Below are 144,179 nucleotides of genomic sequence, written 5' to 3' on the forward strand. Positions count from 1 at the left end.
ACTTTTCCCCCCATTTTTCGCCAAACTCTCCAAACCTGCCACAAAACCTGAGAATTTTGTGGCATCAATCAGCACTGACACAGTTTTACTTGCATATAAGATATTTGCTCCGTTAACTGCTTATAAATGGTGCAGACAGCGTGTTTGGCTGCACATGACACAATAAACCGATTCGAGCAGGCAAGTGGGAATCAGCCAATGGCTGCTCTCCTCCTCCGATGCTCACTGGTTTGGGTTGGAGCGTCTTCTGTGGACACCGGGCTCCTCTCGTCAATCTTAGCGGCGCATGGCACCTGTGCGCGAGCGCGCGTGCGTGTGTTGCTGTTCAGTCTGTGGATTTGCTGCCCTCAATCAACGGACCGGTGCAGTTGCTCTTTTGCTGATTGAGCTTCGTTGCGTCTGCGTTTAACCGGAACCGTCGTGGAACCAGAGAAGACCTTAAACATTAATGACTTTGGAAAGTCCACCTGCGCGGTGCAGTGGCCTCCTCCTGCTGGACTTCACATCGGGGAAACACCCACAAACCGTCCGCCGTGGCTGTCCATCGTTTTGTGATGGAAATAAATGGCAACACTTCATTCCCCAACTAAAGGAATATTACATTAATTTTCCAGCCAGCGGTCCGGATCGATCAGCGAGGCAGACTGAGGAGACCACCTCAAGCCTCTAAACTGGAGGGCATCGATTAGAAGATTTGGCTGATCACCTGCACGCGCTCAACACCCTCAGAGGTAAGTTGAGCAAATTGGGCAATAAATTAAGTGGAAAAGTGAAGAGGAGCAGCTTCTTTAGACAGGCTATTAATATCTTGCCCCCCCCCCCCATCGGCCCCCCACTTGTTGTTTGGATGGGTCAGAACCTGCGGATGTGGTTTTCATACCTGCTGCAGTTTCTACAGTTTTGGTTGCTGCGAAATAATGAGGCTTGAAAATAAGTAAAAATCCCTTTTTTTTTCTTCTTTTACTTTTGCTTTTATTCTAATGGGATTTTTGCAAGAAAATTTTTAATTGACACACCTGTTTTTGCAAAGTCTCCTTGGCACGCGCGTGCAGTTTTCTAAGCTTTTAAACGCCTTTTGGAATCTTAGACACTCGGTCCCAATGCAACAGAATGTCTGAGCAGAATGTCTCCTAATTCGGCTACACAGCGACATTAGCACCTTTCGGGGATGAGCGCACGGTGGCGATCGCATTAACGCAGTTTCTGTCACGCTGCTGACGAACAGCTTGTAGGACGTGTGTGCGTGTGCGCGTTTGAGGTCGCTACCATGCACTGGAGCTGTGAAGAGGTTCTGCGAAGCTCCCACTGTGTGGGCCCTCCCGTCGGGACGCACCATAATCCGGTCGCGCAGCGTCCAACCTGCGCTCTAGCTCCACACAGTGGCGCACGCTGTTACGCACGGCGCGCTCGTCCTTGTCCCTCTCTGTTCAGTCAAAGCTTGTATTTTCTTCGTGGCGGGGGGGGGGGGGGGGGTACAAAAGATGTGTGTATGTTTTGTGGTCGTCCAACACTCCCACACACTTACAGTCTTTCACCTCATCTGTCAACCATGCGTCCTACTTTGTCCCGGTGTCTGTCTTTGTCAGCTTCTGTTAGTCTCTCATTGGATATTTGCCTACATCCCATCCCTCCTTTTCTCATCTGTCTGAGTCTCTGCCTCTCTCCCTCCCTCAAGCCTCTCCCTGTGTATTCTGTGAACACAGCTGCAGGCAGACGGTGCTGAGTCTGTCATTGGGACTCACTAATGAGCCCTCCACTCTGTCTCCCTATGTGGAGGAATGTTTGCACTGGCGAGGAGTGAGTGAGAGAGAGAGAGAGCAAAGGGGAGAGAGGGAGTCAGAGGGAGGGGAGTAAGTGAGGAGCCAAGCAGTGGAGCACGAGAGGAGCTGTTGTACCTGCTGCGCTCGGTGCTCAAATATTTCACAACGGGTTTGTGGGGACCAATGCTGCTGCTCTGGGACAAGCCCAAACTGTGGCAGCGGTCGGGCTCAGTGGTTTGTGGACAGGCAGTCGGCTGCTGCCGCTGGAGGCACCACTGCATCTAAGAGTCTGATGGAGGAGGAGGTCACAGAGCCCGATCCTCAGGCGGTGGAGCTCACCAGCACGCCGCCGGTGGGGACACACTCTGAGGTTAACGGAGACTTGCCGGGCAACCCATACCTGAGCGCTGGGACGGTGGATGTGATGGAGAGTCCGGCGAGGGAGCCTGTTGTGCTGCAGTATCCCGCTGAGTACACTCCCAGCCACCACTATGGGTAAGAATCAGCATGGGAGAGACAGAGCCAGTGTGTTGCTGCAGGAAGACAGCTGTGTGCAGAGAGGTGGCACTTCTGATGGGATGTCCCCGTCTCTCTCCTCACTTTGGAGAGCAGCTGATGAATGAAGTGCCTATTTACTGAGTTGGCTGCCTTTTCAAGTACCTTAGGTGTGACAGCCGTAGCACTGGAATGCCATTTAAAGAACATACAGAGGACGCACACATGTGTTGCATAACTTGTTGATATTTCTCACAATTTGGGAACTGATACATTTTGGTTATCAAAGGCAGTTGCTAATTAATCTGTTTTTATCGTGACTCACTGTTCGAAGCTGCTCTGTTTTTATCTTTCTTCAATTTTGATTTCTCTGATTATTTGTGTGTGTGTGTGTGTGTGTGTGTGTGTGTTTGGTGCAGCTGCGTGCAGCACTGCTAAAGGCTAACCATGTTTACACTGATCCATATGAGTGGACGGAGTCATCAGTTGGAACAGAGCTGCCTCATGACGTGGAACCATCACAGCGAGTGTATGAAACTGACTAGGAGCCTGACTGAGCTGTGTCTTAACAGTTTAGTGATTTCCTGGCTGGTAACACTACACCTTCACTCTCCAGCTGGAGACTTTTTAGGGGTTTTTTTTTTCTGCTAATGTCACCGTGCATCAACCTGTGATGTCTAAGGTGATGTTTGTTTCCTTTTTGATGAAAGGTTGATCAAAGTTTGACTGACTGAGGTTGGCAGGAGCCTTTACTGTAGCTGTAAGTGTGTGATTCAGGGGGATTTAGCCGTAAAGCAAAGCTGACCTTTCTTTGAGGTTTACAGTTCAGGAGTTTTTCGCGTGTTGGGAAACGCCAGTGTTAGGAACACTGCGTCTTCTTTGTACCGTTTGAAAAGACAAGTGACAGCACATCCTGCTGATAACCTGGTAGTTGAGTAATTGTAAAGATGTTACTGTGTAAATTGATGTGGTTGCTGCTGGTACATGGTGTTCTCCTCGTGTGTGTTTGTGCCCCCCCCCTTCAGAATGGGCCCATTGCTATTGGCTGATGCGAGAAATTGCCATCTGGCTTCCTTATCAGGCAGAAAGCTTCGGATCAGCTCTGCACGATTCATCAGGTTGTGCACGCTTTAAGAGTTGAGGGGCTAGTTTGTTGTGGTCACAGGTTGATGAGTGAGTTTTTATTGAAATGGAGAGGTGGGGTACTCCAAGGGTTAACTGGTCTGTGGCTACTAGACAGAGCGTTATGTCGGGGTGCGCAGTGTTTCATTACTGTAGGACAAAAATCATCTTATGAGTATTTCCAGTTATTCCAAAAGGGCAAATGTGAATCCTGTGGGTTGCTTTGACTCAATTAGTGGAGCAATTGTCTGCAACTGTGTTGGAGGTTTGAACCCCAGCTCCTTCTGGCAACAGGTTGACGTGTCCTTTGGGAAGACTCTGAACCCCAGGTTGCCACCGGTTTAATTGAAAATTGAATATACAAGGCTGTAGGTCAGTTGGTAAGTCAATCATCCATGGACCACAGGGTGAGTGGTTCGATCCCTGGTCCCAGCTATATGTCGACGTATCTCTGGGCAAGACACTGAACCCCTAACAGCCCCTTCCCCTCCCCAGCTGTGCAGTGCCGGTCCAAGCCCGGTAGAAATTGGGGAGGGTTGCGTCAGGAAGGGCATCCGGTGTAAAAACTGTGCCAAATCAACATGCGGACAATGATCCGCTGTGGCGACCCTGAACTCATGGGATAAACTGAAAGGATTGAAAATTGAACAGGTCTGTATTGGGCTTTATTTTTTTTCTTGCTTTTTTAACCGATGAAGGCAAGAAAGTCAAAACTTTTTGGTCACCGAAGGAATGTGGTCAGATTTGGAGCCATTTAAGATTTCCAGAGCTTTGATGTGCCATTTCAGTAAATCTGAACATTCCTTTGTGGTGGTCTCTCCACCACACCTCTGTGCTGTTGAGGCGTGACACAAATCCTTGATGTCCAGTGGCTGGACAAGATTACAGAGAGGAATGAGTTCACGGTCTCTTCCCGTTGGTTCTTTGAGGCCATGCAGCATTTTAATTGCAGCTTACTGCTTCTTCCTTCCAGGTCAGAGTCTTCTGATTAATCGTGTCACCTTTGTCTTAACCATGAGGTGTCGGTACAGGTGGTGTTTTTCTTATAAGAAATGTCTACAACATTAGTGGAGGTGGTTTCTATTCATGTCTCTGCTGTAATTGGGTTCACTTCTGCTGTGACACTCTGGGAACATTTAAAATGACTTTTATTGTTGCAGTAATATTTTTTATTTTTTTTACCATCAGTTCATCTGAAATAGTTTGTGTGCTTGACCTGGAAATTATTTTTTTAAAAACATAATCAAATCCAGATCCACATGTAGTTATCCTGGCATTTTTGAGACATTAATTGCTTAAACCAATCAATAAAAAAAACAGCATTTCATTCAGAAGCATTTAGAGCATTTGGATATATGAGGTATCAGAGCATCTGATGAAGGTACAGTGTCTGAAAATCTGTAGCTGCAAAGTTTGGTTGATAGTGTGCAGAAAGTTTGAAAGGAAATGCAGAAACATTGGAATATTAAATATTTAGCCAATAGCTGAGTTTGACAGGTCAAATGCCACAAACATTTATTTATTTACACAGGAAGATGGAGAAGCGCTGCATATTCCAAGTGTTTATACATTTCTGGAGTGGGGCTGCTGATCAGCCACAGTTACTGATGGTAGTTCATTCCAGGAGTTTTTCTTGGGATCTTTGGCAGAGTGTGGTATGGAACCACCTAGCACCATGTGTTGGCAGAGCGTAGACCTGGTTGAGGGTGTTTAGGGAAAAAGGGGGCTCAAATCTGAGCAATCGCCAGAAGCCAGTGCAGAGAAGTGGACAGCGATGTCACACTGTCCACTTGTGTCCTTATTGGCTCATGAAAAGCTTGACATTCCTCTGCATCCGTTGCATGAAACTTCTACAGGGGTTTGATTGGTAGTCCTGCACGAGGAGTCGGATTGGCTCAGTAAAGCTCGGACGGTCATCGGTAACGCACCGCAGAGTTGTGGAAGACTTTTCCTGGGAAGTCAGTGAAAATCCTGTTTAGCATGGAAACACGTTCGGGTTTGCACTGAGCGCCAGAAACAGCAGAGCCACAGGTTGTTCCTGTGATTAAAGTGCAGCCATCAACAACAATGTGTCCCGACAATTCGACGTGTCCTTGAATCAGACGCTGACTCTCGACTCTTTCGTGCACTCGCTGACTGAAAGTCACTCTGGATAACGGCATCAGCTAATGGCCTCGAAGTGATGTAAAATTTGAGCTACTATCTCATAAAACTCCGGCGAGGTTTTCTCTGTTTTAGTGTCGTGTTCTTGTGTGACTTCATACTTTCTCGTGTTTGTCTCATTCAATTAGCTTGATTAAAACAATTTGCCGTCCTTACTCTACTTTTGCACCAATATATCACAGTGAATGCAGTGAATATCTACTTGATGAGGGGCCAGAGAGGAAATTTGGTTGAGGTTAATCATTTTCTGATTTAAGTGATTAAAAAAAGCAAAACAAACATTATTATTTTTAAGTCTTCTGCTCCCAAAGGGCAAATTAGCTTGTTCAGCCAAGACCTTTATCACTTTAATCAGGTGTAATGATGCTAAAGGCTGTGAACCTCTTGGTTCGACGCCGTCCTCCTAAGGGGGCTGAAGATCAGGTCTCCTTTGTTACTAAACATGTTTTTAACCTTGGGTGATATTACACTGAGATATTGCAGTAAATTTTTACTGACGGCGAGTTAATGTGCCATGTGGATCAGGAGGAAGAGCGGGTTGTTCACCGACCACAGCGTTGGGGTTTCATTGCCCTTGCTCTTCCAGATCCACATGGCAGGAATCGCACACAGACAAAAGCAGATAGTCTGCATGTATTAGAAGCTACAATGAGGCTTCACATAGTATTTTTGTATTGAACAGATAATTAGAGCATTTTGTTACTGTATAATATCCATACAAATGTCCATCTAAAGATGATATTCCCATCACATTAGTATTTAAATTCAGTTGAGTTATAAAGGTTTTGTTTAGCCAAACCCATGAGCTCCTTATTACCTATCTGGTGGCGACAAACAACGGTCTTCAGAGAAACTTATTGCACATTTGTGGTTGCAAGTTGATTTAAAATTGGCCACCAGGGACTTGTTTCACTAGTTTTCAAGATTAAATTAAAAAGATCCAACAGTAGGAAGCTCAAATAACTGCTGTCCTGCTCCCCACATCTTTGAACTCCAGCGGTGCGTAACTTTAATGAATCCCGTGTTGCATATAAAATCCCACTAACAGTGAAGGAGCTAGTAACTCCATCCATCAGATAAATGTAACGGAGTAGAAACTGGGGGGTTCTCCACTTGTTAAACTGTTGAGTTAAAGAAATGTTAAGATCTGGTGATGGACTTTGTCCATCCTCTGACATCCTTTGTTGAGTTAACTGTGTGTTTTGGATCATTGTCTTGCAGCATGATGAGGTTCCTCACAATGAGTTTTGATGCACTTGTCTGTATATTTGCACAGAAATGTTTCTGTTCCCCTCTGATATTCATTCTGCAATAAAAGTCACTAAGCCTGTTCCAGAAGCAGCCATGCAGCACACGACATGAGCCAGATCCGCTTTTTCTCCACACGCTCCATCACTTTGTTAGAGGTTGATCTGGCTCCTATTAATTTCTCATTCCAGACCTTTTGGAATAAAATGTCTTAGTGCTTTAATCCACTGGGTGGTTTTAATGACGTGGCTGATCATATCAGAAGATTTAAATTCAGTCTCGGCAACGTAAATCACTATAATGAATATTTCTTCATATTGGCTGCGGCAATGCAAACCCAGGAAAGCACACACCCATGTCAAACAGCAGACAATATATGGGTTGGCTTGTAATAATAATATGGAAGTGGGCAAGAGGGATGATTGTAAAATTGATAGTGACGGCTGAGAAGTGACTGAATAATTGATGAATTAGCAAATGAAAATTCAAAGGAAAGCTGGTTGTGAAGGACCTTTAGGCATATTTGCAGAAGTCTTGATATGTATGCTTATTAAACTGACAAAAAAGAAAGATGCAGGGGCCTCTTTTCAATTTGTGCGGTAACTGATGGCTAGCAGCTCCAACCGGTGAAACATTAGCACTGCAGGTGTTGGAAGCCTGTGCAAGGTGGAAATGGAGGCAGCACAGATATTCTAACCTAGATTCTTTTCAGTTTAGTTTAGTTCCTTTTGCTTGTGGTTTTGAAATATTTTATCCGATGTTCGACTTGATTTTCTGATGCAGTTTAGTAGCCTGAAATGTATGTATGAAGTGAAACTTGTTATGAAATAACACTTGAAATAACACTTATGAAATACCACTTGAAATATATCAGACTGTGTGGAATGAATATATACATTATACAAGTTTCACTTCTTGAATGGAATTAGTGAAATACATCAACTTTGTGAAGATATTCTAATTATTTGACCAGCACATGTATTTGTGATATCTGAATATTCGCTTTTCCAATATCTAATAATAACACCACTTGTAGTGCAAACCAATAGGTTGGTTTGTGTTTAACGCCGTTTTTAGCAGTGAATTTACATTGATAATAAGCTTTTAATAGAAAAGAATGGATTTTTCTTGTTTCATTTCCTGCATGAAATAAGATCCAAAGGCTGAATGAATCTGCTTTTCTCTACTTTTACAAAGACGATGTTTGACTCCTGTAATTGCGATGCTTACTTGGCTCTGCACAAGCATCGTGTAAAGTTCGACAGGTGACGGAGACAAACTGCTGAGAATCCCGGGGCTTCAGAGCAGCTCAGTGTTCTGCACTCGGTGTAAAATCTCAGCCCACTTTTAGCTTCTCGTTCTGTCTCAGAAGCACCTCCTCAAACCATGTGAGATGAAATCCAATTGGAGAGAAGGAAGTAGTCGTCCAAATCTCTCCGTTCTACGTGCCGTTATTTTCCATCTGTGCTCCTGGGCTTCACTTTAATTGAATAATTCATTGCCTCAGTCACATTTGCACATTCGATACTCACGCACAAACTCTAATGCACCAAACTCCACTCACATTTACCTCTAGTCATGAGTCTACTTTACTAAGGGGGCCTGGTGGCTCAGTGGTAGAGCATTGGGTTGGCATGCAGAAGGCTGCGGGTTGGGATCCCACCTCCCAGCCCGGCAACCTCAGTGCTGGTCCCGAGCCTGGATTTTTAAAAAAAATGGGAGGGTTGTGGCAGGAAGGGCATCCGGTGTGAAATCAGGTGCAGAACACGTTGGGCTGTGAGTGGATGACTGATAACAGGTTTATTGCACATGGACCAGCCTTTGGGAAACCAAGGGTCTCTGCCCCTCACTGCTTTCTAAACAGGCCTGTTGCATTGTGTTGTCTCACAGGGAGAAGATGCCGTTCCACCATGTGACGGCAGGCCTGCTCTACAAGGGGAACTACCTGAGCCGCTCACTTTCAGACAGCGACAGCGATGTGTTGGCCAGCATCTCTGTGGAGGAGCTTGATGGTAAGGCTGTGCTGCTCTATGCTTAATGTACATTTAAGGCAATTTTCTTCTGCCTTTGGTCCTTTCTAACCCCCTTAAACAACTGGGAGGAATATGATGCTGCATACAAATTATTATTATTATTATTATTAACTTGTTGCAGCTTTGCATGTTTAGTTGAGCTTCATACCAACTTGAGGGGGGTGTAGGAACAAACATCGACTGCAGTCTGTCCGTTTTAAAATCAGTAATATTTAGAAAAACGATCCAGTGCTGCAAAAGCAGAATCCTCCTCATGTAAGCGAGCACAGCACAGTGATTCATTATTCTCTATTCTCTCTCATTGCTTATCTAACTGCCAGCGTTTGTGCCCTGCTGGCTTCTGTGCTGTGGCAGAAGCTGTGCTTGTGAACCCTTTGTTTTGCAGTCTGTCTGAGAGTAATCACCCGGGCCTGTAGAACACTAACCTGATCAATAACAGTCTGCAGGATTCTGTAATGTCAGCCTCACAGGCAGCACACAAACTGGGCTCCCCCAGACCTCTGAAATATTAATTCATTGATGCAACATTAAGCTGTCGCCTGGAAAATTGGATGCACAGCACACGGTAATAGCCAGGAACTCTGTCAGGGTCGAGTTTTAATACGCATGGAGATGCTTCCATTCTTATGGATTGGTCCTCGCTATTAGCCAAATAAGAAATTGCTTGTGCTTAGAGGGTCTTGATGAGGTCAACTAAACACTGTGAAACTATCAAAGTATAGCTTATTATTTGTAAGTACTGTGCGTCTCTAGTTGAATTGTGAAATCAAGAAGACTCAGGGACGGATCTGAAATTTTTTTATTAATGTGGCCAAACCAAGGTTTTAAACTCACATTTTTCAAAAACCTTTTGGAAATGATAAAGTGTATTATTATTATTATTATTATTAATAATAGGCTAATAGTGTGTTTTTTAAGGGCTTGTTCAGGGTCAGAAATGCATAAAATAGTCATAAACAAAAAAATAATACACAGTTATTACAGGGAAGAGGAGAAAGTCCCTCCGTTGCAGAGATGATCTGCCCGGTTGACACTGCTACAAAACTCTGTTGTGAAAAAATATACGAAACCATCTTAAATGTACATACTGTGTATTATGATGATGGTGATTTATTACAGCTTCAGTTTTCGTCATTTCCCATTGTGCTAAAAGTTCTACAGCACGTACCTACTACCTCGTCACTCTGACAGGGGTTTACACCAGGGGGCCCATTAGGTTTTGGGCCAGTGCCACCCCGGTCCACCCCTGCCCTGCTCTGCCCTCGAATGGACTACAAACCACAATATTAATAATACTGGCATCAGCACAAAATCCATCTTTTCAGGGGATGCCAAGGTTTTCAATAAATATAGTAAGAAATCATACGAAAGAACTTCCTAACATTTGATTCTTCCGAATCAGTGACTCGTCAATTAATTGTACATTTAGTAGAAAAGTAAGAAACCCTGTCAATATTTTCTGCATAACTATGTTATAAGGATTAGAACAGGCAATTTAAGACTAGAAAATAGGATTCGGGTGTTATTGCCTAAATCCCACAAATTGATAAGAATAAGAATAATACAGACAATCCAGCGTCTGAACTGATGCTCTGAATTCTTAATATTCTTATAAACCCAGCAGAAATTTTATCTATCGGTCAAGTCAGATATTCGCCTTTTGTTTTGGATACTAAGTCTGAAACTTCAAAAACTGTCCCCTTAGATTTCTTTTGTATTTGAAAGCTTGATGCCGAACAAGTCTGAACTATGAAATAAATCTGTAAATATATGGACCGAAGTCTTTATGGACGGAGGCCTCATCCTTCAGCTAGCTGGGGTAGAAAAAGTGGAAATGCCAACCAATGACAGCGTGCCAAGATGTCGTGGAGGTTCCAGCTGAGTAGTGTAGCCCCTCGCTCTCCAGAACACGGTAAACACTAAATCCACTCCGTGTTTCGATCCAAGCTCGTTGGAAGTGATGCTCTCAGGGAACTGATACCTGGCTCTGGTGAACCTAGTAGTCAAACACAGCCTGGCGGGGCTTTTAAAATGCTATAGGACGTTAGTGGTGTTACCTTGTGTGGTCGCTTCAGCACAACCCCACTTCCTGACGTGCTTCTTCTCATCCAGGAAGTCATTTATTTCAAGCAGATACTATTTTTTTTTTTTTTTTTCATTTTTCAGCAACACCTCTCCCACTGCTTTCTTACCTCTGGGGCAGCTTAGCCTCCCTCCACATTCTGCACAATCAACACTTCTGCTTCACAGTCTTTAAAGAGGCAATTTACTGTATTTGTCCAGCGCCATTAAAACGCTGTCACACTGCTGGTGGTTTGGAATCCGTCAGCTGGTGTGTTTTTGTTACTGTCCCATCTCTCAGTTGTTTGTAGGCATTTGACAGTATCCTCAGCCAGTCATTCAGGTACCTGGCTGTATTTATCTCATTCACCAGCAACTTTTATGAAAGTTGAAGTATGAAATAATCATTTTTTTTTTGTGACCCAGAGACTGGAATGTGCTTGGTCCACAGTAAAGCATAAATAAATCACATTTCGAGGATTTGAAGTGTTGGTACTTACTGTATGGTAATGAAATAGGAATTAATAATGTTCCAGTGATCTTTAGAGGTTTCAGTCAATACTGTATGTGTGAAGATGAACACACTTCTGCCAAGCCTGATTACACATCTCCCGTATCTGTGATCCAGTGAAAAGCTGAAACCAGGAGCTCTGCTGTCACTCAACTGAAAACTGGCTTCATACATTTAGTTGGAGCTTTTATATCCAAACGACAATTAGTTAATCTAGCGTGGCTTCATGAATCTAGTAGGGCTTCATTAACACGGCAGCATAATAAAGGCGTAGCCACTCTTAAAGTAATGAAGCAGATTTATTACAATGGCCAATGTCTTTATCAGCCACCATTTGTTCATCTAAACGTATAACATGGTTGTTGCCACATACTGGCTGAGTGGCTGACACTTCTTGTAGCACCACTGTTCTTTTAAGAGCTGTGTGTGTGTGTGTGTGTCTTATTCATTAACACATTAATGCAAATTAAAGAACTTGCTTGCGTTATATCCTGAAAGCCTAAACTGAAATGTTGGTAAAAAGATTTATTTATTTCATGAGCTAGAATAAAGAAATGTAGGGCATGTGAGGCTGTGTTACAGTGATGCACACCTGACTTCAAAGCCTCCAGCCATCAACACATTTTGATAGAGATTAAAATGTGTATGCACGCAGAGTATGAGTGACGATGATGCACCTAACACAGTTAGTGAATAACAGATGCTTACTGTGCATGTTTATTACCATGATATGCTGTAATCGCTCCTGCTGATGTACAGGTACTGTGTTTTATTACTCATGTTGTCACTGGGGAGGTTGGCACTTAAAGGGTCGGTATTATGGAAACGTGAAAAATGAGCTTTAAGGTGAAAGCGAATGTTGGGAACTGTACTGAACTCATGTGTCTGTTGATATTTTTTTTTTTAAGTTACTCCAATTTTGAGTCTCCCAACATGACGGCAAGCTGTGCTAAAACTGCTCCCCTTGTGATGTCACACTGAGCCCTAGAGTCGGATACACTGAGTGCATGCAGAGTGGTAAGTGGCAAACGTAAATCTGGCACAGGATGCTCAGAGTGTATTTTTAAACACTAAAATTTAATCAAGCCCAAACGTGAACATTGTTTCCGTCCGTTACTCAGCTGAAACGTGATGTAGCTCAGTTGGTAAAGGCAGTCGTCCACGACCCTGAACTCACGCGATGAAGCCAAAAGGACAAACCAAAAAAACCAGCTGAAACAATAAGCTAGCTGCCTGTAAAACGACTTTCAAGAGAATAAGCATTACGATGTGTGCGTGGATGGAAATGTGGACGACATACCTGCAGCCAATCAGTGAAAGATATGAAAGCAGCTTTACGTTGTTTTCTGTTGGATCTAACTGTGAAATGACTGAATATTCTGTTTGCTCTGTGGACAGAATAAAGGCATAGTTACTGTTGTAATGGTAACGGGCTGGAATATTAAGTCTGACACAACAAACTGTGCTTGTCATAATATTCAGTGTCAATAGAGTCAAGTGGCATCTAGAAACTCTGCACACACTGAGCTGAATCTGGATCCACAGTGATAGTTCACGGTGACATTCAGGCAAGACCTCACAATAAAGACCCCCTGCAGACGGCCTTTACAGCAAACACTAAAATAGCCCATTTTATTAAAGCTTTAGTAAAAGGGCAGTGTAAGAACTGCTTCCTAGCCGACACTCAGGCTCTGCTTTCACTAAGCATGCTGAGACAGACCAGACGGCAGGAAGCCTGCGGGGTTTGTCTGCTCAGCCCACGAGTGCTGACTTTTCCTCGAGAGGAGTGAGGGAGCAGGAAGAGGGAGCCTGACGGGCACCAGCATTAGGCCGCTTGTTTCCGACTCCACAGGCACATAAACAGCAGTTTGCACTTGGCAGTTTCTGCGCTTAGGCAACGTAGACTCTCCATTTCTAAACTTAGCAAGTGGCTGAGTGACTTGGTTACCTGCAGGACTGTACTGGAAGTGACATTTCTGGCTGCGTGAAATGGAACCGGGGCACTGAATGTACCGACTGCCTGCAGCACACAGACAATGGCACTAAGACCAGAGTTCACGGCTCTGCAGCCCTTCTCATCCATTTGAATAGCGAAGTGCTCTACACATCGGGAGCTCGTACCACAGGGGCCTCGGTGTATTGGGGGGGAAAAAAAAAATTTAATCTAGCTCAACTTTATCTATAACACACTTTGATGTCATCCAGCAAAGTGCTGTGTTGGCCTGTTACAGCACCTGCAAGTAAACGCTGGATTATGTTACACAGCAGTTAATACCATATTTGTGCTGAATCACTGATGCCGGCCGTGAAAACTTACACCCGTACATGAAGCAGCACACCCCCACCGATGTCGACCCTCGGAGCGTCATTCGAACACAGCGTCCCGTGTCTGTATAAATGCAGCCTGAACATCCAACACACAGTTTGTCTTAGCTGGAGCTCGTGCAGCTGCTTGTTGTGTTTTTTTTTGTTTTTGTTTTTTTTTTTCAATCAAGTTTCCCTGATTAAAAGCGAATTCACTGACAACACAAATAGAATTTCTGATGTCTCTGTATCAGGTTCTTATTCATACATACCAACATTTGAATAACTTCAAAATAATTTTTTCAAATGAATCATTAATGGAAATACTTAAATATATGTGTTAGAAACTGTCCCTTATTCAGTCCCCGCAGATGTTTTGTGATTGTTGCAGCCTAAAATGGCAGATTTCACCGCAGCTTTCCCCCAAAAAATATTGATCTGCAGGAACAGGTGAAAGTAGTTGCTTGTTTTGGTCTCTACCCTTTAATCAAACGCTAGTGTTCTCAATGCTATCACATGAGCGTAATGTTACCGCTATCAGTGCAAGTCTGACTCACCTTGACCCAGGATGGATGCAACTCTGTCTCTGATTTGATTTGTCTGTTTTCCATTCCCCAGATTTGGTGATGACTTTGTCTATAGTGCACATAGTAAAACAGTTTACTACACACAGTGTCTTACCACAGTAACAGTGCAGTGCAGACATCAAACCTCTGCTTAAAGTTCCAAGAGTGTCCTGCATATTAATAGATTGACATTGAATATTTGCTGTCTTCTAGGCATATGTGGACCCGTCATTTGCCTTTGTGTGCAGGTTTTACTTCAAGAAAGCAACACCACGTAGCATTAGAAAGCTCCGATTACTAGCTCAGATGTGATGCATTAAGGGACACAACTTAGCGAAGATCCAGTCTGCAGAGAAGCTGCGGTGAGTGAACAGCATTGCAAGGTCACGCAGAATTAAGGGGGATTGGTTGGATTTGCATTAATTATTGCAATTGCAACATCGGGAATTCCTGAAGGGACGGAGCGTAAATTTAGGAAGTTTCCAGGCCAGTACATTGCAGAGACATGGTAAATATAGAATCATTTCTCAGTGACAAGTAAAGACTTTATAGAGACGGACTCTTACTTAAATCTGAAATCTTCACTTTGACTTGTATACAATCTCAGGCCCAACGCACTGTAGTAGATAGTGGATCCAGGGGTCACAAGATCTACAAGAAGGTGCAATAAAATGGTTTTATTGCTTCACAACTGACATCGTTAGATAACCTAGAAAGGGACAAGAGTGCTGACTGTCGACTGCGTGCACCTGGTTTCTTCATTCATGTTTTGTGAGGGTGGTTCCTGTTTTGGGTTTGTGAGAAGACACCAACATCCATGTGTTCTTCTCCAGGCCGGCATGTATTAAGCTGACATGGTTCATCACGCTGAGTTCTGTCGAGATTTAGTAACACTTGACTAAGGAAGAGAGACAAATTTCTATCACAAAGGCCTCTTGATGTAAAGTGCACTAAAAATAAAAACAGCTGTCTTATTGAGAGTGTCAGTGTTTCCTTGTCTGCACATTCAGAAAAACATTTTGGCGCAGCTTAAAGTGCTGGACAGCAATGATATGAAGAGTGTTTTTTCTTTGTTCGTGTTCTCCTGTGAAGTGTTTTGTTGCTTTTGTCCCTTTGGTGGAAGCACTGCTCTAACAAATGTGAGATTTGGGGGTTGGAATATGCCGTGAGTCCCGATGCTTAGGAGCATTTGTGCATGAAATGGTCTGAGTCGCTTCAATAAACAAACTTAGTCTCTGTTGTCATTTTGTTCAAATTCACTGCAGACATAAGAAGGTGCTTAATAAAAGGCTGAATCCCTGATAGGTTTATTCATGAGATGCTCATTTCGATGTGCGGAAAACAATCTGCACGCTTTCGATGGGAGTTGTTGATCCTTTCAGTGTGTGCCTCCTGGAAAATATTGTCTCTGTACGCACAGATTTTGTATTGTTACAAATGATGATGGTGCTTTGTTTGCTCAGGACCGGCTGTTTGGGGAAGCGGTAACATGCTAATGGCTTCAGGTCGGAAACTGTGACCTCCTGTCTACTGTAGGTGCTTAACACGGTCAAAGCGATGTTCTCAGTTTTATGAGACAATTCATAATTTGCACTCCATTTATGCTTAATTGTTCCAAATCATTTGCCCGCTAACTGCTGCAGATAATGAAACGATGGATGGACTCGTGTCCTAATGACTGGGTTTTGGGCAATTTCTTGGCCGCCACAAATGCTGTCAGAGCTTGTTTGTGCCGTGAAAACGCAGCGCGTTGTGGTAACTCAGTTGAGATGGATTTTCTGCGTCGTCTTCCTGGCAACCAAAGGTTGAATCTCAGATTCGATCTAACTGAAAGATATTTTGCTTTCCAGACTCAAATGATTCAGTGCTTATCATTGTGCTCATGCGTGTCATGCACAGTGTTCTTCAGTGAAGTGACATTCCACCTCTATTTAAAAACACCAGATGCCTGTCAGTCTCTCCCTCTCTTTCCTTGCCGTACACCACCTCCTGGCTGTGGGCACGCTTATGAAATATGCATTTATTAAGGCACGGTGAAGCCTGCTGACTCCCTCCACTGATAGCTTGATCACACATTGAGCAGCTAGTGAACCAGCTGCTGCCCGTGTTCAAATGAGGCACTGTTGTCTCCACTGGGAGAGAGACTCAATTCAGCTAATGGTGGCTCAGCGTGTGCACGCCACAGTAAAAACAACACAACCCCAGACATTAACGTAGAAGCTCTGCTACTAATTTTATGAGAACTCACTAAGAAGTAAGTGTCATAGTATCTTTAATTCTTTCTTTATAACCGTTGTTAGTAGCATAAAGATTTGAGATTTTCCTCTATAAAAATGCACTTTTGGGAAATTGATATAAATGCCAACATGGCTGTTAAATGTTAGTATTAATAGTAGAGAAACCTGACTCGGACTCAGAACAGCATTAGCAGCAGTCCAGAGACATTCACAGTGTTTGCATGGACTTAAGTAATCGGGTTACAGTCAACTTTCTCCGGAAAGCTGCTTTCTGAAATCAGGGTGTGGGAACTGAGATTTCTGTTGGAGAGCGTTGATTTCTTGGCCCATGTGTAACCAGGCTTCCAATCAGCTTTCTCAAACTGCATGGTCGTAGAAAAAGGCTGGAGATAGGAACATGTAGCGGAGTTAAAAAACGAATGAAAGGAGAGATCGTTAACGGGGCGATACAGGCTCATTTCTTTAAACCTAGTCCACGTAAAGGCCAACAAGAAATGTAAGTAACACAAAGTGCTTCGTCGAAGTCTACGTTTTTTTTTTTTTTTTTTTAATTCAGACAGTTCCTGTTGTGGATCCGCTATGTGTGTCACCCCCTTTTTTCTCTCCCCCTGTGCTGTCACCTTGCTGCATCACGAACACACACACACACAACCAAAATCAGACGGCACCGTTATGTCACCATACAGTTCAAATCTGTGCGCCAGGCTTCCAAAATAAATACGAGGTGGAGGAGAAAATAAGTTACTCTTGTCTTTATGTTTGCAGGTATTTCCAGTAACCAGGTTTCTTCAGTAAACGCCGTTCCACATTTACCAAAGGGAGCTGATTTTTCCAAGTACCCCGGTTCCTTAAGTGCTTGTAAATGCAGTCAGTCACCTTGACATGGATCGATGCTCACCTTTCTAACCAGATATAGCCAAACCCTGGGCTTCACTTGCAGAGGCTAAAGGAACCTTGCGCACGTCTGTGAGACACCACGGGATTGGACAGCTTCTGTTGGTGATGGGTAGATGACACTTGATGGCGTGTACGCCACAGTGCCGACGCAGTGTGGACACTGTTGGTGTAGCACTTAATAGCGACACCTGCTGAATTACCAGAAACATTGCAGGCAACCTGGATAAAGCCTGTGGATGAATGGTAAAGTTTACATAACCAGCTGATTAAAAAAAAGTGATAATTGAATAAAAGAGACGTGTCTATGTTCCACTTCGGTTAAATATAATCAAATTAATATGACTAGTAATATGTCAAAGGCAGAATGTACAAGGAAGGAGAAAAGCATGTGAAATCAAAGTGGCATTTATGTTAATTTTATTTATGAAAAAATAAGTGAAAGTGGGAGTCCTTGAGTTTACACACTTTTTTAAAGACAGAAATGTTTTTGGTTGCATGCTGGCGCCAAGGTGATTTTGTCTCTTTGAGACCAGTTCTCCTGCTTTGGAAAAAAGTCTTGCACAAGGTACAGATGAGGCGACTACATAAAAAAAAGTCTGTAGACGTGCACTGATGAAGTGCCCCTGTTTATGGAAAGACATTTTACCTGCAAATAAAATTGAAAGTTAACTCGTGAAAATGAAGAGTCAGTCAGAAAGGAATTTGAACATAATTAACTCATATGACAACGGAGCAAAAGTGGAAACTTACTGGGGTTTTTAAGATCACAGTGATCCCAGACTGGAGAAAACATCCTTTTTTTCAATGGTTCCATAAATATCAGTGGATAATAACGAAACAAAAACTAATACAAACGGCACCAAACAAAGTCTCTTCTCCTTTTTCAGCATGAATACAATCAAAGGTAGCGTTTCCCGATAAACACAGTTTGGTGCTTCACTTCCTTGCGACTCAGCAGCTGTATTGGTCATGTGATTTCTCTCAAAGCAATAAATACATCAATACGGGCTTTTGCTCTTTGTGATTGATACATGCACCAACGCTTTCGGTATTGTTTGACCCATCGCTAGCGTCTATATTTGACACCCTCATACCACAGTTTGCTGGATTCCTAAAAGCTGCATATTGTTGCTTTACGTACGGTGGCAAAACCCAACATTTCACAAAATGTTGCTTATCAGAAAATACATTTTTCCAACCATAAAACGAAAGAAAACTCTCAGGAAAACTCAACAACAAACGAGAAAACATTTCACATGTTCATATGTTTTGTGGAGCGTTTTTAGAGTTGACAGCAGCTGTGACAGCAGGTGGAGAAAATGAATTGATGGGTAGAATTGATCTTGTTAAGTTGAGGCAGTGGTGCGAGGCCAATTGCATAACCCGCAGCCCAAAGCTGGGCCCCACAGGAAGGGAGGGACGTGGCGAGAGGTGTGCGAATGAAAACCGACTGCTTTAAATGCAAAAAGAACTCAAAGTAATTATAAAACTGTAACAGCCAAGCAAATAAGGACAGTGTGAAGAATCTGAAGGGTCTGGCAGTCTAACACACACACACACACACACACGAGCATGAATAATGGTGTGTTTCGTGCAACGTGGAAGACGGCAGGGTGGTGCAGGTGATGCTGAGCCTATTTCCTGTTTGTCTTGGCAGAGATCCGGGAGGCGTTTAAAGTGCTGGATCGTGACGGAAACGGGTTCATTTCCAAACAGGAGCTGGGTATGGCCATGCGCTCACTGGGGTACATGCCCAGTGAGGTGGAGCTGGCCATCATCATGCAGAGACTAGACATGGATGGTGAGTCACACACACACACACACACACACACACACACACACACACACACACACACACACACACACACACACACACACACACAGTTACTGGTGCACTCTGGCCTGTTCAGATATACAGATACATCTTCCAATGTAATGCATAATGCATTAATTCATGCTTGAGTGTTTACTCATTGAACGCATGAAAGTGCATAAGTGAATCTGGTGTCAGAATAAAGCAGCCAGAAAAAGGGAAATGTGTGTTTGCACTAGTTATTGCACAACAAAGTGGGTTGTTCTATGTCCAACTGAGCCAAAATGAAACGGTTTAAATGTGTTTGCTGCAGCAGATGAATCTGGAGGGGAATGAATCACAAGACGGTGGCGTTTCACTAAATCCAGACGGTTTATGGTTCCCGTTGCCAATTAAGTATCATGTGAATGAGCCGAGGTTTATTTCTGCAGCACCCATCTCACCTGTGACCCTTTGATCTTTTAACCTCAGCGAGAACTCTCAGCTCCAATTCCCGTACATGCAAGCACTCCATCTTCCTGCAGACAGCATTTATGCACTAACTGTGATTGGCATTTTACAAAGGGTACAAAAACTGTAATAAGGCAGGGATTGGAAAATGCAATATGCAAATGTCAGATCACTGGGACAATATGTGAATCCTTCATGCTGCTATCAAAGCTTTTGATGAGGGCTTTTTAGCTCTACTGTGGAGGGAGAAATACTCTAAACGTTCAAGACTGAATATGAAATTTTGAGAAGTTCCTCTGGCTTCACTCATCTTCTGACTTTATTATGCAAAGTGCCTTGCGATGACTTTGTTGTGAATTGGCGCTACATCAATAAAGCTGAATCGACTCAGCCGCTTCATAATCTCAGGAGATGGGAGCTACTTTTGTGCCTCAGGGCTCCAGTAGCGTCACCTGCTGCGACTTAAGGAGGCGAGCGAGGCTCCTTCAGGAACTGACCAGGGCCACAGCAGCTTCTGTCTCAGGAAGTCTGTGAAGTGTGGCGACGTTGGTTCATGTATTCACATGGCTGTCGTCACGAGTCTGTGGGGAGAGGTGAACCTCATCATTATTTAATTTATTAAACTTCACTTTAATAAGGTTATGATCCAATGGGTTTAGACAGATTAATGAAGAGAAGGCCACAGCGTGGGGGTTGGGAATACAAGTAACTAACATGGTGTATATTAATAAACTGTGTAGATACGGACACTTATACCTCACAGCTATAGATGACTTCTTAAACTGGCCTAACAGGCGTAACAAGGATGTGCCTGGTAAAGTTACTGCCAATAGTTCTTGTTTTAAAGGTGAAAGATTCAAAAATGACCAGTGAGCAAGACCCGTCTGTCCCCTGCAGCTGCAGCTGGCCAGCAGGAAGCAGAGACATTATTTGTAATGGCTTTCTCACACATACGCGCAGATTACTACAGGATAAGCTCTGGCCCTGCAGTACATCAAGCTCATTTGTGTTTTATTAAAAATGCCTGACTTTGCTGCCCACTGGTGAGGCAGCTTCCCACGGCAACCGGGGAACTGACCTGGGAACACTGACGAGAAAAGGCTGAAAGCAAACATTAGCACGCCTGTGGAAAAGCTCCAGAGATGCTACGATCAAATGCAACAACACAAATTATTTAGGAAATTCCAAAGTATAACAGCAGAAATGATCATTTAAGGCGCTTTTGACTACAGTCTCACAGCATCATTCGTTTTCTTTATCCACATATATCGAAATGTACGGACGTGTCGCTCATCTGCAGTCTGGCATGGTATCTCATCCCATATGCATGTGCAGCCACAAAAAGCCAGCGATCAAAGGCGGCACCTGGAGCGGAGGAGAGGGACGACATTAGCAGATAAGAATGGATGATAGCAACTGAATCTCGGCCAAGCGGGCAGCTGTGAGGGTCGGATACTTATTCACGGAAATCGATTGTGCGCCCAGCAGCCAAGTCCAGCTGATCTCTAGAAGATACTGATAGGCTATCCAGCACTGTTATTGAGCTCTGGGTGCCCTTCATGAATACATGTGACCTTTCTGTTTGATCACAGCACTGCAGCAGGCATTGGTTTTCTTTTGTGGTCTTATTTTCTGCTGTTGTTAATCACCTCGCGGCATCTATTTCTCTAAATTGGACTCTGATCTCTAAGGTAAAGATTATATCACTTATTCCGCACTCATGCAGTGTGAAAGTGTCTCCATATCACCTGGAGCAGATCGTATTGTAACATTGCCGTGAACGGATATTTAAATCATTTAATCCTTATTTTTATGTTCTCTAGCTATTATTTGTGCCCAGCACTTCCAGAAGGCTGCAGTCTCTGCCAGTGGATAGTGTATGTGAAGGTGCATGTTGGGGAAATACGGAGATTTATGAAACAAGACAAGTCATTGTTTAATCTCTTTGCGACTTTAAAATGGTAGAGTGGTTGGGGACACTAGCAATGATCCCAGATTTTTATTATAAGAATCAAGGTGCAATAAATCAGTCTGACAGTCACACAGGCAGTAAGACTTCAGAACCAGCTCACAGAAACACAGCCTCTGAAATTGCGTTGTAATGACCAACCTGGTATCAAACCTGTGCCGACTTACACGTCCAGCAGATAAAGGGCATTTCTTCGCCTTGTAGTTCGAGTGTGATCTGCACAAGCAGAAAACTGCCAAGACAAGGCAAGAAAAGCCTGCTGCTGCATGTTTCAGTTAGTTTTTGGGGCAGGACGGTGGTTTTGTCAAGAGATGTTTGCTGAAAACAGCTGCCAGATGCTGGAACCGTGTGTGATGAGAGCGTAGCTGGAGATAACACATGTCCCTGTGGTCACCGGGGCCGTCCTCCTTGCACTGCTATGTCTAGCCTGTAGCCGTGCAATTGCCCCGCTGAACGTGCACGAATAAGAGTCCTGTCACGGGCATCAGATGGGGCCAGCATGGCCGTAGAGGGGCTGAAAATGTCTGAGACGAAGCAGAGGCATTGCAGGCTGAGGGGCAGATGGGGTCGTCCTGCATGTGACAAGCTGCTGTTACACGTAAGAACAGAGGGGAAGAAGGTAAATACGTTTTCAAGAGGCACATGGGAAACATGAAACAAAAATGAAAAGCAAATAAGTCTGCACTTACTTGTCATCACTTTAACTTTAAATTCTATTGAGGTGAGTGAATTGTCTGTAATGCTCTTCAGTCGACTTCAGCACGTACTGTAAAAATAATGAAAGGCAGACGAACTCGTCAGAGGAGATGAACAAACCTCACTGGGTTCAAAGGTCAAAGATCAAATGATTCCAGACCTTTCAGCTTTATCAATATGAATCCATAATCTGAATTGCTGATGTCTGCAGAGTTTTGATGCTTTGTTTTGACGGAAGCTTCAATAATAATCAGCAGGCTGCCCAGTCAGTTCTGTCGGAGTCGGTGTACGCTGCAGAAATTCTCGCACAGCCTCAATAGCGTTAATGTATTTTACAGATGGACTGATGGGACGGAGAAGCTGTATTTATTTGGAGCTCACCGTTGGGCATTTTCATGATGGTCGGGTCCATGTTATTACAAGCAGCAACTCCTTTGACCAACTCATATCAGTAGTCATCAGCTTCTTTTTCTTACGTCAGGTGACGGACAGGTCGACTTTGAGGAGTTCATGACGATCCTCGGACCCAAACTCCTATCGTCGGAGACGAGAGAAGGCTTCCTGGGCAGCACAATAGATACCATCTTCTGGCAGGTAAAACCTTTGTTCTACTCTGGCATGAACCATAAGTTGAGCTGGATGTATAGTGAATTGCTGCATGATAAAGAAGTCCTGAGAAAGGGTCCCCACAATTGACATTTTGTGTGTTCTGGTCATTTGAGTTTTTGGCATTTTGCTCCTATTTTAGGACATTTTGCATGGGAGGCACTTGGTATGGACGCCCTGATACTTTGGGCTCCTTGGCCGGTGCCTGCTGAGCACGTTCGCTCTTCCACCCATGGCTAGACTTTTAGTAAATCCTGCAGTCTGCGGTTGCCTTTGAGCAAACACCTGTATTATATGCACTCTTTGTCCTGCAACACATGAAGGCCACAAAGACCACGGACACCGTAAATTAATTTGTTTAAATGTGCATATTGTGTAGTGCACCAATGCGCATGGTGGAAATTATAGTGACCCAGAAAGAGGCGAGGAAATAGTGGAATATAAAACAAGAACATATAAATGTTTGATAAAGATATTCACACCATGTTTTCTAGCTGTGATCTTACACAATCGACCCAGACTTCAGAGGAGTTTGTTCCACACGCTCGAAGGGCAGCACAAATGAGGTCTTAATATACAGAATGGGATGTCCTGTGAGTGGAACTGTGACTGATGATACTGCAATGGGGCTTTCGCAGTCTGGGCCGAGTGAGATTGACAGAGGATTCGGTGTCACGGAAAAACTAAGGGGAGCACTTCAGGACGGCAGTGAAGCTGACTGAATGATGAACGTGCCGTGCGGTGAGCATCAACGGGAATGATGACAAATGGAGCAGGTGCGAGGGAAAGAACGGGACATTTGGCACTGGTAGTAAAACTTGGCGAGCCCATCCTCTTGATGTAATCATCAGCTTGGCCTGGGCTTTTTCTCAGGGGCAGGAGCTTGTGGTTTACACTGCAGAGACATGAATCTTTAGGGGAGGTATGAGCCCAGACCGGGAAGATGTGTTGCCAACCCCATTTGGCTGCTGCAATAACCTTGGCTTGTACAAGAGAACAGTTGGCCTCAAAATGGTTTTTCTTTTCACCCCTCTGAGTAGAGCTGCTGGTTCTGAGGTTTTGTTCCTTCTGCACCTTTACGAACCCACAAAACCAAGCGAGGATTGGCAAACACCTCATCCAATGTGTGGAGCACATTCAGAGGGAAGAAACTACGTCGTCAAACCTTGATTTACCTTGATTATTTCTCCACACGTCTCGCAGATGATTAGTTGCTTGAGTTATTTCAGTTTTGTGCTTAGTTTAGTTTGTTAATGGACCCTGCTGAATGACTCAGCCTCTTTCTGTGGATTTATTTTGTGTTTAGTCATCCTGCTTGAGTATATGTCTGAGTGGTTGTGTAACTTTAGTAGAATGCAGTAGGTTTATGATCCTATAGAAGCGCAACAATCAGTTTCACAAAAACGGTGAAATGAAGTTTGGTTTTATGCAACAATAGATTCATGGAAATGATCTTGGCAAAAGAAGATAAACACCACTGCTTGAAAGCCCACCCAACAGTTCGGCAAACACTGAATAAACCATCAGCCAGGACAACTCATGCTGCCGGCTCGTCATGTCATCACACTCATCACAATTCAGAAAAAATGACTTCCAGCTTCCAGTTAGCAAATGATGTGTTCTTATACGACCAAGCTGTACTTTTGTAGCAACAGCAGGACGTAGGTCACTTATATGTAACGTACACTAATATAGACCGTGAAAAAAAAAACGTATTTTCTTCTTTCAGTGTTAAATTAAAGTAAGACAGATTGACTTTAATTGTACAATATGAACGTTTTTATTTTATATAATTATTGTGGCAAATTTACGTTAAGGTTACTGTAACTCCTGTTGACCCAATTTCTAACTTAAGAGACTGAAAAAGACACTGAAAGCTAAACAACAGCTCTTCAGCGGCTCTTTAAAGGCGCCCGCAGATCTTTAGTCCAATGGGAGAGAGTTCAAGAGTGGAGTGAGCTGCAACCTCAAAAGCTGAGTCTTCCTTTGTTTGGAGCCTGGAGCAAGAGACAAAACAACGAGCAACGTTCAGAAGATTTCTACTGCAGCAGCTCTTTAATGAATCACAGGACTCTTGGGCTGGATTCTGGATTTGATTGGGAGTCAGTGTATAGGAATTAAATTTAGTTTGACACAGGGGCTTTTTTGAGGAGCACCTGTAAGTGATGCAGGTCTCACGAAGGCAGGTGAGAAGAGAACGCGGCTGAGGTTAAGTTGAGATTACCACGGACGCACGAATAGTCACCTCTTCAGTTTGTGAAGCAACGTTCCTCCGCCGATAATAACAGCAGCAACCCTCGAAATGACTGCTGGTTAATATTCCAAGCCTGGTCCACATAGAGTTATGGCGGATGGGAACATAACCATCTGGGGCAGATGGCATTTAACTGGAGAAAACGATCTGCCATCTTGTTTTCATAGACTTGAGGCGGTTGCATAACAGTGGTAAGAAATATCTTTATCCTAGGGATAAAGTCTACATGAATAAAACCCATTTAATAAATCCAGTCCACAGTAACTAGCACCAGATGTCCAGTGTTGTTAAGAAAATCATTACTAGCCAAACTGCTGGTCCTTATGATTTTAAAACTTAATTTTTGTTCTATGCAAGAAGGACATTTGGCCTCAGTGGACTTTAGGTTGCACATAAAGTGTAGCAGTGTTGTAGCAGGGAAATAATTTTTGGGGGGGATGTGTGTAACTATCATAAGTAAAGACACTGTTTGTGACTTGTCTGGAGAGAATATCCATCAGAACACTTTTCTGATGACTTAGATGAACTAGTTGTGAGCAGATCCAAGATTTTACACTTACATGGTCTGATTTTTCTTTTTAAACTGAAGAATCAACACCACGTTAATATTCCCTCTACGGTTAAGATGTCTTGATTTTGAAGTCTTCCTTTACTAAAGCACATTGATTGACAGCCCGTTCTCATCCCAGAAGTGTCAGAAGCTCCACTTTGTCCAGTCGCCAACCGTGACATCTTTGAGCCTGACCCCTCACCCATGTTGTCTCCTAACGTAACCTTACCCTGAAGTTGTTTTTCTCTAACCCTAACAAAGTTTCTGTGTGCGTACCGACGCCAAAGTGCAGCTGCTGCATCAATGCCGCCGTCGCCGTTTCCAGGGGCTTCACGCCTTGATGCAGGTACACTTTGACCTCAATGCGATACACGGAAAGACTTCAAAAAAAGCGCCTTGGTTTCATGCCTTAGGAAGATGAGAACACCTCCTAATGATCTGCCTTAGTAACAGAAGAACTCAAAGGGAAAAAGACACAGTGGGTCATGGTGCGTATATGGTAGAGTGACTAAAACATTCCAGGCAAGTAGTGATTAGGGCTTCAGAGCTGTTAGTCACCTTCATGTTCATTAGAGAAAGCAGAGGTAAAAACACAATTTTAATAAAACCTCCACCCTGTGTAGCTTTATGACTGATTGACCCCCCTCCAACACGCACACACACACACACACACACACAAAAGCTAAAGCTGAGTCAGATTGAGCTGCCAACCTTTTCTATAAACCATGAATAATGAGCAGCGTACACCAACAGCATAACGCTAAAAGCATCCACAGTTATCAAAGCGTCGGACGCTGATGTTTTCGCTCGTGCCGTTCTTCTCCATCTGGCATTTTGTAGGATTTTGTGATTAACTATTTATTTTCTCCAGACAAGGTTTGTCAGACTCGGTCTCCATCAGAGCAGCGCGGGCTTCGCTCGGCAGCAGACCCCGGTTCCAACCCGTGTGAGCCTCCCTGTTGCTGTTCTGCTTGAGTCCTTCTGAACCACGGGAAGCAGCTCAGTTCCTGTCCTGCCCGAGAGATTTTCTCATTGCACTAATGTCAGGCGGAGTGTCATATCCTCACCAGCTGGAGTGATGGGGATAATGATTCATGCGCTGCCACACACTCACCTTCCTACTCACTCATGCTCTCCAACAGTTGGTTAATGTATCTAATTATCCCGTCGGGATAATTGAGCTTTTAATTGAACAACTGCAGACATATTATGTTCCTCTGTTTTGCTAATTATCAGCCTCATACAGGAGGTTCATAACTAATAAACACCTTTGCACTTTCATACATCTCTAACACAGACTCTCACCAATTTCATTAGCATTTGTTTTATTTCCAGACACTGGACGGTATTTTGCGTTTCCCACATGTCACATCCCCTTCCCATTATTCCTGCGTGTGGTAATTACTGTAGGTACGTGGGAGCTTCAAGGCTCCTCTGTGCTTTTAATCACAGGTCAGTGTCCCTTACAGTATGTTGCCCTAATTAATCCCCGAGCAGGGTTGTGACTCAGCACCGAGGGGGTGATTTATGACAAGTGATCCGAGCACCGAGGTGCACAGCAGCTCTGAAAGAGACTGGGAGGAAATGCAGATCATACAGGCGCTGTCATAATTCATGACTTGTGAAAACTCATAAGCCATTACTCGCCGAATTTCCTAACTTGTCAAACTCGGCGTGTTTCTTCTCTGTCGGCCACAGAGCTCTGGGTGAGCTGAGACTGGGCTCGTGGTGACGGTGCTACTTACTTCATTACAATACGTTATGCTTACTATTCTCTCTTTCGGGCACTGAAAGTTTATTTATTCTCATGGGTTTTTTTGTTGAGGGTCACTTGTATGGGAAAGGTTGGGTCCTAATCCGAAATATTTTCAGGGGTTTGTCTGGAACACACCGGTACAAAATCAATACTAGATGCTAATTCAGTAAACTGAGCTACTCTGCAAAACACTGCTCCGCACCAGGGCAGCTGACGGTAGTTGTCCTGCGTTTAAGCCGAGATATCACGATGACATTTGGTACAGACCTGCAGCTTTTACCACCACCACCCCAAAATGTGTTTCTTCAGCATTAATGATATTGCTACTATGTTAACATGCTCGTATTGCATCAGTTAGAGGGAATATGCATGCTTACTTTCCACCTGCTTGCTCACCCCCTCTCTTGCGGCCTCCTGGTTAGCCCTTGTAGTGAGTGGGAAAGCCCCCCCTGTGTGTAGGTTTCCCCCGACCAGTACGTACAGTATGTAGCCTCTCCCTTACCAAGACTCCTTTCAGGCCTCCCAGTGGCCACTCTAACTTGGTGCTTTGCAGCTCCGGGCTAACTCTGTCCCCAGAGACGACCCTCAGACCCTCAGAGAAGAGCAATGGGCTGATGGTGGAAAATGGACATTTTGTCCGCTTGTCCGGTTGATGACCCTCAGTATGACCATATGTGCCAATACTACCATCAAACAGCAGATTCAAGGGCTGAACATTTTGAAGCCTCCTAACCAACACTCTTGACTGATCGCTCCATATGTGAGGAGCTGCCACCTACTGATGCCCCTTGACCTCCCTCCAAACTTTGAAGAAGTGCATGCAGCCAGTAACTGATAGGTTCGCCTTTGTTCTAACTTCACACGCCCAGATTTTTTTCCTTTTCAATCCTTTATCTGACGCTGACTTAACTTTCATTTTGCAATACATTACAGTGCTAATGCGAGTCATCTTTTAGTGGATATTCTTTCCTCCTGTGCATATCTGATATATTAATATAAGACCATTTAATCATCATTAAACAATACTTAGACTTGCCTTTGTTTGAGATTTGTGGCAAACTAATTCAAGCCTCATTTTATGTTGTTGTATAATTCATGAGCACATTCATCCTTTTGCTTGGCCGAGCTTGTCTGATGTTCAGTTGCTCGATCTAATTATTTTATCACCAAACTAAAATGTGTTTTTCTAAAAAAAAAACGTCAGTGAGCCGCCGAAAGTTCAGCTTCCTAAGTCAGCATGAAATGCAAATTGCAGCTGATAACTTATATATGAAGTTTATCAAATGATGGCATTCAACACCGTTGGTAGTACAAAGGAGGTGTTCATGGTTTAACTGCAACCTGTTTCCAGTTTAAAGGATATGTAGAGTTTGTGATACATTACAGGTGTGTTTGCATTTGTAGGACAGTGCGAAAAATCGGCATTCAAATGTGCATTGCTCTGTGTATTTGTGGAAAAGACTCACTGCAGCATTTGGCACTTTTGTGGTCAGTTTTATCACGAGGAACAAGCAGGACATGGGCGTTTTTTACTCTGCTTGTTAAAAATGCTAGAGGTCATTCCTGCTGGTGTGCCCAGTTTAGGAAAAGCAGAAATCTAGTGCATGTGATTGTTTCCAAACTACAATATAATCTCTAAAGCAATTTCACTACATTTCAAAGGGAAATATTGTCTGATCATTTCTCCATATTCTGTAACTCAGTTTGGATCCACAGAGAAAGATGTCTGACATTGATATTGGTGTTTTCAGAGAAACTTGGTAAAGCAAAGCCAACTGAGCGAAGGCTAATATACGTGATGAGTTTGCCACAGGTAAACAGACAGCCAGCAGAAATTACTGATTAGGGCTTGTAAAGCTTTTTTGGCAGAATAGTTTGCTCTATAATCATTTTTTTTTTTTACTGTACGCCCACTTTGAATGAGGCGCGTTATTGCAGCCCAGCGGAGGAACATTTATGGAAAACAAATTCCCTCATTCAACAACGGAGGAATTGTTAATGTGTGACTTTCATTTCTTTAAGTGCTGGGCGACATCTTGTGACATTTAATACCCTTAAAGGGTAATTATTGGTCTGATGCATCGGGTGTGTGTTGTTTCAGCTCTGCTCGTGTCAAAATACACTGCAAAAAATCTTTGCTTTCTTTAACTCGTAACACAGTATTTCCACACAGTTGTACTGCAAGTTTTACCTAAGTAAATTACTTCTCCCAGCTCTGCAAAAACACCAGTGAGCAGGTGCCAGAAGGAAGCAGCAGATGTTCACTCGCATACAGCTTTGGACGAGACAGCACGCTGGAGCATGTTTCAGAGGAAAGCTCTTGCAATGTTTACACTCTCACCAATAGATGATGTGAGCATTTTTTAAAAAAACTTTAACCGCTTCAATTTGTTGGTTCGGGAAATACAGGATTGACAGCATCGCATGTTTCTCAGACGAGTTCTGTAATTCGTGATGCAATTACGAGATTAAGGTCTCCAATTTCTTTTGAGAATGCGATGCACCACCGTACATGAGCCTCATCTACTTAAAAAAATTGAGGTCTGTAATTTTTTTTTTCTTCGGTGAATGCAGTGCTCCACCGTACTCACGGACCTTTATGAGGCTGCATGTTTTTTTCTTTTCCATTCACCTTTGATGGACTGAATTTCTAAATGTGATGAATGAATAATCTGGCCGTTCAGTGTACTGTGCAAACTCTCATTGCCTGAAACTTTAAACATTTTAACTTAAAGTGAAGCTCTCAGGCTACCTGTGGTGTGTTAAAGGACTTTTTACCATTTAGGCCCAACAAAATGAAAAGAAAACCTCTGCATGATAAATGTAGGTTTTCGTCATAAATCTGATCCATTAATCTTCCTTTTTCCGTCCTTTGTGCCAGGGCACATTTTTGTATCCACAATGACTATAAAACAGTTCATCTATGATGAATAAAACATAAGCCAGAGGTGAGAGGAGGCCAATATTTATGTTGCCCCCTGCAGAGTTAGTCTGATACTTGGTGGAAAATGAGAAATGTTATGTGTTCTGTAATAGACTCTCTGCTATGGTCGTCTTCAGGGCATACAGATACAATATCAGCAGCAGTATTTGTAATGCTCTGGGGAATTTGACTACAACCAGCTCACAAAGGCCAAATTGGCCTTTTGAAGGTGGAATGGCATTGGCAAAAATAATGGATTGTTCAAGCGCCTAAAGAGAGTCGCTTTGCAGTAGCAAGATTTGAGAGTTTTCAGTTTTATTGTGTTGCGTTTTATATTTGACTCGACTTTGTTGAGTTTTATATTGTGGTCAAGCTGACTATTAATATTTAAACGCAAGGAAACTTGCTCCTTTTTTTTGTCACTAAAGTCTCAGTAGTGGAGCCAACACATATACCAACACAAAAATGGTTAATGCTAAATTAATCACAATGTCAATATGTCATATGTCAAATTGAAAAAAATCACGAATTACCGAGTAGTAATAAATAAATAAAGCTAAATGTAGCGTTTTAGAGAGTTCGAAGATGTTATATGTAGACCTGGTCCAAGAAGGAGCACAAAATGTTTGCAACACATTTCATGTTTGATTTTTAGTTGTGTCACTCAGGAGAACTACCCACTTAGAAAATGGATGTGCCAGTGTTTGTGTGACCAAAAACAAATAAAAAAATAATCATCCAGCAAACCTTAAATTTATTTAGTTATTCAGCTGCAAGTTTTTTGGGATTTTTTTTAGACTGAGCAAAAGAAATGACAGGATTCTGGCAGGCCCACGTGGCACTTTTGATTAAATGTCCAGAGTTATTATCTTTCTCAGCCTCATCGGTCACTCAGATGTAGGCATTATTCCAAATGGTCCAAGCTGCCATGCAAAACCGCTGAAACCAAATGACTGGAAGAAGTGCTGACTGTCAGTGTACCTGCTCCAGGCAGGTAAGACGAGGAGAACCAGTGTGTCTCTGACAAGCGACTGCTCTCTGATAGCTTCAAGGCCAGCGTGCACAATGGAAGGGCGTTCTCCTGCCTGCTGGGAAGGCAGAGAATGGAGAGAAAATCATATTCCCTGTGCCAGACATGGCCCTGAATAGCAATGGAGGTGGCAGAGACATGACGTCGTAGAGAACAAACACCCACACGCATGCACACATTCTCCCGTCTCCATATTTCTACAGTAATCACCTTCCTGCAAACATTCTGATCCTCTAGTGTGCTCGTCCTTGGGTCCCAGTGCAGAGGTTGGGGGGTGGGGGGAGGTGAATTATGGAAGATTATCATAGTGAAAATGACTCCATTTGGCTCAATCATGCTGCCGTGCCAGAGACGAACATCATTTTGAGCTCCGGCCAGAGTCTTGACTTTCACCGAGACAGAACAATGTTCCCATGATCCAGACGAACCTCCCACTCACCAAGTGGTTTAGAGATGGTTATACCGTTAGTTTCTGATTTATTTGCAAACCCAACAATCATCAACCCATATTTTATTCACAATACAACATGCAACATATCACATGTTGAAACTGACACTTTACCATTTCATGGAAAATATTAGCTCATTTTGAATTTTGAAAATGCGACTGTGGCGAATGGGTGAATGAGGAGCAGTGTAAAGCGTGTTAAGTGCTAACAGGTAAGAGCAGACCATTTGAATTTGATGGCAGCAACACATCTCAAAAAAGTTGGAACAGGGTGATGTTCACCATTGTGTAGCGTCGCCTCTTCTTTTTAACACCTGCCTGTAAACGTTTGGGAATTGAGAAGATCAGTTGCTGCAGTTTTAGGAGAGGAATGTTGTCCCGTTCATGTCTGATGCAGGATTCTAGCTGCTCGACAGTCCTGGGCCTTTTTTGCCGGATTTTTATGATGCACCAAATGGTTTCCATTGGTTAAAGGTCTGGACTGCAGGCAGACCAGTTCAGCACCCTGACTCTTCTCCTGTGGAGCCATGTTGTTGTGATGGATGACAGTATGTGGTTTAGCATTGTCTTGCTGAAATATGCAAGTCCTTCCCTGGAAGAGGTGTTGTCTGGACTGTCTGGATGTCCCATATAGTCTTTCAGTATATGTGGTGTGTTTGACAAGAGCACCAGGCTTGTCGACACACTGATAAGTTTCCTGGACCCATCAGTCCTGGACAGTATACTGTAGCGTAGTAAGAGGCTTATGCAGATTAAAACCGTCACCGTTTGAGTGTGTGGTGAAAAGCCTGAAGTGTCGGCCAGCTCCCGAGCCACTGAGTCGGGTGGATAACTGTCCTCCCAGCGCTGACATCACTGCGGTGATGTTGAAGTCCGGATGCTGCCGCATGCTATCAGCTCATCGCTCTTTGTTTCTTCCTTTTGCCTGCTCTGCATCACTCGCAGGAGCCTTTGTCGCGTACAGTCTGTGACTTCTTTGTTCCTGTTTCCTCATTCCGGCCCCTCCTCTTTATGTTCCGTGCAGCTAATGGCATGTGAGTCAGCTCGGCTACCTCGGTGATTCACTTTATTACAGCTCTTCCTCATGCAGGCCGCAGCTCAGAGGAGTGTCGGCAGCACATTACTGCATTTTCTTCACAGACGCTTAAGTTAAAATGTGCATACTTGTGTGCCGACACACACACACACACACACACACACACACACACACACACTGGTGAATCGCCTACCCTCCAGAATGCCCAGAATTTTAATGATGCATCTGTCAATCAAAATAAATACCCCTGTGTTCTACAGATGTGTTGGACTTCCTTGAGGCAAGAGTCGTCATTTTTATCTACCAGGTGGTCAGAGTGGACGACTTTCAGTTTTCCCATTCCTCTTTTCACACAGGTGTGTGTGCTAACACTGCCTGGAATGGGGTTTAACCTTTTTCCTTTGAACTCTATCTAGCGCAGTGCGACTGTGAAAAGATTTAGGCCATTTGCTCGTCATTCACCACCAAATGCTTTAGTTTTGGTAGCATTTCCTGAACTCCTGTTACTGCCTGAATAAACCTTTTCCCATTGCTTTTGAATGTAGCCTTATGGGCCCCTGGGATGCAGCTTTCCACATACTCCAGCAGAGCACCTAATGTGACATTTCTGTGCGGAGGATTTAAATGCAGGTAATGTGAGTAAGCAGGTGCCCCTGCTTTCCCCTGTCTCTCTAATTTGATATAGTTTTCATTTGTTTCGGTGTCAGAAGAATAGAACATGGCAAACGAGGAAAGTCCAGTGTCTTTATTGGACTTCTCTTGACTCCAGTCTTGTATCTTTTGAAAGCTTGGCTGAGGGTGGGGTGGGGGCTGATTCTTCAGTCCGTTCCCGAGCTAACTAGATGTGACCTGGTGCTCTTTGGTTTGGATTCGGCACAAAGATCTTAGCACACTGCTGCTCTTTTGAACGGTGCTTTCAGCTTCGGATCGAGTTGAAGCAAAATGTTCAATCTCCAAGTGAAATTATGCATAGAATTACTTTGCTTTGCCGCTTTCCTCCTCTACCTTTTCATCCCCTCTGTCTGACTCTTGCTTTCCCCGACTCATTCTTCTATTCACCGTCTTCCTTTCCTTCTGTCTCTTCTGCTCCTCATTCGTTTTCCCTATAGGCAATGAATAACATGAGGCAGAGCATAAAGATGCTGCTGAGTCCACTAACGAGTGCCGTAACCCTCAGGTAGCTGCATTCTCCTGCTCCACTCCAGGGGTTAATGGGACTAATTTCTCCTTGATTAATCATCCTAACAGTAATTGGCTATTGATAGCTCGCTGGGCGGCTGTAGGCCGTTCCCTTTCCCTCATTACCTCCCTGAGATTGCCTCCAACTTCAACCACCTTAGGTCTGCTGTCCTTTAGATTTGCTGCTGGCACAGGCATTACGTCCTTGCACGCACAGCAAATGAAGAGCGAATGTAGAGTGAATGAAGCTCTTGAAATGAGTATTTAGTTCTGTACAGAGGTTAAAATCGATTTCCCTGAAGGCTTTTCTGACTGTTAAATACCTGATGAGAGCCAGTTTTCTGTTGTCGGCTTGTGTCTTAAGTAACCACAAAAAATACTTGAGGTGAACCTTTAAGTAATTTTGCAGCTTTAACTGCGATAAAATGTTGACTGGAGGTTAACGAGCTGCGCTGGCTACTTCCCTTTAGGGTGTGAATGGGTAAAGGTTTGGTGGTTTTCATCAGTGTCCTGCGTGGCCACTGTTCCTGTCACTTCTAACGTTCCCCTCATGTTGCGGCTCTCACAGGGCACGTTGTGTCTTATTCTTTCCTCAGTTAATCATCTGGCCTTTGACAGCTGGGTGACGCGGTGGTAATTGAGATATAAATTTCTGCTGAAGGCTCAGGGCCTTTCATGGTGGACAGAGAGGCTGTTTAAAAGCACAGATCAATAAAGATGCTGAGCCTTTAAATTTAACAAGGAAAATAATGAGTGCACATTAAGCATGAGCACACTAAACCAGGTCGGGCGATGCGTGATCTAAAAAAAGTCCTTGCATACTGTGGACAATGTGCTGTCATGGGGTCACTGGGTGAAACGTGTGTTTATAGCATTTATGGAATTAATGTACGGATTCGATATTGTCGATTTAAAGCCTGGAGGGCTTCAGCAGTGTCACAATGATGTGCACGTGTGCAATGCAGGTAAAGGCAAATTAAACTCTAAGAAATGTTTTTCTTATTGATTTTAAAAAAGCAAACAAACAAACAAACAAAAAAAAAACAGTGTAGCTGCCATCATTCAAAATGAGCCAATATTTTCCATGAAATATTAAATCATCTCAGTTTCAACATCTGATATGTTTAAGTTCTATTGTGAATAAATTATGGGTTGATGAGCTTTGGAAATCATCGCATTCTATTTACGTTTTACACACCGTCCCATGTTTTTTTAAATTGGGGCTGTGGATAAAAAAATATCAGATTTCTATCTGCAACACATTTGTCTCCCTTGACTGTCAAGCTTGTATTAAATCCTCTTGTCTTCTTCAGGGTTGTGTTTGCTTCCCATTCGCACACTGCATGGCAACAACATCCACGGATTATATTATCAGTTTTTGTTACTGTCAGGATGCCTGGCAAAAAAATCGGGCTTCAGAAAGTGTCAAAATCAAAAAAACATGTCACTTTTAACAGAGATGGCCATAAAAGGCCGGAGCAGCGAGCCTGTGGCCGCAGCACATTGCTTTACATCGAAAACTAGTAGCTCATCTCCAGCTGCAGAAGGTTTTAAATGCAGAAATATTTCTACCATTAAAAACTAAATTCCTGCCAGTCAGTCTAAAAAATTAGATTAGCAAATGCATATAATCGCCTTCTACGGCATGTGTAGAGCATCATTTGTAACTGTATAATTTGACTGTTCTGCAAAGGGCTGAACTCAGCAGATGGATGGATGCAGGCTCTTGGCACCTTCCCACTGTGTGTGTGTGTGTGTGTGTGTGTGTGTGTGTGTGAGAGAACGAGCAGTTGAACATGCCTCATTTTAGAATGCAGAGTGGAGCAGAGCTGTCTTTTTAGGGTGACTACCCTTCCTCATATTCAGCCCCCAATCCCCTTTGCAGGGTGAAGTACAGGCTTCCAATCAATCAAAATAAAGGTTTGTGGTTTAATCCAGGAACACTGAGAAAACCATCTTTAAGTACACCTCCTTACATGGGGCTTGATTGTTCACCATGAATTTTTAAGATGATTAAAGTTTTAGAAATATTTGCTAATACCTTGATGAAGACATTTAAGTCGATAAATATTCTTCTGATTGATCTGTCCTCATGGAAATTGTCTTGTGTCCGTCCATAATCTCCACGCAGCATGACAGTACTGTGCAGTTTATAACAACCTCGTCTCCTAATGATGACATTTCTTTGACAGCTAAACTGCATCTGCAATCACAGACTGGGATATGTTCTGAGATGGGGTGTTTGTTTTTCTGTACCCAATCCTAGATTCTCTAGATTCAATCAATCTTTCTCTAACCGTAACCAAGTACAACCCGAGCCTCAACATAACCGTAAATGGTGAAAACAATTCTAAAAAAAAAAGTTCATCATACATTGAGATGTCAAATTTTTATAATGAGCTAATCCTTCTCTGCAGGTTTATCATCTTTCTCACTTCTCCAATTAAATAATTCATTTACATTACATTTAGTCATTTAGCAGACGCTTTTATCCAAAGCATGGTAGGCACAAGGGAAAGGCAAAAAATCTAAGTCATGGGGAGAAGATCAACGTGAAGTAGAAACGTGTTTCCATTACACAAGTGCAAGAAAGAGCAGAAAGGAAGATTTTTGAATTTTTTTTTAAAAAATAGACAGAATTCACCACACTGTTACCAAACTTTTAACGGCTATATTACAGCTATAAAATGTAAAAAGTTGCACTTTTCACCTTTAAAATTCAGCCACACTTTTAATAATCTGCATGCTGAGATACAGACTGTGATCTGTTTGCAGGAAGTTCTTTTTGCTTTGACAAATGTCCCTGTTCATCTGAAGAAATGTTCGATCAAAATATTTCAACTCATTGTCGTTCTTAAAATCTCTCTAAATGCTGTGTTCCACTCATCAGAAACCTAAGGAAATGACCACCTCTCAAAATTTAAGAGATTTTACTGTAAATCTCCATGTACAGGGCTGAATGTCCTTTCAAAATAAGGTTCCTTCTGAGCCATAACAGTGTGTGACATTTTCAGCTTTAATAAAAGCCCCTGTACTTTGGCGTATTGGCGCTAGACTTCGAACTGAACGCCTGTGCATATTGTGTGATAAAGGCTGCTGAAGGTTTCCTCATTGTGCACAGGACTCAGTATGAAACCGTGGGCCACCCAACACTGGGTGTCCGACTAAAGATCTTCTCTGTCGGGGTCACTGAAGGTCGTCAATCTTTTCTACCTTCCTCACTTTCGCCATTTTCTCCCATAAAGGTCACCCCATGCTTGAATGTGAATATAGATTAAGTCAGTGGGAAGTGGAAAGAGAAAATAAAGTGGCTTTTTATCTGTCAGTGAAGTGCTCACTGAATGAATCTGTCCTCTGCCTTGTCCCTCTTTTCCCTGGCAAATGATGCACCAGCAGTCTCTTGATGTCGATGAGGGATGGCATTGTGTGGAGGCAGCAAGGCTGCACAAAGGTTGGATAAACACAACCTGTCTCCGTTGAGGAGAAGTGAGTCAGGAGGTGGCTGCAGCTTTAAGTTTCTGATTCTGCAGGATTGCTCCAGGTGGACAGGTGAGCATTTCATTGTTGTTCACTTCCCCTGGTGTCTGTGGAGCAGCTCATCTGTCTTGGAAACAGAAAACCAATGGGTTGTTTTACATGATGGGTGCTGTTGTATAAAAATTGTGACCTGGATTCTGTGATAGCCACAGCGTTTGTGATTATGTGTGTGGTTGTGAATGTGGATGCCGGGGGACACAAAGATGATTATCTACTGTGTGACAGAGCTCATTAGCATCAGAGCACTTTCTGTTGAATGCAGTGTTTTGAACACATTGTACCTTTGTGTGAAGTTTAAAGCAACACTTTTCAGCCTTTTTGACATTTTTTTTAAAGAGCAACTTCAAACTTTTCTTAAGGTGTTGTCAAAGGCTTCATGTGCCAGACAGAGAAACAGAGACTCTTCGTTCTCGAAACCCAGTTTCATTGGGACCGGCAGCGTCTCGACCTGGCTCGGATCTGTCCGTCAAGCCGATAGCTGTCACTCTAGTCAACGCTTGTAGGCATCGTCCCAGAAATGACCCTCCTCTAAAAATTTATGTAATTTGTTTCACCTTAATCTACCTCTGGTAAACACATCTGAAAACAGGATGAGTTAATGAATTTATACCAACTCAATCCACACATGTGATCCATTCATAGCCGTAGACTGAAGGGTTCAATATTGGGGCTTATTTCTAGTACTGTTGCTGGTCAACACCAACCTGGACACAGTCCGTTTTTTGTTGTTGTTGTTGTTGTTGTTGTTGTTTTCAGCCTAGTACCACAAAAAGATCTGCATTGCATATTTAGAAGTTGTCGTCATTGTCACAGTAGCAGCTTGTAATAATAATTTTCTCAGAGAAATAATGAAGGCAATTAGATAATTTAAATTTAATTTATGTGCCGTTAAATCTTTCTGTTATTACTAACATTTGCATTTACTCCTTTGATTAATGACCCAGCAAGCGTAATATACAACGTTGACCCCCAAGATTTAATTGACTTTGCAAATTAATCTTTATGGAGGCTGACATGAGTCTTCATTCGGAAAGATAACAAATCATATTGATGGTACAGTAAATATGCTTTATGTGAAAGTGATGGTTGTGCCAGCATTTATCCTCCTGTCTTTGGATGTGGATCATTCATTGCAATAAAACCAGGTGTCACAACTGCACATTGGGTTTGGAAAACTGAGCTCACAATGTGTTGAATGTGGAAGTTCACAGTGAACAACTGATGGCACTCAAGAGTTCTTCACATCTGTTCTAACTGTTTTTGTCTCCCAAAACCAGAAAATGCATGCGAGCATAACATTTTGAGATTCTGACCTTTAAATTAAAAAAAGGGGATGTTGTATGTAACATCTTATAAAGAATTGACTCAGTCAACCACCAGTTACAGGGTCAGTGGTTCAGTTCCCGGCTCCTTCTGCCATATGTTGAAGTATCCTTGAGCAAGACACTGAACCCTAACTTATTTGCTCCCTGTGGGTCCTGTCAGCTGCATGACAGAAGTATTGAACTGTCACTTTCAAAACCAACTTCTTTTGGGTGCACGGAAATCCCCAAATGATCTCATATTTGGCCTTTTTTTAAAGTATTTATTGTATATCGTATAAATACAATAACTCTCCTATCTGGCAACGCTGAGCTGTGCAAAGCGCTTGGTGTTCTGATAGGGTCAAAAAGCACTATACACACTGATCAGCCAGGGGCGTCTTGATATTGTGATGCACAGCAAACTGTGAGACACTGTGGGCAGAGGGGGGAGAATCTCCACCGCAAGTATAACTTCAAATCTTCACGCAAGTAAAAGTACTAAGCAGAGAACCAGAGAATAAGATAAGATAATAATAGCAGATAATAAGTTACAAAGAAATAATGGGAAGCTGATTTTAACCACTGACAGGTGGTTAAGACATAATGATACGTTTTCATTTATTAGTTCATCTTATTTCTATTAAAAAAGCACATCGCACATTTTGATATTCAAATATTCATATTCCTCTTTTTAGTTGTGCTCAATGAACAGAGGCTGAATGTTCCTCTGAACAAAGGGTCTTTCTGCTGACCTTTGCCCCTAGTGAGCCCATGTGTGCTGCCTATGCACTTAAAGAGATTTAAGTGCATAAGAAGATGCGGAAGACTTCTGTTTCCAGCAGTTTTTTGAATATTGGGAGAGAGTCAGCTGAGCGTGCAGAGTTTGGTAGCTCGTTCGTGTAAATCAGTCACCTTCAGGCTGTACAGTAACTTCGGCACATCCAGTTTAATCACCATAGCAACTTTGTGCACCATCGATCAAAGTGGATGAATTAGAGCAACATCTGTAAGAACTGTTGGGATGAGTAAAGTGCAAAATGACTAGACGATGCATCATTTATTGCAAGCTGTTGGCAGCAAAGACCCACTGAGTGACAGAGAGATGGAGATTACATGTGCATTGTTTTATTGAAGAGTTGTGACTAGTACCCAATTTAGTACCTGTTCATTTCCTACGCTTGCTGCCAGGCATCGTGCAGAAGTACACACGGTTTATTTATGTGAGAGGAAAATGGTCTCTCTTTTTGAAAATCTCCCCTCGTCTCTCTCTTTGTGCAGTTCGACATGCAGAGAATCACCCTGGAGGAGCTGAAACACATCCTTTTCTACGCTTTCCGCGACCACCTTACCATGAAGGACATAGAGAACATCATCATCAATGAGGAAGAGAGCCTGAAGGAAAACTCTGGGAACTGTCAGACAGAGTTTGAAGGAGGTGGGTGCCTGAGTGTGTGTGTGGTGAGAGAGAAATTAATCCCTGCTGTCAAGAGGGATTTAAGCTCTCTCAGCACAGCACGCCTGCTAATTTATTGATTTGGGGCGTTTGTAGGCACAGACATCATCCAGTCACCTGTTCGGAAGTGGCGCAGATAAAATATGCAGGACCTCGCTCTGCAAAACTAGCCATCCAAGAGTTATGGGTATGAGAGCAGCCCAGGGGATCTTATCTTTTTTTTTTCACTCTTCCAACAGAAAAACAGCTAAATGTAATCGTGGTTTGAAATAGAATTAACAAATTCTATTTCAAACCATTATTATAGTGTATTTAGTTTATATGCTGCGTTCAGGTTCAGTAAGTCATCCCTTTAAGTCTTATCTGCTCTGGGTCTTACAGACTGAACAGCGGCTGAGTTTACAGTTTCCTGCCTTAAATCTGTTGTTTTTGCACTCTGTAGTTCAGAATTTCAGCTTTTATTGAACATAAAATACATAACATAACACTCTTTGTGTCAGCTCACCCACGGTTTAGGTGAGCAAAAGCATTGGAATTTGTTTCCAAAGGGGGGAAATTAACTGTTCGAAAGATGCAGAGCTCTAAAAAATTTGCTTTCATGTCAACGTGTGAAGGCAGCATTTGTTGGTAAATGATATGAATGAACATGAACCATCTATGAAAGAGAATCAACCTATTTTGAATCTGAATGACAGTGCAGGGGTGAAGGTCGCAACATCTTAGCCCTCAAGGATCAGAACGCGAGGTTGGCCCTTTCCAAATAAAGTTCAGCGAGCTGCACTACAAACGTTCTGGAACCAAGTTTTACGAGCTGACTAAGATGAAGCTCTACCAAAGTGTGGAGGAATAAAAGATGTGCTCATGGTCCAAACCATACAATCTGCTTAGGCAAGCTTAGGCTTTTATTCCATTCACTTTAAAACCATCTGTTCTAATGCTTTTGCTCACTTTTGCTCGTCTAATACAAAAGGTGCCATGTTCTGTGTGGTTTGGCATCAAATGGCATCAAATGCAAGCTGGTCTCATGTGCTTTTATTTGATCCTAACGTCCTAGCGTCCAGTAAAAACAAACGAATCGACCCTGCAGTTCCAACTCTTTTGGAGGGGGCCGTGTGTGCAGGGCATTTAGGTACTGGATCCACCTCCTGCTGCCACCTCCAGTGTTTTGCAAAATCAAAGCACATTGATCATTGTGAAACTATTGTGGAGCAAATGTTGTTTTAATTTAGAATCTCTGGCCTTCTTGTGACAAATGTGTAGGTAGAAGTGTCACACTGAAAAAATATGACTGTCGAGCTCGTTTGTACCTTCATTGATGCCATGTGTGCTCTGAAAGCAGCCAAAAGATGCAACCATCTCACTGGCATCCATTTTGTGTTGATATCATTCGCGGGTTTGGGGGTGTAAGAATTGCTGAGTCACAGTGTTACCAGTCCCCACATGTCCCAAAGGCAGTGTGGTCGAGCAGGGTCTCAACCTACGCTGTTATGCAGCGAGACTGTCCTCACCAAGAGTGTTTGCGGCAGTAATGATTCTGGATGTGTAAAATTCCATTGCATATTCTTCCTTCTAGCCAATATTGAAGAAATTCTATTTCTTCTATGGAGTAAAATGATGCTCAGAGGCTAAATGTACCTTCTTCTTTTTTTTTTTTTTCTGTTTTTCTTTGCCATGCAACTTCTTCCCGTGAATGTGTCCTCTACCAGCATTTTCTCGGGGTCTTGAAGGTGTCTCTGAACGGAGACAACATCGTGTTTCTCCTGTTGGCCTCAAGGCCGTGCAGGAAGACCAACGTGGGGTTATTCGTGCAGAAATCAATACAGTGTCACAGTGCAATTCATACTGCACATAATTCATGACACTACTGTACTCTGGTACTTATTGCTTCAGCTTTTTAATATATGAGGGAGCATAAGAGACACTTGATTTCCCTCTGGCTTCACCTCACTCTGGAATCAATATGCTGTGGAACTAAAAAAAATAAATAAATAAACGAACAGAATAAAGAATGTTACCAACCACAGACGTTCACCAGCCACTCAATCATTGCTGAACAATTTGCACCAATAGCAATAAAGGAGAGAGAAAGATGCTGGAGCAGCAGCTGTCCAGCTGTCACTGAGCAAAAAAAGCAGAATTCCACCTGGAAAGGTCGCCAGTCTGTCTCGGAGAAATGTACAAAGGCAAACACCCATACACATTTCTAATCACATCTACAGGACAGTCCCCACTTAACCGAACCGCCCATCTTGACTAGCGGAAGGACCCTGGAGTACCCAGAAGAAAACCCATGCACACAGATAATTCCCCCAGTTGCTGCACTGCCTGATAACAGCCGGACAAATGCAAGACCACTGTGTGATTTACAGATACAGCGACAGGTCGTATCCGGTCATTGCAATGTGCCATTAAATGCTACAGCATTGAATAGTGAGGCCCAGAGCACCACAAAAATTACGATGAATACTGTCGGGGAAAAAGTTGGTAAAGTGTCCCCACCCAACGTCCCGACAAACCTGAATGGATTTGAGGCGCATGTGAGCGTAGACGGCCATAAGTCAACTGGCTGGAAACCAGCATACACTTCATTACCTTCAGGACCACAGTGGCCCACTGTCTGTGTACCTGGCAGTGGTGTCGTTTCGCCAGGCGGCTGAGGAGGTGTTTTATGAGGCTGAAAGCAGGTCCATGCGACTGGACTGGGACCTAATGTCTCGACCACAGCTCTCCCCTCATCTTTACAGTCCAGCCAGCAGCTGAACACATGGTCTTTCCATTGACACCCCGATCGACTCCGCCATTACTGTTGCTACTATAATGAACCAAGATAATGAAAAAAGAACTAAATCCCGCTTGACAGAATGCCTCGTATCTTTTCTGGAGACGATTATCCACAGAATTTAAGGCTCTTTGTACAGAAACATAGGTATAGGACCTCCACCAAGATGCGTGACCTAAATGGCAGCGAATAGGTGAGATTTGTGTGTTGCCACGTTAGCTTTTTTTCTGGTCAGTTGTGTTCTTACTGTTTTAATCAAAAAATTCCACTCAATGCACTTCACATAATGATTTTAAGACATTACAAAAGTAAAGAGAGAACCTAACAAATTCACCCATCCTGGTCAAACTGGGTTCCTCTCTGTAGTAATGGAGGCCAAAGCCATCTACAGTTTATCAAACTGCATATTTAACTTCTTTAACATATTATAACTTTATATTAGTGTGATTTGAGAAGTGGAATATTACATGACATTCAGGTCTTTGTCTTTGAGGGATGCTTAAAGCTTGAGTAATTGACTTATAAATAAAGCGGAGTGTCATCTGCTTACTGATAGAAATGTATGACGTTTCCTGATAATGTTGCCTAAAGGACCATTTGCTGTACATGGGAAGCGTTTTTATACTTGTTTTCCATGTTCGTGACCTGCACATCTCATGGAGCAGATGAAACTCGGTTGTATTAAATGACGTGTTAGATGCAGGTCCCCTGAAAAAAAACAAAAATCTGTGCGTTTGTTGATGCGTAATCTCCAAAGAGCTGCTTAAAACGGTTCAAAAACCATTTTGAAATTTTATTTTTTTTTTACCAGTGTCTGAAATAATTGATCTGGCAGCTATTGTCACCGTGAACTTTCTGGTTTCAACAGTGTTTGTGCAGTAATTTTCTGAGGTCAGTCAACCCCGGAAAGATGCTTTGTCTGTCCACTGTCCCTCTGCCCTGTTCACAATTCTATAATGCTCACACACCGCTCACATCTTTCTTTTAGAATCTATTTTTAGTAAAGGAGACGTGTATAAAGTGCAAACTGTATCCTATCCTTTGAACGCTTGGAGCATCATTAACATGAACAAGTTGCGATTGATCTGAAAGATGAGACTTAAACCAACCTAGTGCTGCCGAATACAAACTGAATACATTCCTACGTGCTCCCTAATTTCCATTGCTTCCACAAATTGCCGACAGATGAGACTGTGGCCATATGAGGCAGCTTCAAGGTGTGAATGTGAGTAACTGAGTGTGAGCTGTGCTGAATGACATTTGTTCTTAGCGAGACAACCCTAGTTAAAGTCGGGTAAAAAAAAAGACAGATTGCCGACTGTGGCTTGTGTACAAATAGTAGCCGAGGTAAAAGCTGGAGGTGCATGCAGTGCTGGCTTACATAATCTTCCCTGGCTGAATGTTCCTTTTTTAGATGATCCATTTGGCAAAAAGACCTACGTCGTGTTTTATTGTGTGAGTGAGGGTCTGGAATTGAATTCATCAACTGGCCAACTGATGACATCGCCTCGACATCTGAGCCAAGAAGCATGTAGCCATCTCTAACCTACTTTCCACATGGCAATTTCTCCTTTTTTTTTTTTCCTTGCATGAGCATTTTTTGATGAGTTAAAAATAGAGCTAGTGAGCGAGTGAGCTGTGTGACTGTGGGTCATTGGCCCAGCTCCTTTTAATTATCACGTCTGCCCACCAACGGGCTGCAGGGAGGAGGTGCTGTTGATTGAGTTACCAGTCGCTGTCTGCAGGTTGATTGAACCAGACAATTAGCTCATAGATGGAGCCTGGACTGCTTGTTAGATCAATGTGTTGGTGCATTTGTTTCGTGCATCATTAAGCTCATCATGCTGTCATTTGGTTGCACTGCCAGAGCTCAAAAGTGTAGCATTAAGGAGACATCATTTCTTTCAGACATTCATTTACACAATGACCAGAAAGACAATTTTACCAAAAGCTGCACATGACGGCCTTTGTGAAGGTGGGATTTGTTGCAGAAATGTTGCAATAGACATATAGAACATCTGACAAACCTGTAGACGAAGGCAGTTGAGCATCAGAGGCCAGGATTTCGTGTTTCTTGGGGGATTTTTTTGTAAAACATGGACCAGGACTTTGGGATTTAATGTAACTTACTTGTTGTGTAGTTCTTCTGTGGATTTTAGGGCAAGTGACCTGAGAGCAACATGCGTAAACTCAGTATGAATGGACTTTTCCAAATGTGCTTGATGTCAGTGCAGCAATCCCTCCGCTTCTGCTTATCGACTTTCTTCCCGTTTCTCTCCCAGTTCACCCTTCAAAGAAGAACCGCCAGACATGCGTGAGGAAGAGCCTCATCTGCGCCTTCGCCATGGCGTTCATCATCAGCGTCATGCTCATCGCAGCCAACCAGATGCTGAGGAACGGCATGGAGTAGCCGCGGCCACTGTGAGCGGGGAAGCAGCCAGCCTGCATGTGCATGCCACGGGGTCAGGTCACGTCCCCGTTGACAGGAAGTAGGAGTAACGCTCAAAGTGATCATCGACAAAAGCTGTTTGTACAAATGTTTTTTTTTTTTTGTTTCTAATGACGTCCAATGAAACCGTGAAGCCAGCAAGAGGAGTCACGCAGGACTCCTTCCCCTTTACTTTGACAGGGACACTCAAGGGCTGACATTACACTTAATACTGTCGTCTCTGTTTCCCTGATGCAATAACAAAAGTTATTTTTTTCTTTTTTTTTTAAAAATATGAGTGCAGGAGTTCAGAGTTGCTTTTCCAGCAGGCGAGAGTCACCCGCCAGGAGTTAGTTGAGCTTCTGGACCAGGAAAGGAAATGAGAGGAGAGGAGCAGCAGCCCTGTTGGTATAGTTCCTGGCTGCTATAAGCGTCAGGCCACAGCTCCTGGATCTCGAGGTGCTACGACAATTCCGTTTTCCAACCATTTCTATTTTCAACTGCTGATTCCGTGGGCTGGTACGAGGTGCTGGCATCAGTTCATCAGCCATTCGAGCAAAGCAGTCGAGAGACTTCAATGTTAAAAGGTCACTGCAGGCCTGTATGTTGGCATTTCACGAGTTAATACGGCAACTCTGAAAGTTCCTTGGATTTTTTTTTTTGTCTGTTGGATATTGTTAAGAGTGCGTAGAAAATGGTTAAAAGCAAAAAAATAAATAAAAATAAAATCCACCCTCAGTGCACTCCACTCATCACTTTCTGCCTCAGTCGATTTCCAACGCCTTTCCATATGTAGGCAAAACCGGAAATGTGCCACGCTGACACATTCTGGCTTCTTAAAAGACGGAATGAAGCTTTTGGCCTTTAATCCTGGGGAGCTGGCACCTAAATGTAACATTATTAAAAAAAAAACAACAACTTTTGTCCACTTCGATAAGTTCATGAGGGTAAAAACGGAATCTACATCAAGACACCAAAAAAAGATGGAAGGCAAATAACATGTTTATTTAACATTGTAAAAATCATTCAGGGTGGATTTTATTTAATTAATGTATTTTTTTGTTCCTACAATCATCACGAATTAAGTTAATGAATTATCTTCAGTGCTGTGAAACGTTTTTATTCCCTTTAGATTCCTGCACAAGCTGTTGCATTAAAAAAAAAACACATTTCTGTTTACACAAAGTTCAAACAGTCATTTTCTATGTATTATTATTGATTAAATCATTTGTATGTTCATGTATTTAAAGCGCATTCAAAATGAAGTAAACCGTTTTACCGTGTTAGTAACATGTAATGTTTTTTTTGTTTAACTCACTTTTTAACACGTTTCAGAAATGTAATCCATTCTGAAACCAAACGTTTCCTCTTTATTGATTCTCAAACGAAACCGCTGAAAATCCTCGACTCCTCTTCATATGTGCTGGTTTTAATTAAGAGGTTCATTATTTGTAATGACATTTCAGAGGCCAGACACGTCATTGATTGTGCAGGACAATAATCTGCCGATTAATTCATATTAAAAATAAGTGTTGTTGATGACGTACAGCAGTTATATTCACAGCATCTTATGTAAGGGAAAAGCACGGACCATCACAAGTGCGGAGGACAAGTTGTTCAGTCGAATGCACCTGCGAGGCTGTAGACAAATATGTATTTTTCAAAAGCAATCACCATTTTTCATGTGTTTGAATTTGCAAACTCTCCCTCTCTGTTGGGGCCTTCGGGCATTTTTGCAGCGAGACGTTCTCACAGCACTGAATAATTCACGGAGCTCGGCTCTGGACTCCTGCACTGACTCTCATCTCGACATGCAAAACCTCGCTGGGGTTCGGAAACATCCGCATCATCGAGGTGCATGCGTCTTCTGTAAATAACGCGACCCACGTCCAAAGTGTCTCGAGTGTCTGTAGATGTGCATGACGTGTTGGCGCGCGCTCCGGAGCAGGGACGGAGCTGAGCGGACAAAAGGCGGCTGCTCCATCACGGACGCGTCAGGTGCAGCCACTGAACGGCCCATTGTTGCTTCCTCTCAACCTTCTTGCCAAAGCCATAGAACTCTGCAGGACAACACAGTGTGGATCCCTGTTCCCGCGTGGAAACGCAAGATCGAACGGACGTTGTGCGTTTTGGTTTTTTTTTTTTTGGCAGATCTTGCAGGATTTGGTTCGCTGCTGCGGTTCCTGCACCGTGCTCGTCATCCCATCCGAGGAAATGACAAAGGCTGTAGTTTTGTGCAAGAGCGCCATCTAGAGATGAAGTGGCGTCACATTGTCCAAGCTCCTGTCCCGTCACAACGTTCGTGTCTTTCTCTCACTCTAAGCACTACGGGAATTTGATATCAGGCCGGACTCTTGCAGCATTCACAATGTCTGAAAATTGTTGATATTAAAAGTGAAAATATGAGGATTTGTATGTTTACTGTATAGGTTGAATATGATCTGCCAACACTGCAGGTAGAGCAACACGTATTTAAAGTCAGTGTATTTATTGGGTCTTTTTGAACCTGCAAAAGGTTTTATTCACATTTGAGAGACTGAATAATGAGTTCTGTGCAAAAAAAAAAACAACTGGTTTTGACGATGATGGTGATGTTTTTAACCATTTTTTTTTTTTTTACGTCGGTTCTTTCTGCATTGTTGGTGGAAATGTTGACAACACATTCACAGCTGGTCACTGCTGCCATGTGCGGGTTAACTGATGGTTTTTCTTTCTTTCGTTCTTTTAAATGGGACTAATTTCTTTTGTGTTTGTTACTTTGGTAACGGTCCGACTGTAGCCAAGCGGCCTCCGCCCCTGCAGAACGGTTGCATGCCACGATCTCTGAAATACTTTTATTTTGGAGGGGAAACGCACAGTGACTCTTCAGTAGCATGGTGGATGGATCCCACATGTTTTTGTTATGTACCTTTGTACATAGCTAATATGACAGCATATCTATTAGACAAGCACATACTATACAGACTTTGCATGTGCAATATTTAAACACGTTGACTAGAAAAATACTTTCAGTTGTACTATTTATTAGAGAAATCATAATTATGAAATTGTAAATATGGAAATCTGTACAAAGGTCATAGAATTAAGCATTGATGCAATAAACGTGTTTTTTTTCCAATGCTGCTTTATTATTCTTTTCACATTATCAGGACGCTCGGTCACAGGGATCAAACCTTCAGCCATTATTAATGAGCTCACAGACACTTAAATAGCATTTAGTGCTCGTCTACATGAATATATATAATATATATGTGTAAACATTAATATGAGACCCTGAGAAAACACAATAATCCAGGACAATGCACAGGAAATTACATAAATGCAATATTTCAGACGCAAGAACTATATAGATGCATAGAACTATAAGTAACGTTCACTCGAGGAATGTACTTACTTTTGTCTTCCCCTCCTCTGTTTAATGGTTTTAGTTATGTAGATTTGTAATGCCAACTATAATAAACGATGATAAAAGAAATGATGAATTATTCATATGGATTAATCACCTGTCTGTACATAAAGGTTAAAGCTGCTGCTTCTGTAAAGTAAGAAATCTCACCCTTATTTCTTGTTAATGTCAAAAATATCTTTGCCACATTTTTCATATTTATTGACCTTTTTTCCAGTTCACAGGACAAATGTGGAAAGTTCATCAATATTTATTTCATTTAAAAGGTGTAGTTTCGCTGGTGAGCCTGTTACTGTTGCCACTAATTAAAAGCTAAAATTCTGAATAGAAAAATAAAATGACTGTTAAATGAAGTTCTTTTAAGGCAGGTACGTGCAGTGATCAGTGATGTAGAGGTGGACTTGGACTTGCAGCCACACTGAGACCACAAGGGGGCAGCATTGGGCCTAGAGACGATGAAGCAAAGACGCAGTCATGAACATTCTTCTCACAATCCTATGTTCTGCTTTTGTTAACGCAAGAAATTAACTTTTCACCTTTTCAAAAAAAAAAAAAAAGTGCCAGCATCTTATTTAGTAACCTACTTCATGTTCAATGTTGTTCATATGATAAAGTTGTATAATAGTTATTAATACGCGTCTGGGTTGGTGCCAACGCAGCTGCTGTTTTTACACAGATCGGTGCAGCATCCATACAGCAGAGGGACGAGGACACTGACCTGCTGTCAGGTAACCAACACGCCATATGACGTGATCCTTCCTCTGCCCTGTGTCTACACCGTGAAAGCATCTGCTCACACTGAAGTGACAAAGTAACTAGATTATTCAAATCTAGAATTCTTATTTATGATTCTTATTCTTACTGTCCTTTCTGTTTAGTTTTTTTTTTTTTTTACTGCAACTGTCATTTAGCAGGATTCTAACCCGCGTGTTTTAATCCCAGTTCACGCTGAGCAACCATGGCCAGGCCTGCAGTCACAGGCTCTGATCAGCATGCTGTGTGGAGTTAGCATGCAGTCCCAGTTCCCCTGCTAGAAACAGGCCCTTGTGCTCCCAGCAGGCTCCTCCGGTTTCATTTACATCTCAAGTCGATGCTTCACCCAGAGAGAGCGTTCAGGATCTGGTTCAAGGACACACGGTCGCTACAGGATGGAGTTGATAACTTTCCATTTATAGGACAGTTTCTTTAACGTTGGGCCACCTGGCTGCCTCGGACGATGATGGGATATTTTGGTGCTCCACTTTTTATAAACGATGTTCGCTGTGATTAAACTGTTGTTGTGTGAATGATTAAAAGGACCAATCTCAGCATGAGATGAGCTTCCGAGCGTTTAGGCTGAAACCTTCAAAAGAAAGTGGCCCGGCTCGTTGACTCGTATTTCTTAAGCTTAAATAATTCTCCCAACAGACAGCGACTCAAAAATAATGTCAAATCAAAGCCCTTGAGCAAGACTTGAAAAAGTGGAAAAGCTGCGTATCCTCAGGAAAAGTAACCACGCAGGCACCTGGAAACCAGTTGTTTATTGGAAGACAATCTCAGTAGCAAAAATCCAAACGATCATTTGAATTAAGTAATTACATGACATCATATACATCCCAATACATGAACATCACTGGCATTAAAGCTGTCCCCCAGCTGTCCCAGAGTCCACACACCTGTGCACCTCCCCCCCCCCCTCCGCCATGTCCATAAAAAGTGCTTTGTTAGTTTTGGCTGTCTGCAGAAGTTATGGCACTGTACGTGTAACACAATGAATCCGTCCCCGTGTGCATACAGTACTTCTAATCATGCTACAAGATGTATTGCGCGCACAATGCTTCGTGTAAAAATGGACAATAAAAAGACAGATGCGTTCACAACATTTAAAACCGTGATTTAGCCCAGTTTTTTTTTTTTTGAGGTTATTTGAGATGATGTACAATTACTGCAAAAAAACCCAAAAGGCTCCTATACACAGAGCACTTTTTATTAAAATCGTTTTTCTTCAAATTATAAATATTAAATATTTACAGCCAAACTACAAATGTATTCGGATCAATGCATATTAATGGACATTTTAATTCCGGTTATTTGATCTTAAATAATATACATCTTGAATGACACAATCACATTATGCAGTTAATTAAGAAGAAACGTACTGAGGTTGAAGATGGACACGTATTTCACCATCAGCACCAGCTCACCATCCCTAAACCTACGTCATCCCAGAGAATGTCCACGAATTATGGCAAGGTTACATCACAACATTGTGAAATTCAGATGAAGAGAGAAAGAGTCCCCATGCTAAACTTGCACCATGTCAAGTTTGTAAAAAAAAAAAAAAAAAAAGTTTTCACCAAAGTTGTATCACTGAGAAGTTCACACATGAACAACTTCTGTCTTTTTCTCGAGAAGACCAGCAGCCTGTGCTTCATCAGATGCGCCTCCTCCAGCCTGGGGTCGGGCGACTGCTCATGATGATGTCTTCTGCTGGCGCTGGTCCTAGACAAACGTCCACTACACCTTCACCGTGTTCTTGATGGTCCACTTCTGCTCCGAGCAGGCCTGCAGCACCAGTTGGTGGCCGAAGTAAGCGTTAGCTTGCACCACCTCCAGACAGCGTCCGGAAGCCCGATTCATGATCGACTCATTCTGTGGGGCGAGAGGAGAGACAGGTGTGGACTTCAGTATAGAAAGTGGAACTTCATAATACTTTTTAAATATTTAACTCCTTTCAGCTTTTCCTGTGAGTTCAGTGTCGCCACAGCGGATCATTGTCCGCGTGTTGATTTGGCCCAGTTTTTACCCCGGACCCCCTTCCTGACGCAAACCTCCCCAATTTCTACCCTCACTGCACAGCTGGGGAGGGGAATTGGCAGCCAGGGCTTCAGTGTCTTGCCCAGAGACACTCCGACATATAGCCGGGACCGGGGATCAAACCATTGACCCTGTGGTCCGTGGACGACTGCCTTTTGGAACTCCATGATACAAATGTTTTAAATTGAAACGCTATGGCCACAAACAGGACCTCTGCAGGACACAACAGCCTGGTTCTACTGGACTTTACTGCTGCTTTTCAGGCTGTGTGGGACAGAACTGATGTGCTCTCAGCTAAACGCTCGGACTCTTTAGCTTTTAAAAAGTTTCCGCATAAAACTGTAATGGTGATGGAAATAATATTTACAAAAAGGTGAAAGAAAGGTGTTTCCAGAGTTACCACCTCCCTGGTTCCCTGGACAAAAAGCCAGGGAGATATTTCCATTGGATATGGATCAAATTTTATGATACTTACATGTTTTGTTCAAGATATTCTGCACAGAATAAACACAACTTTTCGGATTTCTAACGCTAACATACAATCGCCGGAAGTGAAAAGCTATTGTTAGGCTACAAACTGACCCCAACATCGAGTTTGTCATTTGATCTAATTCCTTGACTTTGTGCTACCCACAGACTTTATTTCAGCCGTTTAACCAAAAGGCCGTTTAAAAAACCCGCAGACTCTGGGAAAAGGGATTTCCGGGTTTGAGGGCTCATTCCCACGGTACTCAGTTATTGATATGCTTTTATTGAGTATTATCTACATACTAGACAATATATCTAATGCTTATACCAACCTGGTACCTTGTTACACTACTAATTATGTATATGTCCATGAATTGACCCTACGTATCTTAACATTCAAATAATAATCCACTGAGAACAACACTTTTCTTTTTTCGCTGTCACCTGAGAGAAATTCCACGTCTTCTGTTTCACGTTGGTCACTTTGTCACAGTTGAGAAGCTGAGGAAAGCGGCTGGTCTGATCATCCACTATGCAGCGGGTCTCTTCCCCCGTGCTGCCCATCGGGCCCAGATACAGGTAACCATCTCTGGTGTAACGTCCCAGCTGAGGGAGGACACAGAGACCACATTTTCTGCCTTTCAATAACAAATTTTTATAACGGCGCTAATTCGTGAGCATGTGGGTGAACTACTGTGACTCAACTAACCTGCAGTGTTAGTCAGAGTTTTATGATAAGTTTTATGATAGTTAAAAAAACTAAATTTCCAAATATTCACTGAACAATAACGGTTACTAAATGTCCACAGAGGCTACGGTGGATAATAAAAACTGGGTTTCCTTTACCTAATGTTGTGAAAATGCCATCTTGTTTTCGATCGTATCTATGCAGGAAACGCGAAAACCAAGTTGATTGCTGCTGAAAAAAATCTCGCTCGCAACATCTTTTTAATAAATGCACAGAGATGTTATCCAGGCGATGGTTTTTCTCAGGATGCTGCATCCATCTACACTTTGATTCAATTTCAGGTCTGGATGAGTTGGTTACATATTGGCCCCCGAACAAACAAACATGCTCTCAGAAGCTGCTCAACCTGTTGTATATTTATTCAGATCTTCTTGCAGACTAAATGAATTTGACGTTATTAGGTTGCTGAACATTGACTGCTTGGTCTTCACTGAAACTAAGTGTTGAGTTACTTACTAAGTACTAAGTAAACACTTCTGAGGGACAAGACGACAACATGGACAAGACAAATACTATGATATAATATGAGTTTTGTTTTCAAGGGGAAATAAGCGGTCAGAGATATTTGAATGAGTGTTTAGTGGCACCTGAGGACCCCATCCATGGCAGGGGTGCAGGATGGCCGTGTGGTTCTCCTTATTGCCCTGATCGATGCACAGGTGGTTTGCTTTAGAGCTACGCAACTGAAATTAAAAGGGGGGAAAAAAAAAAAGGTTGTTCAGTTAAGAGCACAAAAAAATGCACATATGAAAAAACTCACACAGTGGAGGGAAGGTTGCACTCTGGGGTTTTAGGTATTTAAAACAAAAATGTTTAGAACCTTTTGCTTCTACTTCACTTGCTTCTGTGGTGTTAATTTCTATAACCCATGATGACAAAGTGAAACTAAATTTAGCAGAATAATAAACTTAATCTAATCTAATAATCTACAAAAGAATTCTGACCCTTTTTTTTTTTCTTCTCTGTTTAAAATACATTTCCAACACAGATGTGCAAAAAGTATAAGCGTCTTCATCCTTCCTGGAGCCTCGTCCCCCCCCCCCCCCCCGCTGACTCACCTCGCCATAGAACAGCGTGTTGTTGTACCTCCTCATCTCTGGGTAAACATTGTCGAGGTACCAGTCAAAGCTCTTACACTGCAGACTCTTTCTCAGAGCGACCCTCTCCGAGATGTCTCCAATGTCAATACCATTGTTCTGCAAGAGCACAACGAGTCATTACGTCTTCGAAAGCGGCTGCTCTTTGCATTTCCATCAGCATCAGCAATCGCTCTCTCTCACCTCCATGGGAATGTTCCAGGCCATGTAGACACTGGCCTTGTGCTCGTCCATCCAGACCTCAGCCACGCGTAGAGCGTTGCGCCGCGTGTGAACGGCTATGTTGTTGTGGTAGGGTTTCTTTGTTCGTGCGATGTGAGCCACCCTGGAACAAGGCAGCACCTCCATGCTGCCTCCACACATCCACACCTACGGGCAAAGGTTACAGAAAATAATAAACCCGCACGGTTCCAAAGCACTTTGATTTCATGTTAAAGTGAAATAATGAATTCAAGGAGGTTAATCATGGCTGGTATGAAATTGTGGATAATTCTTACTAATCTTGTAAGATTTAGCAAAAGCATCAAACTGAATAAGCACCACAGCAGGCTCTGATATGGATGTATTGCAACCAAATCCCCAACCTTTAAGATCCACGTGTCCTATTTATCTCTATTGGCCTGATCAGGGCCGCTCGACCAGGACATCCTAATGAGGCCTCATTTATCAGGGGCCGCTGCTCCACTTAAACCTGCACGGGTCAAGAGGAAACGGGGTGACACACAAACCTTGATGCCCAGTTCGATATTCTCCCCTCCGTAGACGTTCATGGCAGAGTCGAAGAGGCCGAGCTTGCCAAAATACTCGCGGTCAACCACAAAGGAGCAGCCGATCATGGCAGGAGTCCTGCGGTGGGGGGAACACAACACGTGACGCTGAGCTGCTGCACGTGCACATATGGCGTGCGTGTGTGTGTGCGTGTGTGGCTATACTGGGTTAAGCTACTGCAGGTAATGCAATCTGCTGCTTTTGCAAAACACTGCACTCAGAGGTGTGAGATCCTCCTCTGTTCTTTTTAGGAAACAAATATCCAGGCCGTGTCCTCTCCTGATCTATATATACTGTAGTGTGTAATTACAGGACTTGTCTTGCCTGATGGGAGCAGACGTGTCCCCGTCGTCCCACCACTGTTTGGGGGGGCTGATGTACATGCACCACAGCTCCCAGTTGTAGCCATGGGCCGAGTTCTCATAACGCTCTGCTTCAAACGTCTCGTGCTTGATGTTGTCGATGGAGGGCAAAATGATCCTGCTGTGGTCCTCTTTTATTCTGGCCAGGACCGGCTCGGACCTAACGAGAGCAAAAGCAAAATTATGTCTCAAAAGTTATGAACAGGCTTTGAGGCGATGTCCTATTTTATTGTGTCTTCTATGTTTGATTTGTTATTTAACGAGCTACGTGTCGTACAGTGACCTTTTGATTCTGGTTCTACAGCCTCTAACCTACAGTATCTTAAAGGTTCTTAGGTGTGGAATTGCTTTATTGTGTTTTGGCATTCGTCTCCTCCCTTTCTGTACTGTAGCCACCTTCTTCTATGTGCAAATGAAGTTCATTAGAGGGATCCTGACAGCTTTGCATTCCTACATTCCTTTAGCCAGATTTACTCACCAGAAGGGAGTGAACTCCATATGGGAATCGAAGAATCCCGTCACGTCGCCGGTGGCCACCTTCCAGCCCTCGATTCGGGCTCGGATCAGTCCCTCCCTCTTCTGGTTCCTTACAATCTTCACCAGGCCAGGGTAGCGCTTGTTTACATATTCTTCCAGAGGCCCCTTCAGCTGCTCTGCAGTCGGTAAAACCACCATCACATGTCCGAAAACAAAAAAGACACATTTACATTCACACTAATTTAGTGGTAATTAACCTGACATGCATGTCTTTGGACTGTGGCAGGAAACCCACACAAGCACAGGAAGATCTTGCAAACTCCACGCAGAAAGGCCACAGCTGGCAGGGGGATTTGAACCCATGACCTTCTAGCTCTTCGGCTAACCGCTCCACCACCGTGATGCCCCCTCTCTCAGTAGTAAACTACTCAACTTGTCAGAAAATCTAATCACATAGTGAGACTTTTTGGACTTTTCCTGACAATATTAATGCTGAACTCGTCCTGAACACAAACCCTTTGTTTCTCCGCAGAAACTGAACCTGTGTGCAAAAGTTGAACTGGGTACTGTGCAGAAAAGTATTTAGGTTAGCGAAGCTACGTCACAATAGGACATTTAAATAAATAAGTGAATCGTAACCTGTGCCACCGGTTGACGCCAATTAACGTACAAATCTCTTAAAATTTTTCTGGACAGCTTTTAAATACAAACAAAATGCACGCGCAAACACACACACACACACACACACACACGCACACACACACAGCTCCCAAAAACAACCAATGGTAGTTTGCAGCTTCCTGTGTTCACATCTCCCATTCTCTGTTTTCCCTCAGCCTCCCTTTATTTCTATCTTACTGACACACTCTCTGGGTCACACACTCATTTCCGATGCTGTGTCTTCTCTCTCGCACACACACACACAATCATCCGTACTGCTGTGTACGATGCAAAGTTATGGAGTCGGGTGGAGGCAGTGGGGGTTGTGGGTGCTTTTGTTCACATGCGTTTCCCTCTGTGCTGCTCAGATCTCTTCCTCTCCGTTAAGAAAATCAGGCTCTCAGCCACCAGCAGGGTCAAATGAGTCATAGGTAGGCGTGGTGCCGTCGTTCAGCTGTCCGTCTCCATCTGGGACACTTTTTTTAAAAGCGTGACGCTGAAAATATTACACCATCATGTTTTGCATTGCACGTTTAGTTACATTCATAGTTACTTTTGTAACTGCAGTCTGATTTTGACCGGTGAGGAAAAAAAGCTTCAAAAACAAGTCCCCAGGTTGTATTAAACTATTTTCCGCTCCCTCTCTTAGACGATTTAGCTTACAGACATGCCATAGGAAACACCCGGAAAAAAAACACACCTGTCAGTCACATGTTCCAATTGCTCACACAAAAAATGGGTGGGTTCAAACAAAAGGTGCCATCTTCTAAGTTGTGTATCAGATTTAGATGTAAAAGCTGAAATGTTGACTTTTTGTCTCATGTTCATCTTTTGATGTCAAACCCAAATGTCAAATTCAGTCTACAGCAGAAATAAAGGAATTGGCCTCAGTGTTCCAATACTTTTGGAGGGGAGTGTATGTGTGTTCAGCAGAAGCACACAGTGTCTGGAAGTGAGTGTTGTGTGACAGACTAACACAGTTGCTTTAGGTCTCTCTATACTTCCTCATTATTTCTCTTCCTGTTCCTTGCTGTCGCCTTGTACTCTCTCTCCGACCTCATTCATCCTAGAGCCTCTCTGTCTCTGATCCTTCCTCCGTCTTGGTGCCACGTTCTCCAGTAGCCTCTTAGTTTCTGCTTTCTCCCTCATTCCTCTCTCCTCTTCCTTTGCCTCCCTCGGTTTCCCTGTGCCTGTTTTCACGCTCTACTTTCTTCCCTTCATTTGTTTCACCCCTTCTTCCCCGATTTCTCTGCAACACCAGCAACACTGACTGTCTATTTGTCTCATGCCTCCTCTCTCCTTTTGTACTCTGAGTGGTCTCATCTCCTCCCCCACGCCTCACCTCTCTGCCCGTCCCTTCATCTCACAAAGCCCGACTTGGCAGCCCTGTCTAATAAAGTCTAAGAGTGACATCTCTTCCGTGACGACCAACCGTGGCACTTCGCCTCCGACTGTCCTCCTTGCAAACATTCGACACCATCAGTCACCTCCGAAAGCGTTGCTCGTCAAAAGCGATGACTGCAGCTTTTGTCAAGGAGACACTAATCTTCTTGACACACTAACAAAGCCCTGTTACACGCCCTGTTACAAGATAGGCTTGCAGCAGCAACACTGGAGAAAGCAACGTATGCATGTTCATTAGTAACTGCCGTGCAACAAGTACGCGGAAATAATGACACGTCAAACACGTCCACTTTGAGAAGCGACGTGTTAATTAGTGAGCTTTTGTAGGTGGGTTTTGCTACTTCTCTGGTTAAATACTGTGAGAATGTTCTTCAGCGTGGACAGAAGTCCTCCGTGGTCTTCAGGCCTTTTTATCTTGCTGATGTGGCCAGTTAATTCCTTCTTTTTAAGAATGTTCCCCTCCCAATGTTTTTGGTTTCTCTCTGGTGGGCTGATTCAGTTTTTTTTCTAGCCTAACAAGCGCCTGCTTCACGCGTACAGACACGTCTTTAGACCTCACGGCGAGATTTCCCTTGAACAGCTACTAAATTCAGATGCAACACTCGGAGCCAGCTCCTTTCCTTTTACCTGCCTGATAAAGTCGCTTGGCAGCCATTTGTGTCATTGTTTATGAGACACCAAAAATGGGGCTGTCTTATTGAAAATGGCTGTAATGCCTTGAATCAAAGTTGAAAGTCTTGACTTTGCTCACATCTTGAGTGTTTCAGTTCAAATTCAGTGTGGTGGTGTCCAGACGCCAAATGCCTGAAAGGGTATTGTTCCAGAATCTACGAACCTGACTGTGGGTATTTGAAGGCTGATGCTCGTACTTTCATTTAATCTGCTGACAGTCAGTGTTATGTGCACGTTGTTATATATTTTTAACAAAACAAATATCAAAGATCCTGATTCTCTTGAATATACATGTTTCCTTTGAAATGGTGGCAGGAGCCCAGCGGGAGGCTTATTTAACACTGCTACAGAAAATTCTATATTTTCCTTGAGACGTAACTGATTCAAATCAGGTGAATTTGGGAAAGGAAATCTCTTAATTTCTACTGACCGTCATCACTGTTGTCATCCACCAAAATGATCTCTTTCAGCAAATGAGCCGGCGTGTGATTGACAGCCGTGTGGATGGAGCGCAGGATCACCGACAGAGCCTCGTCGACGAAGATGAAGATAAGGGAGATCTGGGGAAGGTCTCTCGGGTAGCTTATCGTTTTGCATCTGCACAGAGCCAAACAAGCACACCACTCAGTCTGTGACCGACTTGCGTGCTCCTCCCATTCTCCATTACTGCCGTAAAGATAAGCTGAGGCTGAAAGGCAAATCACACGCTGCTTCCTGTTCTACTATAATTGGCCTATTCGCAGATAGGATGCCTGTCTTTACTGCTGTTTGGTTTAAACGTCTCTAATGATAGGAAATGCGAGGGGTGTGGCTTGACAATTCATGAGGTCAGATGACCCGTTTTTTAAGGCTTTTTTGGCAGCAAACACAACACCGACACATTAGCAAGTCGTTTTTTTAGTGACTTAGCATCGTAAAAACACTGGCCAGTGCCACCGTAACATGCCACTTTTGTTTGTACAGAATTGGAACCTAGCTTTTTTGTTTTTTTTCCAAATATAACTATAAATCACAGAATGTGAGACTATTTTTGCAGCAGGATGAGGATTTACATGAGCAGCAGTGCAGCAGTCTGAGGTAAGCATTTAAACCCCCCAAAAGGGACTGCAGGAAAAACCTTAGCACACACATTTGACACTGAAAGGGACAATATACTGAAGTAACGTACAGTACAAGGCTGGTGGGAGAGTGAGGATTTGTCACATTATTAGCACGGCAGCATTGACTGATCTGAATGGGACTGTGATTGGGACAATGAGCAGCAACTCATCATCAGCTGATGGCTCCTTTCTGGGCTGATCACTATTAGCCAGTGCAGCGGTGGCAGTTCAAAGTTCTGCACTCAGCCCTGGGCCTTGTTTACTGTGAGTGCACGTGACGTGAGTTCCATGTCTGTAGGTGGTGCTCAGCGCTCACACAGCGTCAGCGTATCAAACCTCTGTGCTGCCACACAAACGTGAAAAAATATGTACTCACTTGCTGGGCCTGAAGTCCGGTAAAGTCCGATCCAGAGAGATTCTGTCACTGAGGTAGGCGTTGTAGCCGTATTTTTCCCTTATTGGTTTAGCATCGCTCTCTTCAGCTGGGGACAGTGTGGCAGCAACGCCGCCTTTAGCCCGACCCCCAACGCCTTCAATCAGGCCCAGGGATTTGGACAGACCTGGGCAGGACAAACAAGAGAAGATTACATGTGAGCACCATCTAGTCTGGCTGAGTCATTCTCCTCTCAGTAAGATGCTGCATGGCTGACAGCCTTCCCCCCCCCCCCCCCCCCCCCAATCACCGTGTCAGCCTGACGCGTTGGAAATCGGGATAACTAGGCCTATTGCTGTTAGCCGTAGAATTATTCACCTGCCTAGTGAGGTCAGTAGTTTCTGCAAACTCAGTGAAGAAGCCCTTTGCTTAATGGAGAACAAATACTTTTCCATTCACGGGCTGAAGTCGGCTCATTTTGTTTAAAGGCTTTCACTGTTTCAACTTAAGGATGAAATAAGATTCCTCCTAGCGTGATTTTGGGTTTTTGTGGCCGGCAGAGTGATTAGAAATGATGAGCAAACATCCTGAAATGCCTGAAATACCTCTGACCTCTTTGGTTTACTTTGGATGAATAATAGTAGCACAATACTTATAAATGTATATACACTATGACAACGCAGCAAAGCTTGTGCATTGATATAATATTGCAAGCAGTTACTGTAGTAAAGGTCTGAAATTATCCAACTTATAAACTTCTTATTTCTGGCTAATTGTTTTAAGTTTGCTTGTTTTTTAAAGGAGTTCAGACAAATCACCAGCTGGTCATATTACTTGCTGGTAATTTATTGGAACAAATTGTTGTGTGAATTTGAAACTTATATTTTGTCACATTGAAACGAATTTTTGTCGTTTTGGAGCAAAAAAATAAAAATAAAACACACATTTGGGTACAAAAATTGGAAATGTCAAAAATAGTGAACATTATTTGATATGAACATCTTTTATCATTAGAAGTAACTTGGACGTTTTACCTTTGTCATTACCGGTCACTGAGTATCGATTAATCAGGGGAAAAAATTAATTTCAACAATTGTAGTATCAGGCTGCAACATAACAAAACTGAATGAACTTACAGTAAATATTATATAGATGGCAAAAAATCTTTTGAGTTAATAATGAGGGGATGCAAACGTTGGCACCCAACCATATTATAGATGACATAGCAAATGTTTCCAGTCCTTTTTATGGAATTAATAACCTTGTGCTGCTCGTGAAAAGGAAACATCTTCACCTCTGACTGACTGGTTTACTGTGGCATTTCGCATCTCGACCTATTAAAGTTTACTTCACGTCACATTGTCCACCGCAGCTTGTCAAACATGCCTAATAATGACTGAAGTAATGTGACAGCACAGTGCTGCAGACCCACAGGAACACACGTAAGACCCGAGTCCAGGTGACCGGGTCGTGTCAGCTGACGTGTTACTGCTCTTTACCGTTTAACTGCCGGTACACCATGTCCTCCAGCGAGCCGAGCCTCTTCAGCAGGCCCTCGTGATTGATGCTGGGCCCCTGCGCCGTCCCGTTTCCCCGCGGCCTTATCCCATCAGCTGAAGCCTCCGGACCGGCGGAGCGGATGCTGCGTGTGTTGCACCTGGACCAGAAAGTCAGGAAGCCAACTAAAGCGAGCAGGTTCAGCGCCAGTAAAAGCTTCCATCTTCTGAACACAAAAGCCATTAAAAAAAAAGTCTCCGGTGTCCTGTGGGCGGGGGGGTGGAGGGTGGGGGTGCAGTCTCCGGAGATGCTGTGTGTGCCACAGATTCAGGTCTCCCTTGGCTTGCGATGTGCTGGAGGCTGCAGAGATAATTCAGGAACCGGGTTAAAATTGGGAGAGAGAAACAGCAAAGACGCACAGAAACATTGAAGTGATGCCTGGTCATGACTCTGCGCGCTTACCACCATCATACGTGGAGACTGAGGAACCGATGCTCCCGAAACATTTAGCACAGAGGAGATCAGCAAATCTGTCTTTTTCCCTCCTGCGCGTCTAACACAAGTCGGCATTGATGCGACTGAGGTGGACCGAGAACAGGAAAATCCTCGCAGATGCTCGAGGAAAAAACGATACCCTCTGCGCATCCATGCAATGGCTTTCAGCTCCCAGAGAGCCTGATCACACGTCGCACGTTACAAAGAGCGCCATGAGACGCAACTGAGGAGACGGCGAGGATTGAGGGCAGATAGCGGCTGCAGAGCTGCAGCATCCTCCGGTCTAGGTGCTCCGGGGGCGCGGCAGCAGCGGCAGCCGCGAACAAACACGTCCCGATTCCTTGTTTGTCTCACTTTTCACCTCATTCGTCGCCACATATCCCCGTTGTGCTCTTTTAGCTTGTTTATTTTATTCTTTTATTTCGCACGCCCTTCTTGTTTGTAGCGTCCTGTTATTTCTCCTTATAACGTGCACTGCGCTCAATCACGGCGCGCAGAAAAACGCGGAGTGGATCTGGCACCGTTTCACTCCAAATCAGGTCAGAGGCGGTGGGTGGAGTGTCTGCTCCCAATAATAAATAAGTATTAAATAAAATTTAATACTTTGTGTACTTGTGTCTATTTGTTAGCATTTTCAGTCTTTTATATCCAAGTTATTTATTTCACCCTCTCCTCACTGTCCTTTCAATATTTACCAGCGATACTACCAAGAAGGAAAATATACCAACCCCTCGGAATAAAGTATCTTTATTACCAGGGAGGGTGTAGACAAGTCTCTGTGGTCCGTGTTGGGACCACGACACACCCCTTCTTTATCTCTATGTTTTTTACCACATGCTTTGGGCTCCACCCTGTTAATTCACTTAACAGTAAAAAAAAAAAACAACTAACAAACAACTAACTGCTCTACAACCAGCGTCCTCGTGTCAGAATTTCTGGCATCAGACAAACATGATCAATTAAGAAATATTGATGCACAGTTACTACATTTATTGATACGCCGCCAATTTAGCTGCATTCAGAGCACAATATGGAATATGAAGCTTTTTTCCAATTTCTATAGTCATTGTGCCACAGTTAGAGGCGTTTTCATGTTTGTTTTGGTTTTGTTGAAATAAGAGGTGTGTAAGAAAGAGCTTTCTCTTTCAAAGAGAAAGCTGTAAGAAAACCAAACTCCTATACAAAATATTGTGTAACTGCGCTGCAGCTACTGTCATTGGGTGACGTATCAGTAAACGTTTGAAGTAAATGTGAATTAACGCTTAGCCGATGAACCACCACGTATGATTGAAATGCATAAAGTGGCTCAATGGAGGTTTGATTTGTTAATGGTGAAACAGGAATTTATGACGTCTTCCATTCATTCATGCAATAAAGGATCACTAGTCATCAATCAGTCTGACCAGCCACCACCCCAAAACTGGTGGGGTGGGATTGGATCCCGTGGCCTTCTGCATCCCGAACCAATGCTCTACCCTGATCCAGCAGGCCCCCTTAACTGATCACGAGTCATGCATTTGTTTTTAACTCTATCAGTGTTACTTTGACAGATAAGTCAACTTTTCAGTCAAGTTGTCCAACTTCATTTTAAGTCGTCTCTCCATATGAGTTGTTAACGTCTTTGTTTCCGTCACGTCATTCTTACTCCGAGGTATAATTACTCATAAAAGAGAACATCACAATGTAAAGAAACCTGTTCTGGGAAAGCTCGTTTTTCCGGGTGTATCAGAAATGAAAATAGGACAGACTGACATTATGCTTTATTGGATTTTGACTGTTGCAGATATTTATTATGAAACACGAACAATGGGAGGTTTGGTTATTGCCACATACCTTTGGGCTATAATGAGTTGTCAGTTATAGCATCGTAATAGTCATGTGTACATTATTCAGGTTCATAGCCCTGTGAGCTGAGTAGCTGAAGGTTTGAGCATTCCGAAAGTTGCGTGCAGAGCGAAAAAGCACGTCACATTTGATTCACTTCTACCTCCTCTGTTTAGAAGCACCCTCAAAGCGACATTTTACATCTTTGCAATGTCAGTTGTTATAAAAGAGTTTTAAAGAACAATGTCAGTTGTTACGAAAATAGCTTTCATAGAGCAATGTAAAGAAAATGTGACAGAGGAATGTGGATGGTTGTAAAAGAGACTTTTAAAGTTTAGCGTCAGTTTAAGGTTAAAAATAAAATAAAAAGAAATCAGAGTTGAACTGTGTCATTAACTTAATATGTCATGTGTAAATGTATTTTAGCAAACTGGAACTCGTTTTTCATTAACGTAAAATGGATGTTTTAAGGACTGAAGTTACACAAGTACCACTTACTTGTTTTTTTTTGGGGGGGGGGGGGGGGGGGGTTTCAAGGCAATCGGTTTGCATGCTTTTTTTAAGTAAGGTTAAATAATTAGAATTTACAGTGTAGGAAACAGGCTGATGAAGCTTCGTGCCACCATGACACACACATGCCAAAAAATATACACGAAAACAACTTCGCTTAAATGAAGAAATCTGAACTATAAACACTGTCTGATTCTCAGTGTCTGCTTGATTCCTTATGTCATCATTACTATTTGAAAGCTTTCAAATGAGATATGAAGATGAGTTCCTCTTTCTTCCTCCCAAGTACCCTCAACCTCATAACTTTTGTCAGTGTGACTCAACTTCATTCCAATCTTAGGACTTTACTTCTGCTGGTATTTCTACCACCTCATTTCCTTGTTCTTCTCATGACAAACACCGACATGCTGGTCCTGGTGAACACGGTTAGTCCCTTGACGGTCTACCTGGCTGACCACGATCCACTGCTTGAACACCCTTGTCAATTGAGCCCTATGCTTACACTAAGAGGAACCATTTTAATTTTATTAATCCTATAGAAATAGATATGCTCTATTAATTGAATAAACATTGAATACAACAACTTAATAACCATGCAACTCAAACAAAACATCAGTGCAAACACCTAAAGTGAATTCCTCCCATACCTGAACTAATCCATGACATTACTGTTGGCAAAGTAACTGGGCGGGTTTTGTCTCTTCCAGGCAAACGACTGGATTAAGTCGCTTTAGTCATCAATATTTCGTCAAATGTTTAAAAAAGTTTAAGCTCTACTGAGTCAACAAACATCAGCTCAGACAATTGTCTTTGACTCACCCACACACCCACACAATCCTGAGCCTTGTTTCAGCCTCCCGTTTTTCAGGTGAAAAAAATCCCTTGTTTTTACTAGAACATTCTCCATTAATCTGTGCAGTCCCCATGTCCATAAACCGTTTTGCTCACTGCCTTTAGAGTAAATGAAGTAACATCTTGGCATGTTTTGGAAAATTTGAATTACACTATCCAGTGAGAGCCCTCATTCACTCAAACCTGCCGTTCTGTGTACTGTAAATAATGATGTGTGAAAGGAAAAACAAGAGAAGGGAAAACAAGTGGTTCGAGGGAAAACGTTTTTTTTTTTTTTTTTTTAGATCGAGCACACGTTTTCTTCTGTTTAACGCTTTGTGGTGAAAATTATTTAGTTAATATGTGTCCACCATATTAATATTGTTAAAGCTGATGCGCCGTGCGTAATTTGCGCTGTGCCGCACATATCAGCGCTACTGTTTGCTTAAGTTACAGAAACGAGCCAGAATCTCACTCCGACACTTTGTTTTTCCCCAAAATGAGAGCGACAGGCTTTGTGACCGAACGATGTGATTATTTAGCGCAATCCGCAAAATACAATAAAATAAAAATAAATAATAATAAAAAAATTATGATATGATATGATGGCGTTGAGTAAGACAAGTAATTATATTCAAGATAATTATTAATTCTATTAGATAGCAATAAACAGAGCAGAGAAGTCGGGGATTTATTTCCCCTCCATTTTAACACGCACCTTGATGCGCACGATCACAGGTAAACTTATATGGTTTCAGTGTCTTCTGCCTTAACTCAGCTTATCGTTTCCTTTGTTCAGAAAAATCCCCTTTCTCCTAAATAAATTAAAAAAAAAAGTCTCTTAATGAATGTGCCCTTGTTTAGCTTTGTCTGAAGCACTAGTAAATGGAAATGAATCACACGTCAGGGCATGTGTGACAAGTGTGAGATCAAGTAACTGTCACAGCCAATCAGGGAGAAAAGCCAAGTAACATGACAAAACTAGAATACGGTCTACTGTATAAAGTCTCCTTCTGATCTAACGTATAAGTCACACAGCCAAAAAATGGACTACATACCGCTAAATATAGGTGTATTTGTTGTGAAGATGTGTGTCCAGGTAATCCGAAGTGGTGGGGCAGTGGCAGTTTGACAGCAAGCAAGGCTCCTATCACTGCACCAATGATGTAGTCTGTGCATGAAAAGCCTCTAATTAACTGTTAACTTCTCGGTGGGGAATGTAACTTTTCAAGTGTGCAAAGGGCAACAACCTGCACGACAAGAGCTGCTTCACTCTTACACACGTTTTCCAGTGTGTGAAACATGCAGTACTGATCATTTGCAAGCAAATTCGATCGTGGGACTAAAACATGATAAACGAGGACTTCCTTATATGCAAATCCTTCAACGGCCACATGCGTTTTTTTACAGCACATCAACAACATAAAGCAAAATGCCTAATATGCCTGGTTTTATCAATTAAGCTCCTTTATATACAATAACCGTGTGATCATACGATCCATTCTTAGTTGGATTTTACTTCTAAAAAGGAGGAGCCATCAAAGGCACCAAAAAATTGAAAGTAAAGATTGTAAATTTGTAAATTGCATATTTTAGCATTATTTTCTACAAATGTGTTTCTTCACCCACTGATGACTCTTGTAGTTTGAAGAATGGGAGGGGACATCACACCCTTAAAAAAAAAACAAAGCTGTAATCCATTTGATCCTTTTGATGAGTGCTGAAAGGATTTAATGGATAAGGCGTTGTCGGCAGCAAAATCATATTATCATATTATTTAGCTTACGATGCTGAGGTTGTGGCTCATAGAAGAACAACTGAAGACAAAAACAGTAGAGATGTTGGATTTTAGACTTTTAGATCCACAATTTTTGAATTGTTCACGAATCTGGAACACTCGGGACAAAGACTATTGCCAAAAGTATTCCCTCAGCCATCCGAATTCAGGTGCACAAAGCAAGTTCCATAAAGACATGGATGAGTGAAGTTGGTGTGGAAGAACTTCACTGGCCTTCACAGAGTCCTGACCTCAACCCGATAGAAAACCTTTGAGGTGAATTAGAGCTAAGACTGCGAGCACTGTGTATTATGTATTTCATAAACACACTCCTAAACCTCGTGGAAAGCCTTCCCAGAAGAGCTGAAGCTGTTATGGCTGCAAAGGGTGGGCCAACGTCATGTTAAACCCTATGGACTAACAATGGGATGTCACTAAAGTTCATATGGGTCTAAAGGCAGGTGAGCGAATACTTTTGGCAATATAGTGTATCTCAAACACACACACACAAGTTTTTCAAACATTTTATCGTCAATCCCTGCTGTACAACAATTTTCTATCTCTGAAAATTCAGTGGAAAAGACGGGGTTGCAAATTCCAAAAGTTCCAAAAGTCTTCTTAAACACTGATAAAGTTGCCACACAGGTTAAACCGTGTGTCAAAAGGGGGAATGCTGATTTATTACAGCAACAATGGTTTACCAAGGGCTGTGTATCATATACGCAGAAATATTGTCAATCTTGCTTTATCTGTGTGACATTACTAAAGCCACAGGGAGCACATCCTCCATCTGATCAACCATTTCATTTCATTGAATTGATGGCCAATTGAGAGAAGAGAAATTGTGTTGTTATGACTGACATGTACTCAAAAAAAAAATTGGTACGAAGAAGAAAGTCTCCTGGGACCGAAGTTTTTCCGGTTGTTTTAATGAACATGGGGATAAGGGGAAAAAAAATGAATTAAATTGTTCTGGAATTTTTTGAGAGAGAGAGAGAGAGAGAGAGAGAGAGAGAGAGAGAGAGAGAGTGAGTAAGAGGACAAGCAAGAAAAAGGTATTGCAAGATCGAAACAAGACACAAACAGAAAGAAACATCAAGGGAAGTGAAGACAGAGGGAGCATCAGTGAGCGGCACACAGGGAGATGGTGAAAAAGGGTGCACACTGGGGAAGAATCAAAATTTAAAGGGAGGAAAATTCCTGAAGCAGTAGAGAGAAACACACGGAGAACAAAAGCGAGACAGGTGAGCGAGAGAGAGCTTGCACGACAGCAGGACGGTGAATCACCAGGTAGAAATGGTACAGAAATGTAAGAGCCAGGTTGCAATGCACAGTGGATTATATAAAAGAATAATAAATCCCTCCACTCACTCCAAAAGCTCGAGTCTTTGGAGCTTGGGGGTCCTGGACTTTCGCAGGACTGCACTTTTCTAGACAGAGATCCAGCAGTTCCTGGGATCTGCTGGAGCCAATTACCATGGTGGAAAACTTGTGCCTTCGCGTTCCACATTTTTCCTAACTCTTCTTTCAAGCCTCGGTATTTAACCAGGTTTTCGCATTGTCACTTCCTGATTACTATCACTTGGGACTGCTACATCTATCACTACGGGCTCCTCATGTTGTTTGTGCAGCACTACTACCGTACGTCTGGTTGGTTGGCCATAACCAGTTTGTCAGCGTGTATCTTCAAGTCCCACAAGATCTTGCTTGGTCTTTCTCAACTACCTCTAGAGGTGTGTCCCATTTTGCCTTTGGGACTTCCAGCCACACCTGGATCACCCACACAGCTCTGCACCTTAATGTCCCCCTCCCCACTGCCTTTCACACCTCCCTCCAACAAAGAGACAGATTTTTTGAGGTGTGCCATATAAATAATGAGAAACAAAACTGCTTCAAATTACACAATCAGAAGAGAAACCTGATTAAACTTTAACTCCCTAGGAATCTAGTCATCCTGCAACACATGTGTTCTGTCTTCGTTTATGCCAGAACTGGTATTTAAATTTTTTTAATGTTAATCCTAGCAATCCAAATTTCTTACAAGTACTTCCTAACATTCCAACACCAGTCGGGAGCATATTTAGAATTGTAGCCATTGCTTCTGTTGAGTGCAACCACAAGGCGACACAAGCCAGCGTCTTCTTGTGTCAGTCCCAGAGTCTGGATAAATGCAGAGGGTTGTTTCAGGAAGGACATCCGGCATAAAACACATGCCAAATTAAACATTTGCAAACATTAAACATGGCAATGCTCACTTCCACACAAAAGAGGGTTGTGTCTGCAATGACATCCGGCATAAAACACATGCCAAATTAAACATTTGCAAACAATAAACATTGCAAATCTGACTTCCACACCAAATTTGACTTCCATACCAGATCATTTGGGGCCCAGGTGACAACGTGCTGTGGATCTACAGGGCGCCGGTGTAAATTGGGCTACTGTTGAAGAAGCGCTGAAAGGATATGTGTAGGACTGACAGTAGGGACTTTGAATGTGGGACTATGACAGGGTAGGATAGAGAGTTGCTTGACATGATGCAGAGAAGGGAGGTGGATATACTGTGTGTCCAGGAGACCAGGTGGAAAGGTAGCAAGGCTAGAAGCTTAGTAGATCAGAGGGACGGCTCATGTTAGATGTGTTGAAGATAAAGTCAGAGAGGCCAGATTGAGGTGGTTTGGACATGTTCAGAGGAGAAAATGAATATATCAGTAGAAGGATGCAGAGGTTGGAGTTGGCAGGCAGCAATTAATGGCAAACAGGCACGACATAGTTTCTCAAAGTAAAGAATACGAGTCTAAAGTTCTTGTTGTGGCACATTCACATGGCTTCAAAACAGGCAATGCATAAAACAAAAATGACCAAAACTTTCAGTCCTTTACTGATGTCATTTGTGTTGTGATGTCCACGAGTGGAATACTGGCCACTTATGGAGCAAATCCCAAACTTATGGGTTTTGTTACAGAAACAGGAAAACTTAAACTCTCACTGAAATGTTTGAAGTAAATGAACTACAACCAAAGAGTCATAGCAAAATGCCACCATGAACCAGTTAAGATGCAGGTCTGTAACAGCACCTTCAGCTATGATGGTATGTCCCAGTATCCGATTGACTGTACACACCGGATTCAGGTAATCAGCATCAAAACAAGTGGAATCTTATACAACGCTAGCCAGAGACGTATAATCTGTTTCGGTCATTTAATCCAGCAGCAACAAATCCAGTGTTTATGTTGTACCATCAAATGACAGCCATCCCACACCTGTACTGTTTCAGCAGGTGCCGTCCACATAAAATACCACACAAACATACTTTACAAAAAATGCCAAAGTATGGGCACACACACACACAATTAACTAAATCGGGAAGTCAAAAAGAACAAAACAAAGGAGCAACCAAAAGTGTGCTTGTTCTGGTTTCCTCTGGTTTGCTCCCAAAGACCAAAGACATGCATGTCAGGTTAATTGGTGACTCTAAACTGCCAGGTGGTTGGCCCCGAGATAGACTGGAGACCTGTCCAGAGTGGACAGACACCTCCCGCCCTATGACAGCTGGGATGGACTCCAGAATCCTGTGACCCTGGACAGGATAAGGGGTTACAGATAATGGATGGACGGATCTCTCTCTGTTCTCGGAGGTGGGTTTGGGGTTTGGCAGACACATACCACTGGCTATGTGGTGCTTATGGTCTATCCAGAGAGAGGTCATTTCTCGGGGAACATCTAAGCAGACAGCGTGGCATCTCAGAATTCACTGTCAGGTTGCATCAAAGGGATGGGCCTTTCATATCCATTACACAATAAGCAAGTGTTGCATGCCAAGAACGATCTGGCTTTCATGACACAAATGTGGTATATTCATGGTCCCTTGATTTTCTTTTGGTAAAATGTTTATTTGACACTGAATTGGTCATACAGATAAAGCCTTTTTACTGCAGTGGGTCTCCTCTGATTTCTTTTAAAACCCAAGCTCTAATTTGTGTAAGTGTCCATATACGTGGCCAAGAGGTCTCAGTTAAGTAGAATGAACTACTATGGAAATATAACCCAAAATGTGATGTACGACAAAGATTTAAAACGCTCTCACTGCCAGAGCCTGTATTGAAGAACCGGGTAACAGTGTGCACACATGTTGAAGTTCAGAATTGAAGCCAATTGAACTGGTTTGGAATTTGATTTAGGACGTCCTCTAATGAAGTGATGCTGTGTGTTATTGTCTGAAAGCTGTTGAAAAAAACCTAAAGTGATTGGGTGCTGCTCTGCTCCTCAGAAAAAGAAATAAATCTTTTCAGATATCATTTCTAGACACCGTAACAGTCACATTTTAGGGGATCTGCATGAATCGGACTATAAAATACATATCTATGATTCGCCAGAAAACGGGGTCAACCGCTCGTTGAGCTTCCACTGTAAGGAGGCAGTTTAAACAGCCTCGCTCAAGGTTAATTTCTCATTTTGTTTCAATTTTCTAACCACTGATAGTCTCCAACCACTATAACATATATCAAAATGTTGGCCTACTTGTGAACTTCTTTTGAAATAGAACAGTTTGAAGCCACACATCCAGTTCTTGATTGCAGACTTTCAATATTTATACTGTACGAATCTCTACAGTTGTTTGAACATTTCGATGATATGCTAAAATACACATTTCGCAACGCTCAATTTGATTCACACACACACACACACACACACACACACACACACACACAAACACGCTATTCAAATGATGTATTCTAAACGCCGTGATGTTTTTATATGAAACAAAATAGAGATAACAATTCTTTTGAAGAAATGAATGAAATCCATTCATGCGTAGGATAAGCCATAAACAGGACAAGTCAACCAGAAGGTTGACTTGCACATCTACTTCCTACTTGGGTAATCTGACAAACAAAACCTGAAATATTGCTATTGCTAATATATGGAACATCACTGTCATTTCAAGAAACAAGGGGGAGCATGCACAGAATTAAAAGAGCCACAGACTCCAACTTAAGGATAAAGCAGAAGTGTAAAGGTCTGCGCTTCTCTCGTAGCATTGTTTTGTAATTTGGATCTGATTTAATTCAATTACACGCAGAGAATGGTGATGTCTAATGACACTGAGCACATGTGCATGTGGCTGCCTTCCTTCAGAAAGAGGGAAAACAAAAACTGCCTTCACTCAATCAATCATATGAACGTGTAAATCAGCAGGGACCAGTTTTGTCCCAGTTCTCAGCGCGGTGAAACCAATAACTCACTTCCTTCTGCTTCAGTAGCTTTACACAAAGAATAAACTCACTTTGAACACGCCTACCATGTCAAATCAGTGTTTTAAATAGGACCACGGAAGAAGGGACTCACACTATTCCTGTCCCTGGTTTAGTGAACCGATTCCTGTCTCGCTTGTTATTCGTTTTCATAAATATACGGTAAAAGTGGTTCGTAATGAAATATGTAAAGTAACGTAATTGTAGCGTGTAACACAACTTTAGTCAAAGTAGCCATAAATAAATGTACTTTGTAAAGTACAGATATAAATGTAACAAAGTACTGGTGGTGGAACGTTAGGAAGTACTTGTAAGAAAATTTGGATTGGTAGGATCACACTAAAATTTAAATACCAGCCCCTCCTTCTGCCAAGGGGTTGTGATTTTTGTAAAAAAAAAAAAAAAAAAACATCGACTGCTACCTGATGGACAAGCAGAGCGTTTAAAGCCACAATGTAATACTTAAGGTGGCACTAGTACGGGACTATTAATATAGCCTTAGAAAGGATGCAGAGAAAGGTGTGTGTGAGCTTGCAGCTTTTCACTGAAGATGTAGTAATTGTAGTAATTTAAAGCCGCACTATGTAATTGGTTTAAATATATATATTTTGGAAGAAATATGTTCTTAAACTAATCTTGGAGACGTGACGTTGAAGCCTAACGTTATGTAATTACGTACATCCAAGCAAATAAAGAAAATTCCATCCTTTCACTCAGCCTGGAACATGGTGCACCCTGAAAAGGTTTACGCCTACTGTGTAAATAGCAAGCTTTCACCTTTTACATGTCGTCTACGTTGGCACATAGGACGCGCAGATAGTTGCCAAAGAAGCCACCAGCTGGAGAGGCACCAAAAGAGGAGTAAGAATATTTTGTCACACTTCCTTTCATTGCTTAAAAAAAAGAAAGAAAACAACAATGATGCAGGTTATATGCTACATGAAAACATTGTGTTATAATATGCAACGCATGCAAGTCTAAATTATAATCCAGTCAAGGCAGGCAAAGATATGTGAATAATAACTTTATGTGCTCTATTATATATCCTGACACACTAAATATTAAGCCGCCCAAATGCTTAGTGTACTTTATCTAAGAAATACATTGAACATAATAGAGGGGGTCACTTTACAACAAGAATAATGGATCATACCTGTGGGGGAACCAGGAGCAGGCAGAGTAAAGAACAAAGTTGGCAGGATAAATATAAGCAGCAGCAGGGATTTCATAAGATTATACTATAAATAGTGTGGCAAGTTGTTTTTGGTTTTTTTACTTACAGTATTGTTCAAAATAATAGCAATACAATGTGACTAACCAGAATAATCAAGGTTTTTAGTATTTTTTTTTTTATTGCTACATGGCAAAGAAGTTACCAGTAGGTGCAGTAGATTCTCAGAACAAACAAGACCCAGCATTCATGATTCACACTCGTAAGACTGTGCAATTGGGCAACTAGTTGAAAGGGGTGTGTTAAAAAAATAGTGTCTGCTGTTGACTGTACAAACTCAAAACTATTTTGTACAAATGTTTTTGTTTCTATGATTAACAATCCTGTGAATCACTAAACTAATATGCAGTTGTGTGACCACAATTTTTTAAAACTGCGTCACATCTGTGTGGGATGGAGTCAACCAACTTGTGGCACCTCTCAGCTGTTATTCCACAATTCATTTACATTTCTTGGTTTTGCTTCAGAAACAGCATTTTTTTTAAATCACCCCACAAGTTCTCGATTGGATTAAGGTCCGGGGATTGTGCTGGCCACTCAATAACATTCATTTTGTTGGTTTGGAACCAAGACTTGTTCGTTTACTATTGTGTTTGGGGTCATTGTCTTGTTGAAACAACTATTTCAAGGACATGTCCTCTTCAGCATAAGGCAACATGATCTCTTCAAGTATTTTGACATATGCAAACTGATCCATGATCCCTGGTATGTGATTAATAGGCCCAACACCATAGTAGGAGAAACATGTCACTGTCTTCACTGTGTACTGTGGCTTGAATTCAGAGTTTGGGGGTCGTCTCACAAACTGTCTGTGGCCCTTGGACCCAAAAAGAACCATTTTACTCTCATCAGTCCACAAAATGTTCCTCCATTTCTCTTTAGGCCAGTTGATGTGTTCTTTGGCAAACTGTAACCTCTTCTGCACATGGCTTTTTTTTTAACAGAGGGACTTTGTGGGGGATTTTTGAAAAAAATAATCCATTTTGATGGTTGTCTTTCGTTTTCTTCCACGTCTCTCTGGTTTTGCTCCATTTTAAGGCTTTGGAGATCATTTTAGCTGAACAGCCAATAATTATTTGGCACCTCTTTCTAGGTTTCCCCTCTCCAATCAACTTTTTAATCAAAGTACACTGTTCTTCTGAACAATGTCTTGAATGACCCATTTTCAACAAGCATGTTCAACAAGTGCTGGCTTCATCCTCAAATACTTGCCACCTGATTCACACCTACTTTTTCACAAAATTGATGACCTCAGTGATTAAATGCCACACTGCTATTTTTTTGAACACACCCGTTTCAACTAATTGCCTAATTGCAGCCTTACGAGCGTGAATATCAAGAATGCTGGGTGTTGTTTGTTTTCTGAGAATCTACTGCACCTACTGGTAACTTGTTTGCCACGTAGCAATAAAACAATATACTAAAAACCTGGATTATTCTGGTTAGTCACGTTGTACTGCTATTATTTTGAACAATACTGTATCAATACTATAGCCTGGCACACGAGTGATAAAAGTGTTTTCTGAAAATTAGCCCTCGGCTCTGCACCAGTTAATACCATTCTCCATGAGACTTTATGGGTTGCTGAGCAGGATTTGAATATGGTGAAGTTAATTACTGCACTGTGGTTGGGGAAAAGAAGGGATTCAAAACCCCAGCTCCCTCTTTTACTTTCATGCAGTGGTACATTTATTGGCCCCTTCGGGAAACTATTGTGATCTCTGCTGGCTTTCGCAGAGGCAAAGACAAATTGACCTTCACGTTGGATTGAGTGAAGGGTGGTTTTTTTTCCAAGGGGGATCAGAGTGGGTATGCAGCGCATGGCAGTGACTGAGGTCAGTCATCTCAGAGCGGAGGGGTATTTTAGCTTAGTCACCACCAAAGTTTTGTGCTCACTTACATGCCCCCGTCACGGTGTGTTTGGACGCTGGAAGCTTCAAGGGCACCATGTTGAAAGGATGACGCTCAGTCAAACATGATAATCTTCACAGCACTGGGTTACCAATTTATTTTCTAATGTCATGGTAGCATATTGCTACAACTACTGATAATCACATCAAACAGTCAACGAGGAGCTTGAGTTAAAGGACGTAATCATGAGTATTTCACATATAAATGGTCATAGCTTTTGTTAACGTGGTAGCCAAAGTAGCTAAAACTCTACTCAAGTAAAGGCTAATGTTCCTTTACAAGACGATGACATCATCAGTAGAAGAAACATTTGTAGTAGTGGATGAGTAGTGAATGTACTTAAACACTAGCCACTGAACTGAAGTCATCATGCTGGACAGGTAAAAGAAAAACAAAAGACAAAAGACACTTGAAGCTACGCAAATATTTTGGTACAGTTATATCTGTTTTCTTTATTTTGTGTCGACGTGACTGACACAGAGCATGATCGGCTTTTTTCGCAATTCTTTGAACTGCCTGTAAATAGTCTCATGAGTGAAGCACTGAACAAATGCCTCAGCTTAGTCCAGTGCATCAGCTAAACGCGCTGTATTTGATTAGGGTTATTATCATAACTAAGAAACCATTTGCAAAAAAAAAAAAAAAACAACAACAATAATTTGTGAACACAATAACTCAGGAATGCAAGGACGGAATTTCCACTAAATATCCACTAAGACTCAAATTTGATTTTGAAGGTGAAAGTCAAGGTAACTAATTTCCAATAAAGGATCAACTTGGACTCAAAGACAACAAGGCTGTAACACACTCCTAGTAACGTGGTACTGTAATAATATTATTATCCTCAGTATCAAGTATTGTTAAAATTACAAACAAAACTTCGTTAATAATATTACAGTCACTGCCTCCAAAAGCAAATTGTTACATTACTTTTGTCGTCACCAAAGCAAAAAGTGATTTTATATCTATCATTCGATAATCATAGTCATCGCACTAATCATTAAAGCAGCACCATGAGCAGTAAGCTAACTTGGAAAAGGGAAGTGATACGTTCAGTGGCAGAAAAATTCAAATTACTTTTGATTTTTATCAGGAGGAAAGGGGATCATTTACATTATTGTAAATACTATAACTTACATTATAGTAAATGATCACCATCAGTGATTAAATGTAAATTGTGTTCCAAGTAGTGCAAAGATTCTTTCCACTGCAAAAAATAAAAATAAAATACACACACCAGGCCGTAGCTCCTCAAAGGCTAAACAACCAAAACTGCATTTTAATCATCGACAGCAGATTCAGCAAGCGACAAAGAACTAACAAAGCTCGTGATTGCATGTGATGGATGAAAAGATGCCCATTTCCAAAGTAATATCATGAGGTACAGGTTACTTATGACGGGATGTCACAAGTCAAAGGTCACTGTGAACTCACATCCATCCCATCATTGCCGATGTGATATCTAAGAGATGCCTGCAGGGAATTTTATTACATTTTGCACAAACATCCGCTTGAACTCATGGATGAGCCAATTATAATAACAATGTCAACAGACCTGTATGATAAGGAACACAGCTGCAATGCCTAAATTCGTGTCATTTTATGGACAAATTTGTTTGGTTTCAGTTTTAGATGCAGTAATTTTAGTTGAGCGGAATAGCGTCATTAAAATATGGTCATTCAAGTTGGAAAACTTCACACGATCTGATTGACGTCTGGAATAGTCGGATGAGTTTTTTTTTACCGTTTCTTTTATTGGAGATGGCCACCCACTCCTCTTTCTTTCCAGGGTCTGCTGCTTGTTGGATGCTGACGTTACCCTCGTTCCTCCCAGTCTCTCTTTGCGTCTCTGTCCATCCGGAATTCCGTGCCTCCCTATAATGAAGACTTTAACATTTGTTTGGGTTACCGTTTCATTTCCACACAACCGATGCATTTACCTCAAATTACAACAGTCCAGTTTTACGGTTAATGTGCAACAATCCTGTGCAGGGCTCTCACTGTCTTTTAGTTAACACATGTAGATCCTACAGCACTTTTTCAATCTAACAGCTGCACAGAATTTTAAGAAACCTTGCTAATCTGAATGACACAATATTTCCTACTATATTTTTCGTATTTTGTTTTAGTTTGATTTTTAAACACAAGGCCTCTGGCTACGACGGCTGTCAGCGCAGAGGCATGAAAACAAATCCAAAACTAATAAATTTATTATTTTTTTATTATTATTTATTAATTTTTTAAAACTAATGGGAATTCGGGTTAAAGCCAAACACATCATCAAAATAAAATGTAAATATACAACCACTATAGCTCCAGTATTATGGCCTTGTTACAGAAAGGGTGTGATGTGAGATACAACTTCACTGCCTCATACAGACACAGAAAAGGCGTAACACCCATCAACATGCCAAGAAGTGCCTTTAATATGCTCACATGCTACAGATGCACACAAAATGCGACGCCAGCATCTGCTCTGCTGTGTGTCATCTGTGTCCCCATCCTGTCATCACTGCGATCGCTCTTCATCCTCCCTCATTCATGTTCCGCCAGGGCCCTGTGCTCCACTCAGCTCCCATGCTCCTTAATGGCAGTACGCAAAATCAAACTGCACGAACTGTAAAATCCATCCGATGTCAGAACATTTACTGTGACGCAGAGTCTGGATATTTAACACACAACCAGTTCAGCATTTTTAGCTACTTGGGCCCTGGGACGTGCAGTCCAATTTATGTAGGGTGATAGGGTGATGTGGGGCTTGTTGGGTTTCTTGGCTCTAATTTGAGCTGTCCTACTTCCCAGGATGCCTCAGGGGTTTAGGGAAATCAGAGCCGGCATTGTAGTTCGTCTAGGTATTGCTTTTATAACTTTGCTCACACAGCGTCACATGATGACTTTTCAGAAAGTTTCTACTATGGTGTTTGTTTTTTTGAAAAATTACCAAAGAAATCTAGAAAAACAGATGTCTGATATCACAGATTACACACATTTGGTTATCATGAATTTCAGTAACACCACATGATGACATTTGGAAACACACACTCAAATTCCAGTATATCTGGACGCTAAACCTTTACAATAATAGTGGAACATGTTTGGGGAACAACCTTACTGAGCTTATCCACAGCTACTCCCATCTAAGCACCTGCCGTATGTGTGCTTGTGCCATTGTCTCTGCCAAGATTGTTATCCGCTTTGTGTCCTGACATGGCCCCTGTCTATGTTGTGGAAAAGCAGAAGTTCAAAAGGAGTAAATTGCATTGTCAAACAGGAATGACAATACATTGCCCAAAGAAAAGGTTGAGCCCCTCGTGGCTATTCTTTTACTGTAAATCCACCAGACCTACACAAAGTACGTAAGGAAGCGTGTGAACATGATGCAGGTGACGCTGCCCTTGTCTATGTGCACACACTGGTATATCCAAGATCCAAGGGTACATTCACACAGTTGCTGTAATCTATGGAGATATGCAACAGTGAGGCAATGAAATGCAACTTGGCTTCTCCAGTTGTGTTTAAAGGCTTATTAGACACACAGACAGTGCATTATATACAGTCATTACTGGGACACAGAAAAAATATATTAAATATAAATATTACATGACTATCACCTTTGGGATATAAAAGTTATAAAATATTTATCAACTGTGCCATTAAAATAGTGCTAAGGCACTGTCTAATGCATAATGAACTGAAATAAAGCCACATGCTGCGTGAAATTTCTTTATTTTTGGACCCCTGGAGAATTAGGGTTTGAGGTTGAGTAGTTAGCATGTGATGCCTTCAAAGATGACACATACCAGAGCGATACCATGTTAGAAACTACTGTGGCAGTTTGGACAAGAAGGAAACAAATACCTGTGACAAAAAAATAAACTGCCTGCAGTCAAGCAGTGTGGATTCACAAGGACTCATACTCAAAAACATCAAGCTCATTCGTCGATGTATAGACTGCTGCTACAATGAACTTCAGTGGTAATCTGTATTTAAAATTTTCATTTTTCTTGGCGAGATTGTTTTGGCTGATGTGTTATTCACAAATGCACAATAGTTGTTCGGTTTGACATTTTACACGTTAGCCAGAATCATCCCAGGACAACAATGCACTTTTTCCATCTGAACTCACGTTTCCACAACATAAACTTGGCAACAGTAGTTGAAACTGCTAGAGAGAATGTTGGAGACTACCCTAACTGTATTTTTACCTGAAGACCTGTGGTGTGTCCGTTTTGTGTTTAGACAGACAGGAAATGCGGAAAGGCTGAGACGGAGGGAACGGCGTGCAACAAAGGTCTTCTGCTGAGTATGTGGAGATGTGCGCTGTAACCATAGAGCTGCCACGTCACTTCAGTAGCACGAATGCATGACGACAGGCACAACCTACAATCTAAAATCAATGGTGGTTAGGTGTGGTTGCCATGTTGTGTGCTCAAACATGGCAACCTCATATGCCTTAATATCCTCATGTGTTTGCAAATAGATCACACAGATTGTTCCAAATTCAAAAACAGATACTCAGCAGTACGTTTTGTGCTCAAAAAGCACATAAATATTTTTATTAAAAAATAAACGGAAATTATTTTTCCACAATTCTACTGCACCACATCTGTGGTACAGTAATAGGTTAATAATAATGTGCAGCATGACCATTTGGCACCACGATGTACAAAGCTTTGGTAATTTGATATAAAACATGTAGATAGAATAAACAGGAAGAGCTTTTCTCAATCTTAAATGTATTATGCAGGTTTTGCTGGCATCTGTTGGCTAAACCAATTTAAAAATACTGCTCAAGAGGTCATGGAAAAGTCCTGCCCCACTTTTTACTGCTTTGTTAGCTTTCAGTTTGAAGTCCAACTGTACATATTAAAAATCTTCAGTCTAAAAACTTATAACTCATAAAGTATTAAATGTATTGAAGTGTTTCTGCACCAAATTAAAAGTGTCCCAACCAGATTTCGGGAAGTTTTTTTGTGATTGCTGCAGCCAAACATGCCCGATTTCACAACAGCTTTATTTTTTTCCCCCCTTGTTTAAATTGTGATACATGTTGAAATGTTTTTATGATGTATTAAATGTCAAAGTTGAACATTATTCCTTGGGGGATTGGATGAGGTAGTTGTAGCAGCATAGAATCACAAAGTCCCCTTAGTGAAAGTGCATCATCTGCCATCCACCGTCTGTATTTTTATTTCTCTTTGCGTAAAATGTGGATGTCAAACAGGAGCTAGGCCGCATGGATATTTTTGTGGTAATCTCTGCCAATACAGTATGAAAGCAATGTTTAACGTTCTCATGTCATGTTTGCACTTTTCCACCGCACCTACAAACTTCATAGCCAGAAACAATGCAGGCACACATAAAGCATATATCAATAGTACATACTCTCCTTTCGGCTTATCCCGTGTGTTCGGGGTCGCCACAGCGGATCATTGTCCGCATGTTGATTTGGCACAGTTTTTACGCCGGATGCCCTTCCTGACGCAACCCTCCCCAATTTCTACCGGGCTTGGACCGGCACTGCATCGCTGGGGAGGGGGAATGGGCTGTTAGGGTTTCAGGGTTTTGCCCAGGGACACTTCGACATATAGCCAGGGCCAGGGATCGAACCACTCACCCTGTGGTCCGTTTTGTGTTCTCTTAACCTTATGTGTGATGTTTTTCATATTTGTATTTCTCGTTTGCTACTTTTGTCCACAACAAATGGTTACTAGGACTCTCGAGGGGCTGTGTAGTACTTTTGGAGGCATTTCTGTATTTAAATCAGCCTCCTCATGCATGAGCAGATGGCCACAGCACTTATCGCTCACTGTGTGAAGCTGTGCGTGTGCCAATTTAGTAAATACCAGTGTTCTTGTACAAATACATTTAGAACCTTTTCACACACTCAGATGTGGAGGTGTGGCTTAAGGATAAATGCACTTGGATTAACCTAAACTGCATGAGCTAGTCTAGGGTCAAGTCAGAGTTTAGTCAGAGACACTCTAATCTTACCTGTATATTACCAGACAATACTTACTAACAATACAATAATGACGATAATGCTCAGAGGCATCTTAATACAAAGGGCCACCTTTAACAGGACATTCTGTATGTGCAAGGCTGCGTGGTTGACTTTCCTGTTCAGGGCATTAGTGCAGCCTATGGAAGCAGAGTTACGACCTGGCTTTAGGACACAATTCCCTTTCTGTCTTGTCTCCTCGTTGCCTGGCAGTTCAGTTGTCAAACCTCCTCAGTCTCCTACACCTGATTTCCTCAGCTATTGCCTCCCCAGAGAGCTGGAAACCATAGGGAGGAGCTGCACCTATCTGACTGGTTTGTCCTACAAAAACAAAAAAAATATTACATCGTTATACACAAGTCACTTAGCTGGCTCTTGGTTGACTTTCACCTGGTAGGTTATACAAATTAATTTCCCACCACCCGCCTCCTACCTCTGTCATTCAGACTGTTTCTGATGGCTGTCTCCAACTGCTCTTCCTCCGTCAGTCCTCCTGTGTAAGATGCTGTGGGAGTCCTTGTGTAGTGTGGTGCGTGCTGATTGTATCCCGAGTATCCCCTTCTAGTGCCACTGAAACCTGCAAACACACAGTTTATAAGTGTTTAAATGTTTTTTAGAATTTTAAAAAAATACAGTAATATTCATAGAGCCAGATACTGAATTTTTACCTGAAATGCCTGAAGACCTGTCGTGTGTCCGGGTCCGTAAATTGTATCCATATGACATCACAGGCTCTGGATAAAATACATACAAACAGATAATCTCACTACAAAAATTGGTGAAAGGTCTGGACTGCAGGCCGGCCAGTTCAGCACCCGGACTCTTCTCCTGCAAAGCCATGTTGTTGTGATGGATGCAGAATGTGGTTTAGCATAGTCTTGCTGAAATATGCAGGGTCTCCCTGAAAGAGACGACGTCTGGATGGGAGCATGTGTTGCTCTAAAAACTCTATGTACTTTATAGCATCGACGGAGCCTTTCCAGTTGTGTCAGCTGCCCGCTGGTAACAAGCTGGATGGTCCCACTCCTCTTTAGCCTCTTTAATCAGATATTTTACCATTTCATGAAATGTTGTTTATGTTCTTTTGGGAATAAAATACGGTTTGATGAGATTTGCAAATCATTGGATTCTGTTTTTATTTATGTTTTACACATCTTCCCAACTGTTTCTGAATTGGAGTTGTATTAATACTGAGACCCACAGGACTGCACACAGACTCAAAGCTGGTTCTAATGTTAGAATTGTAGTCTCATTTGCACATTCATACACATTCTCCTCAAAGACCCCTCCCACCCCCAGCACGGACTGTTGGACTTCCAGACTGAAGAACTCTTTCTTCCCCTCTGCCATCAGACTCCTAAACTGATAGCTGACAGGAGTTTGCAATTATGGGCATATAACTGTTTACATGGACATATAACTCACTACATTGCTTTACATTTTCGATTTTGCGCATCCATTATTTATCAGAACTGTACTACCTTACTTTTTATTGCTCTTATTTTTTTCTATTTTATATTACTTTACTATTACTATTTTTTGTCACCATTAGTTATCATTATTTTTATACAGACAGCATTTATTGTGGCTGGCAAAGTAAGAATTTCATTGTGCAGGGAAACATGCTTTCTCTCTGTGCATATGACAATAAACACTTTGAATCTTGAATCTTGAATGATCCATATATAGCAAACCTGTATTGATTTACTACAAACAAGAGCTGCCATACGGCCTTGTGCATCACCTAAACCAAACTGCATTTAAATCAGCATTTATATTTTTACTTGTAATGCTAAACAAACTATTTGAATCTTTTCTGTTTTTAAGTTTTATATTATGCAGGGGGCTTTTAACAGACCACAAAGACTTACATGGAAGAGTGAAAAAACACGCAAGTATCTAAATCACCTGAATTCATACCTGCACATTTTTTCATTATGGTCTTCAGTGGACCAGTGGTGTATAGCAGACCCACAAGGATGCCTGCTAGATGGCCAATAAAAGAGGTCCTAAAAAACAGAGAGCACACGTTAACTAAAGAAACACTGCCATCTGGTGTACACAATAATTCCTAGCATCAGAAAGCATGTACTTGGAGAACTTTTACTGTCAAAATTCATAGTGTCTGGCGGTTCAACATCCTGGACCATTGGCAGATGACAGTATCTTTTTCTGAAGATGGAATACATGCTACCGAGTATAACTGAAGAAGCAAGCCACTCTCTCTAAAACAAGTTAACCTTCCTCAGAAAGTAACGGTGCTGTAGCCTGGCATTTTTGTTTTTTGTATGTACTGTTGACCAATTTTGTTTGTTGTGCTGACAAAGTCTTTTACATTTAGTTCCAGACCTATCTCTCTATAAGATCTATTAATACTCTGAAAGCTGATTTAAAAAAGCCTGTTTAACTGAGCTTCCCTGGTCCATTTGCATTATCTGGTGGGGATTTTAGGGGATATTATAATTCTTTCTGACAGCTATATTGATGTATACAAAGGGCTTGTCATATGACAGCAAATACTCAGATAAAGATATAAATTTTTGAACTGGTCCCATTAAAACTCAGTGCTGGTACAACTTCAGTACATGTACAACTTCAGTACATGCATCAAGAGACACTGGTAGGTCTACAGTGTGTTTGATCGAGGACAGTTTGAGAAAAAGGACCCCAGGGCGCAGAGTGGGGTCTGGCCCATGGGCCCCCAGACCTCTAGTGCCATCTGCCTGTTCCCGGCCTGTTCAGGTAGTGACGTTATACACATTTCTGACTGGTAACTTACCCAGGTGATGTTATGTGGATCAGCACTAGCTCCACCCAGCTAGCATAGCGATTAGACACAGGGAAGCCCATCACATAGGTGACATTCCCAGGATAGTAATAGTTACTGAGCACCTTCAGAGCAAACAGGACACCTAGAGAGAGTCACATTACAAAAATGAATAAACAGTTATGATCAGGAATTGAGGTTAAAAACAACAACAAGAAACAGTTAGGGCTTAATGTGAGGATCAGTTTCACATTCAAGACCGATTATACTAAATATAGCTAGGTATCAAACTTTGATCATTTTAATGGCACCAAATTGATACCAAATTCTGATGCCTAAGCAGCATCCGACAAGCGTGTCACTTATTCGACTAAAAATTAAAAGTTGTGTGTGCAGGTGTGACTCCCAGTAGGATTCCTAATTGATTCTCAGTATTTTATTAGCACGTGAAATTAGCAGATATAGTCTGAAAATACAGTCATACTGTCTGAATGATCAGTCTGTCCTCTGTCTTTGTGGCTGAGGACGGAGCTGAGCTGCACACAAAATATACAGCTGCATGACAAGAGAGGGTAAAGGAAGTGGTGAGCTGTAGGAGGGTCAAAGCCCAGCTGAGGTAAAACACTCAGCTTCTAGCTCAGAGAATCTCTGCACGTAAAAAGCCAATAATATTTCATTAACAAGCAAACACGTGCAGCAAAGTGATATTTTAAGGTTTCCCTGCATTCGCCCATCTACCGTCAATTCAATATAGAAAACTTGTTCGTTAATCACTATAAATGCTAAAATGAAAGCTGTATGTACAATGACGATCAGCCTAACATATTAACTTAAAACTGAGCGTCTATTTTATTTATTTCATGTAGATTGTACATTTGAGTCAGATACTAAGTCTATGTGATTTTGCTGGTTTAGAATTAAATAAACTTTACACAAACTATACTAAGTCATTGTAATCCAACCATCCTACATTAAATCCTCTTTCATAAAGCTTTAATCCTCTTTCAAAAAGCTTTAAGTGGAAAAGGCCATGGTGATGAAAAAAAACTAAAGATGTGTACTAGATTGTTAAATGGATTTTTAAAAGTTAGTATCAAAAAAAGTATTGTTCAGGAAAAGTATCAAAATGAAGGTAATGGTAGATGTACAGAACGAATTATTAACGACACCCAGGCCCAAACTAAACGGAAGTCAGAGTTAGTCCATACCTGAAAAGCCAACAGCACAGGCCATGCTGTAAGACTGGTCTTCGGTGACCATTGTCAACACTGCCTCCAACAGCAGATAGACTACTCCAGTGAGCAAAGAGAAGACTGAAAGCACGTAGAAGAACCAGGGTCCACCCAGCTTCCGCTCCAGCATGATCCCTTTCCAGAGGAAAGAAACCATGTTGAAGTAGAGATGCAAATCATCCAAATGGTGCAGTGGGGACAGCAGAAGGCGGCGCCAGTCTTTTAACCAGTATGCCTGCTGAACACTCACACAGGCCTAAGGAATGGATAGATGAGAGGAATTATATTCATAATAATAATTTCAAATACATTTAGAAGAAAGAAATGGTGCATTTTGTTCCTGAAAGACAGTTCTGGTCCTGACTGGGAAAGTAATAACATTGTTATTTCCTTTCCTGTTTAATAAAACAAGTCAAGTTTCACATTCACATAGTAATATTATTTATTTACGGTCAGCTGTAATGGCACTGGGACAGAAATGACTGATGAAACAATGCACTGTGTGTATTTCAGACTATTTTTATTACTGTATAGGTGAATTACCTGCATCGGAGGAGCTGCAGGGAACAGGTAAAGGTACACGTTGAGAGCCAAAACAGCCAGGGTGACTGGTGGGATGTTGTCCACACCCACCTGAAACAGCTGGGATGCCAGGAGCAGCAACCCCAGCTGGGATCCCCTGTGCCGGTTCCGCATACTGAAAACAGCCTGGGAAGACACAAGTGTGAGTTTATAGGTCAGTAATTGGTGTATTGGTAAGATTTGTGTGGATTAGAGCCTGAAAGAGCGATTGATAAACGCCCGAAATCTAATCTCAGAAATTTGAAGTAAATATGCATGTTACCATTAACAGGGTAAACATAAAAAGTAACTACAGTATAACTAAGCCAGAAAGTCTAAACCCCCTGTAAGTCAGAGTAATGTACATAGCAGAGTTTCAACAACGAGAGGCCAAAAATGATAGCGGGTCTATTTATGCCCATTCTGTGAAAACGTATGACCCACTGAGAACAGTGTGACATTCTCCATAAACACTTAACAATACAAAGTGTGATAAGATTACGGTTACGATCAAACGTAAGATCAAGACTGCAACTTTCCTTCATACTACATAAGTAAACAAATAAATAAATAAACAACATTTTGGAACCATCCCAGAATATATTTTACTCTGGTATGACCTTAATAATAAACACGAAGTAGAATAATTCCCTTTTTGACAGTTTGAAGTTAAAAAGTGAGAATGTTTATCCTTGTAGAGTTGAGTTCTTGGCAGAGCTGCTGTTTTGGATTGCATTAAATTCTACGGGTGTATCTAATGTAGTAGCCAGGGAGTGTACCTTTAATTCTGCACAGCCGAGTTTCAGAGTCGATTTTAATGTTATCCGATTTTATATCCGACCAAGACAACAATGGCAGCAATTAAAACATCTTGTTGCCAATTTTTAACTGTAAAACTCTTCAAAACACAATGATCTTCATTTCGACCACTGGGAAAAAATGATGTGATCTGTGATCTCAAACTTATGAGTTGCTAAGTCAAAATAATGAAATACTTTTGTCAATAATTTAATTTGGTTGGTGCCAGCTCTTGTTATAGGCCATTTAGGTTGCAACCTAGGGCACCACCTGCTGGAGGGGGTGCTGCTGCAAGCCCTCCAAAAAAATCAAGAATAATAATAATTTGCAGCCCTAACTGGCACCCTTTCCCTGTGTTCCATGTTGAAAATAAAAATTATACAAGTACAGAAACAATGAACAAGAACCACCCCCTCATTTGTTGTTTCTGATTATTTGATTGATGGGGATAGGACAAGTTATTGGTGCGTATCTCAGGTAGTGGTTCCTGTTAACACACCTCAACAACAAGTCATATTGCTGGGGTTTGGGCAGCATTGACCGGGACAGGAAGAGACTGAATAGGTGGGTAAGGAGGGGCCAGCTCTGTCCTGGGTTGCCCACTGGACTCTGTGGAGTGGGTGGGTGAGGGGAAGAGGTTTGCCAAGCTTACAATACCTCTCACAGCTAAATCAGACAGCGGAGACTCTGTACAGCTCAGTCAGCGGCAGACTGATACACCCTCAGTGTAGGAAAGAGCGGTAACGCAGGTCTTTTGATTCCCACATCTGTAAGTCTATACAACTCAACAGCTCAGCTGAATGTTTCTGATCATGGTTGAATACTGTAAATTCTCTGAGGCTGTGTGTTAGTTTATACATGCTTTTGGATATGCATTGTGTATTCTACTTTTCAATTTTTTAAAAATACTTTAAAAATTCTTTTAGCACTTTATACCATTCCTGTGAGCTGCTTTAATGAGTGACTTTCCTTGCTGTGTGATCAATAAAGGTTGATCTCATCTTGTATTTGTCATATTGATCTTGTCATCAAGGCCGAAAAAGGCCCTCGGTTTTCGTGAGGTTTCAGGTATCATCATGATACCATAGAGGCCTTTACAGCAGAAGTCCAGACGTGTACAAATTTAAATGAAAGCTATCAGAGATTTTGGATAAAAGTTTAGTGCTACACTAGTTTTATCTTCTCTCATTTGGACATTCTGCTTCTATAAGGCCCATTGTTACCAAATACAAGTATTCACTGACCATACAATCCCCTTTTCCATTTGCTGTCACTGGACACTGAGCTTGAATTAAACCCACACTGCAACTATTTTTATTGTTTTAGCACATTTTTTTAGCATTTATATTGTGGGAGCTGTCAGGACTTTCTACATTTGGGGGGGGGCGCTAGTGCCGGGTGTGGAGTAACTCAAAAGAGCAAGAAGTTTTTGAAATTTGCTGCGTTTTCCTCATAGGTGACACAAGCGAATGACAGGAAAATGTGCACAGTACTTCCTGATGGTATTGCATTATTTTGACTGAATAACTCATAATTATGAGATAATTTCTCTAAGTCGTTATTTTGAGGTACAAGATCAAGATTTCTTAAATAGCTTGCCCAAATATTCTAGTGGCATTCAGATCCTAATCTTTCAGCTAAGAAAACCATTCAAACTTCAAAACGATTAGCTTATAAAAGGACATTATTGCTTGCATGTGGCATTTTTAATATCTTTTATGCTTTTTAAGATGTGTATTTTTTTTTTTATGCTTTTTTTTAAAGCGACGTCATCGATGACATCTCCAACGATCTCACATAATTACCTTCGACGTTTTTACTTTGAAGTTTGCCTAAGCAGTGTATACGGAGCAAAAACAGCTCAGCTCTTTTTCCAACTTTGCTTAAAAAAATCCTTCCAGCGCCGAAGCATTTACAGTGGACTCTCCGTTTTTGGGGGGGATGAGTTTTCCAGTAAAACCTGACAGAGGATTAACCATCACCAGAAGACTGAACTTACTGTCGATTCAGTCGAATCCCACTTCCTCTTCAATCTGTTGCGCTCTGGCTAACTCAATGCTAACATTAGCATGGGTTGAGTGAGATGTTTTGGCTGTTTTAACGTCGTTAGTATTTCGAGTCGCTCGGTTGACTCCAGTGTCTACTTATATTCACCCCGGTGACATCTCAGCGCTGTTTCTTGCTATTACATCATTTCTCGTACTTACTAGAAACCAAACTGATAACGAAGAGCGTCAGAAGACACGTGACAATAAAAAAAAATTTCGTCTGCGGCGCAGGCGCAAATAGGCTTCTTATGCTGCACTTCCGCCTTCTACTGGTTTTTATTTATTAGTCCTTTCAGCCCGTTCTGTCTTAGGAATCACTTATAGAAAGCCTAATTCACATGTCACTATCCAAAATTGTCCAGATTTTTCCGCAGTCGATTTTCTTGCTCCCTGTTCTCTTTTGAAAGCAAATCAAGCATCCATCAAACAAATCCACTGTGCACTTTATAGAGAGCCATGAGGGAATTGAAGGCGTCTCATTTAAATTATCTGAGGGGATAATTTCTATAACCGTGTCTGGTATTTTTAAATTATTTTTGTTTTTAATTAATTTATTTATTTATTTATTGTAGCTACGAACGGAGCTGACGAATCCCAGGTGTGTTTAGAAACGAGTGCAGCATTCTGCCATCCAGTGGTCACAATGGGGAAGTGAAGCACCATAGAAATTCATGAGCAACAGTCTCAGCCTCATTAATAAGTCAACGTGAACTTTAGTCATCATTAAAGGCATTATTCAAATTAACAGTAGGTAGTTTATGAGTACAATTATTTCCCAGCAATATATGAATTTTTGTCAGTCTTAGTCTTCACACACCACAGTGTGACATGTTAAATGCACCCATGACCCTGTTCTTCTACTAAGAGACTTAAGGCTGATGTTATAATATGGTAGATTTTTTTTATCTTTTTCAGGGAAGGAACAAAGCATTGACTTGGTCAGAAACGATTCACGGTTTGAAATGAAAACCAAACCGTCCTTTGTCTCTACCTTTTTCATGTCGACGGATTAAACCTTCTGCTAAACAGTGTTGGGCATCAATTACTTACACGTGCGCCAGGTGCTACGCACCTTTTCTCAACTAGTTAATTATTCAAGACAACACTTCCGACACTAGGGTAAATTCTCAGAATCTTAGACCTTCGACCAGACGTAAGATGTGTGTTCTCAACCACAAACCACGCAGCTACGGTTTCTCCGAAACAAACATTAGTGATGCCCGTCTCTCTGGCTGTTGTTGCTATAGTAACAGCGATATGCAGGGCAGAAGCACAAACGTCGTCAAGTTAATCAGAATGAAAATGAAAACACAGGAAGCAGATAGGGTTAGTGTAAAAATAAAAGCAGAGGTTTTACTAAAACATGTTACTTACGCCACGTTTAATACCAAATGATTTATTATATTGTTACTATTCTACATTGTGGGGTCACATTAGTTAAATTAGGAAAATAGTAAAATCATTTCAAATTGTATAAGTATATTTAACATGCATATTTCCTTCAAATCATATGTTTTTTTTTAATTTATGTTTTTCTTTTTATGTCTTAAGCACTGAGGAAACTCATTTGAATTAACAGGTCTTAAAGAATACGAACAGCGAACTGTGGGCTTTGGGGCTCTTACGGCCTATGAAACAGTGTTAGATTAAATTCCTTTTTTTGTGAATGAAGCAGCCTTTGCCAGCTGCACCCTTTTTTTTAAATATATCGAAAAAGCAAAGCCAAAGATGCCGCTTGAAAATGAAATCCTTAAAGATCAGGTGGGTGAGATGACGCTCATCAGCTTGACCCTTATTTTGAAATCCTAAAGCAAACGTGTGGTGTGTTACGTAGCGCGGGACTTGACGCTGGCTATGACGGGGAGCTGGTGCAGGTAAAGGTGTTTGCGTGTGTTTATGAATGTGGGGGAGTCTGGAAAGGGGTGACGGCGTGAAGAAGAGACGGAGAAAGGTGGAAGGAGGACACGAGAGCCGCCTGAGAGGAGAAGGAGCTGGACAGAGAGAAGGCATCAGGAAAGAGGGGAGGATGTCGGAGAGGATCGCTTCGTGTGGGAGCCTGTATGACAGCACCAACCTGCTGCTACAGTACTGCAACAATGGTGAGCTGCTTCTCACTTCATCGGGCACAACACGGGGGGGAAAAAGAGAACCGTCCACACATGTGCTCAAATAAAAAATGTAAAAAAAATGTTTGCATTTAGGTTGGAAGGCTTGGAAACACGTTTAGAAACGTGGGGAAATGGCAATAAATAATAATAAAGGCTCAAACAGTATTGATGAAATGGTCTTTGTCAGTTGACAGTGACAAGAATTTGATGAAAAGGAAAATCGGAAAATAACTGCAGCTAGATTTCCGTGAAGTGTGTGTGACTGACAATCAAGATGTTTGCTATAATTTATCCAGTGTGGGGATTTTCTATGTGCATGTGAAGGCATCTTTCATTGCACGTCGACTGATGTTGTTTTCATTCATGTTTTTGTTGCTCTGCTCATGGTTTCCACCCACTGTAATGCAATTATGTCACTGTAGAACTGGGCTCCCACTGTCCCAGCAGCAGTACAGTATGTCTGGGTGGTGCTGGCTCGAAGGGAAAGTGCATTTTCATAGTTCGTCAATAACCTTCATCACGATCAAGTGGAAGTTGCCATATTTAACAACTCAAACACATAACAGCCACACGTCCCGGCGCCATCCACGTTAAATTCACACTTTGAATCCAGTGTCACTCACTTCTGATCTGACTGAAGTTCCTCCCACTGCTTCAAAACACTATAGATTCACGGTTGAGCTGGAAGGACTGTGGTTCCAGTCCTGAACAAGAACCTTGTTATGATTATGAATTACCAGCTTTAGCTTTTGGAAATGTTCCGCTTTCTGCATTTGAATATATGACGATGTCTGATAGTCCTTTGGCAGCTTCATTTGCCTCTCTTTTTTTTCTCCCACAGCCTTACGCCCCTGTATCTGTTACATCCTGCTCTACAAATCTAATGCAAATACGCTGCTGCTCGCTCAATGCCAGATCATATCTCTGACAATGGTGGATTGTGGCTGATTATTAAAATGTGTCTCTGTTAGTTGGACCAGGCAGGGGTGGCTTCTTCATCTTTAAACAAAGTCAAGGTCATTTTTCTCTTTGTGCTTTCACACTCGGGCAGGATTTACTGTATTGAGATGTAAATCTCATGAGGAGATGGTGTTGGTGGAGATAAACCTACGGCGCTGCCGTCTACTAAACTTCACAGACGGGGCAGCAGGTGGACAAACAGCGAGGGGTCATGGGTGTCTCATCAGAGCTGGGATGTTTGCTATGACGAACATGTAGCATGAGCCTTTCATCATTTGAGTGTTGTGTTGTCTTGTGCTGCATGCAGCTCGGCCGATCCTGGTGGTTTCAGTTCAACTCGTAGACAAACGCACGCAGTAGCCAGTGACCTTTACGTGTGACAGAATAAAGCAGAAATGAAAATGCTGCAGGTTGCCAGGGGAGCTGGATGCAGGACATCTGGTCCTGCAGTGAGGGATTGACTGCTCAACCTGGCCGGTTTTGTAATTTATCCAGTCTCTACTGCTGTTGAATTGCATTCTTATATTAAAAATAATATTAAAGTTTTAAGGGTTGTTGTTCTGCCAGCAGACAGCTGGCAAAAGTGAATCTTTGCTCCATTGAATTATTTGTAAAATTACACGTAGAGACAAAGTGGACGAGGGAGAGACTTGGTTGATTTTGTAGAAACATGCTCGAAATCATGTCTTATTTTGGAGAGGTGCTGTTAGTGTTTCCTGTGAAGTCAGAATATGGATAAAGTTGTAGGGAATAAGCCTCTGTGTGGTTTTCTGCCTTACATTCATGCAGTAAGGAATCAGTGTGGTCCAACCCCAATTCCAAAGAAGTTGGGACGATGTGTAAAACGGAAATAAAGACAGAATCCAATGATTTGCAAATCTCATAAAACCATATTTTATTCACAATAGAACATAAAGAACAAACAATATTTGATATTGTACCATATAAGGAAAAATATTAGCTTATTTTGAATCTCAAACAGGGGCAACAGAAGGCTGGAAATGTAATTGCTACAAATGGGGGAGCATTTGACAACTAATTAGGTTAATTGGCAACAGGTCACTAACGTGAGTTGGTATAGAAGAGAATTCCATTAAAAGAGTGGGATCATCCAGCTTTTTACCAGCGAACAGTTCAAAAGCCTGCATCTCTGATGGTCTGGGGTATGGTTGGTATGGTATTGTATTAGGCAGCTTACACATCTGGAAAGGCTCCATCAATGCTGAAACGTACATAGAGGTTTTAGAGCAACATATGCTCCCATCCAGACAACGTGTCTTTCAGGGAAGGTCTCACATATTTCAGCAAGACAATGCTGCATCCATCACAACAGCATGGCTTCACAGGAGAAGAGTCCGGGTGCTGAACTGTTCTGCCTGGAGTCCAGACCTTTCACCAATGGAAAACATTTGGTGCATCATAAAAGAAAAAATCCGGCGACAAAGGCCCAGGACCGTTGAGGAGCTAGAATCCTGCATCAGACAAAGTGGGACAACAGTGCTCCCCTAAAACTCCAGCAACGACTGTTTTCCATTAACGGATAAAATGTCTCTGCTTCAACTTCTGATATGGGGTTTTCTGTTATCTATTGTAAGTAAATTATGTCCTGATGGGGTTTGCAAATTTTTACATTGTGTTTTTATTTGTGTGTTTTACACAATGCTCCCAACTTTTGGGAATTAGGGTTGTACATCATGTTAGAAAGTTCTTGACGCAGCGTCACACTGCAGTGATTTCAGTCATTTTGAAAGGTTACGGCTTAAAGAAAATGGATCTACGGGTGAAATCATGAATCGTGCCATGAGATCAAGAAGCATTTTGAAGTATGAAAGAGGCCGAAATCGATGCTGAAAATAAGCCTGTGTGAAGTGTGAGCACAAGCTGTGAATATCAAGACGTCAGGAGAGAAAAGATGATCAGCTGTTAGACTGTGTAAGATACTGGAAGAGCTGATGATCTCAGGAGAGCAGCATCTGCTAAGTGAGCTTCAATAAAACAACCTTTGTTATTGTCTGTCCATCTGCCTTCATCCTTTGCTTTTCTGTCTGTCTGTCCTTCCTACCTTCTTCCTCTGTCATCTGTCTGCTCCCTTGGCCAAACATCGGCACAGAGACGATGAAAGAAAACAGGACACCAATGCTTTCGCGTTAACTTAAATCTGGACTGTGCAAAATAAGACACCAGCAGCCCCAGTAGTGTTTCCTGCCTTCTCCTCAGCCCTGTTGTCTTTATTGTCCACAGGTGGCTCAAAAGCTTCGGCTGTTGTCGGTGTGTCCAGCTTACTGTGTGAATTAGTACTTCACTTCTACGTTTAATCTAGCAACTAACTGGGTGGAGGCAATTTCTCCGTAATGCTCACATCCAGAGTTTAGTTTTTTTTTTGTAGATGAAACATAATCATCTGATGTATTATTATGATAGTATTATTATGGATTATGGGGTAAATTAGCTCGACCTTTACAAGAGGTTTGCAGCACAAATGTGAAATGTTCAGTTTAAGTAGTGTGTTTGTTTATATATTAACCACAGGGTCTGTTTCTGAATAGAAGAAGTTAAATTATAGGTTTGAATATGTTTGTGGTACAAATTGCACATTTGTATATTCATGTTATCAGCAGCAACAAACTGAGTAGTATTTTTGTAGTTTTATAGTGGAGTACTTGTTAGTACATTTTAAAGCCTGCACTTACAGTATTACGGAAACAAAGAAGGAACAAATAAAGAATATGAAGCCGAAGTCTTCTGGTGCTGAACAACATTGAGTATCAAGTACAGTACAGTGGATTTTGTAAGATAAGGTGTTGTAGAATATTATAGGCATTGGGCATTAAAATGCTTTTACACCAACTACGGGTTAATCTGTCTCCACACTAGAGTGTGAAGCTGACATCACATGGTGTTAACTGTTGGGGCACGTGGGCATCATCTTGTGAGGATCAACCTGCATTTCTGTTGATGAATTGGAGGCATTGATTCTGAAAAGCCCCACCACCGTCGGCCAGGACGTCAGTACGACTGCGCTATCAAAATCTGGCCGCTGGCAGTTTGCTGGCTTCTGAATTAGATCTTTATCCTTATTAGCGTTTCCAAATATCGTTGCAGTTAAACAGAAGTCACGGATCACAAGATGGCGCCCCGTCCACCAACAGTTGATGAGGTGTTACATAACGTCACAGTGTAGATTATATCGGATCTGCTGTTCCTGCAAGTGTTTCTGGCAACAGGATGATGTGTTGTGATTTGTGGAAAGGAAGGAACATGGCAGCCGGTGCAAAAGTGTGACTCATTCTTTTATTTAACTACTTTTGGTGCAACAGCTGAGCTCTGTGGCTCATAGGAATAAGACATGGCAGAGTTTGCTTCATAGAGGCTGTACAAGAATACCTTGTTGTGTGACAGTTGGTTATTTGTCAGCTGAGTGTGTGTGTGTGTGTGTGTGTGTGTGTGTGTGAGTGAGATCCTGAAGTCTGGCTCTGCAGCATCTCTTCCTGGTGGTGCCTGGCTGTACAGAAGTTGATGCTGATGCAGCGTGTGTGTGTGTGGCCCTGAGCCAAGCTCCGCCCCTTCTGCCTCTGCTCTCGCTGCCTAACAAGACAGGAGGTGGAGGAGAAAAAGAGGAGGGAGAAACAGGGGAGGGGATGGGAGAAGGGAGTGGTCCAGGAAATGAGCGAGAGAAGAGGAAGTGAAAGTGGAGGAAGGAGTGGATCAGCAGGAGAGGATGGGAGAGGAGTTCGTGTGTGTGTTTGTGTGAAAGAGAGAGAGAGAGAGAGAGAGAGAGAGAGAGAGAGATCAGCACTGATTCCAGGCGGGAAGGGGGAGGGAGTCAGAGTCCAGAAAGCCTCTAGGGGACGGAGGGTGAGAAGTGGACAACCTGACTGACTGAGGGACTGACTGGTTGATTGACAGGAGGAGAGAGCAGGCACTCGGCGTGACACGATGGCAGGTAGGCGAGACGAGCTGCACCTTCATCATCTCTTCAATGCAACATGAATATTTCAGTAGCCTTCACTTTCCTTATTGCCCTGCACCAACATCCCATTGACCAACACACACACACACACACACACACTCACACTCACACAGCCCTCCCTTCTCTGTATTTCATCCTCCATTCTATCAGTCTGTCTCCTCTCTTGTTACTCCCTTTCTTTCAACTTCTCCTCTGGTGCCTCCCACTCTCCGTCCATCTCTATTGTCCATCCTCCTCCTCTTCCTCCTCATTCTCTTCTCTGGTCATTTCATTAATGGCCTGGTCTGGACTGGTGTAAAAGCTGGCTTTTAATAAATGTTTGTGTCGCCTGCTGAAATATCAAACAGATGTGTATTTTATTGGGAGAGTAACTAGGCAGGTGTGTGTGTGTGTGTGTGTGTGTGTGTGTGTGTGTGTGTGTGATAATGCAAGGGCAAACTGTAGTTGTCTCGGCAGTGGGTTTTAAAACAGATGCCTATACTCTGCTGATCTTTGACACCATGTTTCCTCCTCCCCTCTGGCTTATTCTCTTTAGCAACAAGTTTAGTTAAATGTTAAACAGGACAACTCAAACTAAGTTTGTTAAATGTTAAAATTTGACGAGATTTTACTAAATGTGTGTTATTACCTTTCTGTTTACATCGGTACGACAAGCTGCAAATGTTCGTTATCAAGTTTACTTTTATGACCATGTGAGCCACTAAACGTCCAACCCGATTACTTACCTTGAGGCGAAACGCAGTTTATTTTCAACGAATAAAGATTAGATCCGATATTCTGGCAAAAATTGGTATAAAATATTTTTCTGGTTTTAAGCATCAACACATTTGGAACTTTTCCATTTATTGTCCACATTTCCTCATCACGTTAACAGAAAATGTGATCTGGTTGTTCAGCGCTTGCATGTCCATTTTTAGGCATGTTACTAACAGTAGCGCTAAGCTGGGGCTCACATCTAACATGAAGATGTTGAGTTCTGTTCTCCTGTTCTGAGTCACTTCCACTTCTAAACCAAAGTGGATCATCCATAGCTGCAAAATGAATATTGAACTGACTTAAAATGAATTCCAATTAAAAATGAATCCTTCCTTCGTCAGTTGTTTCTCGGTTGCTTTCACCCTCAGTCTCCTCCCACCTACAATCTGTCCTCTCCTGGTTCAGTCACCCACATATTATGGTAAAAAGGAGACATTTTGTGTACAGTAAGTTTGGATAAACTACAGTGATTTATTGTGATGATCAGTGAAGATAAATGAAGAAATGCCAGAACAATCAGACGAGCGTGTTTATTTATGTAATCCAGTCCTTCAGGAGCTATGGACACTGCTTTGATTGTGGAATTGTACCATTCAACAACCTCTTTGGGAGCAACATTTGATAGAAATGAGTGTTTCCGAATTTATTTACACTGTCTGAACTCTCATCTAACGGCTCTGAAACAGTGATTGAAAGGCTTTAAGAAGCTGACGACAGACACATTGCACCTTTTCCAGCTGTAACGGAAACTCTGGGATACAAATAATATTTAATATATGTGGAAAAAAGCAGGAAGGTAACAGATTAAAATGATTAAAATGATTTTTTTCCTGAGAGCAGAGCCTCTATTACAGTGTTTAACCAAAGGATCCTTTTATTTGGATGAACTGGTCTAATCACTACATCAGATCATTTGGGGAAAAGAAATCTGGAGCATTTTCACGAGAGAACCAGGGACAAAGGCCCGAGACAATCTGACATGGTGCTTCAGCTCCAGCAGGTGCTTCTACCATGCAAATCTCCCCAGAGCAGGATTTCAGTATGGAAATCTTAGCTTGATTTCCCTGCGGCCCCTTCCTCTCTCATTTGACTTCGAGATATGATACAGTAACAGTAGTCTCTGTGTCCTCCGGGGCTTTCAGCGCTGACAAGATGCATGCTGAGAAAATTACAGTGGTTAGTGTGGAGTCAGTTTGGCCTGAAAACCATTTAATGTCACACTGTTTATCATTTCATCCATTATCTAAACTGCTTGCGGTCACCAATAACCGAAATCCATCAAATCACAACTTTATTTATTTATTTTTTTGGTGGGTTAATGCAAAGTGTTTTACAGATGACAAAAAGTAGAAAAAAGATGTTTAAACTTCCTGGATCGTCCGCATCACTGTTGATTTTTACCCGATGTCTGACACCAACTTCTGGTTTGGGGGGGAATTTAAGGCCAATAGGCTCCAAAAGACATGAGTGTGCACTGAAATAAAGACCTGTATTTATGGTTTAACGACAGAGCAGCTCGGCCGTGGAAGGACACACAGTGAGTTGAGACGCTCTGTCCAGCTGCAAACTTGTTTCTGACTTTTACCAGGTCCTAATCTGTTAATGTGGGCTGAATAATCTGCACCGAGCAGTTTGCTGCAGATAATCTGTGTGGCCACGATGGGTGGGACGATGGTGGATGATTAGGCTGGAAAGAGTTCAAGATGAGACGGATAAAGGCAGAGGACAGAGGGACAGTCAGCAGCAGCTCGTTCACGGCCTACTAAGAAATAAAAACACAGAAATTTGCACTTTTTTTTTTTCTCTCTCCCACTGTCACTGCAAAAACTACCTGTTCCTCTGACTCACACTCACACAGTCTAAATTATTAAAACCTCTCAGGTTGCCCTCGTATGTCCTCATCCCCCTGAGAAACTCAAAACCTCTCGTTGACAAAGCAGCAGATATCATTCACACTTAATCGCTTAAAGCAGCTGTTTAATGTGGCTACATCCAGGACATTTGTGTCTCTTGTTTTTTTTTGTTTTGCCATTTTTACGGTATTTTTGTCTTTTTCAGGTAGTTTCATGTCTACTGTGGGGGTCTTTTGGGTCTTTTAAGTGGGATCTGTGACTTTCGAACAAGAAACTTTAACACTCACTTCATGCAGATGCTCTGGTCCAGGGAGCCCCTCACATCTCAAGCCCCCGAGTTCGTGCCCAGTAAACCTGTCCACCCATCGTCCCTGCTTCGGTCTCTTCCTGTTCCTCTCTTAAAGTCCTACAGTAAAGACCCTCCGATGCTCAGGAATCTCTTCTCTCTCACCCACACAGAACATGCATTCAAGTGGTTCATCATCCTCGTTAGTTTTGCAGCCCTTTCTGTTGTTAAGTGCTCACTGCTGCTGTCTTTCAACACAGCACCTCCATTAAATTATCCATCAGTCACCGATGTAGCACTGAAGTCTTTCAAACTTTGAAGATCCATGTGGTCTGTTTTTCAGTAGAGCATTAACTTTTCTCAGTGTTCCTCAGTGTTTTCTGCATGGTTCACTGGGAGCAGTCACATGAGTTTCACTCATACAGAAAAGAAGCAATAAACTGGATTTTGTCAGCATTCCTATGGTGTTAAGATTAGAAGTGAAAATCAAAGTCTGAAGTAAGACCTCGTGTCCTCTCAGATGACACGGTGTCGGCCAGCAGTAACATGGACATGGAGGACCGCGTTTCTCACCTGGAGCAGAGGCTGCAGCTGCAGGAGGATGAGATCCAGCTGCTGAAGGCTGCTCTGGCTGACGCCCTGCGCCGACTGGGATACTGTGAGGAGCAGAGCCTGGGGGGGCAACCAGGAGGTGTCCATGCAGCTGGGAGGAGACCTGTGGCCAGCACGGCCACTGCAGCGCCCAGCAAGGGTAAGGAGGGTAACGGAGAAAGTAGTAAAAATTGCATGTATTACTTAATGATCTGGGAATGTTGCAAATGAAAGTGCAGGAGCGACGCACACAGCTCAAACTGGCAGTTTAGCATTGACTCTGGGCTAAACTGCAGCTACGCAAATTGTCTGTGCATTTTATTGGTGTGTGTGTGTGTGTGTGTGTGTGTGTGTGTGTGTGTGTTTTTAGTGCGCCAGCTCCTGCAGGCTCTCCCCTCCAGACCTCTCAGTAACGGCTACATTCAACAGAAGCGTCTTCTGTCCTCCCCCTCCTCTCCAAAGAAAGAGGTGCTGCAGTCCATTAAAAGGTCAAGCTCTGCCGACACCAAATACACGTACACTCAGCACATACATGCGATCCACAGTACTGCGTCTAATACTTCTCCTCCCCTCCCTCAGGAAGAGCATGTCCACAGAGCGTCTCACCCTGGTGAGGAGGGAGATGGCAGCAGACAGTCGAAGTCGAACCACTTCTTCCAGCAGCTCCACTGGAGGCAAAAGGTAACGTCCAGTCAGTCATGTCTCTCGAAATGGACGGAAATCTGCTTACTACGTCCTTTCAGCAACTTGTTGTCATTGTGAGGGAGTTTTAGAGTTTCGGAAGTTTCCAGCAGACTCAGGATGTTTTCTAATCATCACGCTGCACATCATCGGTAGCGTCAGATGTGTCTCCTCGTCTCGTCAGCGTTTTCCTGCTGGTGCTGAGCCTCAGATGTCACGGTGAATTAGCCTTTACGCTCCACGAGTTGCTGCTCTTTGCGGCGCCACGGCCGTGATCCTGATGGACAGTGAAGTGTCCACGTGCAACAGCCACAACACGTGGGTCTCTGGTCATTAGTAAACAAAACCACAGGAAGTTGATCTTCTCCTTTAACTTTTCTTCCACTTTCAACTTTAAATCACTTATTTTATTTTATATTTCACTTCATTTCTTCTTTTCCTTTTCTAGTCCTGCTTTCATTTGCGTCCTCCCTTCTCCTCCTCCCTCTCTCCTTGCTCCCGTCTTTCTGCTGATGGATCATATTTCCCACAGTTCTTGGTAAATGTGGGGTGTGGTAACCAGTTGGAGGGGGCGGGGCTTCACCGTCAGGAAGCGTGCTCTGATTGGATGGCAGGGCCTCCTCAGGCAGAGCTAAAAGTTTGCACAGTGAAGGAGGAAGTCTGTGTTGCTGTGGTGTTGGACAGGACAGGAACCGCTCTGACTGCTCCCCCCTGTTACTGTGTCGGAAACCGTGCAGACATGAAGAGATCCAGCAGGTAAAAAAGTGGTTTTACTGTAGATTAGTGATCAGCAGGGAGAGTGGAGGGACTTTAAGCAGAGAGGAATGACTGGTAAAGCTTTAGAAAGATATGTGCGCACTGATCCACAGCACAAGATCAATTAAATGTTTGGATTTTATGAAGAAAACTGGGAAGTTTTAATGACGGTCACAGCAGTTTTATTCCACTGTGTGAACCTCCTTCTCATGTCGCACCCAGCCAGTCTCTCATTTGTTGTTGGACGACTGTTTGACTAGATTATGGCTTGCGCAATAAAACACCGTGTGGTTCAGATGGTTCAAAGCATTTATGGCTTCACCAACTGAACTTTTATTTATTTTATTTTTAGATCCACACTAGCTTCATTATAGTGTGAGGAAGTTGTGTCGTTTTGTGAAACTTTGATGTCACGCACACTGATGCAGGAGGCTTCCCCCTTGTCTGCAGGGCAGTGGGTGGATGCAGCAAACAAGAGTCTGTGGTGTCAGTGGACCACAGACCAAATGGCAACCGTCACAAAGGAGCTTGATTTATTTCCTTTTGAGACGAACGTGTCGGAGCCGAAGTGTAGCTCGAACTGAAATTCGACTTTTTATGGAAACTAATGAAGTGTTTTTCTTTTTACTGGAGTGTGTGTTTCTCATTACCACATGGTAAATGAATTCATGTGTCCCTTTATTCAGTGTCCGCAGCTGCTTCTGATGATGGTGGACACAAACCTATCGCATTACTGTCCTGTTACAAAACAAACACGCGCGCGCAGACACACACACATATGCAGGATATGGGATGTTTGAGTGTAAGGTGGATGGAGCTCAGCTGATTGTTTGGTTAAACCCGTCTGACTATGGCAGGAGACATGGTGGAGTTTCTGTTTTACAAACTAGGTCCCACCACCTGCTGTATTGTATCTGTATCTGAATACATTTATTAAACCTGTCGAGTAGTTTAGAACTGAGAGTTTTTAGCCCCCTGCAGCCTTTTGTCCACAGACAGGTCGCAGCCATTCTGCTCAGCTTTGCAGAAAAACTGATTACACTTATTGGATCTGCAGCCTTACGTTCGACAAACATATTGATCATGTTGATCTCTGGCTGCAGAGAAACATGTTGCAGCATAACATACCTATGACTTCATTCCTCCCCAGTGTTCAAAGTAGAAATTTGCCTTACAGTTGTGAATTATGCAAATAGGAGATTTTAGTTAATTTTTTCTTTATCGTAACCGTAGCTCTGTCTCCTTGTGTTTTGGACAGAAAATCTTTCTTTCCTTCAGTCACTTTAAAACCATACAAATTCTGGTGATTGGGGAAAAATGATCCCTTATGTTGAAAATATGGAGATCTGTGTCTCTCTTGTATTTGCGTTTTGTCTGACATGTCTCACGGCGCAAAATGTGGCCATGAGTTGAGTTAAGATGATCGGACTCGTTTGTGTCCATTAACTGAACCACTGTAGTGTTTCACTGTTAATGGACTTCATCATTCCCAGAATGGGGGGAGGGCACGACCCTTCACTCAGACTGCATCGGCCACTGCAATCTCTCAAAGATGGTTGTAGCGTTTTCTGAAGACGCCCTTATGAAATACACTTTGCAGGAGTCTCCTTTGAGCATGTAATTCTAGAAAATTATCTTCCTCCAGCGACAGAATATTTTGCAGAATTCGCTGAAAAAAAAAATTCGCTTTTTTTGGGGGATGGGGAATAACGCTCCAAATTTTAGAGGTGGCGTAACTGCAGATAGTTTTTTTTTTCAATTTTTATGATTTTGTTTTTGTTTGTTGTTGGGCTTGATGAGTAATTTTGTCAGCTTGTTAGTCATTATCAAAAAACAATAAATAATAGCTGAAGGGCTGTGCAGAGCGTAGCGGATCATAACATATGGTAGAACAGTGTATCAGTGCAGGGAAAGTGGGCAGAAAGTCCCACAACCATAATGAGATGAATATTGCAGATGAATTAGCAATAATATAAACCAGCTTTAAGCTGCATATAATGCCAGAACAAGCTCAGGACAGTAAAGTAATAAAACTTGGATAAAACTGTAAAATCTTTATGCAGAGGCTCTATCAGATAAAAATTTCAGCTTTGCAGAAATCATCTCAGATCTTATCATGTTAGTTTCAGGGGAAACTTTTTTTTTTTCTCTTTTTTTTGTGTGTGTGTGTGTGTGTGTGTCTTGCAGAATTGTGAATTATCTCAGTTTAAAAAAACCTAAAGCTCAGCTGCAGGAAAGGGACGAGTTAATGTCTTTAGAGATGCAGAGCACACAAATTACTGTAAGTGTCTGTTGGTTGTCAGCTACTCGGTGTCTCTGTCCGTTGAGGCTTCGCAGACCACGCTGAGAGATGTCAAATTTTCAGAATGGCTGCAAGACGACCTTGAGTCCTCCCCTAAAGAGGTCTTTAACTTCTGACATGATGCAGACTTTGCCGCTCATTAGTCCACTTTGAAAACACAACGAGTCCTTGTAAGAAGCAGAGTTCAGGCAGGCAGAAAATGCCAACACTCCTCAGCGCCCTGCATGCTAATGAGGGCTCTGTTTGTGCATTCCCACTTCCCCGGGGCCTCTAGTGACTAGAGCTGCAGCCACATGGGTTTTCCACTCTGTCCGGCTGCCAGTTACCCAGCATGCTCTGCACAAATTACTGGCTGTGGATCAATCTTGTTGTTTCATTGGCCAGAGCCAGGCCACACCTCCTCTTACTGGCAGGACGCATACAAACACACAGACGAAGAGACAAACAGGCCTTCATGTGGTCGTTTTGAAAGAGCCAACTCCCCTGCTTGGTCAGCAGTTGCCCGGAGACACAACAGACAGCAGTCAGTTCTTCAGACTAGTCTTTTAATCTTCCTCTGTGGCTCTTGTCACGCTGAAACGCTCACACGCTCTGATCTCGTGATTCATCGTTCTTTTTTCTTTATACTTGCATCCGTCATTGAGCATCAGTAAACACACTGCAACAAACCTGCTTTGTGTTTTACAAAGGTGCCCTGTGGAGTTTTCCTGTTGACGAACCGAGAATTAGGTTACATTCTGTGCAACTAAACTGAAAACACCAGATGGATAATTTCCTAATGCATGTTTTTTTTTTTTTTTTTATTGGTTTTATTTCTATTTGAAGTGGAGGCGTTAAATAAAGTGAAGGACTGTCCACACAACAGACCCAAGTTTGACCGCAGAATCTTGTTTTCCCTCCCACGGCTCTCAACGCAACTCTTAAGAAAGTCAAACCCGCTCCTGTTGCCGAGCACAGCGTCCCTTTTATGTTATCGAGCTTCTCTATTACTGCTGTTGCCGTGGCGATATCCACCTATCAGCCGAGGCGGCGCTTCCTTGTCCTGACAACCTGATTGGCTGACAGCATGTTGACAGGTTAGGCTGGATGGTCAGCAGGGTTCTGGTTGGTTGACAGGCAGGTGACTCAGACCTGGGTCTGAGTGACGGGTCTATTAATGCATTTTGTCAGAGTGGCTGAGTTGTTGTCTCTTTACTTTTAAAGTTGAACCTTCCACTGTGTCTCTTTGTGCTTCCTTTCTCCTTCTACCCTCTGATCCTCGGCTGTCCCCTCGTTTGGCGGAGCTCCACCTTCACTGTGTGTGTGGATACACAGATGTGTGTACTTTGTGTCTGCTGACACGTTCTCTTTATCCACCTGTGTACACAGACACATTACATGTATTTTCTCTATTCATGAAAAGAAAAACTGAACGGTGTCTTTAGCTTTGTGTTTCATCCAATGACAAAGGACAACGCCCAAAAACTCTCCGTGGCCACTTTGTTGAATCGGTATGTGAAGTAAATTCATGTAACTGAATGTAAGTTCTGAGAACTAAGAGGTTTATAGGCAAGTTCCCTTCATGCATCTGAGGTTTATTCGCATTATTATTCTTTATAGTATTAAATTTCATGTTATCGTGTTAAAATTATTCACTGATAAATAAATAAAACTCAAAGTTATTTTGATCATTAATCTTTTACGCTTGTGCTTTGGTCTCACTGCCTTATAGTCTTGTTGTCCTTTGTTGTTGACTCCTATATTTTAGTTTTTTGAAACCCCTGATTTATAGACTTTTTATCACAGTTTTGCCTCCTTGTCTCGTATTGTTTTTGCTCGTACACCTTTTTCGACATTCAGTCATGTGTAAGACTTTAAATCACACTATCTATACGAAAGCTGCTCTCTAAATAACATTTTGATTCATTTGAGTCGCTTTAGCTTCACATAAAAATAATAAACGTTGAATTTACATGAAAGTTCCCTTGAGCCCCAGACAAACTGCTGCTTTGGTTGTGCAGCCTTTACAGCAAAACAAGTGAACGCACCAGAGCACCTGTAGAAAAAATCGAATCGCTTCTAATCGAAATTACCGAGTGCAGCCTACACAAACCCAGCCCTCTTCACATGTCCTGTGAAGGAGTTTTCAGCCAGTGGTCCAGTGTGGTCCCTGAACATGCGTGATGTAATCATCTTAGTCCCCCCTCCCAAGTGTGAATTAAAAAACTTAAAACATGTTACGGTTGAAGATTCGCTACACGATTTCCAAGCCTCGCCGCCCTTGAGCCTGCCTTCATCTCAAACAGGAATTGCGGGAAGATAAGAGCTGCCGTTCTCATCTTTGATTACATGCTGCATGGTGTATATGTTTTAAGTGTTTCTCTATTTTCTGGTTAATGTGAACCTGAGCAGCATGTAAGGGGGGGAAAAAAAAAAGATTTAATAATTCAGCCTGAATTTATGGAATTAAAAATGATCTGTTTACAATGACGCACGTCAGCAACAATATCTGCGTCCGATCAGTTGTCAAAGTAGATATTTGATTATTTTATTGTCTCCTGTTTTTGTTTCAGTAAATCCAAAGAATGCAGCTTCAATGCAGGTAAGACCCCACTGGTTCTTGGTGTTTGTGTATGTGTCACTGTCTAGTTTAAAGCGGCATTAGTTATTATGGCTGAACCTCTAATTACTGCCACATTTTAATTGGCTGTTTAGAGGATGAGCAGCCACTGATGTGTGAAGCTCAACTAGCATTCAGATGTTCTGGAAGTAAAGCATTTTCACTGCTGCCATTTTGGACCAATGAACACTGTATTTTCCAATGGATTTTAAATATTTTTTCACAGTGACAAAACTGATCACCAATAATACAGTAAACGTATAGTTTTTGTTAGTGGACTGGCTTTGCAGACCTTCTTTTTATTTATTTCCTAGAGACACATTGACTCTTTCGCTTTGGAGGCGGAACAGTCAGTTTGAACAAACTACCGGCATGTTTGCACTTTGGATCAAGGGTTTTATAATTCAAGCACCCAGAATTCTCTTTGCTATAAAAACCGCAGCGGTAGACATGTAAAAAAAAAAAAACCTTGATCTTTATCTCAGAACATAACACAAAGCCACAGAATGAGATGACGGGATAAAAGTCAGGTTTCAGTGTCTTTTAAATAACTCAAACGCTAAGTTAAAGCAGGTGTTTTCTTCATCCTGTCACGCTTCTCTTTATCAAACCTTGTCTTTTCTCTCTACACCCCAACCCCCCACCACACCCTCAGAGGACGGCTACGTGAGGATGTTCCTCCGAGGTCGCCCGGTTACCATGCACATCCCCGACAAGCGCAGGGAGGGCTACAGCCTCGAGCACAAGGTGGAGCTGCCCACGCAGAAGCTCAAACTGCAGTGGGTGTATCCTTAAAACTGAGACGGATCGAAGCTCCGCGCTAACTACTGATAACAAGTGTCAGTAAAAGTCTAGGTTTGGGTCATACAAGCTTTAATTTCCCTTTTTCTACAAACAGTCCTGGTGAAGCACCTAGTGTCAGTTACACGTGCAAAGTAAGAATATGGAATGTTTCTCCCACCCACCCACCCGTCTTGTTCCTTAACTTAAGCATGGACCAGGTATGGCTACCGTGGCCGTGACTGCCGCTCCAACCTCTACCTGCTGCCCACGGGGGAGATTGTCTACTTCAACGCCTCCGTGGTGGTGCTGTACAACACCGAGGAGCAGCAGCAGAGACACTACCTGGGCCACAACGATGATGTCAAATGGTGAGTAAACAGCTGACGGTCGTCCTCGTCTTTGATTTCATACACGTGCGGGTTATATGTAGACAGAACTCCTCTATAAATATTGACAGCACAAGGTTGAGTAAGGTAATAGAGGTGCCGTCGGCATTTGGATTAAACATTTGCATGCACACTTAATCTAAATTTGCAATTTCCTGTCTAACCTGTCTTCTTCCATCCCCCAAGCTTATGTACCTGTACTTACTGTGAGCACACTTTGCTGACAGATTAATCTTTTAGCTGCTGCGTGTGCAGTACACATGTAGAATAATACACAGGACGTGGAAACATAAATCTATGGAAAAAAACAATTCAACCTGCCAAAAAGAAGGTAGATGAGTAGACATGGACTGTATGGCACAGTTCCCCAACTGTGCTGACAGTGTGGACACTGTTGGTGTAGCACTTAATAGCGACACCTGCTGGATTACCAGAAACATTGCAGGCAACCTGGAAAAAGCCTGTGGATGAATGGTACAGTTTACACAACCAGCTGATTTTAAAAAAGCGAAAACTGAATGAAAGAAGTGTCTATGTTCCACTTGGGTTTAATATAATCAAATTAATATGACTAATATTATGTCATGTGCAGATTGTACAAAAACATTTTTGCAAGGACGTAGAAAACAGAACTCTCACACAAATTTTAAAGACATTTTGTAGAGGTGCCATGATGAAGTGCTCCTGTTTCTGTAAGACAGCTCTGTGGAGCAGAGCCCACATTCTACCTAATTTAAATATAATTAGAAGTTAACTCGTGGAGGAAAATTTTTAAATGAAGAGTCCATCAGAAAAGAATTTGAGCATAATTAACTCAGATGACAAGTGAGCAAAAGTGGAAACTTATTTGGGGTTATAAGATCAAAATGTTCCCAGACTGGAGGAAATGTTATTTTCCTCATCCATAAATATCAGCGAATAATGACGGAACTAAAAAATAAAGCAAACGCAGTCAAATGTAGCTTCACAACAAATGCAACAAACGCTTCACTTCCTTACGACTCAGCAGCTTTATTGGTAACGTGGTCTTTCTCAGATGCACACATCCATACGGGGTTTAGGTCTTTCTTCCGTAAGGTTTGACCCATCACTACACGGTGCAAACGTGACTAAAAAAAACTGCACAAAACATCCAAAAACTGATGTAAAATGACAACAAACAGACTCAAAAGTCTGGGACATTTTGTGGTTGATGACATGTAAAAGCTTCATGTGAAACCAAAAAGATTTGTTATTTATGGGTTTGTTATTTTCTAAATGTTCGGTTTCTCCCATCGTCCTAGTTTTGGTCTAACGTGTCACTGAATGCTTCATGCGTCTGCTCATCACTACCAAACACTAGTTGACCTCCTGAATGACCTGTGATTGGAGCCTCAGGGATGTAAACAAACTGAATCCTCCTGGGGGACGCTGGGAAAGCTTCTCCTCTCTACCGGGAAACAACTATCTCCTCTCCCACGCTGTCGGATTGACTCTTCTTGCTGTTCTTCGGCAATATGATGATCTTTTCTTAACATTTTAAGCGGTTAAGCGTCAGTAAGGTGAAATAAAAAGTGTGAGGAAACGGTGTCTGCACTGGAACAGCCAGAAGCAGTGGATGATATGAAAATGAAGTACTAATTCATATTTTCTCCTTAGCCTGAGTGTTCATCCTGACATGGTCACCATAGCAACCGGGCAAGTGGCTGGAAACTCTAAAGATGGAAAGGTAGCATCCTACATTTAATTTTATTTTATGTATCATAGTGTTTGTGTTCACGTGTGTCCTCTTCTGTTTCAGCTACTGGCCCCTCATGTTCGTGTGTGGGATTCGGTGAGCCTCAACACGCTCCACGTGATCGGGATGGGAGTGTTCGACAGAGCGGTCACCTGTGTGGCTTTCTCCAAGTCGGTAAGCAGCTTCACAACCGCGATGCTCTGCAAATTCCATTTGAGAGTTTGAATTATTCCTGCTTTATTTATATGTTTTGGAGCTTATCTTTTTTTCGAGCTAATTTCATTACTTGGCCACGTGCTTGGCAGGGCGTAGCAGTGGGAGGGAAGGGCTGCACTGAGTTTCAGTCCCGTGGTAGCACTAACTCGAGTTGCATAATGTAGCTTTAATAATTCATTCCTTTACGGCGTTTGTCTCTCAGAATGGCGGCACCTTCCTCTGCGCTGTGGACGATGCCAACGATCACATCCTGACGGTCTGGAACTGGCAGAAGGAGAAACAACTGGCTGATGTCAAGGTATCCTTAACTTTGACCTTTGACCACTTTGCCCGATTGTTTGCTTAACCTCCAGCATCGGAACTCTGATTACGGACCATTTCCCTCTGCCTCCTTTCTCTGCAGTGCTCCAATGACTCTGTGCTGGGTGCGGTGTTTCACCCCATGGACGCCAACTTGATTGTCACCTGTGGAAAATCTCACATCAACTTCTGGACCATGGAGGGAAGCACTCTCGCCAAGAGGCAGGGCCTGTTCGAGGTTCGCTCATTGTACTAGCACACTGCCGGAAATTAACCTCTTTAACAGCTTTTTATGAGCCTTGCAGTAAATCTGCTTTCTGTCTCTCTAGAAACACGAGAAACCGAAGTATGTGTTGTGTGTGGCATTTGCTGAGAATGGAGACGCCATCACAGGAGATTCAAGTGGAAACATCTACGTCTGGGCCAAAGGTAAACGCTCAGCCCACAGCGTCTAACACTGAAAGTGAAGCTTAACGGTGTAAGTGGTGAATGGTTGGAACTTTAATGGCACATCTCTACCTGATCGAAATCCAAAACACTTTACGCTCACACACACTGATGCTTGTTGAGCAGCCATGCAAGTCGCTGGCCTGACCCACCAGGAGAAACTTCCAGTTTAGCTTCTTGCGAAAGGATACCAGGGAATTAACTTGCTCATTCATGAGCTTTTATTTCAAAACTTTATGAAGGATGAATATTCATCTGTGCGCTAATATGGTAAGTCGTCACCTGTCCTTAACTGCCTGCGAACATGATGTCAAAATTTGATGCCTCTTAACACAACAATAATTAGGCAGCACGAAAAGGACAATAAAATTTAAGTTTAGTTTTGATTTCACAATATTTATGTGTGGTGTCCAGCACAGCTTGTGGCCAGTAATCAAACATGATTGTGAGAAAAGCAGCTTGTAAAGATGATAATTGTCAGGGTTTGTTTATTCTTAAAGCAGGTCGTTCATTCCATCCAAACTCTGATTGGACAATTCAGGATAAGCTGGTCATTTTTTCTCCACGAGCTTCTCTTCAGTGTGTGTCTTCTGTTTGTGGTCTGACTGACACAGGTGGTAATCGCATCAGCCAGGTCGTGTCTGGGGCCCACGAGGGTGGCATTTTCTCAATTTGTGTCCTGAAGGATGGCACGATGGTGTCCGGGGGAGGGAAGGACCGCAAGCTGGTGCTGTGGGACCATGACTACAGAAAAAAGGCCGACATGGAGGTGAGAGTCCTGAGCTGTGAGTTAACACCCAAACCTGTTTAGTCAAACCCATTTAAATATCTTTGTATTGTTTGTGTGTTTGCAGGTGGGTGAGTCTTTGGGTCCCGTTCGAGCTGTGGCTGAAGGGAAACAAGGAGAGCTCTTCGTAGGCACCACCAAGAACTCCATCATCAGAGCCTCCTTCCCTGATACTTTAACTCCTATTGTGCAGGTAAACCCACAGTTTCTTAGAAAGAAAACACACAAAGGGTTTTTTTTTGTTTGTTTGTTTGTTTTTAATGAAAGTTGTCACGGAATTCGAAGTTCCACTGACAATAAGATCTCTCAAACCACGCAAAACGAAGGATGTCTTTGGTAAAGATACTTTTATGCTGAAAGAGCTTAGTCGCACACGAACAACCAAAATGTCAATCGCTCAAGCTACGTTTCCTAATGTGTGGAAGTCAGCGGGTGTTATTCCAATTTAAAAAGTGGAGAACTCTTGTCTTGTCATGCAATTATGGAGCACTCGGTATCCTACCTACCTACGATGTTAACATTTGTCCTGTTACATTTGCTGAAATGCTCATTAATGTACACTGTCAAATAAATGAGCTAAAATAAAAAGGTGCTAACCAATGTTTACATGCGGATGTGTTGCAGGGTCACACGGACGAATTGTGGGGTCTGGATGTTCATCCCACCTTGGAGCAGTTCATCACCTGCTCCCAGGACAAACTGGTGCACCTGTGGGACACGCACTCCCATCAACCCCTGTGGAGCAAGACCATCGAGGTGAGTCGGCGTAGGATTTACAGTAGTAGTATTAACAGTTGAAACTACTCCTCTTCACGTCTCCTTCCTCTTTTGCTCCAGGATGCAGCGAGGTCTGCAGGTTTCCATCCCAGTGGGGCTGTCGTGGCTGTGGGGACCATGACTGGAAGGTCAGCCTCTCTCTCTCACCTGTCTCCCACTTTTTGTCCCCGCAGTTCAAACTAAACACACAAAATCATCGTAATCCTCTTCTTCAGCTATCAAGTGTTTAAAGCTCTGCAGTAAATGTACTTTCACTCGGGGTCTTGTTGGTTTTTGCAACTAGAATGTGTAACGTGTCAGGAGCCAATAGCTGAGTAAACATTTAAATAATTTATGAAGCAAAAACGTCATTACAGTTCATAGAGTTTGGTTGGATAATAAAGCAGCTTAGATCCTTTTTCATCTCTGTTGTGCACGTATGTGTCGCAGGTGGTTGGTGCTGGACACCGACACTCGGGATCTTGTTTCTATGCACACAGATGGCAATGAGATCATTTCCAATGTCAAGTACTCTCCAGGTAAAACATGCTGTCGTGTTCACGTCCGCGACCCAAACCCGTACAGTAAAACGGTCACACGCCGTTAACTCCTTGTGCCTTTTTAGATGGTAACTTCCTGGCTGTCACCTCCCATGACAACTTTATTTACCTCTATGCTGTGACTGAGAATGGCCGCAAGTACAGCCGTGTGGGGAAATGCACGGTAAGTGAACCTTTCTAAAAAAAAAACCTCAAAATAAATAAATAAAAAGGTGATAAAGGGAGAAAAGGATGCTTTATATTAAAGCCGTTTCTGGCCACTTGGGGGCTCCGATGTTGAAGTGGATCCCAACGACCCCTGAGAGAGAAATAACGTTGTCTTTCCCTCCAGAATAGAAGCCTCATGCTTTGTGTTGCTCTCCCTGTTCCCCAGGGCCACTCCAGCTTCGTTACCCATGTGGACTGGTCTAAAGACAGCAAGTACCTCGTCACCAACTCAGGAGACTATGAGATCCTCTACTGTAGGCCCCCTCCCTCTTCTCTCTGTTCACACACACTCTCATTGTTTACCTTTTTTAATTTTATTGACAGTGTAGGAATTTATTTTATTTTTTGTCCTTTCAGGGGAGGCGCCCACTGGTAAACACGTGACAAACACGGACACTGTGCGCAACCTGGAATGGGCCACATCCACCTGCACTCTGAACTTCAACACGTTTGGTGGGTTGAGGAAGATTTTATGAATCCGTCTTTTGATCCGCTGCAACCTGTGAGCATTTAGCAGGGAGAGGAAAAAGGTTTTAACACCATGATATTTTATATTAATTATCAATCGGAAAATTCTCTATAGAGCATCAGACTGTGGGTGTTTGGAAGATGTTTTGTCAGTAAAACTGCAAGTATTTGCACTACTAAAAACTACTCCACAGCAAGTATAGAGAACACAAACAAGAAGTAACAATAGAAATGTACATGTTTGATCCAGATTTGCTGCCAAACAAAGTTTCTGCAGAAATCTAAACTCTTTGGGGTTCAGTTTAATTCATGAAGAGATTCAAAAACCCGATTTCTGACAATTTGCTTAGAAGATATGAAACAAATGTTGATCCTTCAATTTGCAGGTTGTCCCTGCGGTTGGTAGTTGTTTCAGATACACACCAACCTGTTTCACACTTCTGCTGCAACCTGCCACGTTGGTACTGGCAGGTGGTTGATCCACACTTTAAATAATAATGATTTAGTTAAATATTGAGAGACTGCATGAAAAAAGTAACTAAAGCTGTAACATAAATGTAACGGAGGGAAATGGACAACACTGCAAAATGGAAATAATCGTAATTAAAAAGTACCTTATTAAAATCTAGTATTTAAGTTAATGCAGCAGAACACAGGGAGTCGATTACTGCACAGAGGTTGATATTTCTCTCTGTCCCTCTCAGGAATTTGGCCAGATGGAGCAGACGGCACAGACATCAACGCCGTCTGCAGGTCACATGACGGATCCCTGGTGGCCTCCGCTGATGACTTTGGCAAAGTGCACTTGTTCTCCTACCCCTGCTGTCTTCCAAGGGTCAGTCGTGTTCACAGTAACACACACACGACGTCTGCATGTTTGTGTGCAAACGTTCGCCGTCGACACAGCTGTGACTTTACGTCGTCTAACCGCCCGTCGGCCCTTTTTAGCTCCATTCTGCACAGACTAAAACCCGAGACGACGAGCCACATTGTTCCTGTTTGGCCAAGATAAATTCCGCGAAACCCAATGAAAGCTCAGCAGAAACAAAAGAACACACACAAACTCACAGCCCGCAGACCTGCGGTGCACGTCGTTTCTCTCAGAAGAGCTGTTTATTTTGTTTACAAGTTCAAGTTTTCAGCCAGAGCCATTAAAACAGCAGCCGTAAACGTGATTGTACATTCAGACAAGCTGGCTGCCATTAACCCACATGCTGCAATAGAAAAATAAAAATAACTGATAATGGGCCAATGACAAAATGTACAGTAGTTTTTTTTGTTTCTATCACCAACACAGTTCCCAAGGCTGTGCAGCCTGGGATGAACTCCACAGCTGACCTTTGCCTTTGTCTCCTTCACCCCATGCAGGCTCCGAGCCACGAGTACGGTGGCCACAGCAGTCACGTGACCAACGTTGCCTTCCTGCATGATGACAGTCACCTGATCTCCACAGGGGGGAAGGACACCAGCGCCTTGCAGTGGGTGGTCGCTTAGACAACGCTATCCGTCCGTCCGTCCATCCATCCATCCATCCATCCACCCACATCGCTAATCCACACAGGCGGGAACGGAAAAAAGAAAAAATGCGACTTGAGCGACTTGTAGATGTCACACTGGATGAGATGTTTAGGACCATTGTAATAAATGAGAAATGATTTAGTGTCCTGCTATTTGTAATGGAGTGCAGACCCGTTGCCGTGGAGGAAGTGAATCCTATCCCTTCCTGAAATATGAATGATTACGGCTACACCAACCATGCTGCGTTCTGCTGCTGTTGCAAAGAGCAAATCTGTGATTTTTAGAATCAGTGCAAACTGTACCTAAACTGTATTAATCATAATGCCCCCTTTTATGGAAATTTTGCCTTTTTTACAGGACAAATTTCTTTCTTTCTTTTCAAGTGGTAGCTCCTAAATTACAGACATGTATACTTTCATAGTTGTGTTGGTGGTGTTGAATGCATGCTGCACAGCTATACTTCTATCCATAAGTTAGGGTTTAATGTGAACCTAGTTTTCTCACAATCCCAAGCAGCAATTGGGGTCCAGTCATTTCCACAAAGTATCGGTACATAATACGAAAGTATTTCCTGAAAGATTTTCATATTATTTTCTGCTTATTTTAGGTCGGGGAGAAAATTCATCTAAATATGTGCAACGCGGCATCAGCTTGGTTTGCAAAGTGGTGAATTGTGATAAAGTATACACGATTTGAAATAACCCCGGAGGAGTTCATGTGTGTTCATGTGTGTCGCGTTTCCCTGAAGCCATGAATCACAGACGGGGGTCTTCAAAACCTTGCAGGTGCAGGAATGTCATAAACCAGAATGTAGCCTTGTCGAGGCGCGATAGCCCAAAGTCAGCCAGGCACTAACAGAAGCACGAATTCACCTGCGGGAGACAGCGAGATTGCATTAGAATAGAAACATCCCCGTTGCCTTCTTACTTTCCACCTTCCATCCATATGCCTAAATTTCCCAAATTAACAGTGTGCAGATGGGAAGTGTTGGCTGGATTGTCCCGAGCTTCTCATTTCATCCTGAGCCCTGAGCTGCTGTTTGACTCTACTACTACTGTAAATGTGCTGAGACGGCACTAGATGGCACTAAAACAAAAGAGAATAAGCATGACTGAGCCCCCCCCCCCCCCCCCCCCCCCCAAAAAAGATAAATGCTGTTTGTTGCAAAGGTCTATAGAGTAAATATATATTATGCAGTATATCCAAGTGGCTGTGTTATTTTAATATTTAACGATGATGGATGTTATTATTCTTGTGGCACTTCTAGCATTTGACTGGCAGTAGGCAGATGTGCTGTAGAAATGAGCTGGGAATGTGCTTTGCCTTCTGTTTTGTTAATAAAGTTTTTACCCAATGAATGCTATTGTACTCTGTTACTAAAACAGTGGATTAAAAATAGAAATATCACAATACAAAATTACAAGTAAAAAACAGGGAGGATGTTATGGTGACATTTTTAGGATCTGTTGACAGTCAACAGTGTGTGTGTGTGTGTGAGTCAAAGTGGAGATGGGGTCATCTGGACTGAGTGGATAGTAAACAAACATTTTTCTTTACCTGCCTAAAAATAAAAAATAAAAAGCATCTCTTGCATCAGGAGACTTCACCAAACGTCCCTGTTTCCAGCAATAACAACGTGGTTTAAAGGGAAATGACTTCATGTTGATATTTGCTGCGTGCTCGGTGGTGTGACAGAAAAACGTGAACTCAAACCACACACACTGCATTCGCAGCAGCCAGTGCACCATGATGTGATCAATGCAGGTCAATGCACCATCTTCACCTGGTCCTCCAGAATCTGTTACTTAAGAAAATAAGTCTGGAGTCTTCTCGATCAAGTGTTCTGCCGACTGTTTCTCATTGATTTGCTGTCTTTGCAGTTTCACAGATTCAAAACAAACCTCCCCAGTCATGTTTTTTTTATCAGTGCCGCTGCACAGAGAAGATCTCGATCTTAAAAAAGCATGAAGGAGGTTCCGAATGATATCACTCTGGTTGATAACGTACCTAAAAATATCATAGTTTACTTTTAAGGTTTCGTAATCTTCTCCGTTCTGAAGGTGGTTCACAGCAAAATCTAAAAAGCAAAGGCCATGCTTCTACGTTTCATTGTCCTCTATTTTTCCTGACCTTCCCTCTGCACGGTAGATAACGGAGATTTTGAATGTGTAAGTAAAGTAAAGAAGATGAGGCAGAAACATAACTTAAACATAACAAAAGTGTTCAAAGCCCTTGAAGTTTCCCACATTTTGTCACATTACAACCACAAGCACAAATGTATTTTATTGGGATTTTATGTGATAGACCAACCACAAAGTTGCACATCATTGAGAAGTGAAAGGAAAATGATAAATGCTTTTGAACATTTCACAAATAAATATCTGAAAAGTGTGGCGTGCATTTGTATTCGGCCGCCCTGAGTCGACACTTTGTTGAACCACCTTTTGCTGCAGTTACAGCTGCGAGTCTTGGTTTTGCACCTCTAGAGAGTGAAACCTTTGCCCATTCTCCTTTGCAAAAAGCTCAAGTTCAGTCCGATTGAATGGAGAGCGTCTGTGAACAGCACTTTTCCAGTCTTGTCACAGATTTTCAGCTGGATCTAGGTCTGGACTTTGACTGGGTCATTGTAACACATGAATATGCTTTGACCTAAACCGTTCCATTGTAGCTCTGAGGTATGTTTAGGGTCATTGTCCTGCTGGAATGTGAACCTCCATCCCAGTCTCAAGTCCTTTGCAGGTTTTCTTCTTAGGTTGCCCTGTGTTTGGCCGCATCCATCTTCCCATCAACTCTGTCCAGCCTTCCTGTCCCTGCTGAAGAAAAGCATCCCCACAACATGATGCTGCCACCGCCATGTTACACGGTGGGGATGGTGTGTTCAGGGTGATGTGCAGTGTTAGGTTTCAGCCACACATAGCGTTTTGCATTTAGGCAAAAAAGTTCAATTTTGGTCTCGTCTGACTAGAGGACCTTCTTCCACATGTTTGCTGTGACCCTCACATGGCTTGTGGGGACTTCTTATGGCTTTTTCAACAATGGCTTTGTTCTTGCCACTCTTCCGTAAAGGCCAGATTTGTGGAGTGCACGACAATTGTCTTGTGGACAGATTCTCCCACCTGAGCTGTGGATCTCTGCAGCTCCTCCAGAGTTACCATGGGCCTCCTGGCTGCTTCTCTGATTAATCCTCTCCTTGTCGGGCCTGTCAGTTAAAGTGGACGGCCATGTCTTGGTGTGCAACACTCTTTCCATTTTCGGATGATAGATTGTCCACTGCTCCATGAGATGTTCAAACCTTGGGATATTTTTTAAAAACCTAACCCTGGAGGAGTGTAACAAGCTTGTCACGGCGGAAAGGAAAAAAAGAAGCATGTTTTCTCACTCCATGCTGGCATCAAACAAGAGAAACACCAGCACCTGACAAACCAAAATTTGCAGGACCAAGCCGAAACTCACCTCACACACCTTATAATGAGCACAGGCCTCTGCATGCAGAGTGCAGCAGCTGAAAAACCCTCCTGCCTCATGCTTTTACTTGAGCCTGAGCACCTGAGCTGTACTTGGCTTGGCTGCCAGGAGAAAGATGTCTTCACCTGTGATCACCCTGATATGTAAACCAATGTAAGGACAAATTACTCTGTCCAGTGCTTCAGCAACACTGACACACCAGATCCAAGATAGAGTCAGTTTGGAGAGCGCACAGCTCTACATGTACAAAAATGTGGCCTTTTTAACTGCCAGGGCAGGAGTTGAACAAAACCAAATTTATTGCAAGTAAAATAAAGAGGAAACAAAGAAAGAAAAAAGCAAAAAGTGAGCAATGCTGCTAAAAATAATGGTGTGTGTGTGTGTTAGTGTGTGTGTGTGTGTGTGTGTGTGTGTGTGTGCAGCATCTGCCAAGATGTTGTGTTTGGAATAATGCAAACAATAATTAATAAACCAGACGTGGATTCATAACAGTTATCAGTCACCGAGAGAATCAAGTGTAAAACAGCGTTTATAAAAAATACTGGAATGCAACATGTACTACTTCACTATGTACTAAGTTCAGAAGTACTACATACAAGTTTCTAACTACTACTTAACATGTACACTACTTTTTCCATCCAAAGGTGGAAAACATTTCAACTTTGCTTCCTATTTTCTGTACTTTTTGCTTCTGCTTGGTTTCAGTCTCTGATGTGTTTAGTGCATTTGTCAAAGCAAAAAAGTTCAAAATTAAAATCGGGAACTTCGGGCAATTTTGTGAAAATAAATGATTGATTGCATTTTATTTGGCCTCATCTCATCAGCTTGATTATATATATATTTCTTTTCTTTTTTTTCTGTGAGAAGAAGCAGAGAAGAAGACGTGGAAAACTGAAGAGGTGCTTGGGGGAAAGTAAAGTCCGAAAGAGGGAGTGGAGGAAGAGAAGAAGCACACGGAGAAGGTCAAGAATGCAGCTTGTGTCTAACTGTCGATTCTCCGCGTGAGCGCAACACGCCTGAGCCGCTGCTGGTGTCCTGCTGAGCAGCATGTTGACCTATGGGCTTGTTCCTAAATAACAGCAGTTTGTCTGCATCATAACCTAAACCTGACCCCAAGAGCAGCTTGGGGATTGAACCGCCAACCCTGTGGATAATCTAAAAAAACTCTCATCCTCTGGATCCTGGTTTAGTTCTTTTATGTACTTTGTGTGTTACTGTTTTTACCTGTGTCCATGTTAATGCACATGTTCAGTGATGAGAGTGAGCTACACTGTGCCACTAGCTGACACTGTTGATGTGCTGGATCCTTCAGGGTTGCAGATGTCTACGTTGTTCTTCTTCGTCCCACAGGGCGCTGACCTGAAAATAAAGAAGCCATTGAAGGTGAAGCTTTGTCTTTCATCTCTGCACGGTGCAGATTCCACAGGCGTTTCAGGTTTGAACCGGACCCGCTCAGTGTTGTTGGCAGACTCCACCTGTCTCAACAGAGTCAATACGGGCAGATGGGTGTGGATACGCGCGAACGCACGCCCACCCTGAGCCGGGTTCTGCTACAGGCCCGGCCCTGCTTATCTTCCAAGATCGGATGAGATTGGGCGTCTTCGGGTTGGTGAGGCCGAAAAAAACGAGTCATAATTGTCAAAAGTTGGATGTGACACAATTTACAGTGTACGAGTGATAAAGTGTGGTTGTCATACTGAGAGTTTCCCGTCCTCAGCCTGGACATGTAGCGGGTCCAGCTCCACCCAGAACCGAGCCAGCCCTCCTGATCAATGTGTCCCGTCCGTCAGAGTCGCCCACCTTCATGTTGCTGCCCCAGCAGACCACAGCGCAGGAGACAACTCTGGCCACCACAGACTTATAACAACCTGTTGCTAAAACAGATGCTGTTACGCAACTCAATCAGCCGCAGATGAATCAGCGGTGGCAACGATTAGATGGAAACCGACAGACTAAGGAATAACGGAAGATGGTTTTAGAGAGATTATCTCATCCACTACTGACTCGCACAGTCGCATATCGAGGTGTGGTTCTCTGGAAGCTGAGTCAATGCACTACACTCATTGCACACTGTTCACATTGGGGTGACTGTGGCGCAGGAGTTAAGGCGGTTGTTGCTTCGCTCCCTGGCTCCTCGGGTCACATGTCGCAGTGTCCTGCAGCTGGGGATTGAACCTGACCTCTTTCTTCCTAACTGGAACGAGTAAGACGTCCAGTGGACATGAGTCCACTTCCAGTCATGGATCTGGTTTGTAGTCAAACTCCCTGCAGTGTTTCAAGCTGTGAGTGTCAGACGTCACTTGTGCGGGTTAATGGGAGCAAACGGGCCGAGCAGGAACGCGTTTATTAGATGAGATGGCTGCACACCGGACTAAACTGGAATCAGGCAGAAGCAGCAGGAACACGGACATTATTAATGAAGAGGCAAACAAGGAGGATGAACAGCCTCCGGTCTATCGCGGGGAGCTAATGACTGGACGGAGCAAATGAGCAGGTGCGACCTTTTTCAAAGGGTCTTATCAGGTAGAAAGACGTTGCGATTTCCGCCTGTGCTCTGTCTCAAAGGCCTCGAGACGCAGATGTCACCAGGGCATGGTTGATATGACCTGAGCCGCCTTAATTAAGCATGTATTTGCTGCTCGTCATAAATACCTCTGTAAATACCGAGTGTGCTTCTGTGGTCAGTGGCACCGTTAATGGGGTGGAACGGGGTGAGAGGTCATTCTGCCTTGTAAACCAATAAATCACTTACGTCTGGGCCATGCAGGGACTTGAACCAGCGGAGACTGAGCCACAGTGGGGCTGTGATTTTTGTTACAGCTCAGTGTATAATCATGCCCTGGTGGATTAGCAGAAGCGCACTCGCTCTTCTTATGTAAAACAAGATGATATGAAGGTTTGGGAGCATCAAACATTTATGGTGACAGATCGAGCAGAGGAAACTCAGACGCTTTACTCAAACAGAAACGGCTTCAGACTGTCGGCAGTGCGTCGCTCGGTGGCTTCACAGATGGTGTTTTAATGTGTTCTAATGGGACATAATGAGTTCACTGCCGTGGCTTTTTTTTTTTTTTACGCCGCCAGGCTTTGGCTTTTACTTAACCGCTGTTTAAATATTACACACAAACCAACTTGTAAGAACACTTCGTTGACTTCCATGCACTTCCATGCATTTCCATGCATTTCCATGCACTTCCATGCACTTCCATGCATTTCCATGCACTTCCATGCACTTCCATGCACTTCCATGCATTTCCATGCACTTCCATGCATTTCCATGCACTTCCATGCATGCCTGGAGGCTCACCCCGTCTAACCCCAGCTCCTCCATCTGCAGAGCAACAGGTATCTCCCAACGTGCAACACTTGTCATACAGTGCAGTACAAGTGCACGACACCCGCTTCCCATTGTGGCTGCAGCTTTGGTCAGGGAGGAAATGTCGGCAGCAGGCAGCAGCTTTTACACATTAATGCGTCGACATCACTTTCGGATCCTCCGCAGGAACAACACCCGCGTCTCCCACCTCCAGATTCCAGACGAGCACAGGAAGTGGTCCGTTGCCAGAGAGCTTCATGTGCCGTCCAGATAACACTTTCCTGGAACAGCCAGTGCTGATATTCTGTGATATTCTATCAGATGATGAGGCAGGGAACCTCGCACAGTGCATCTGCCTGAAGGCTGGAGGAACCTACTGCCACTAGTAGACTACGGCTTTTCGCTCACTCGCGAAGCTACACGTGTTCAATCATTTATCTCTTGGTCTGTCACATTGAGGTGGCGCCTTTTGGAGAATGCATGTGTCAAGGCCAACGAGGAGAAAAAATAGCTGACTGTGTATCAGTACTGCAGAGTTCACCGGTGGCGCTGGAGAAAGGGGTCAGGTTTCAGGTTCTCACGCAGCCGACTGTAGGTGACCTTTGTTGTATAACTGTCCCCGTCATTGTTTTCTTTCCAATGCAGGTTTGAAACATCAGAAGGGAAATATATACGCGCTGTTCTTCATCCTTTTTGTGAATTTACTGGCATTCTGCAGCTAAAGGCACCAGTTTATTAGGTACACATCAATGTACTTAAAGTGAGTGCAGAGTGATACAACAGCTCTAAAGACAAACCTTGTCGTGTTCCGTATTTGTTGACATTGTGATGATTCAGCTCTATGATCATTTTGGAATTGCTCAACAGAAAGATGTCCGCCGACCTCCCTAATAGTAAGACAGTGGCTTTGGCAAACAATCAGGCCCCTTCACTCTTTGCACACTTTGCTATTAACCGTAAATCTAATTTGAAATGGAATTTTTTTTTAAATAATCTGAACTGAATTAGGGCCTATTCAAACTCCAAACTGATCAGGTGCATCCTGTTTGCTTTGGAGCTTGATTGAACTGAGTGGAAGACACAAGTGTGTGTGCTGAAGTCCCGCAGTGCAGAGACTTTCATTTTAGCGTTTTGTGGCGAGGCACCTATCAGGGCAGTGTTGGGTGTTCACAGGAGCACCGAGCCAGAAGGACCAGCTCATCACCTGGCTGATACCATCCCCACAGTGAAGCCCGGTGGTACTTTAGAGAGACCTGTCCACGGACAGTTCCCATCTCTTGTGTCTTCGCACTGAATCTGCCCTGAAGAAGGAGATGAACCGAGCAAATCCAGGTGTGCAGAGCGTGCAGAACTACAAAGCCTTCGAAAAGCAGAGATCTCAGTTTTTGGTTGTATTACTGATGTGCAAATATTTTCTATGTAAATACGTTCTCTGTGGTGATCGACGGGTGAAACGCACACACACAGACACGCAAGGAGAGAGAGAGAGAGAGAGAGGCGGTATCTGTTCCGCCCTCTCTCTCTCTCTCTCTCTCTCAGTTCGCCTGCTATCGTCGCTCCGTTCACACCGCTCCGCGCTCCGGAGCCTCCTTAACCGGACCAGCACCATCACACGCTGCTCCCGGACGGGTTTCAATGGAATGAAAGGACTTTTTTTCTCTCGATGGATACGCGCTGGTTTCGGGGGGAGACACGACAACAGGAACACGGGAACGTGAATGTGAGTGCAGCTTTGTGACTTGTGTCTTCCTCACTCCGTTTTCTCCGTCTTTACGCACACACACACACACACACAAACACGCACACGCACGCACACACACACACGGAGGGGCAAGTACCGAGTGTCCCCTTGCAAGGGGGTCGCGTACACCAGCAGTACTTTCAGGTAGTCACCTGCAAAATGTTCTGCTTGGCAATCAAGGCTAAGCAGCCAGTTTCTGCAGGTACTTTTACAAGACAAATACTAAATATATATGTAGTTGGTAACATTTCAAGAAAAAAAAAAGAATTGAAAAAGCTTAAATCAAGGAACCAAATATGACTTTGCTTTGGGTTTTAAATGATTTCAAACTTTTCTCCAGTTGAACCAGCTTTTCTATCACTTTCATTCGTTGCATTATTTACACACGAAGGTAAATCCAAAGCAAATTATTAGTTTTTGGTTCTTTGCCAGTTTTTCTTCTTCTTTTCATGGAAGGGTTCCAACAATTGCAGAGATCTCTGGGTGAGTTGAGGCAAATATGAGGAAATTACAATCACACATCAACACACGAAACGCATTACGAAACTACAAACTGTATATGGGCTCAACATACCTATCTGATGTATCTGTTTCCAGTCATTCCTGGGATGAGCAGGTCAGTAAGTCAGCTTATTCACATCCAACAGTGTTCTGTCACATTGTTTCTCACATAGTTTTTTATTATTATTAAAACATAAAGCTGTTCCTCTACATAATAAACTGGTAAAGTGTTTTTGTCAGGCGTGAGGGGAAAAAAAAACTGTAACCCTCTCTGCTTGTATTCTCCATCTGACATCAGTTCCACCCTTCACACAGCAGGCTCGCTGCCTTTGCTCCCATTAACTTGTTGCAGAAACCAAGTCAACTTGCAATAGTTGAATGGAAAGCGAGCTGAGCTGGCAGCGTTGATTTTACAGTATAGTCGGCACTTGTGTGTCTTTCACAGCTTCAGGGAATGAAAAAAAAAGAAGCTGCTGAAAATAAAAAAAAAATCACGAGTCTGAAAAAACGTCATTACACACTCATGTCACTGAATTCCTGCAGCTTTATTGTGCAATAAGCCAAAAAGACTGAGTGGCGTTTCAATGCCAGGAATCTGTCGTTTACTGTATGTTGAACCAAGCTGGAAGGATCTTAGAACATGTGTCTGTTGGACTTTTAGCTTATTTACTTTTATGCATGTAGTTGCAATTCAGCAATCTAGTCATTGTGCAAAGCAGCCTGTGAAGCGAGGAAGGATGATTGTCGGCAAGATACCTCAGAAATAAACTGACATGGCTGCAAGTTAGAAAACAGATTGTTTTTTTTTGTTTTTTTTTAACCATAGCAGTCATGCTGCATTCACCTGCTGGTGGTGATAAAAATCTCCTCCTCGTTTTGCTGCCGAGTGGTTCCGTGTTTGAAATGTGTCAATCAAACATGGGCTAGTGATGACGCTGCAGGTCTCCACATAGTGAAGCTTCTCCTCTTTGTTTCCCAGTCTGCAACAAGACTAAAGTGTGTGACGTCGTCAAAGGGGTTTTAGTGCAAATGTGGGTCAGAAATAAAATGCAGACTTTGAAAACCACTTTCCTGCTGTATAGAAACGATTGGTATCTTCTGGAGGAAAAGTTTAGGACAGCGGCAATTTTAGTCTGATTTCGATGCACACAGCCTGTTGGGAGATGGAGCACATGAGCCACGTCAGGCAGGGAGAGACGGTGATCTCTGGGGGGGCATCAGCTTTCAGTGAGTCTGGTTTTATCCCCCCCCCTGCCACCACATTGTCCCTCCTTGCATGATAATAGGATTATTAAAGGCAGAATTTGCCTTTTATTGTCCGTCACTGCAGCTGAGCGGCCCTCTCCTCTCCACTCCCTTGAGCCCCCATCTCTTCTTCCATCCCTTGTACTGAACTATTTCTGACCTCACAGGAAGGATCTGTGCAGTTTTAGCTCTGACCTTGAAGGCTGAAGGATGAGTGTGGTCAGCTACGAGCCCCGTCTTCATTTACCTGCTGGTTTCTTACGGCCCAACCCCCCCAACCAATCGACACGCGTACACCGCTGACCCCCATCTCCTGACCCACAAAGATACGCCTCCTCCCTCTTTAGTCACCAGCTTGTCTGCTTTTGTAGTTTTCAATAACGTCAGTATTTAATCAATCCCCATAGATGGACTGACACTGAATTCAAAGGGCAGAGAGAGCTGAGAATAAAAACGGAGAGGACGAGAGGAGAGAAGAGTGATAGATGGAGGGGAGAGGACAGGAGGACAAAAAAAAAAAAAAAAAAAGGAGTTCGGGGTGTGAATGTGAAAGAAAGAGCAGCGACGGTATAATTTCTCTCCGGAGGAGTTCTGATAAGCAGCACTTAAGAGCCTCCGAGGTTAAGTAATCACTATGATTAAAGGCCTGAGCGGCTGCAGTGGCAGGGAGCGATGCTAACAGCTAGCCTGCCTGGAGAATTCGGCTTTATCACACCACACCAAATAACACAACACCGATTGCGTGTGAGATCCTGTTAATTGGTGAAACGCTGTGACGTTGTCTACTCCGCTTCAAATCCCACCAGGTGGCTTTTCTGGACTGACGGAGAGATGATGTTTGAGGCTCCTGCAATGAATAGGGCCCCGGGCGATGGTTGACTGAGGGACCGGTTGGTTCTGGCCTCGTGTTCTGACCTCATTTTGATGTATTATTTATGTACAAAATTACAGTATGTGTGTGTCGAGTGAGTCAGGCATTTTATTTCTCTTCCATTTCACCTTCAGCTCACATACAGAGAAGAGAGAGTTGTTTTCCACTCCACTCCACAGCGGATGTATGGGCAACAAGCTACTGGGGTGTGAATAGGAAAAACAATGTGTGGAAACAGGCTCCTCGTGAAATGAGCTACTCTGTCATCTGCCAGAGGCAGCATCAGAACAAGGCATCAGATTTCAGGCTGCGGGAGCTGCAGTCCACCGCCTTTAGCCCATTCAGTTGGAAGCTGCGTTAAGCAATCTTACGCCACAAAGCGGCAGGAAATGCTGCAAACAACCAGACTATATGCAGCCAGCTGACGGTGTGTTTGTCTCCAAATTCCCACTTGTTTTTTTTTGCTCCATCTACTCTAAAACAAAGAAAATGTCTCAGCTAAGTGGACAGTTGCAGATGGTTTCCTATAATAAGGTTGATCAGACCCATGAGACTCACCCGCATGTCCCCATCCACTTGTTTGGCCTCAATACTAATCTGATTGGTTCAATATTAGGTTTCAGCCGTTTCTGATTCGGATCCAATACTTCTTTATTTTTAGCCATTCGACAGTAAAGATGGTTGAAATGAAGGCCATGCCCTGGAACAATTCACTGCTCTCTGTCTCAAACATTTTACAAGCTTATCGATTGATATTAATGAAAGAATAATTGACATGGGATGAGGCAGTCGTCCACGCACAACAGGGTCAGTGGTTCGATCCCCGGTCCCGGCTATATGTCAAAAGTGTCTCTGGGCAAGACACTGAACCCCTAACAGCCCATTCCCATCCCCAGCTGTGCAGTGCCGGTCCAAACCCGGTAGGAATTGTGGAGGGTTGTGTCAGGAAGGTCAAAAAACACTGACAAATCAAAATGCGGACTTTGTATTTTTTCTCCTGCCACTTTTAGTGCCACTGTTTTCACTCGGCCTGCAGGTTTATCCGCTCAGTGAAGGCCCTCACTGCCCTCCTCTGTCTGTGATTGGGTGACATTCACATCAACCAAATTCAGTCCTCATGCATGCTGCTGATTGCAAATGAGCAATCGATTAAATCTGTCCAAATCTATCAAAAGTACTAAAACAATAAAGATTGAAAAGGCTGCAGTTACTAATACTGCAGCTTTAATTAAAGTGTGTCATTTCTAACCTAATAAAACACTCAGACATAGTGACGTCCATGTTCTTCTTGTACAATAGTAACTGTTGGCTTAAAGCGCCGGACTGATAAATCTGGCAGGTAAGTTATCGGAGGCAAATTAGAAAGTTGACTGCTAAACTCACGGTCGGCTGATGTTTTGGTGCATGTCGCCCTGCAGGCTCGACAATTGGCCTAATTGTATAATTGTTCCGAAGATGCCGAGAGGTGTCACGACTCTGGTGCCTTAATTGGGAGGGTGATTCATTAGTGAAGGCGACTGGTTTGGGTGACACCCACCAACCCACCCACCCGCAGACAGTCCGGCGCTAAGTGCAGCTCCGCGGATAATTGGAGGTCTCGGAGCTGTTGTTTTTGTGCCGGCGAGTTTAATCGAGGGTGTTGCAGCTTTAGTTTTCCCACAGTCGAGGACTCATTCACATCAGCAACAACACCTCCTGCCAACCTGTGCTCAGTGCGTTGTCATAGCCAGAACACAATGATTTGTGAGCTCGGAAATGAGCTCCAGTTCGTGACCAAAGCTTTCCTGTGGGACATGGGACATTTAAAACCAGCCAGTTTCTTCTCCCATCCCACAAGTCAAAGAGTTGCATAATTCATTCGCACAATAAGATCATTAGATTCAGGTCAGAATAAATGGATGTGGGCCTGCCAAAAGAATGTGCTTCAGCTGCCAGCTTTCGCTTGTAGTTTCACAGGAAATTAGGAAGAAGACTGAGAAACTAGACGATCAGGTCTGAGAACGAGCAGTCAGCAGGTGTAGAACGCAAACGTTAAACGGCCCATGAAGTTGTCATTGCTTATGTAACATGATGTGTTGCAGTAACAGTTTGTCCAGTTTTTAATCCTTCAAGCTTCAAACACGACTACGGAAAAACTGATTCACGCAACATTTGAACCTGGGATTATTCTAAGTCTAGATGAGAGACGGGGAGACGAAGTGAGTTGGTATCTTCTAGCTTTTGATTGGCTGAACACACACCTGATCCAAGTGGGTAGGACGGGGGGCTAGTTGGAAAACAAGCAGGGCAGAGGGGCCTTGGGGACCATTATTGACAACCACTGCTTTAAGTTCTAAAAGACCAATCCTTTCTCAATTAACTGATTGGACTCCAGGTCTTCCAACACCTGAGTGCAGTTGATGATTAGTGGCAGTAGAAGCCCGCAGCAATTTTGTATTTTTAATAATCAATGATCAATGATCACCACTGATTGTTTGTGTTTTATCAGCTTACAAATATTGCATTTGTGGATGTTTGTGACTTTTTGGCCGATTTATGCAGAAATGAAAGAAACTGCAAACAGTGGCCTCACTGCTTCTTGCACTATTGTTGGTGGGAGGCTCCAGTAGCCTGCAGCTAAAAGTTCTTCGTGTCAAATGAAGAACTGACTTCTGAAACTACCCCAAATCAGCAGGTTTCCCTCTGTCGTACTTTTGCTAAATAGCGCACAGAAAAGTGGATAGCGACGGGTCTCCAGTTAAAAACAGACACATTTACCCTCTGGTGGTTTTGTCAGCGCTTTAATCGCGTAGCTTTCTCTTATCCAATCACTTCCCTGCCGGCTCCTCTGTCTGCTCGTTGGTGTTTCCCGTGTTTGATCAAATTTAGAATATTTTTCGACCGCTATGCTACTCGGACAGAAAAGAAAGGTGCAGGAAAAAGAAAACCTTGAAGCTGAAGTTTTGCTGCAACACACATGCTCTGGATTTGCATCAGCGAATCATAAATTGCTAATGACGTCCCCTGTGCTTATAGCAACAAGAGATAAAACAGTTGGCATCGTTCTGGATAACTTTCCAGATCTTCCAAGTGCAGACTTGTGGTGTCTGTTTGGCTTTTAACACATTCATTATTCAGTCACATTTCCGTGTGAATCCTCCCTAAAACCAGCCTCTCTTCTGATAATGGCAGGTCGGTTACAGTTCGGGGTTTGCTGGTGCATTTGTAAAGAGGAGGCGAAATAAAGCGATGGTCCAAACTTGAAGACCTACAGGCCGACTGAAAGATTTAAACACAAAACCGAACTCGTGCATGTGTGATTGTGCGTTTTTGTAACTGCTGAATGCACCCGAGACACGAAGACGTCACTCCCGTCTGTCTGTAAACACTGTTAGCCCTGTTAGACACATGTGCGCACACACACACACACACACACACACACACACAGTGTGTCTCTGTCTCCAGTGCGGAGACAGAGGCACCTGTAGCTGCCATTAGCGCAGTTTCAGATGGTCGATACCCATCTCACCCTCTGTCTGTTTGTCTTCCTCCTTTCCTTCCCATTAAAGCTCCATCTTTCCATCCAGCTTCCTCTTCTCTTTTATTTTACTGTCCCTTATTGTCCCTTTCTTTCTGTGGTCTCCTCCATCCTGCTGATGTCCCCATGTTCCTGCTCACATTTTCCACCTCTTCTTCTCGCTCATTTTCGGCCCCTTTCCTTGGATCTAAAATTACCCTTTATCTCTGTCCATTTGGCTCTCCCCCTCTCCCCTTCTCCCCCCTCTCCCCCCTTTTTTTCCATCTCTCACATTATCTCTCTCTTTCCACTACTCTCTCGTCTCTTATTTCCAATGCAATTTCAATGTCTATAATTTCCCTTGATCGATCAATTTCGTCTAATTGCTCCCTCTCTGATTTCTCCCTTCCACCTCCTGACAATAGACCGTATCAGCTGGAAGACTTGTAGCCTGTTCTATTAGAATACAGGCAAGACTTGAGATGAGTGGTCATTAAAATGCAACTCTGTTAGAAAAACCACACACTGACAAGCTACCGTGTTATTTTTCTACTAACTGTGCCATCGAAATGCTTAATGTGAATATGGATGAAATGTGCAGTCTTTCTCTCTCTCTAGCCTGAAATAAAGCAAATCATTCAATCAAAAACATTATCAGGGATCTGTTTTTTGACAAAACAGAGCTAAAACTAAATTAAAAAAAAAAAGTTGTAGTAGCTTCTGACCTGTTGCATAACCGGTAATATGAAGCATATTATGTTCAGGAGCATTTAGACATTTAGTGGTTAAGAAGAACAGCTGTGGTGAAGCTGCTCTCTGACAGACCATCCTCATTCCCGAGGTGTCAAAAAGTGCAGACTTGTCCCAGTCCCTTTGCGTTACGTGCTGATGTTTAGGTTACCCGTTTACGTCAGTGATAGACAGGCTGAGCTGCCGGTGAAAAAACCCTAAAGCAATGATGAGGCATAAATTTCTGAATACCGGGGAACATAGATGCAACCCGAAGCAGCAGCTCTGCCATATGTTCTACTTTCAAATGTCTCTACTCTGAGACGCTGTGGGCTTTAATGTTGATCGAAACACAATGTGGCGGATGTGGTTACCATATTAAGGAAGTGTGTGTGTGTTCTCACTGTTTGGAGCAGTTGTAATTTATCTTGTAACCTGCCCTGACTGTGAAGTTGTTTTCCTCAACCCCAACACACTTTCTGCGCGTATATGAAGTCATTCAGCAAGCGTCCGATAGTAACGCCATCAATATGATACACCAAAGGATGTAACAAGCGGTGCAGGTTGACCCTTTAGGACGCGTCATTGTCTGCGAGGAAGACTGGGCCCTACGTACAAAATCATTTCTTGTATAATATATTTGTTTAATTGAGCAGTTGTGGAAACACCTGATCACGCTTTGTGTGTGCGTCCCGTTGAAAGGCGCAGACGGGTGACGGCGTTTATCTGGCTCTGCAGTACCTGCATACAGGACAGGCCCTGTATGTTAAGGCTTAACGCTGGTGCCAGGAAGTACAGACAAACTATCAAATAAAAATAATAATTATTATTAATTTGGCTGCAGTTACGCTTCACACACTGAGACCAACTGAGCAAAAAGCATTGACACTTTTGAAACATTTGTTTGAAGTTTGTTAGCATATGGGCAAAATTACTATGACAGTTTGTGACTGAGGAAAAAGCAGCGTAGATAATTTTTTTCCTGCCGTTTGGCCCAATTACATGAGGATTCACATTTAGAAGCAGTTATGTTTGGTTATGTCCTTCTGATGTAGGTCACGATGATGTGTGTGCGGTTGTGTTACTTAGTGTGAGGCGGCAGTTTTAGGCTGTTTTCTATCCTCCATGCAACAGTCACAGTTGATCAGTCGACCATGCAGGTGAAACACAGGCTGTTTGCACCATCACTACCGTTAAGGTCTGTTGGTATTAGTCTGATGGCGTTCGCTGAAAACAAAGCTGAATGCAGTTAAAATAAGACGGCAACGTTTGGCTCTGGACTGCATTTAGTCAGTACAAGCAGCGTCCGTGTTCCTTTTAAAATTCTCTTACTCATGTTTTAAAGCACTTAGACAGCAGGTCAACTTGTCTGACATGTCTTTTATTTTTGTGCGTCGGTCTCGCTGTCCTACAGTCTCATTCTCACCTACGGGCAATTTACAGTCACCAATTAACCTAACATGCGTGTGTTTGGACTGTGGGAGGAAACACATCCACATGCAAACTCCACACAGAAGGGTCTCGGTCAGATGTTTGAACCTGCAACCTTCTACCTGCAGCTCTAATTACTACCTTTCAACTTTCGATCCTCTCTAAAGCACTTTGAATTGCACTAATCTAAATAAAAAGTGCTACATAAATAAAGTTTTGATTGATTGATTGACTTTTACGCCATACACAGCTATTTAATTCATTCAAAATATCAAGTTGATATATTGATTCCTCAGAAGTGTGTAGTTCATTTTTTAAACTTACAGATATAAACCAAAATGATCAACTCTATTTCTACAACACTTCCATCAACATTTATTGTAAATAAAAGCAAACTGAGTGCAGTTATACAGCGTGTTAAAAGACAACGTCCATGCATCCATTAGTGCTACACACTTGTCCGTCAGAACAGATATTAATCCATATCATCACCAATCATTTCATCTGAAATAACTTGAACCAGCTAAAAGTGTTTTAAATGACATATAAAAAGTCTCAGGGAGACTTCTGCAACTTTTTTTCATACATTACGTCCATTTACAGTAAAAGAAGTGCTTTTCTTACTGCTGCTTTCTCGCGTTGAACCTTAAACACAACCAGCGAACCACTGGGTGGGTTCTAGTGTGAAACAACCACAGGAAACGTGATAATTTCTCAAATAAATGCATCTAGATCACCCAGTGTATTTGTTGTGAGTGGCTATATTTATAATTGTGCAAGTGAGTAATTTCTCACACAGCAGCTGATGGAGACGATGAAATGAGCGGTAAAGGTGGTGAGAATGGAAGAGCTCCTCCGATGTGGCAGCCGTTCACCTCCAAACAGATTCTCTGCTGTAAATGTTTTTTTTTTTTTTTATGAAATTCAATTTCTACTCAGTCATACTGAGAGGCTTCTTAGTTTGAAGAAGGCTTTTCTGTTGTTCACGCTTTCCCTCTGTTTTGGTGCAGGTTTTCACTTTTCCTGCCAGAATCAATGTCCGTGTCCTTGATCCTGTGACCAACAGCTCAGACCCATTGGACATAACTTGCATCTTATCCATGTTTGTTTTATTACAGTATGAGACAAGCATATAGGATTGAGTTCCCGGCATTTTATTTCTTTAATAATTCATGGTTTTCTTAGATTAAATGTCACATCCTCACTCACAGTGTTTGTTTTGCAGCTTTGTGTGTGTAGTAGAGTCAGGTCATGGCGAATTACACAGGAACCGTAGACAACAATTTCAATAGTTTGGCATCCGACCTTTGACTCTTGAAAGACAGACGCAGATGGTCCCAATAGAGGCTTTTGCAAGATATCAATCATTAGTAAATGCAGTGAGTGATATCTGATTTTTTTTTGTATTGTGCATCTTATTTCTGCTGCTCATTCTGAATTTCTACTCGGTTTTTATATTAATAAGTCCATGCAAAAAGATGTTGTAAGTCTAATTTTTTGCTTTTCGATTGAAAATAACTGACAGTGTCACTGTTGCACATGCATGCTCACTTTGCATCAATCCATGTCACTAAATAAGGAGTTGGGTATAGTTATATCACTTAGTAGGCCCCTCGCTGTCAGCTGTGTTTCATTTTTTTAACCCGCTGCAATCAGAAACACTTTTGTGTGTCTTTGTTATCTGCAGCATGATTGCTCTGAATGATTAGTATGTGTCAGTGTGCATGTATCAGTATCAGATATTTCAATCGTTCAAATGAAAATAGACAAAACAAGAAGTGGCCTAGGAAACAGACACATAGTGGCATCAAACGCACACCTCCGCTTTCTTCACCCACAAAAACACACACTCACACACACACACACTTACATTTAGTCATTTAGCAGACGCTTTTATCCAAAGCGACTTACAAGTGAGGTACAAGGCAGCAAGAATCTAAGTCAAGGAGAAGACATCAAAGCAAAGTCCTGTGAGAAAAGTGTTCGCGAGATGCAAGTGCGAGAAAGAGCAGAAAGGATTATTATATTTTTTTTAATATAGATTTAAGTGCATAGGAAGACGGGGAAGAGTTCTGTTTTCAGCAGTTTTTTGAATATTGGGAGAGAGTTTGCTGAGCGTGCAGAGTTTGGCAGCTCGTTCCACCATCGTGGGATCATTGCGCTAAAAAGTTTTGCTTGGTGTCTTCTGTGCGGTGCTGGGACCAGCAGACGCCGTTCGTTGGCAGAGCGCAGCGGGCGGGAAGGACTGTAGACTTGAGTGAGTGAGTTGAGGTAAGCGGGAGCTGTTGAGTTAACCACCCTGTGAGCAAGAGCCAGAGCTTTGAACCTGATGCGAGCAGCTACAGGAAGCCAGTGTAGAGATCTGAAGAGGGGTGTGACAGGGGTCTTTCTTGGCTGAAACAAACACCAAAAACACACACACACACACACGCTGCTTCTTAAACTAACAAACAATAAATTCTGTTATGACACTATATGACTAAACCCAGCTGTTATTAATTACATTACGAAATCTGGTCGTTAAAAAGTGAGAAAAATAAAATAATAGAGAAAGAAATCAGCCCAACAGTGAGAACAAACCCCGTTGTTACAACCTCTGTCGAATTTAAAGTTCTCATGACTATACAGGTATTGGATTAGGCTGCAGACTGATTGACATGAAGGGCGAGTGGAGCCTATTTCTTATTCAGTTTTGGTTTCGCTAATGTGGGCAGTGCCTTCGATGCCACGATCTGCACTGGCAAAGACATAGAAACTAGCCTTGATGACTCGTTTTGCTGCACTGTTGTCAGCTGTTTGGATCAAAAAGAAACGGAAGTCTCCTCACGTCTCGTCTTGTTTAACTTGCAGCCACACTCAGTGTTTTTGTCACATTGAAATAAACATAAATGTTCACTTTGTTTAAAATACGAAACTATGCTGGCAGGACAAAGCTGTAGAAAACAGTTTAATGCCGGATTTAATGCCTTTTAATGCTTGAATCATGCTACAGGTATGTTGCAAATGTAGCCAGATATTCAGGTGAGTGGGCCTCTCAGATAGTGATACCAGTGGTCTGAATGCAAAACAGCCACATGGAGCTGGTCTGGCACAGGTGCACTTTTCTCTTAGCCGAGAAAAAAAAGTGTTAGAAATATTGAAAACGATACTGTTTTGCTTTTTTATCACTTTGTTTCTTCTGTGCTGTACATTGTGTTTTCCCTCGGTCTGAATCTTTTCAGCATCGGACAAAAGGCAAAATGTTCAAAATCTTGTTGCTGAATCCACGTTGCTCAAAAGGTTCGTCACAGAGGTGTTTCACTGCTTCAAACATGTCCAAAGGGTTTGAGGGTAAAAGCACCAAATGAAGTTAAAGCACCTTTAGTTAAATTCATTGTTTATTACTGGAGGATCAGATATGCTGGAAATAATTGTCTTTCTTCTAAGCTGTAGAGTTAAAATCCACACGTGCAAACAATTGAAACCATGCAGTCAAAAGAAAAAGCCTTTGACTTTAACCATATGTTTACTGCCTCTGACCTTTTTACTGCCCCCCCAAAGGAGACAGGCTAGATCCCACCTAAGCACTGGTTATTATAGAAAATGACTGAAGCTACTGTATCTCTTAACAAAGTCATGACCCTCTCAGAGACTTTGAACACTCAGAGAAAATGTCCTTAGCTTTTGAAATTAGCTGAATTAAACTTAGCAATGCGTGAAATTACAATCTTTTTATACATAGATTATTGTGATCATTTTACTCGGATCCTCTTGTAGTCAAATACCCGCCATCATTTCTAACATTCATCCCACCTGACGGTTTGAGTTATCGTATTCTGTCATGGATTAGCAACGCGTTCTCATCGCTGACATAGGCGTCAGATTGTGCCGCTTTGTACTTTGGCGTCTGTACTGGACGCACCAGTAAAAACAAAACGCTACAAACAGTGACAACGACACACACTTTTTGACGTCTCTGGAATGAGAATGGTCTGGGATTACTAAACAGGAGAACCAGGGACAGGTCCATGGACCTTAACGGGTCAAAGCGACTGTTTTGTGTTGATGACAAAAAGATGCACGACAACCCAAAAAAACATCTGTCCACAGTTTTTGTTACGTTGTTTTACAGTAAATTGATGTAGTTAATCTGGTTTTAGCTGTTTGAGTGGGTTTCATGTTTTATAAGTTCAGTCACAACTTTTATTCGCGCGCGCATGTGTGTGTGTGTGTGTGTGTGTGTGTGTGTGTGTGTGTATTGTTGGGCAGCCATTCTAGCTCCTATGACCATACACACACTCCCACATTCACCCATCCACACTCACTAACAAACATCCTCGACTCACCAGCAATTCAGTAATATGCATACTCTCTCTCTGTGCCTTTGATACACACACACACACACACACACAAACACGGGCCCAGTGGGATTAGTCTGGCAGGCTGTGCCTCAGAAATGAGTGGAGGTTTTCTGCAGCCTGTCATTAAAACTGCTGACACCTTCACATCCAAACCTCCACTGGAATATCATTTGTCTGAGGTGTAGCGAGCAGCCGAGGACATTTATAAACCAGCGCGTCACACAGACACGGGCCAGAACAAAGCTCACACATGCACTGCACAAGTGAGCGAAAACAGGTTTGGTTTTAATGTGGGAATGTGAATAGAACTGAAGTATTTAGATCTCTAATATATGTACTTCCATCAGGCAGAGTCAGGAAATGATTGAGATGAATGACCTTCTGCATATTTTATTAGCTGAATATACAGAATCCATAAACCATATGTCACAATCTGTTGTAACCTATTAGTGGGAATCAGTGGGTTCAGCTGGTTGTGATTAGCGAATAACAATGGGTGCATTTTAAAGAAATAAACAAAAGAAATGAAAGATAAAATGCCCCCTCCCAACATGTGGTCTGAATTTAGTGGTTGAACATATTGAGGGTAGAAAAATAGAAACTGTTATTCCAGCTGTGGGAACAAAACAGCGTGGTACAACAAAGTGAGGTCGTCTTCGAAGTAAAGCATTTACTCACAACATAGCTCAGTGACAGACGAGGTAGAATGAATGTTTGGGATTTTCCAAGAATCTTCTCAAATTGGGCAGAAGTTACTGTCTGGAAACAATAACAAGAACTGGGCTGTCGTCCACTTGGCTTTCAGGTACAGTACAGCAACACAGGTGCTCAGCTACAAAGACACACACACACATCATACGTCATGGGCTGTATCCTGGCTACTCCAGAAAGCAAAGAAGGTCGTCATCTGCACACACACACACACACACGCATGCGCACGCAGGCACACTCACACTCAAAGTGCCTCATTCATTCCTTCGGAGATGTACAGTAACGAGCTCTGGTGATCTGATCAAGGCCAAATTAAGATGTGCAATAAAGCTCCGCGCGGGAAACCTGACAGGAAAACGTGGCACTTTTATTGAAGTCATTCATTTTCCCTGTGGGTGGGAGATGGAGCCGCGAGGCTGTGAGGTCTTTGAACGTGCATGGCGAACATGGCCACCCAAGCACGAAATGAACATACAGGATTAAGTGTCTAGTACAACCTTTGACTTTCCTTTCGTCCCGCTGGCTGTGTCTTTCTTGTTCTGATCGCTTCTTTGCTTCCACCGCACTCCCGTCGTCATTTCTTCTGCTCCTTCGCGTGAGTAGACAGATGGGACTGAGCGAGCTGTTGAGCATTTTTTTTCCCAAACTGTAACAACATTGGAGCTGCAGTATAGCAGCTGTGCAGGCAGACCTAGTTCATGCTCAGTGTCTTGGGGCGCTTGGCACGTACAATAAAGAAAATGTTGACATGCAGGAGTCAGCAGTGTTCTCCTTTTCACTAACGCCAGGCATGTTTTGTGATCTGGAAAAAAATTATATAACCTCAACAAGCACAGTGCTTAACCGAAGACAACAAAGTAGGACTTAGGATGAATGGAAAAAAAGGCACTAACTCAAAGAGGCATTGCAATGTCAAAAAAGCGAAGCTATCAAAATCGATCAGTCGGGCGTGTAAGGTGGATGACTAGCACACCAACGACCACAGAATGTGTCCCGTGTATAGCGAGCTCCACGTGACCAAAGCTGTTTGGTAAGAATTGGTTTGGTTTAAAAGATAATAAAAGTCTCACTGTTAGTTGTTCCACAAACACTCTGTAACCTTAACCAAGTGCTGTGAGAGACTGAACGCAGGCTTTAAAAAGCTGATGCTAATTTACAGTGTTGTTTCTCGTTCATCCATTCACACACAGATGATGGCAAAGCTGCCCTGACAGGCATTGATATGTGTACTATCAACATATTTGTGTCTTGCTATTTACGTTAACTATCAACATATCCTCGTTATATTAATAGAAAATGTCATCTGGTTGAAGCGCATCAAAACACTCTTGTGTGTTTTGTATAAGATGCTGGGCCTTTTAGTGTGTGTGTGTGTGTTAGTCTTTACAGGATGTGTGCAGCATGTGACACTCTCTGTCCTTAGACCTTTGACCCTGATAAGGAAGAACTCCCCATTAAAATGCTTTACAATGGTTAAAAATAGTTTACTGAGAAAAAAGGATGTAAATAATCCTACTGTCCCAAATGTTTGTGAAAACTAGTAACTCTCAGAGATGCATGAAAACCGGCAGCAGAGACGCGATTGGGATTATTGTGCAGCAGGGAAGTGAGACAGTGGAAGTGTTGGCCACAATAACTAAGCTAATGGACTCCAAAACCTCACTGCCTACAAACCCAGCAGGGATGTGAAGGGTTATGTCTCTAATGTCAAACCTGAATGACATCTACCTGAAGTTCGGGACAAATTTTCTTGCAGCAAACAGGTCGTCCACTGTTTGCAGAGTGCGATGGTCCAGTTACCAACAAACCCAAAACGTGCTTACCACAGTAATGAGCTGGTGCAGGGAGCCTGCAGCGCTTTTCATCATCACACTGACCACGTATGAGGCCACACACAACAACTAAATGCAGCCCCTCGTGCCTTTTGTGATCTCAGACTGTTTCGTGGATTTGGATGCTGCTAAAAGTAGTTGTGGCGTCTGGCTGGGTTCCCTGTAAGATTAGCATGGAAAAGCCATTTTCCTTCAAAGTTCACAGCGCTGCACAAACTTTACCTTCCAGCTTCTGATTACTTGATCGCTTGCAGGGATAGTTGGGAAACAAGGTGGTACATGGGTTCTCCAGCCCTGCTCCACAGTGCGGTGGATGACATGGTCCTGGGTAGACTGCAAACAGTGATGTGGGCATTGTTTTGCCACGCCGGCGTAGACGGAGGAGGCGGGCAAAACCGTGATCCAATTCTGCCTGGTGAGTGTGTGTGGGTGGTGAAGTGAAGACATTTGACTTCCTCCTTTAACGAATAAATTATCCAGACACACTTAGGCAGCTTAGCGTCTGTGTTCCACGTATAACTGCATCTCATTCACTCTCTAATGATTAGAGCTTCTCACTGCTACTATGCGCGTTTTTGTGTAGCTGTAAAGGAGCTGGTTGATAGAGTTTTGGCTCCCTGGTGCCTGATATAGAACCAGGAAGTGGGGCACATGAAAGAGACGCTAATCTCTGAGAGTGACATGTCGTCCGCAGTGAGTTACCCGGTCTGGCACGGCACTGTAAATTCCTGAAATATTTCTCACAGCGATGCCACGTGACAAAGCAGGAAGCAAGAACATTCTTAGGCTGTGAACAGGGGAAGGTGTAAATCTGGGAAGTCGTGGAAAAGTTTGGGGAATTGAACAGCAGCAGTTTGGATGGAAGAGCTCTGGCATATTTTCAGATTTTCCATAGACAAAACTTTTTTGTGTGTGTGTGTGTGTGTGTGTGTGTGTGTTGTTCTCTCTCTCTCACACACACACACAGGTGAGGGGGCCACATGATGACAGTGTGGGTCCTCGGGCTGCAGTCTCATGACTCAGCTCAGCTGCTGACGACGGGCTGGAAGCTCTTATCATGTGGTTCCTTTCACTTGTTGTTCTCGGCTGCTCTCAGCAGCACCGTCATCTTGTCTAACATGTACTGTGGTGACACACCATGTTTGGACTGCGCACCACCAGCAACACATCCTGTCCTGATTATTATTTTTACTGATGTTGTCAATGTGTAACATGTTCCTTTACAGATAATCGTTAGTTGTGGAAAAACTGACACATTATGAACTGTTAAAAATTGCAAAGCCTCTATGTTCCTGCATTGAACGTGCTCAGAGGCTGCGCCTGAAGGCTGCACAGGAAAGAGAGCACACGTCGGAGGAGACGGTCAATACGGCCGCTGAACCGATTACGGCAGAAGAGGCAAGTGGGCTGGTCACAGGTGCGTTGCCACGGCGAGTGGTTGTCAGGCTACAGTGGAGGGTCAAGCTTTAGCTTGAATTTGGAGTTTGAATTTGTTAGCGTACAAAAGAATGCAATGCAAAATTGATTGTGTGTGTGTGTGTGTGTGTGTGTGTGTGTGTGTGCTCATCACGCATTGACAGCATTGACAGCATAGCATCACCAAGTTTTCCTGCTCTTGTATCTGTGTGTGAGCGAGTGCAGTGTGTCCCACTGAAAACTGGAGTCATATTGCTTGTGTGCGAAACTGATTCTGACATCGATAAATCAAAGTGCAGAAGAAACAGGAAGCACTGGGAGGCAGGGACAACATGTCTCTATGGTCTTGATTGAAACCGACAGTGTTACACCCACAAACACCTCAGACTCTGCTGCAGTCACCTTTCCTTGCAAGTAGTGCAGCTCCACGTGACACACGCTGTCCTGCTGAGCTTGACGAATATGACAAGGGTGAGACTGCACGACACGGCCCCAGCTGATGACTTACAGAGACACTGCACAGCGCTGACTCCCACCCGGCAGGGACGCTGAAGTCAGATGCCATAGTAGAGCCTTTTACTCCAAAGATATTACAAAACAAAGCGACTGCCGAGCTCGAGACCAGCCCTTTATAATAACACAGTCTGGTTGTTTGCTCCAGATATACCCAATCATCTTCACTGTAATCTAATCTGAGGTCACTGTCTGTCGGGACTCACCTGTAAAAGGATTAGGAGTTTGATGGATTGTTGTAATAACTGTGACCCAGGGCAGCAGCTGCACTGCTGGTGACAACTGTCTGTCAGCACTTTCTGTAACTGAGGGTTTAACAAAGTGCTGAAGAGGTGAAGAAGCTGATTAACACAACTTTATTTTAATAAGTGTAGGTTTGTAGGCCTCCCAGATTTAAACTAAGCTACTGTGAGTGATCTGCACTGTAAACATTGTATGCATCCAGTTTCAGGCGTGTGTTTGACTGCATGCACACACACACACAGACACACAGACACCTGTGCAGAGCAGGGCGGATGGGAGGATGAAACATGTGTTTCAGTTATTTTCACACATACTTTCACACGGTGTCGAGATTTCTCTCTGAGCTTTGAAACAACAGCTGTGGCACAATGTGAACATAGTAATTTGTTCTGTTGCTCGCTCTGTCACTGAGCCACGGAGGAGGCCGACTGTGAATGAACTCCACCAGAACTGGCTGCTTCTCACTGTGCACAAAGAAGCAGTGAAGTGGGTTTACACGTGGAGCAGCCACTGAAATCCGGTTTTTCAGTAAGACACTGTTGAACCCGTTTTTGTGCAAATTACTGTGAAGTCACCTAAAGGCCGACACTCGCTTGGTCCTTGGTCGGTACCGTACTGGCTCTGTCAGCCCTGACAGTCGTTAAGTGTGTGTGGTGTAAAGATTCCAGTCTTAAGACCCAATCTCTATCAGTCGATCTCACAAAGATCTTTTTAAAACATGTTTAATATTTACAACAGCGACCGATGATGTCACAAACGATGCAGACCTACAGTAACTTCTGATTTTGTTTTGGCACAAGGACAGCGCCAAAGTGCCAAGTTCCCAACCAGTCCTTACGTGTTTTGCCCCAAGTTTGCTCGGTCATCAGGTTTGCCCTACTTTCAGACTGTCAGGCACAAGAAATCTGTGATAGTTGGCTGTATGTGTGAACTGTTCAGTCTTTGGCCGCAAATGTGTTTCCCACATTCATATTCTGTGCAGAGTATTTCAGCGTTTAGAGGATTAGTGGAAGCGGTGGCATAACTCACAGTGGTGTAATTTCATTACAAGCACGACACACCTTATTTAGGTGTGTGAAGTGGCTTCCGTCAGTGAGCGTCTGCAGCTCATTTGTCTCCCGTGTAACACGAGAGCTGGCGTTACAGCCGCTGGCCTGCATCCCCGCGACACAGCAGAGATGTGGCGCACTCAGCACAGATGTTGTGTTAGTGGCACCAAACGCTGCGATTATCAGAGGAGCATCTCTCCGTTAGGCCCCAGGCGAGACACTCGAGTGAGGGAGCAAGGAGCAGAACATGCACAAACGCACAGCAGATCTGTTTGAGGACATATGATGCATGAAATCGCATTTGAATAAAAAGGCTACAGGGTGCAATTTTGCAATATGGCGCTGGCGATATGTGTGAGATAAGTGCAGCACTTTTCATTTATTCAGCTGTATCCGCTGACAATAATTGAGATAAGAAATGGTTTCAGCAAACCCTTTCATTCAAACAACTGTGGCTCAGTTGTATTAATATTTGTACTCTTTATTACCTATTAAAGAAGAATATGTAGGTTTTTGCAACTAATGAACGACTTTGTCTTTATAGGCTCACGTGTTCCCCACATGAAGTCATGTAGTAGTGCCGCAACCTTTTTTTAAATGTATTTATTCAGTTGTACAGGGATGTTCTTACAATGCCACTAGAATCAGGCATCGGGCCTAATCCTGCCTTTGTGCACTGCACTTGTAACTTGTAAAGCATCTCTGATACAAAGTGGTATTGGGACAATATCCAATTTCAAGATTTCCGTACTGAGTGTAGGTCACAACAAACACAAACATGCCAGCGTCCAGTGGAAATTCAACAATAGGCATCTTTGTTCAAGTGTACGAACCCTATGTCTTAAAACAGTTGTGAATGCCAGCAGAGGCTAAACGTACAAAACTGCAGCAGTGAGTTTGTGGCCTGCGTGGAGCAGGAGTCACGGTCCCACAGCATCTGCTCATCATTTTGCAGCACCACTGTGTGTTTGTCATGCAGCCACGGTTCATTTTCAAGCTAATTCAACTTAAAATCTATAGATTTACTTTCCGCATCACACTGACCTGACGTTAGTAGAATTCCCAGCATGCATTGTTTGAGACTCTTCTTCTGAGTTTTAGGAACCCACGTCGGCGCTGTACAATAGGTCACAGGTGTTTCTTTCCAGCAGCAACGTTGTCAACCACAGTGACGGTTGCTACGCCTTCAGTCCCAACAGCTTCGCGTGCACGCACACACACACACGCACACAGACACACACAGAGTTCACTGGGAGCAGCTTTGCGTGTCGTCATTGTACTGACTTTGATACCAAATGATGCCAACAGCTCGAGCTGCAAATTGAACTTCATGTTCACTCTTCAAACTGAATCATGTACTAAACAGAGCAAATTTGTAAAGACCGAATGTCATTAATTACACAGTAGAATCAACTTAGTATCTCAAGCGTATTATTTCATTTATAACTAAATCGCGTTTTTATTTTTAAGGACCCGAAGAACTGAAATCCTCAGTGGCAGATTCTACGCTCTATCCCTTTTTGATTGTGTGTAACTTTTCTGCCAGTTCTCCAGCTCCGTCCGTCCCATCTACTATCTGCCTTCGTAAAATCTGCATTTTCCTTCAGTTTTCCCTGTTGGATCTGTTTCGTGCTCATCCTTCTCTTTTATCCACCTCTCTCTTCCCTTGTTCTCTTGACACCTCTTCCTCCTTCGGTCTCCTGAAAATATCAAATAATATCCCTTTGTTTCTGTACGACAGAGATCCTTCACTTGTCTCTTCCACTTTCTGTTCCTCTTAATAATGTGACTAACATTTCCTTTTTGTGTGGTGCTTTTTCCAAGTTCCATCGGTTTCACTTCCTTTTTTGTACAGTTCATCTCGAATCATAATCTCAGGCACTGTAGTTTCCTGATCCTCTACATTAATACACAGAGAATATGGAAGGGGAAGAGGACAGGGATTTGACGGTTTGCTGTTGTTATCCCATCCCAATGATATGGTCTTGTGTGCAACACATGCACACATTTGTACTTTTGTACAGTGTGAGGGGCCTCTGTTAACACACTCACACACCTGTCTAAAATGTTATAAAGTAAAGATTGTGCAACTGAACCCCCCCCCCCCCCCCCCCAAATCTCCTCTCCTGCTGTTTATTGTTACTGGGTTCTGCAGCATGATGCTGAGACTTTTCCCACCACACTTATGGGAGCTCACGACGAGCTGTGCTCCCTCCTGTTTACAGCTCATTATGACAGTCAGGCCCCTGTGGGATGTCGGTCTCAAACGCCACGAGGAAATGATATGCAGCCCAACTGTTGTCTGTTGACGCTGTTTTTTTTTTTAATGGGCATTGCTTTCCTGAATGATCTTGCATAAATGAAAACCTGAGGTGTGGCCAACCCTTGCTTGCACTTTTGAAACCATAAAAAGCCCCTAGCTGAGTCCAAAATGTGAGTTAATCACTATACAATTCAACAGCACCACAATCCACAGCCAGCCATGTTGTATTACTTTACACTATGTAAGAGGACATCTCAGTATTCCCACAGGAGTCATTCATGTTTTATCCAAGCTAATCGCATCTTTTGTCTTAACCGCCGTATCGGGCGTAGACACGTTGGTAAAGTCGGTTGTAAAACTGATGGATACAAGGTTGCTAAAGGTTAAAGCGTTGTAACATAAAAACAGGGACAGCAGCGCATTTCACGTGTGCAACGTGATGTAAAAGCTGTAGCACAGTAGTCAACCATGTGGATACTCAGCCTGTTCTCATTCCCAAGGTGTCAAGAAGTCGCGCTTTGTGAAGTCCCTTGCGTTATGTGAAGGACGTAAGATGCACGTTCGCATCGGTAGTCGACTCACAGGGCTTTCAGTCAAGTAGAATGGATGAAACCCCTGGATGAAATGTTGGAGTGGCCGATCGCTTTGAAAAGGATACCTGTAGCCTGAACGTGTGGAAATATTGGTTAAATACACAGCACCAGATGGAGAACTTGTTAAAAATAGAAGAATTTTGACCCTGGTTTCCCTGATGAGGCCTCCTGTGCCTGTGTACGTTGGAGGTTTCTACAGAGGTGACAGGAGGCACAGCGCTGATGGATGTTTTTAAGATGATGATGTATCCCTGGTTGCACAAGTACTTTTTTTTTTCCAGTAATCAAAACACAGATGAGAGTGATTGTGAAATTTTCTTTTACACTGTAAACCAATGTGCTAATACATTAGAAGTTCATGTAATACACTGTTTTGGAGTAAACTGAAGAAATGCAAATGCAAATAATTTACTATTCTTCTCACATAAGTAGGATTTTTTACCTTCTTTAAACTTAACGTTGTCAAGCTAAGTAAACTAGTCCACTTAGCTAGAAAAGGCCTTAGAAGATCAAACTCTTTGCTCAAATCAGTAAATTTCATTTTCTCTGACTTTTCTCAGTGTACACAGTCAGTTCTTGCAGCTGCAGTACATTGTGTACACAGTATATTTGGGGCGGCTGTGGCTCAGAGCACCTGTCAATAAACCCCAGGAGGGTGGTTCTAGGTGCAGCTGTCCCACAAACAATTTCCCCATTGGCATCAGTTATTATTGTTATTATCAGTTTTCACAAATCATTGA

General features: G+C 42.8%; 5 protein-coding genes across 13 annotated transcripts in view; 3 read left to right on the forward strand and 2 right to left on the reverse strand.

The window, feature by feature from the left end:
* Positions 1–226: 226 nt before the first annotated feature.
* caln1 (calneuron 1) lies at positions 227–48,726 on the forward strand. Of its 2 annotated transcripts, none has more exons than XM_067508538.1 (6): positions 227–731; positions 8,679–8,800; positions 19,055–19,198; positions 22,807–22,919; positions 40,227–40,383; positions 45,463–48,726. In XM_067508538.1, the coding sequence occupies exons 2-6, from the start codon at positions 8,686–8,688 to the stop codon at positions 45,588–45,590; spliced, it is 657 nt and encodes a 218-aa protein (XP_067364639.1). In that variant the 5' UTR covers positions 227–731; positions 8,679–8,685; the 3' UTR covers positions 45,591–48,726. The 2 variants fall into 2 exon arrangements, with proteins under 2 accessions (XP_067364639.1, XP_067364638.1); XM_067508537.1 differs by lacking the exon at positions 227–731 and adding an exon at positions 1,498–2,255.
* Positions 48,727–50,519: 1,793 nt separating this feature from the next.
* Positions 50,520–66,329, reverse strand: galnt17 (polypeptide N-acetylgalactosaminyltransferase 17). 5 transcript variants are annotated; one of them, XM_067508838.1, is made up of 13 exons: positions 66,155–66,329; positions 65,845–65,911; positions 61,439–61,796; positions 59,943–60,126; positions 58,897–59,063; positions 55,732–55,906; positions 55,216–55,413; positions 54,852–54,969; positions 54,307–54,492; positions 54,085–54,222; positions 53,614–53,709; positions 52,723–52,884; positions 50,520–51,645 (listed from the first exon to the last, which is right to left on the reverse strand). In XM_067508838.1, the coding sequence occupies exons 3-13, from the start codon at positions 61,677–61,679 to the stop codon at positions 51,511–51,513; spliced, it is 1,800 nt and encodes a 599-aa protein (XP_067364939.1). In that variant the 5' UTR covers positions 61,680–61,796; positions 65,845–65,911; positions 66,155–66,329; the 3' UTR covers positions 50,520–51,510. The 5 variants fall into 5 exon arrangements, with proteins under 5 accessions (XP_067364939.1, XP_067364941.1, XP_067364938.1 ...); XM_067508840.1 differs by having other exon boundaries at positions 65,815–65,911; XM_067508837.1 differs by lacking the exon at positions 65,845–65,911 and having other exon boundaries at positions 66,155–66,328.
* A 13,463-nt stretch (positions 66,330–79,792) lies between these two features.
* rhbdd1 (rhomboid domain containing 1) lies at positions 79,793–88,887 on the reverse strand. Of its 2 annotated transcripts, none has more exons than XM_067508841.1 (8): positions 88,629–88,887; positions 85,814–85,978; positions 85,247–85,526; positions 84,051–84,183; positions 83,192–83,280; positions 81,940–82,005; positions 81,705–81,848; positions 79,793–81,592 (listed from the first exon to the last, which is right to left on the reverse strand). In XM_067508841.1, exons 2-8 carry the CDS (start codon positions 85,964–85,966, stop codon positions 81,486–81,488), a joined length of 972 nt encoding a protein of 323 aa, XP_067364942.1. In that variant the 5' UTR covers positions 85,967–85,978; positions 88,629–88,887; the 3' UTR covers positions 79,793–81,485. The 2 variants fall into 2 exon arrangements, with proteins under 2 accessions (XP_067364942.1, XP_067364943.1); XM_067508842.1 differs by lacking the exon at positions 88,629–88,887 and adding an exon at positions 88,435–88,575.
* Positions 88,888–90,530: 1,643 nt separating this feature from the next.
* eml2 (EMAP like 2) lies at positions 90,531–114,813 on the forward strand. Its single transcript, XM_067508835.1, has 22 exons — positions 90,531–90,776; positions 99,131–99,361; positions 99,572–99,689; positions 99,781–99,882; positions 105,493–105,521; positions 106,195–106,324; positions 106,541–106,690; positions 108,347–108,416; positions 108,489–108,599; positions 108,844–108,939; positions 109,045–109,179; positions 109,271–109,370; positions 110,003–110,157; positions 110,243–110,368; positions 110,800–110,931; positions 111,013–111,080; positions 111,382–111,470; positions 111,557–111,654; positions 111,865–111,952; positions 112,056–112,151; positions 112,871–113,001; positions 113,535–114,813. Exons 1-22 carry the CDS (start codon positions 90,578–90,580, stop codon positions 113,658–113,660), a joined length of 2,580 nt encoding a protein of 859 aa, XP_067364936.1. The 5' UTR covers positions 90,531–90,577; the 3' UTR covers positions 113,661–114,813.
* A 7,202-nt stretch (positions 114,814–122,015) lies between these two features.
* gpr4 (G protein-coupled receptor 4) overlaps positions 122,016–144,179 on the forward strand; it is a 42,431-nt gene continuing 20,267 nt past the window's right edge. Inside the window, exon 1 of one of the 3 annotated variants that reach the window (XM_067507983.1) lies at positions 122,016–122,185. The gene's annotated coding sequence lies outside the window, so the exon portion shown is untranslated. Of the gene's footprint in view, positions 122,186–132,388; positions 132,751–135,341; positions 135,625–144,179 lie in introns of those variants that run through there. The other 2 variants (XM_067507984.1, XM_067507985.1) reach the window with 2 other exon arrangements.

The sequence above is a fragment of the Channa argus genome, chromosome 6, assembly GCF_033026475.1.
Source record: "Channa argus isolate prfri chromosome 6, Channa argus male v1.0, whole genome shotgun sequence".
NCBI classification, from domain to species: Eukaryota; Metazoa; Chordata; class Actinopteri; order Anabantiformes; family Channidae; genus Channa; species Channa argus.

Coding starts and splice junctions, on each gene's coding strand:
- caln1 (XM_067508537.1), top strand. CDS start 2,053: ATGGAGGAGGAGGTCACAGAGCCCGATCCTCAGGCGGTGGAGCTCACC. Junction 8,801..19,054: donor CTCTGTGGAGGAGCTTGATG/GTAAGGCTGTGC, acceptor TTGTCTTGGCAG/AGATCCGGGAGGCGTTTAAA. Junction 19,199..22,806: donor GCAGAGACTAGACATGGATG/GTGAGTCACACA, acceptor TTCTTACGTCAG/GTGACGGACAGGTCGACTTT.
- galnt17 (XM_067508838.1), bottom strand. CDS start 61,679: ATGGCTTTTGTGTTCAGAAGATGGAAGCTTTTACTGGCGCTGAACCTG. Junction 60,127..61,438: donor GGTGTACCGGCAGTTAAACG/GTAAAGAGCAGT, acceptor TGTCCTGCCCAG/GTCTGTCCAAATCCCTGGGC. Junction 54,493..54,851: donor ATATCGAACTGGGCATCAAG/GTTTGTGTGTCA, acceptor CTTTGCCCGTAG/GTGTGGATGTGTGGAGGCAG.
- rhbdd1 (XM_067508841.1), bottom strand. CDS start 85,966: ATGCGGAACCGGCACAGGGGATCCCAGCTGGGGTTGCTGCTCCTGGCA. Junction 83,281..84,050: donor ATCCACATAACATCACCTGG/GTAAGTTACCAG, acceptor TCTGTTTTTTAG/GACCTCTTTTATTGGCCATC. Junction 81,849..81,939: donor CAGGTCTTCAGGCATTTCAG/GTAAAAATTCAG, acceptor GTGTGTTTGCAG/GTTTCAGTGGCACTAGAAGG.
- eml2 (XM_067508835.1), top strand. CDS start 90,578: ATGTGGGGGAGTCTGGAAAGGGGTGACGGCGTGAAGAAGAGACGGAGA. Junction 108,417..108,488: donor GAAACTCTAAAGATGGAAAG/GTAGCATCCTAC, acceptor CTTCTGTTTCAG/CTACTGGCCCCTCATGTTCG. Junction 113,002..113,534: donor ACCCCTGCTGTCTTCCAAGG/GTCAGTCGTGTT, acceptor CACCCCATGCAG/GCTCCGAGCCACGAGTACGG.